The 144,179-nt window shown below is 34.1% G+C and overlaps 6 protein-coding genes across 8 annotated transcripts; 4 read left to right on the top strand and 2 right to left on the bottom strand.

The window, feature by feature from the left end:
* The first annotated feature begins 36,137 nt into the window (after positions 1-36,137).
* Positions 36,138-40,935, top strand: LOC147065899 (outer dynein arm-docking complex subunit 4). Its single transcript, XM_085955681.1, has 3 exons — positions 36,138-36,671; positions 40,246-40,564; positions 40,655-40,935. The coding sequence occupies exons 1-3, from the start codon at positions 36,138-36,140 to the stop codon at positions 40,933-40,935; spliced, it is 1,134 nt and encodes a 377-aa protein (XP_085811807.1).
* Positions 40,936-47,617: 6,682 nt separating this feature from the next.
* Positions 47,618-87,069, top strand: Set2 (SET domain containing 2). 2 transcript variants are annotated; one of them, XM_085956134.1, is made up of 17 exons: positions 47,618-47,846; positions 48,267-50,335; positions 52,455-52,583; positions 52,728-53,027; positions 54,307-54,394; positions 55,249-55,467; positions 55,960-56,180; positions 63,842-64,184; positions 64,652-64,974; positions 65,580-65,811; positions 73,713-74,258; positions 77,964-78,132; positions 78,342-78,464; positions 79,685-79,797; positions 79,915-80,082; positions 80,994-81,185; positions 85,810-87,069. In XM_085956134.1, the coding sequence occupies exons 2-17, from the start codon at positions 48,300-48,302 to the stop codon at positions 85,966-85,968; spliced, it is 5,361 nt and encodes a 1,786-aa protein (XP_085812260.1). In that variant the 5' UTR covers positions 47,618-47,846; positions 48,267-48,299; the 3' UTR covers positions 85,969-87,069. The 2 variants fall into 2 exon arrangements, 1 of the variants encoding a protein (XP_085812260.1); XR_015071663.1 differs by lacking the exons at positions 79,915-80,082; positions 80,994-81,185; positions 85,810-87,069 and adding an exon at positions 72,382-72,472 and having other exon boundaries at positions 47,620-47,846; positions 79,685-79,754.
* Positions 87,070-91,744: 4,675 nt separating this feature from the next.
* Positions 91,745-93,391, top strand: LOC147065897 (proteasome subunit alpha type-7-1-like). Its single transcript, XM_085956132.1, has 3 exons — positions 91,745-91,928; positions 92,022-92,492; positions 93,116-93,391. Exons 1-3 carry the CDS (start codon positions 91,827-91,829, stop codon positions 93,290-93,292), a joined length of 750 nt encoding a protein of 249 aa, XP_085812258.1. The 5' UTR covers positions 91,745-91,826; the 3' UTR covers positions 93,293-93,391.
* A 503-nt stretch (positions 93,392-93,894) lies between these two features.
* Positions 93,895-97,175, bottom strand: LOC147065896 (uncharacterized). The gene is made up of 2 exons (XM_085956133.1): positions 96,742-97,175; positions 93,895-94,814 (listed from the first exon to the last, which is right to left on the bottom strand). The coding sequence occupies exons 1-2, from the start codon at positions 97,138-97,140 to the stop codon at positions 94,623-94,625; spliced, it is 591 nt and encodes a 196-aa protein (XP_085812259.1). The 5' UTR covers positions 97,141-97,175; the 3' UTR covers positions 93,895-94,622.
* Positions 97,176-103,691: 6,516 nt separating this feature from the next.
* Positions 103,692-124,768, top strand: LOC147065895 (protein FAN-like). The gene is made up of 13 exons (XM_085955928.1): positions 103,692-103,845; positions 103,996-104,605; positions 106,278-106,349; positions 107,388-107,590; positions 108,551-108,794; positions 109,322-109,444; positions 110,337-110,598; positions 113,797-114,262; positions 115,578-115,666; positions 116,792-116,939; positions 117,989-118,187; positions 120,880-121,024; positions 124,077-124,768. Exons 1-13 carry the CDS (start codon positions 103,832-103,834, stop codon positions 124,175-124,177), a joined length of 2,676 nt encoding a protein of 891 aa, XP_085812054.1. The 5' UTR covers positions 103,692-103,831; the 3' UTR covers positions 124,178-124,768.
* Positions 124,769-130,538: 5,770 nt separating this feature from the next.
* Axud1 (AXIN1 up-regulated 1) lies at positions 130,539-138,876 on the bottom strand. Of its 2 annotated transcripts, none has more exons than XM_085955927.1 (2): positions 137,719-138,876; positions 130,539-134,017 (listed from the first exon to the last, which is right to left on the bottom strand). In XM_085955927.1, exon 2 carries the CDS (start codon positions 133,999-134,001, stop codon positions 131,422-131,424), a length of 2,580 nt encoding a protein of 859 aa, XP_085812053.1. In that variant the 5' UTR covers positions 134,002-134,017; positions 137,719-138,876; the 3' UTR covers positions 130,539-131,421. The 2 variants fall into 2 exon arrangements, with proteins under 2 accessions (XP_085812053.1, XP_085812052.1); XM_085955926.1 differs by having other exon boundaries at positions 137,890-138,876.
* Positions 138,877-144,179: the final 5,303 nt, after the last annotated feature.

The following is a 144,179-nucleotide window of genomic DNA, read 5'->3' as shown; positions in this document are numbered from 1 at the left end:
AAATTTTAATATATTGTCAATATTTTTTAAAAAAATATATAAAAAGGTTATTCGTTATCAGAAGTACAATTAATGATATCGGGCCGCAAAACAATACCCGGCGGGTTGCAGTTCCCACCCCCCCCCCCCCCCCTGCTGTAAGATAACATCGCCTAACTATTAATTTTCGAAAATCAGTTACTCTCAATATTAAAGAAATTGTAATAATGTATTCCATAGAAATGACATTTAATCCTCGATTAAAAAATATTGATCTTTTAATTTTAGATTCATTACAGAACTTGTTTAATATGTTTCGTTCTGTCAGTGGAAATAATGCCAAGCGATGTAATATTATACCGATGAATAAAATTCTTATAAAATGTCGCGTGATCGTCTAAAATGTTGGATCATGTTTTATGCAAGCATGATTAGGAAATCTATCATTCTCAAAATTTGTGGTTTTCGTAGATAAAAATTAATTATTTTATATAATATTTTTAACAGTAGCTAGGTACAAGGTTTGGTAAAATCATGTTTCAGTGACAAGCAAAACAGATATCTGGCAAAACATACCTTAAAAGAAATTGAAGAAGTGACCATTTGTATAGTAATGGATTTGAGACATAAAATACAGTGACGTCCCATGGGGGTAGGCAGATTGAGCATCTCTTAGGGGCGGCAGTCACTCGAAGGGCGGAGAGTCGTGGAGAATCATTTTGTATAATATATAGAAATAGGCACCTAAATTTAACAATAACGAAAATATCTTTCCACTAAAAAAATCAGCTCAGTGGTTGGCAACAAAATGTATTACATAAGAGGTTTAACAGTTGTCAGGTATACCTTTTAAGGACCTCAGACTCTGTTGATTTGTGTAAGTGTCTAACTTAGTTATATTATATTTATGCGCTTTTTATATCTAAATTTAATTTTGTATGTTTTAGTGGTATTATCTCGTTAGTAATGTATATGTTACGCCGAATGTGCGAAATTGACTATTACATGAAATGGGCAAAATTTTGCCTAAATCATGAAAAATGCAAGCCCGTTGCCTTATTCATGAATTAGACAAAATATCTGGCGAGTGCGTGAATTCCGCAGTAATTTTTCTGCCTAGTTCATGAATTGGACAAATTAGATAGTAGCGATACGGTGGTATTTTTTGCAACTAAACTAAATGTGTCAAATGCTCATGCATTGGTCAAAATGTACGTGTATTATCTATGGTCAAAATAGATGGTCGCGCTCCGGTGGTGTCTTTTGCAACTCATCAAACTAACCAAATGTGTCAAATGTCATTGATTATAATATAAAAATATACCAATCAATAACTACAATGACGTTCATATCCATTTACTATGCGCAAAAAAAATCTAGAACTATAATATGATAACGGAAGAGTAATTTAGGAGAGAATTAAAAGGTATTTTCACGATTTGATTCGTGCTTGGGTATCAATCGTGCAATGGTCGATTGTATGTTTGTTGACATTTGTTAGCTAACCTCAAAATGGACATTCAGTTGAATAATTCAGAATTACAAAACCTAACCCAACCTAACCTAACCTAACCTCATAATAATAATATTATATTATTTCCAATTATAACTAATAAAACCATCCGTATTAAATTTACTTTTTCTACTGTCATGTTGACAGTTAAATAATTCCATACCATGGCGAATTCAAGTACTCGGCAGAAAATTTACCTAATTCATGAATAAGGCAACAGGCTTGACTATTACATGAATTAGCCAAAATTTAGCCCATTTCATGTAATAGTCAATTTCGCACATTCGGCGTAACATATACATACAACACATTTTTTAGATATTGGAGTCATGAAAGTAGAGTAAAAAATACTGCATAAAAAATGGGGCGGAATTTTGGCGCTGCCTAGGGGCGGCGTTTCGTCTAAGGACGTCACTGATAAAACATAAAATTGTCGAAAAGTTTCAGTTTAATCAGAATTTAATTACTTTCCATTCACATTTGAAATCGTCAACATGTAATTGAATTCAATATAATTATAACCTAGTTTTAAATATCACCCCATATCCAGGCCGTCTAAATCAATTTTCGTAATTTCTATCACCCACGTGCATGGCCCCCACATCATAGACCGAGCCCCTTGGCCAGGTTCTTCGGCGGACCCCCCTACTTATCGCTATGTTTAATGACATGACAACAAAAGCTTTTCATAATTGTGTTAGAGGTAAAAAAAGTAAGAGCCTTCTTTTAGCGATTTTTGTAGTTCTAATACATCTACTTACTATTTGAATTATGGAGTTGTCAAGTATCAACACAAAACAATCAAAAATTGCATCTTACAACCTTATTTTTAAAATGTTAATAACCCCCCTCGTGAAAAATCTCCGCATGCGACCTTTTTTTACTACTAGAGCAAGTTTGTGATGCGCGTTTATCTCACATATCTGATCGACCCGCCACGCCAGAGAATCCCTGTCGCTCGTCAGTGTGCTTGTGCCTTACAGACATGGGCCTCACATCCTGAAGCGGGCCCCCAGACTAGGATGTTTGGCGGACTTCCATATCTATCGATAAGGTTAAGGGCGGTGTGAGGTTCCTAGTTACCTATGGTTCCGCCAGTTAAAATTTAGGGTATTCTGTCTAATTTTAGCATATTTTGTAATTTTAAATAAATCCGCTTGAATTGTTGAGATGCCGACAATCGACGTCATATTATAAAGCACTAATCGCGACCCCAAATTGTGGCAACCAAGTAACACACGAACCTTTGTCATATTGGATAAATTAATATCCATTTTTATTAGTCAGGAAATACACCAAAAATAATTATAAAACAAAATTCTGCACAGATAATTGTATCAATCATCATATTATTATATCGAATTGCATCCCACAACCACACTTTTTTACCATTAGAACAAATTTGTGGTGTGTGTTTATCTCACTTAACTGCCCGACCTGCCACGCCGGGTTCCCAGACTAGAGCCTTATCAGCCCCTTTGTAGGGGCCATACTTCAAGGGGACATGTAGGGCAAGCTCTCTGTAGATGGCATTTAGCATCCTTCCAGGATGCCAGAATCCATTTGTCTCTAAGAACAGGCAGGTCAGGTAAATATGATGAGAGGCTGAAAGGTCCAAGATCAGAATTCTATCATTGCTATACGTAAATTCATACCACCTCACACACAGTATCCGCCCCAATCAGAAACCCTCAAACATCAGTAATTTCCTTTAAGCCTTCGTAAGTTATCATGGCTCACTACCGTAAGTCAGCACCGTTAGAATGCTAGGCATCATCTGCTCATTCCAGATCGCACGTTTGGGTGTCAGCTACGCATCTAGTAGACTTTTTAAGATTGCAAATTTTTCAAACTGTTCTCGTAGTTTAATTTTTGTATAATTAAAAAAAAATGTTGTATTTTATAAAATATAAATAAATGTTTCCGCGCAAATGAAAATTGACCCAAACTACAAATTGTGCATGTAAACATTTCTGTTAGTATTAATGATATCTCGGTGTACGAGTATCTATCCTCACGTCAATGATAATAATATTACTTTCGTCAAACAATCTATTTTTCAAGGTGAGCCCGAGAGGGGAGTGACAGTAGGTACCTAGTTTTAGAACATCAGGTAAGGTTACGAACATTCAACGCAAAGACAGGTACATCAATTAGGGCGGCAGTATTTCAAATTCATATCAATTTATACGACAAAAAGTAGTCCCGCCTACCAAAACTCATAGGTATAAGCTGCTTAGAAACATACGCAAACAAAGCTATGACCAGTTATTAGCATAATAATATTTTCAATCGATTTAGATAGGTACCTACTTACTGATTTGCTTAGTTGTTTACAATCTTACATTACGGTTTTTCCCTTAAGAGCGGACTTCAGTGAAACGGCAAATAATTTTCAACAGTCAGTGCGACGAAATGTGGCACTCGTTGTCAATCGGAGACCGACAGTCGAGGTGTGGGCACGTCGTCATTTTTTTTGTCATGGCGTCGGATGAATATATTCTTAAATCGTGTAAAGATGATTAAAAAACTTTACGTATGTACTTGAAAAAGAAAACATATCAATGAATATACTATTATTAATAGTAATATAACAATAAACATAACATTACATGTACGCATGTTGAATTTTTATGACAAATTATATTTCGTTCGCCACGCGTCATTTGCACAATCCGCGCATCGCCTAGCCACGATCTTTTTTTACCATGACTCAACTGAAATATTAGCCTTAATTTTGCAATTGAATAATGCTTTTTTGAATATACATAATTTGAAAACATCTCATGCATATAGACACTAGAAAAAATCATTTTGTAGAAAAAAATACAACACCTAACGGGACTTGAACCTGTATGTGCTGGAATCGCGCCAGTATGCTTTATCAATTAAGCTACGGGCATCTTATTAAATTACGACAATTTTAAGTAGTAGTTTTCATTTGAAATGTTTATCTAATTTAGAATGTTACATTCTCAAATCTTGTGTTTTATTCGTTGAATAAAAAAAGTTTATTAAATGATTAGTAAGTCTAAGTACGTTATAAAAACTAAATAATGGAGTAATCCGCGACGTTGGTTAGTAATTAAGAAATTAATTGATACCTTCCTACCTTAATTTAATATACTAAAACTGATAGGCACTATTATAACGAAAGTCGATAAACATTCCATGTAACAACTAAAATCGTCACAATTTAATAAGATGCCCGTAGCTTAATTGGAAAATCATTCTGGCGTGAATTCAGCAGATACAGGTTCAAGTCCCGTCGGGTGTTGTATTTTTTCTATAAAATGATTATTTCTAGTGTGTATATCATGAGATGTTTTAAAATCACCCAAGTCATGGTGCCACATATGTTCGAATCATTAACTAATAGGTCCTTTCACAGATCATGGAAGAGAGACGAAAAATCTTTAAATTCTGACACATTTCTAGCGGCTGCTTTATAATTTCTTTGTACCTATTATTTCTAATGAGATTAAAAAACCGAAGCAATTCGTACAGCACGATTTAGCAGTTAATGTAGGGGGAGAAAGTTTTCAAGGGGTCTCTACGTAAATAATGACTCAACGGCAACCCCCTTTTTATGCAGTTTTGTCAATAATCCTTCTCAGTACTTAGGAATAATGTATCGATTTCTAGCAGACTTGAATTCTGTGATACCTAAGGTTATGTACTGAAAATACACATTATAATTACGTATATAACAAAAAAAATAGTATTATTTATATTTGGTTAAGCGTCTGTCACTGAAGTCTGTCAACAGCTGGCAAAAATTTATTTGATCCAGTGCGAGGACTCAATGAGTCAGGCGAATGGAATAGTTCTCATAAAAAAATGTTAATACACCTAAGTTCCTCTCCGTATAAAAATATATTATTATGTTCTACTTAGGTGCGAGGTGGTATTTGTAACGCTTATACGAGTATTATGTACATATTTTAAGTTATCTATTTGCTTAAGTTATTATATGTTTGTGTTGAACTGATTTGGGCGACATTTATTTTGTAATATACGTACCGTAAATATTGTATACAATACTGATCAGGAAAATCATATTACTGTAGACGCAGTGGCTCACCAAATAATGCGCTTAAAAAAACTCACATAAAACTTACAGGAAACTAAACACTTAAATTCATAAAAAAAATCATGTAAAATTAATTCTAGTTTACTTGGTGAAATTTTAATTTAAATTCTAATTTATTTAAGTTTTGTACTACTTCAATTGAGTCATTTTTTACGAGGCTGATTTTGCCTTTAGCCATCTTCATGCACATTCACTAATGGTAAATACACACTGACTAAGAATATATATTATTCTGTTATATATATATATATATAGCATAGTATGACACACCAAGGCCAAACGGCCTGTTTGTATACCTTATGTATACCGTATGCCGTAGCCCTTCGTCATGGGTCTGAGGTAAGGAAGGAAAAAAATAACAGGAAAAAATAGAGGTTATATAATAGTTTCTCCTTTGAATTGACGTAGTCAGCACTGGAAAGTATTATTTTTTTATATATATATTATAAAATGACAACGAATATAGTTAATTCTCGTTTATATAACAAATTAATACAATAATAATTACAAGATAAAAAGGACTTTTTATATACAACGTTTTTAAATTTTCTGTTGAATTATTATCCTCAATATCCTCAAACTTGTACTTGATATGAAGTAAATAAAAAACAAACAAACAAATATAGAATACTGAAATGTCATTTTGATTTCCATAGTAACGCACGTATGTATTAATAATTTAATTGCTAGGACCACCCCCTTAGCAACCAATAACAGTCTTTTACTTTTTACGGATTTATTCCGAAATAACTTTCCATACAAAACAGAATTAACTGTAAATTAATTCAATTCTGCTTAAAGATAGCTAAAAGTATTAAAAGAATGCATTGGCATCGTGTTCTGATATATTCTAAAAGTTTCAAATGTCTAGCTAGTCGGGAAAATAGTTAAAAATCGATTGCAAGATTTGTAATGGACAAACAACCACCGGACAAACAAGAATACGAGCTAATAAAAACGTTGTGAAAAAAATAACGTAACGGATGATTGGTGTTCCTTCCTGCTGGAGGAGCGAGATTACTTATTATTAAAAAACACATGATTTCGAAAAACCTCAAAAACATACCTACTCGATAAATAGTTTAGACCAAGTGGGATTTTTGAAAGCATTCTTCTATGAAGATGGAAAGTGAATCTTAAAATGGTTACTTTAACTAATGATTAAGTTATCTGCAACTCGTTTCGAATTCCAGGTGCATTTGTAGATACGAGGGTGGGTCAATAAGTCCTTAGAAAAGCCGACAGGTGGCGCGACTAGTACTGTAAGCGGTTTGTTTTCATGCAGCGGCACTACCGATTCAGTATGCTGCGAAGTTTCAATCAGATTGGTCGGGTTGTTGTGTGTTTCTCGTACATTTAAAAAAAAAATTGCTTGTGGAAAATGGAAAAATGGAAAATGGAGAAAATTGAGTCTAGAGCTGTTATTAAACATTTTAATATAAAAGGGTTAACAGCAAAGGAAATAAAAAATGAGTTGGATTTAGTTCACGTCATATCTGCTCCTTCACTTGCAACTATTTATAACTGGTTAAATGAATTTAAACGTGGTCGTACATCAACAAAGGATGAACCACGCTCAGGACGTCCTGTAGAGGTGACTACACCAGAAATGATCAATAAAATCCACGATATGGTGTTAAGTGACCAAAGATTAAAGTTGAGTGAGATAATTGAGGTTACAGGGATCTCAAAAGGTAGCGTCATTTCTATTTTACATGACAAATTGGGCATGAAAAATATTTCTGCAAGATGGGTGCCGCGTTTGCTCACAGTCGACAATAAACGCAATAGGATGGTGGCTTCTAAAGCCCTGTTGTCGCTCATGCAACGCAATCCGGATGAATTTTTTCGTCGCTTTGTGACTGTAGATGAAACATGGATACACCACTATACTCCCGAGACGAAAGAACAGTCAAAACAGTGGATTGCGAAGGCAAACCATGTCCAAAGAAGGCGAAAACCGTAAAATCAGCTGGTAAGGTTATGGCTACTGTATTTTGGGATGCACGTGGAATTATTTTCGTTGACTATTTGGAAAAAGGAAAAACAATAACAGGGGATTATTATGCATCTTTATTGGACCAGCTAAAAAACAAAATTGAAGAAAAACGGCCTCATTTAAACAGGAAAAAAATCCTCTTTCATCAGGACAATGCCCGTGTTCACACATGTTTACGATCAATGGCTAAAATTGAAGAATTGAAGTTCGAATTGGTCGACCACCCACCGTATTCGCCAGATTTAGCCCCCAGTGACTTTTTCCTTTTCCCAAACTTAAAAAAATGGCTAAGTGGACAACGTTTTTTTTCAAATGAAGAAGTCATCGATCGGACAAATGCTTATTTTGAGGACCTTCCGAAAACTTATTTTTCTGACGGTTTAAAAAATATTGAGAAACGTCTAACCAAGTGTATTGAGCTCCAAGGAGATTATGTTGAGAAATAAAAAAAAAATACAAAAATATAAACTGTTTTAATGCTTTTTTCTAAGGAATTATTGACCCACCCTCGTACTTCACATCTATCTATATTCAAAGCTTTGTACCGCGTTATAAGCTTAAAAGAATTATTGTATAAATTGTAGATATTATCAATAGATCAGTGATACATATATGACTTTTTATCAGTATTTTTTTTCTAATTTATTGTTCTCGGATTGTACAATATACAAATTTCGTGGATGATGCATCTCCTTTTTTTATTACGAAGTTCTCTGAGAAGACTAATTATTGACAAATTTTTGAACCATTTATAATTGTATATAAGTACATATTATGTATATACGATATAATTTTATTTCTAATTTACTTACCTACCAATTTTATTGTGCTTTCCCTTGTATTCGGGTGATTTTAATTACGTAATACGTAAAAATGTTATCCCAATGCTATACGGTCATATATTTCTTATATAACAGCTCACGGTGAGCTGTGATACCAACTGCATATAAACAAATTTCTGGAAGCGGGACAGATGTGGTTTGCTCACTAATGATTTCGATAATATTATAGGTGATATCTCAAATAACTAAAGCTATAGTATGGAAAAAAACCATACGATTGAAGCAATTCGTCAAAACTTGTATGGCTACTATTTCAAGTATTCTAAGAAAATCTGGAATCGCTAAAGAATTCGTTCGGTAACAAAAAAGTATTATGATTTTCTCTGGGTATAGTCAAAACTTTTCTTTATTAAATTATCTATCCCATTTTCGTATTATGTTTAGCACGCAACTGGCTGCATTTTCCGTTACTACATTAACAAAATGATCAGTTATCTTCGCGACGAAAACCGAAACGACCATGTTGTTTTGTAAAAATATTCCCCTCTCTTTTTAGTTTCCCTCGAGTTTCCATGCAAACAGGAAGTCCCCGCCAAAACGCTTCATTGAAATATTAGTTTCGTGTTTTCTCGCTCCAAGCGCTGAAAGTTTTAATAGGCTTCTGGCAAAACTGTCAATACGAGTGTAAAGTTTTTACGAAATTTGGGATATTCCAGCCATACCTACGTGTTTAAAATATTATGTTGTGATTTCGACTAATAGGTAAGATCTAATACTACTTATGAAAAATAAATTCATTTTAACACTGTTTACTGTTTGTAATAAAAAATAATAAATTCAAGACACTTTGAACGGAAACAATCTGCTTCGTTGTTAAATGTGTTTGAAAAAAGATTAAGCTTTATTATGTTGACCCTTCGTAAATACGTCATCGTCATATGTGAAGGTTTTTTGGACTTGGCGCAATACTAAATAATTTAAAGTTTTAAAACATTGTTTATGTGCTTACTTGGCAATGTTCAATTCAATTCAATCCAATTCAATTAATTTTTTAACATAAGTATTGTGGACATTACAAATTATAAGTTTAAGACGTTCACAACATGGCATGAAACATTATTATAAAAAGAAGAAGAAAATATTAAAAGCGATAAAAATGAAAATACAAAAAGAGAACATAATATAAACGTACAAAAGCAGTGAAAATACAATTTTACATCTATAGAAGTTCAAAGAAGTATAGCGAGTTTGCTAAGGAGACACTATTTTAAGAATTTATAAAATAGCGTCCGTCTAAACTAACCCTCACGCAAATGGAATATATCACCAACCAAAGCGATTTGGTAATCAAATTTCAATCAAATCAATCAATCGAATTTATTTATTTTACATATAATGAACATAACAAATTATAAATTCAAAGCGTTCACGACATGACATAAAATAAGTGTTAATAATTTTTAAAAATAAAAATACAGAGAAGTGTGAGTTGTGGTTGAACATAGTTATCGCCCTCCCAATTGGCATTACCAGTGGCAAGTTGGTTCTGCACCTTGAGAGAATAAACAACTGACGCTCTCTATTTCTAAGATAGTTATCAGGGACACACAGGTCAACACTGCCCAGAATGGCAGAGTTCTCATTTATACCTCGTATAAGTCTAAAAAACAAGTAGCTAAATAAATATCTCTTCTAAATTGCAGACTGCACTATGTAAGCATACCTAAGAGAAAGTCAGTTGATAAAGCCACGGATAGTATCCAAATATTGTATGATGATAATATAAAATGCTAACTCAATTTTTCATTATGTATCACTTGTACTCGTTTGATCGTCAGCACCTCAATTATTGTTTATTTATTTGTTTTCATATATGCCTTTTTATCTAGATCTTTTTACATTGTCTCTATAATCTTATGTGGATCTTAGACGCCTCACGGGGAGGTTTGTTGACAGATTTATTTTCTTTTTTTTTTTTTTTTTTTTGACCATGTCCGATCCTGATAGGATCATATGGGCCTCCACAGAGTGGAGGTTTGTATTGACAGATTTTGTTTTTTACGAGAAATGGATGTCAGCCACTTGCTCAACCTATTAGGTCCATACCCTGACACACACAAATTGAAAAACAATATGTGTACTTGCCAGACCCAGGATTCGAACCTGGGACCTACGGCTTTATAGTCCAACGCTTATGCCGCGCGGCCACATTTATTCAACGAATAATTTACAAGATTATAAGAATGTACCATACTAATTATTGAACATGCATAATTCTGAAAACACTCATTAGAAAATATAGCCAACAGAAAAAATCTTTTATGAAAAAAGTAAGACACCCGGCAGGGTCGAACCTGCGTGATCCATGACGTCAGTTAGTAATTAAAGTAATAAATACTTTAATTTAGAATACAAAAACCGATCGCCCACCGTAGAATTTGAAGAGCGTTTATGAACAGGTATATGTCGCAATTAAGCATGGCAGTCGTAGCATAGTGGTAATGTACAGGGTGCGATACCCAAGAGACAATGGTTCGATTCCTGCCTGGTGTCTTACTTTTTTCAAAAAAGATTTTCCATTGGCCATCGACGGCGCATTTGCATTATTATTATTATTAAAAATACTTTTGTTATATTGTAGTTTTTTGAAACATTTTAACACTCTTTTCTGGTTGATTATCATTTTCAATCTTCCAACATTTATTAATTAATCAAACTGCTGTGCAGCGACTACGCACATATTGTAAAGCTCACTCAGCATTATGTTTTCCCCGCCAATTTGTGTAGATTTTTTTCATTAAAAACTATTTAGGACTTATTCATTTCGTAAATGTTTCCTAGCCGTAAGCCCGTCAAACTTGAGTGTTTTGTAAAGCATACTTTTAGTTCGACTAGATCAGGCATATTCAACTTCGATCGCAGGATGGATTTTGGTCGATCGCACTGGATATATGGTTTGTTTTTAAAATAACCATGAGTAAGTCCGCGTGACCTCGTCGCGTTACTTGATTCGTATTGAATGACACATGGCCTGCGCCGCATGAGTGAGAGAAAGAGATGATGAGGCGTAGTTTCCCTTACCGTCACGCAAAGGGCTCTTTACCAAATAGGAGAATAGTTTCACGACGAGTGCAATGAGTGATTAAAAGAAGACCAAAACCTATCATCAAAGATAAGTGTTTTGTCAGTCAAATATAATATGTTTGTTCAACGTGAAGAATAGCGATGGCTGAGTTTGATAGATTACTGCCAGTTTTTGATACTGGATGCTAGATCACAGCCTACTTGAAGTTGTACATATTATATACGGGGAAGTAACGCTAGCAATATTATTTTTCACTGATACAATAATCTTTTTAGATTCGTCTGTGATTTCATTATATTGGTTCACGAGATAATATGAACAACCAAATAAGTCTTAAATGACGACTATATCAAACCTTAATCTATACCAGTAGCGAAGGGTGGAGGTAGGCTGTTAAGATCCGCCATAAATAGTGCACATTAAACTTTGTTGGTTATACGTATTTGTTTTTATTGAACTAAGACTACAATTATTTACAGATGGTGTTGGATAGTTTTTAAAAATCAATTAAGCCCTGGCAAAACCAAACCTGAATAGTTGTGCTATATTTTGGGCGATACTACAAAATTGTGCACACTTTTTCATTCATAGATATTTATTTGGTTTTCGCTGGATTAATCGTTGCAAAAATCTGTTAATACAAACCTCCATTCTGTAGAGGCCCATAATGATCCTATTAAGATCGGACATGTTCAAATGAAGGAAAAGAAAATTTACATTCAAATTCTATTTCATAGAACAAACATAATTTGAAAACATTGCAAGCATATGAGGTGTCTGGAAACAAAAACGGCAGTTTTTAATAATTGATAAAAACAAAAATGAAATTGTTCACCAGCTGCCGCCAGAATATTGCCGTATTGTTTCTATCGATTTTTAAAAACTTCAGTTTTTGTTTCCAGACACCTCATATATATACTAGAAAAAGTCGGGGGGACATGCTCAGCGTAGGTCAAAATGGAGCTTTTGTTCTATTTTCAAAGCATGATCCTGGACATACCTTAAACGTTGTAGATAATCTATTTATATAATTTTGAAGCCTCATTATCTTTTATATTTATTTTAAACATTTTATGACTGCATAAAGTATTTTTATTACATTAAATAGTATTCTTTTAAACCTTTTGCTCTAATGTTTTAGAATATAGTCATATTTCAGTACATAAATGTGCAGTGACGTTAAGATTTTTTAGGTTTAATAATTTTTAAACGCATTTATAAAACCATCAGTATAATTCATATCGACATTATTATAGTGAAATATTTACGATAAAAATTATATTGATAATCTCTGTGATCCCAAATTTTACAAGAATTAGGCCTTTTATTATTCAAAAAATGGGCAAGATTAACACATTTGAAGATAATTCTAAAGATACTAATTATAAGTTATGTATTTGACCATTCAAGTGTGATAAACATCTTACGAATAATGATTGCTATATAATAATTATTGATCTAAGAATAAGGTAGTGTTTTTTTGAAATACGCCATTTCTTTTGGCATTCCCCAGTGGTTAAGCTACAACATACGGCCGTAGTCATAAATTGACAAACTATAATTGAAATAGGGAGTAAAATGATGTTAACGCGCGTGTTTGAACATGTACCATTTAAAAAAAATCGGTTAGGTACATGTTCAAACACGCGCATATAGCGGATAATAAGGCTTCAAAATTATATAAATAGATTATCTACAACGTTTAAGGTATATCCAGGATCATGCTTTGAAAATAGAAAAAAGCTCCATTTTGACCCACGCTGAGCACGTCCGCCCTTAAGTAAGATGTTTTCTAGTGTGTAGGTACATGCGTGAGATGTTTTCAAATTATGTATGTTCAATATATATAATGTTACATTCTCAAATTTTGTGTCTTATGCGTTGAATAAAAGTAATTAATAGTTTATTCATTGCATAGATTGACAAGCACTTAGTAAAGAGAAAATATACTTAGTGGAAAACGAAGCAAAACTTTTACCCCCGCGCGTGCTTTAGGTTTCTGATTTCGTTTCTAATAAAATAACAAAGCCAATCAGTTTATTGTAACTCATGCTAATAAGGCGTCGTAAAATTCGAAAAATATTTCTGTCTATTTGGAAATATAATTCTTAAATACACGAAAGCTAATAAGACGGCATATTGTTACAGACGGCATATTATGTTATTTATATGTCATTTATACACGCACATTTTCATTATTAATAAGAACTTCGATCAAGAAAAAAAAATAACACAAAACAACAATAATTTATTGTATGCGACTAATAATAAAATTAGTTTTGTATTTTGCTATTATGAATTTTGACCTTCTGTATTTAGCTTCTCAGGTGATTCGTTCTAAATTTTATTGTAAAACTTTATTTAGCAAAACAGTAAAACTTAAAATGATAATCACATCATTAAATTTACTAATAAACTATTTTTTCTATTCAACGAATAAGACATATAAGGGACAAATCCCACCGAACGTGGCGGATCGGGGCGCTCACTAGGTAGTAGGCCCGTGAAGCGTGAATACAACCGAAATGACACTCCTTCCACCCGCGCATTACCCTTCACCAATGTAATAAGGAGCGCGAGAAGCACAAAATAATTATTATTATCAGCGCCTCTCATAACAAAGCAATAAAAATATTATTTTATTTCTCGGCGGCTTGTAATTCATATGAATGATGACATAATTCTACTAGCAATATATCGCACACCGAGCAACTAAACAATGACTATTTATTGTAATTAAAAGAATGCCAAGGCGCCCGTCTATCAACAACGCGTCCAGAAGCGGATAAATAAAAAAGCGCGCGCCCCTTGTCGCCGCTTTGACATATTTGGATAATATGTAGTATTTTCGTTAATTCGTCCCGCTGAGAAGCCAAACAACGCGTGCGCCTCACCTATGTGCTTTGAATTATGGGGCAGGCGGACACAGCGCTTCGTCAAAACCAATGTACTCTGGCGTATTTGATTACGTTATATTTTCCATGATTCACGCGCCACACACCGAAATTTTGCGCGAGCGCCCCACTCGCTGCGTTAAGTGGGTTACGCCTAAGACATAATAAGATATATATTGAACATACATAATTTTAAATGTGTGTTCAATAATATAGAATGTTACATTCTCACATTTTATGTCTTATTATTTGTTGAATAAAAAAATGGTTAATTAAAATTATTATAAAGTCTAAGTACGTTATGAAAACTAAATAATGGAGTAATCGTTTAGTAATTAAGGAATTAATTGATACCAACCTTAATTTAATATACTAAAACCGATAGCCAACATTATAACGCAATTCAATAAACATTTCATGTAACAACTACTAGTTAAAATCGTCGAAATTTAGTAAGATGCCCGTAGCTTAATTGTAAAAGGATACTGGCGCGAATCCAGCAGATACAGGTCGGGTGTCGTATTTTTTCTAGTGTGTATAATATGCGTGAGATGTTTTCAAATTATGTATATTAAATTTAGTACTAAACACACATTTTCATGATATAAAACTATTGTTATATTTTTAACCATGGGCTAATTACACCTTATAGAGTAAAAATGATGCAAGTATTTAAGATTCAAAAAAAAATATCGGTGTTTGTACTTATGTTCGCGCGTTAGAAGTTATACTTCCTTGGCGTAACAAAACAAAAACAAAACTTGTGATAACCTAGACTAATTCCTAATAAGGAACGCTTATTGGAACGCCGTTGGTTTATTTCTATACACTTTAACTTATATTATTAAATTATATAATGGTTTCTCGTTGTTTTTATTTTAAAGTACCAAATGTCAATCTGGCGTTTAATCGTTTGTTTACGTAAGGAATTGCAAATGGTCGAAAATAATAAATTCGTTTCCTAGGCAACGGAACAATTCTTTGTACATATAATAATAAATTCGTTACCTAGGCAACGGAATAAACTATAATATTATACTGTATAATCGTCACGATTGCATTATCATACTGTGGCGTAAAGGCAGTGCGTCGGCTGATAACCGAACAATCGTGGTTCGAATCTAATCAAGTGTGATTTTTTCGTGTGGAAAAATAAATTATGTATTACATGTCACACGCCAAAAATACACTCTGATCTGATTTTCCAAATGCGCCTAAAGAAGTATAACTTCAAAAAATTAATACAAATCTAGATAATCAAAACGATAAAATAATCGTAACCCATTAAAAATTGTGCACGTGTTTTCGACAAACATATTGCTTGCTGCATTTTGCAATAAGTTCCATTTGTAAACAAATGATTTATATTATATATAATTACCACTTATTTTCCCTCCACCACCCGCCACGTTTCCACATCCATTATGCAGGCATATATCGTGGCGTAACGAACGTTGGGCGCTCTTCAGAGAGCACCGTTCCGGTTCAAAGATCCCCGCAATTATCGCTCTTGGAAAAATTATTTTGACCGTCTGAGCTATATAACAAATCTAACACACTTATTTTTATAAAATACATAATATACAATTAAATAACTATATTAATATTTTCGTAAAATTATCGAGTGCTCCGGGTATCTTCACTCAAAATGAATGTTGAATACAATCCATTCATCCGAAAAAGCTCCCGACCCCTATTATAAATAATATAATTTCAGAAAAGTTTGCAAGTTAACTATTATTGTTGTTGGAAAAAGAGTTCAACCGCGTATACTTTCAAATCGTTCACGTACCACTATGAAACGCGTACCACAGTTTGGGAAATACGGCACTAGTGTATTGGTAAGAATAATAATATCCATTTAAATAATCCGTGCTGCATTTATGGTAATGTTAAAAAGTGTCTTAAACTTGGTAGTCTCTTGTTTTGGTAACGTTATTACTGATAGCGAACATAGATAAGGCTTTTGAGGATAATTTTGAGCGGTGAAAGTTTCAACGTCCGCGTGTCATGAAAAGTTTTCCAGCTTGTCGAATTATGAGGTGGAAAATCATAAATAGCCTGAAATTCGTTTTTCCATGTTAGTCTAGCAGTAATTTATGTTATTAATACTTTGTATGTAGCAGTGGCGAAGGGTAAAGGTAGGCTGTTTAGATCCGCCATAAATAGTGCACATTAAACTTTGTCAGTCATACATATTTGTTTTCATTGAAATAAGACTACAATTTACAGATGGTGTTGGTTAGTTTTTAAAATTAAATTAAACTAAAAACACGCCCTCTTACGCCCACTGTGTTCTTTCTTGAGAAGTTGATGGCTACATAGGGCTATATCCCGACTCTCGAGTAGGGATTCCAATCCCGGGATCCCGAACTATTTTCGATACCTATGCATCCCGGGATTGGTAAACATAATCCCGAAACTTTCGGGATTGATTTTATCTATTTTATGGAAAATAAAATAAAAACGAAAATATACCAGAAAAAATACTTTTAATAACAAATAACTACATTAGAAATAAACTGAGTTTGAATGAAGTTTGATTTATTACCCATGTGTAAGTTTCCGATTCATTTTATTTTTTCACATAAATTAATAAAAATGAGTTGAAAAAACAATGCTTCGTACTTTTAACAAAGTAATTCCACCATGCTCTCATACGTTTACGGCAGTTTTGTACTTGGCTGACTAATTAGATTTATGAAGCGGAAAGGCCATACACCATGATTTGCTTACTATTTTAAATCTCGCTAAACCATTCATTAAGTCTTTACTATCAGAAACAGCATTCTCATATAATATAAATGTAAACACTATACAAAATATTGATTTTACAATTTCATAAATGAAAACCCTTTAGATTTGTAAATTGTTTAACATAAATTAAAAATTCTACATAATATGTACGATGAAGGTAACATCCGTAAACTGAATTTGAGAAATAGAATAAATAAATCAAGAAACATTTAGTTAGACGTTTCAGCCATTTATACCTGAGCTATCTTATTTTTATAGAAAGTAAACCATTGCGCACTACCAGAAGATGCTATTCTGGAGATTACTTCGGGCATTATTGCCGCTCCTTGAGCTCCTCGCTTGACGGAAATCATTCAGAAAAATGTTATAATTACTTAAATCTTTAATTTTTTTCAACACAATATGTTATTTTTTATTTTAATTGAAATTGTATTTTATTTGTTATCTTTTCATAAATAAATAAAACTGTTTTACTTTCACATTATTATTTACTCCATTAAACTTATGTATTTCCAAGATTGAACGTACAAAATATTAACAATAAATGGCTTAAAAAGTATAAATTATACTAGATTTATTGTTGACCGATTTTATTAATGTTATTTGTATATATAATTGTTTTATATTAACTATCGAAAAAAATGCGAATCCCGAGATTGTCAAATTGTAATCCCGAAATCCCGGGATCAAAATTTTGGATCGGGATTGGATTCCCTACTCCCGAGTGTATCCGGTAAAAGCGTACTGAACCAAAAAAAAAATACGTAATATATTATAATACAATCTTTTTTATAAAATAAGAAAAATATCTATATTTCAGTTCTGTGGATAAAATTTTAACTTGCCAGGAAAGTGGCACTGTCAGTACGGTACCGCAATTGCGGAAAAATAGCATGATGGCTGTGATAAATCACACGAAATCAATAAAAGACATTACGTCGGAGAAAATGGCATGCACGAAAATGATACATCATGATGTCTTCTATTGCTCACCGAAAAATGACAAACTTCCATTAACATCAAGCTAGTAAATTAATCACAGCAAGAAGTAAAACGGTCGGGGTAAAGACCCACAATATTCTAGACATCTAGACATTATTTGCGAGGCAGTATTTCACCCCAATTTATTGTCAGGCTAGATATAGCAATAATAAAAACGTCTTCGACACAGCGTGTCTGCTCTCATAATTTAGCAGTTAGAATATTGTGATAATTCAGTTTCATTATTCATATTTATTGTATTACATACATAATAATATGTAATTTGATTTGTCTATTGCAGGGGTTCACAAAGTGTGTCCCGCGAGACTTATTTTAAATCTGTATTATTTTTTATTCCGCATAGCGAATATTAAAAATTACATTTAAAATAAAAATATCCTCTGGCAAGAATGAAGACTTTCACTTGGGGTATATCCGAATATAGTTAAACATGCTCATCAAATGGCTTCTTTATTTGGATATTTGTGAAAATACATTTTCAACAATGAGCATAAATCAAACTTAAATATAAAAATAAAAATTAAGAGACAACCATATCCGTATCATATACGTATTCACACCACAAAATTTGAGCCTAGATTGCAGGATTTAGTTTGTTTCAAACAAACTATTGCAAAAATTTAAATATAATTTTAAGTATATTAATAAGAGTAATAATAATGTATATTTAGTTAAAAATAGAATTTTACACGTCGAAATATTTTTTTGCCTTAAGTTTTTTAAAAACAAAAAATGGGCGACCCGCCAAATATTTCTGATTTCAAAATTGTCCCTTTGACGAAAAAGTTTGTGAACCCCTGGTCTATCGTAAGTTACATTGTTTTAAAGATAACGATCGTGTTTAAGAAAAAGGGCGTAACCCTTACAGAACAAATTTTACATGAGGGGCAAAAAACGTGTTTTGAGAGATTTTGGTTTAATATTTTTAATAAAATAGGTACAGACATTACACGGTGCATGATGATTGACGATTTGGTGTAATATATTTTCGATCTAATAATAATTAAAGAAGTTATTACAGAAAAATCATTAAAATTGAGGGTTGTTTAGAGGGATTAAATGCTTTTTTCCTTAAATTAAAATTTAATTAATCTCAATTAAAACCTGAATTTAGATAATAATTCGGCATTTGTGGCTTACTTCCTTTTTATAGAATGTGTATTTAGTTGTATACATTGTTAATATCTAATAAAAGCACTTTTCGAAAAATCGAGAGTTACGCCCTTTTTCCTAAACATTGTCGATAATGAATTGGCCTGTATTTTTATTGTGCATTGTGGAAATAAAAAAACGGTTGCTTTATTTTTCATTCCGCTGTGGTTGTTTTAAATCTATTTTAGTGTTTTGGATCTGTGATTACCAACCTTTTATGTTTGGCAGAACCCTTGGGACATTTTCTATAATCTCAAGGAACCCCTATGTGGCCCACGCATATATTATTATGTATTACAAAATAGTCGAGTAAAACAGTAGGCAGTGATATACAGAGGCAAAGTGCCGGTCATCAGCTCTTTAAGTAGACTACGGGATTAGTACTAATCATTAGTAGTGTCGCCAACTGCCGTTGAGAAAAACATGCCATGAGACAGGGTACGAAAACAAGCTATTTGGAAGGAGAAAACGCTAGATTTTATGAAAATAAAATTTCAATACCTTTTTTTACCTAGGTACGTACCAATCGAAAAAAAGTGCAAAAAAATCACACCACATTTTCCCAGAAACCCATTTCAAAATTGACAGAAATAATTTAACAACCTATGATACGTAATAATTAGGTAATACCAGCGGGTCTATTCTATACAAAAGGTGACTGTCGACCGCTAACGTGCTAATGTGATAATGTGTTAGTATTTACATTTTATATTGAAATATTATAATTGTAATTGTATTGTAATCAGTTAATCAGTCGAAACTGTCTCTCTCTCGCCCTCTCTCTATCGCTCATGCTCTAAATTTTAGCACAGGCAAAGGGCATGCCGTTAAAATATATCATTTATTGCAACAATTAATACCGGCTAATTATAATTGTTACAATACGTGTTAATAATTTGATACAAACATACCCTAGTTAGCGGTTTTAGCGGAAGAAAGCAGCCTTTTGTATAGAATGGACCCGCAGAGAGTGGAATCCCCGATAATCATCAATGCGATGCCACTCATGCCTAAGCACACATTAAAATACAATATCTAATACCATTATAATATTACTATAACGCCAAGAATGCTCATATCGTTTTGTTTTATTTCTCAATTACCGGACCTATCTTCATTGAATATCTGAATAAATAAACTAAATATCTAGTTTATTTTCAGCACATTTAAAGCTGTTGAAGGCATCAAAAAACGCTAATAAAAATGCCATAAGCTAGATGCCTACCGAAAAATGCTAGATCTGGCAAGAATTAGTACTCGTTACTCGCACTAATATCGACACGTCGTTATAACAAGAAGAGTACTAATTCGATGTGATAGATAATCTGCGAATAGTGATTACTAATGCTTAGCACTTAAGCCCGTGTAAATAAGCCCTAAAAATCTGATAGGCTAGTTGTCGTTACCTACCCATACCATTTATCCGAAAATATTGTGCAGGCCAATTAATACACATTAAACATTAACAGTATAGCAATAAATCACGACTGTGCTATAACTATTAATAACGTTATCATGAAAATTTTAAATGTTTTGATTGAAACAAAACGAACATCGCGTAGTAGGCCATAATATTCATTACCTACTGACAACTGGATTCCTCGATATATATAAGATAGAAATGTGAAAGCCAGTTACCATAGACCGAAGTTTTGAACCTGGGTTTGGTGATGACTTTATCAGGTCATAAAACGCAAAAAACACAAAGCACACCGGGTGTCCTTAAATATTGAATGCGCGATTCATTTACGTGACATATTTTAATGCGTATTATGACACAGACGTAACTATTAAAAATATTATATTCTTTGACACGTGTTTAAGTTTATCCTATACTTGTTGTTACAACCAGGCAATTCACTTCCCAGGGTATAAGTTGAAATTGTGTGACATTACTTATATTAAAAGTCCCTATTTCGATTTGTAGGTATTTGATTTTGTAGAGTAACTAAATACTTACCTAAAATCGTATAAAAATGGTTTGAAATTTCAAATCAATTAATAATGTCGTAATTCAACAAAATTCTGTTGCTAATGCATTTAACTGTCGTTAATCTTGTTTAATTTTGAAAGAGTTTAAATTTCAATGTTAATGCATTATCAAAACCAGTTTCGTTTCCAATAAATATTATGAAGCAATCAAAATTGACAGGTTTGTAAAACTTGAGAAATCGTCACATCATTGTATTCGAAGGTCTATCTATATTGTATCACTATGCACTCTTTTTACTTATATGAATGTAGGAAAATAAAATAATATAGGTGCTTATTGGCTAATTAACACAGTTAATGCATACATTATAAAATTTATCGTTATTTTAATAAAAAATAAAATAATTACAAGATAAAAAGAACTTTTTATATACAACGTTTTTAAATTTTCTGTTAAATTATTATGCTCAAACTTGTACTTGATAATATGAAGTAAATAAAAAACAAACAAACAAATATAGAATACTGAAATGTCATTTTGATTTCCATACTAACGCACGTATATATTAATAATTTAGTTGCTAAGACCATTCCCTTAGCATCAACCAATAGTCTTTTACTTTTTACGGATTTTTCTGAAATAACTTTCCTTACAAAACAGAATTAACTGAAAATGAATTCAATTCTGCTTAAAGATGGTTAAAAGTATTAAAATAATGCATTGGCATCGTGTTCTGATATATTCTAAAAGTTTCAAATGTCTTGCTAGTCTGGAAGTTAGTTAAAAATCGATTGCAAGATTTGTACTGGACAAACAACCACCGGACAAACAAGAATACGAGTTAATAAAAACGTTGTAAAATTAATACCTATCTTTATCGTAATAAATAATTTAAATTATTGTTTTAAGTAATATTCTCACAATGGAATATTGTATTATTTCTTTTGTTTAATCCATTGATTTTAGGGCGTTTAAATATGTAAGTATATGTGTTATTATTTCAGGTAAACCAACACATAAACATTTTGCATACACTGTCATTTTGTCAGTCATCAGTTTACTGAATTGTAAAATAAATTAAGCTAATCCGCGTGGTTACCTAAAAACATAAGAAACTAATCACAATATAATTTATTTTCATATTAACATACAACGACATCTTTTGAATGATGCATTTTCATATATTAGCAAAGACTCGCACCAACGGTAGTTTCTAGAATGGAAAACTTTTGGTAAAGAAATTTTCTGTTTTCCTTTGAATCATGTTTAATATTTACATTCACAGATGGCGTCGCGGAAAAATGCAAAAGAAGAGAAAAACACTGACTTGGCGGATGCGAAAATTCACTGTGATGAAGCGGCGGGATATTTGAAAAATGGAAATTACCCACAAGCTCTTGCATCCTATAATCTGGTAAGGGATTCTTTTTTATACATTGACGATTTTATTTAAATTATTAATGACATAGTGATAGTACAATAATATCATTGAAGAGTTAATAATTGAACGTTATCAATTTTAAAATCTCCATCGGTTTTTTTGAAGAAATGATATATACTTACTCTAAAATAACTCTTATTTTCATCGCATTCCTTCGGAATAGAACAGAAATTGGCAATATGACGTTTACTTACAGATAATCTTAATTGAAAATCTGTGGAAATTTGGTTTGAAAACGTAATTCATATAAAAAATACACGATTTTTAATTATTTATTTAAGAATACAAAACATTATGGACATAACAAATCGAAATTCAAGACGTACACAACTTGAGATTTACATTATAACAAATATTACCCTCACAAGAGAGACGAAGAGAATATAGAAAATAATAATAATAACAGGGAAAAAACTCAAAACATACTTAAGTAAAATTTTAAAAACAAAAAACATACAATTTTATACAAAAAAATTAAGTTTCAAAAATAAAATCCAAAGTACATAATTGAAAATGTCTATGTCTTTAGGGAGCGCATTTACTAATCTTGCACCCCTCGCTAATGGTGCCTGATAGGCTTGATACGAGGAAACCGTTCCGATCCAGAATAAATCATGGCTGCGACCACGTAGGTAATAATTGACGCATGTAAATTTAAATTCATTGAGACACCAGGATTGGAAACTATCCGTCGCGATAACAGGCGTGTTTCAAGAGCAGAAGAGACCGACGAGATTCAAGAGAGTTAAAAGTAAGCATGCCTTATAGAAAGGCAGTCGGAAAATAATCATTTGACGAATTATCGAAAGGAAAATAGTTAAATGTCTTAAAATAAAGACATTAAAGAAATTTCTTCTGGACGCACTCTAAAGTAAGTTTATAGGAAACCCCATAAAGACACCAGATAATCGACCCATATTCAAGAATGCTACGCACTAATGAGACGTAGAGTGTACGTAATACATTTGTTGGTACAGTTCGGTTATGAGGAATACAGCGGAAAACACATTTTGAAAATACCCGATATACTGGATTATTTGTTAGTTTGGGTTAGTTTAGGTTAGGTTAGGTTGGGTTAGCTTAGGTTAGGTTAGGTTAGGTTAAACTAACACACTTGACACCCACGATGGCCTCGCGGCTTAAGCGTTGGACTATCACGCCGTGGGTCCCAGGTTCGAATCCTGGGTCTGGCAAGTACACATATTGTTTTTCAATTTGTGTGTGTCAGGGTATGGACCTAATAGGTTGAGCAAGTGGCTGACATCCATTTCTCGTAAAAAACAAAATCTGTCAATACAACCCTCCATTCTGTGGAGGCCCATATGATCCTATCAGGATCGGACATGGTCGAAAGAAAACTAACAAATAATCCAGTATCGACTGTTTTCAAAATGTGTTTGCCGCTGTATTCCTCATAACCGAACTGTACCCATTTGTTTCTTGAATGGTTTGGTGGATTGTTGCATGATGAATCCTAGAAACTTACATGCACGTAGAGCCGTAGATATATGCGAGTGAAAAGATAATGAAGAATCAAAAATTATCCCAAGATCTTTCGCCTCAGCTTGACGCTTTTATTATCTACCATATAAAAAACACCATTGATACCCAAACATTTTGATAACAAGAGGTATAAAAGAAATAATGAGAAAAATTCATTCTATTTTCTAGAATGTTTTCTTCAGAAAGTTGAACGTTCTCATTTCGCAGCGCAACAAATAAAACTAATAAACGCATTGGAAGAACAGAAAAAAAAATGGTGAAAATACAGTGGAAACTTTTGACCGGATGAGCTAAAAAATGACAGAATCTCGAATTCTCGAGAATCGAAAATGTTCAAAAAATCACAAGCACTAATTGTATGATATGTTAATCAAAATTGAGTAACATGCGATTTTTTACGTATACCAGTGATGGGCGACTCTTCTTTTCACGGCAGCTAAATTAAAATACAACAATTACAAGATAAAAAGAACTTTTTTTTATACCACGTTTTTAAATTTTCTGTTAAATCATATAAACTTGACCACTATATGTATTAATAAAAACTTTTTATTTTACTTGATAGAAATACTGAATAAATATTATAGAATACAGAAATGTCATTTTGACATTTCATATTGATTTCCATAGTAACGCACGTATATATTAATAATTTAGTTGCCAGGACCACCCACTTAGCAACCAATAATAGTGAGTAGTAAATATTACTTTTAACGAATTTTAACGAAACATACAAAACAGAATTAACTGAAAATGAATTCAACTCTGCTTAAAGATCGCCAAAAGTAAAAGAATGCATTGTCGTCGTGTTCTGATATATTCTAAAAGTTTCAAATGTCTAGCTAGTCGGGAAATTAGTTAAAAATCTTGGCCAAACAAAAAAAATCTGTACGGGACAAACAAGAATACGAGCTAATAAAAACGTGGTAAAAAAATAGGAGCCGCACTTATGTGTACCTACCTATTTTTCGCATAATTATTATATTGTACAAAAAAAAAATTGTATTCATTTTTCTGTTTGTATAAAAAAAAATTATGACAATAATATGTCGTTCATACAATATATTATAACAATATGTGACTTGAATTGGTCATAAACAACTAATCAATTACCTAAGTGTGTATTATTTTTTGACTTAATAATGGTTGTGCAGCTTAAAAATATTTCAACGATTGAAATAAAATTTATTGAAAAAACACCGCGCATATTATTTAAACTCCACTTAGTTTCATTATATTGTAAAGTCGCCGAAATTCTTCTCCATTATCTTATATTTGCATGTGCTGTTATTCACAATAATTTTACTAATGATTTTATAAATGCGTTTAAAAATTAATAAATCTAAAAATCTTAACACCACTGTATATGGATGTACTGAAATATGACTATATTCTATAACATTAGATCGAGCGGTTTAAAAGAATACTATTTTATGTAATAAAAATACCTTATGCAGTCATCAAATGTTTATAATAAATATAAAGGGTATTAAGGCTTCAAAATTATATAAATAGATTATCTACAACGTTTAAGGAATGTCCAGGATTATGCTTTGAAAATACCATAAAAGCTCCATTTTGACGTACGTGGGGCATGTGAGCCCTTAATCAGTCGAAACTTTTTGGGGCATAACTATTATCTACCCCTATCGCAAAGAAGTGACAAATGAACTATTACGTTAGCCTAATTGTATGTTGTTCAAAAAAAATCATTTAGCATAATATTTGCGATAGTTACCAGACTGTGTGTGTGTAAACATAACTGTTTTGCTCTACGCCGCGTAGCGGGTCTACGATATTCTTCGATTATGTGAATTAATCATAATAATACAACACTACATAAATAACTCGTAGCTACAATATGACAAATGTCTTATTTTCTTGTTTTATATAAAACTTTTTAGTCATTTTTTTATTTTGGAAAACATCACAATCACCATCATAATTCGTAGCATGAGGTCAACAGTCCGAGGTCGAACGTGGCTTTCTTTTAGTACTCTCAAGCATCGAGCGTAAATGACAAAATTATGTTTTGGATTAATGTTGGTATACATAATCCATTATCATGTTTAGCTATAAATATCTATCTCAGAATCTTGGGATATAAATAGATCGTTTTCCTGTGTGCTACATTATATTACTATTTTAACATGGAACATGTTTTACTCATGATCTCCAACGCAAAATCGTTATGAAAAATAGACGTATAATAACTATAGACGCGCAGCCCGCCTGCGGTCCGCGCCTCGCCCAATTACTTACGCGCACTGATTATTTTCATTTTACGTTCAGCATTAGCCTACATTCTGTGTGACGTATTGCTCGTCTGTTATTATTACTTCCTTAGTTGTAATTATATAATTTTCAGAAAAGTAAAATTGTTTGAATCCTTTGGATTCGGTTACTTTGACAAATAAATTTTCTTTCGAATTCGGACAACCAGCATCAGAGCAGAAGAGTAGACAAAGCATGTTCCATGTTTAATAATTTAACCACCAGGGTTTAAGTAACCATCATCTGAGGGACCCAGGGGGGCAAAACCCCCCCGCGAGGCGCAAAGCGCCGAGTTCTTCTCTAAAACTTGCCATATACCTATATTGATGCTAAAATGAACATCGACACATTACCTATAGAAATATATGAAACAAATTAATTAAGTAAGTTAAAATCATTGGCTGCGGACCTTTAAATTAATATTTAATTACCACATTTAAATAACATGCTAATTATATCGAATGACCACCTTATGGACAACGCACCAGTTGCGTCGGATGCAGTAACAATGTTATCAATTGTCATCCACGAAAATATGCTAGTTGGCACAGAAAATGCTAGTTTTTCTCAACATTGCAATCAAAATCAAAAAGATGAGAAATCAAAAATATTAGTCATAATTACGAGTGGGTATAAACAAAATTTTCAGAACGACAAAAATATTGAATAATAATTTATTGTTTCGCAGTTAATACATAAGTCAAACAACTAAAAATGAATGCAGGTACGAAATTTGATTATCGCTTAAAGATTGTAATATGAGTCGTATAGTATCAAAAGTAGATCTGTGCGCTATTCATCATTTCGAGAAAATGACGAAAAACGTTTTGTTGGGTTTTTTAGTGTTATAATAGCATGAAATATGTTTCTACATTTAGAAATTAGAAATTCAATTCAAATTCAACAGTTCTACTTTTGTTTCCAAAGTATTGAACAGTTCTAATTCTGATACCAAGCCCTACTTTCCATCACAATTTTATACCACACAGACAGTGGCGCACCCAGGATATAATATTGGGGGGGGCCAAGGAGGAGAATGTAAATTAGTCCCATAGGCTCTTTTCTTCTTCACAGCCTAATTTCTCGTTTATCGGTCTTTTGTCTATTGCACTCGGTGTACCTACACCATGGTCCTAACATCCTGAAACGGGCCCTCAGGCTAGGATATTTGGCGGCCCCCCTACCTACCGCTAAGATTAAAGGCAGTGTGAAACAGTAAATTAACGTTTTCCAAATTGTGTTTTAGTTCAAATTAAGGGTACTTATACGGTGAATTATTGGCGATTTTTAATACATCTACTTTAATAATGGAGCTGTCGAGTATCGACACATAACAATCAAAAAAAATATTGCACAATTATATAAGTAATTGAAAATGGTCATGGCCATGAAGAATAATAGCAGGTGACTTTTTTTACTATTAAAGTTAATTTATGATGTGTGTTTATCTCACTTATCTGGTCAACCCGATACGCCGGGCCCCCCATAACCCGGGCCCCCAGGCTAGAGCCCTGTCAGCCCTCCCAAGCTATGACCTACACCACTCCGGAATTCGGGTGGACACGGAGAATTTTTTGACAGTTCCATTAGGGATTGGGTTTCTAAAAAAACCCCGACATTTTCGAAATTTTTGTGTTAGAAATTAAATCTAAGAAATTTTTCTATAAATGTGCTGGTGAATTACATTCTGATAATTTTTATTTTGGGGGGTGCCAGGGCCCCCTGGCCCACCCCCTGGGTGCGCCACTGCACACAGATATGATTTTGATTCGAATATTATATTGCTAGTCGTACACTATGGTCAGAAGAATAATTTGGCATTCTTAGTTAAGTTTCGATATATTTGCGACAGTTCTAATTTTGATACTATACGACTCATATATTACATTTACGTAGATTATTATTAAGATAAACGGTTAAAAATTCCAGAATGTTAATTACATACAAGCAAATCTGTTTAAGTTTATATAAGCTTTTTATGAGAAATTTAAGGCCTTTTGCTGTATCGAAAATGAAATGTATAAGGTATACGCCAGATGCAAATTTTATAAGCGAAATAGTTATTAAAAATAATACTAGATTTGACAATAAAAACGTTAAGTTGGCAACGCTGATCACTACCAACATGGTGGCGCTTTTCGCAGTGGACTGTATAATTTGAAGGATGGTGAGGAGTCCGGATCTAGGGGTGGGGGCGATATAACTGAATGCCAGACAATGACCTTTTTGATGATTTTGATGATGGATCCGTGGTCTGGTTTCACTGTTACTCGCGCGGTATTGTTTGATTTGGGTCACCCTGTTCGCGGCACTTGATACACAGTTTTATGGATGATATGTGAGGGTAAATGAGTGATGATAATCTGTGTGATTTAATAGGACGAGAGGTTCACTAAAGCCGTAACCGAAAGACTTACGGAATGTTTTGAATCACTCGATAGTTAACGTAGCGCGGCAACATGCGCTCGATCGAATCTTTGGGTGACTGAATGTCCATTGCAGTTACGATCGATTAATGACCCGTAACTGCCGGTCACTTTGTCTTGTAGCAATAATACTGAATTCGGAGTATGTGGTAAATAAGGATGGAATGCGAATATAAATGGCCCAACCCATTTCCGACTCAAGTAGAAAGCCGATACATTCACAACGACTGGTCCTACTTTTTCCGCCCCTCCCGTTGTTATATATGTATGAACTATCATTGCCTGTCATTGTTCTATAGAATGCTCCTACTAACGCGTCTGTCGTGTTCACACAGGGAATAGATTGATTTGAATAGATAAGTTACATGATAAATAATACACTAGCATTAACACACCTTCTACAAATGTAATGCATAGATAGATCAATGCTACATATTTTTTTTGGAAATTGATATTACCACCGGTTTTTGTGTGAAGGACTAGTCTGACTTTGACAGCTGATGAATAACAGGAATGTATAATATTTATTAATAACACTGATTGTTAATATATTCGATTTGAGAATTTTTCATAATTCAATTTGAAACGAGAAAGGGCGAATCAATATGTCAAGCAATCAGGGATCTGATTTTGACAGCTGAAAAGTGGACCACTCGTTGCTTGTGCAAAAAGTTATGTTCGGGCTTTATTAATCTAAAGATGGCGGTGCCCAACCACAACATTCAAATACTCCACTAATTAAGTCATAAATAATTTCGCAGCATAGACAATCGAATAAAATAATCAAATGACATTATAAAATATAATAAAAACTTTTAAATAGTTTCGAACGTGGCATTTTCAGCGCTTCTTAATGAAATGGCAGATATAACGTGGCTTCGTGTCTGCTGGTCGTTAGAGCCTTCGGAATAAATACGCTACGATGGAATGAAATGGTGAAATACCTGGCGCCGGCAAACACTCGAGGCATTCGTGGAATGGGAACAGTTTACCGTTTATCTGCTCGGATTGTTTTGTATGATTGTCTGCATTAATTTATTATTGTAAGATATCTCCACGTGTGCTTGTGTAGTCATCACTATCGTAGCCCGGAAGGCTATAACCCAGGGAACTCAGAAATAATGGGAACTGACATACCTAACGGGTAAGGAGTAGCAGGTAACCGAGTAAGGAATTACCCGGGATAAACATAAACACGTGTCAAGAATATGTCATACGTCGAATACTGAGAACTGCTCAATTTATTTCCATTTATTATTTTTTTTAACATATTGTGGACATTACAAATTATAAGTTTAAGACGTTCACAACATGACATTTAGAAACAAAGATATATAAATATAACAGTATTACATAAAAAAGAGATAGATCAGTAGATAAATTAGATAGGTACAAGGAAGTACACCGGATGAGTTAAGCAGACCCTATTTTAAGAATTTATAAAACAACTCCACCTAAACTCATTCTCACGTAAGTGGAATATATCAACACCCGAAGCAATTTCGTTGAACATAGTTATCGCCCTCCCAATTGGCATGCATCTGCTCTCGGGTTATGCATTGAGCTCATTTAATATTGGTGTATTACAAATTACACACTATTGCACGTGCATAATGCGTGTTTCATTTTCGTAGGACACTCACATTAAATACCCTGCTTCAAACTGTAGTATATTGGTGTACCTACCTCAAATATATACATCAAAATATAGCGTATTGAATATAGCCTATCGGAATTATATTTATTATCTCTTCTGTGCTATAACCCGTGGTGGATCAGGGATCTTGACTTCCTTCAATAATAAAATTACTCTATTCACCTTTCACTCTCTATCATGTGGACCTATATCTATAGTCTATGATGTGGACGTTGTCCAATTTTGTGTCCCGAGCATATCGTAATCATCGACAGTGTAGTGGACGTCCCTAGACGGACGGTCCCTAGGTAGGAGTCACTGACTAATTTTGAGCACCACCCCTTTACGAAAACCATAAATTCCAAATTATCATCCTGCCCAATAAAATATCAGTGTAACTCTTTTCTAGAATCACATGCCGTGTTAGATTGGGATCGTCTTTGGTGTTCTATTGTAGTTATTATATTATGCTTTGGCTAATATTGTACACTTAACTGTTTCGACACCCCTTTGAAATCTTTTGATGAATCAATTTGGTACTTACGTCATATTCGTCATAGAAACTCGCCACTGCTCTATCAATCTTGATTGATGATGAGCATCATCGTGCTTTTCTTAGATCTCAGCATTGTACCTTAACGTCTCGAGAATTAGTATGAATAATTATTCAGATTCTCGTCTCGAGAAATCAATCTCAAATTTTTCGATTTAAAAAAAATCGCAGCTGCCATGGAATAATTTCCAAAAATTACCCACTACTACTAGTTACATCAATACATCAATTTTAAATGTAAAACGTGATCACAAATTAAAAAAACTGATCTCAATGCAGTCTTACAAAAGCAATAAAATATTCTTTCAGAATAAAAGGTTTAGATTTGTACTGAAGGATTGTAAGAAAGCTCTCCCAAAAAAATGAGAGGAAAATTAAATAAAATTCACAGAATTGTACTGGAAGTAAACTCACCAAATTTTATTATCAGGGTCACTTAGATCCCGGGTTCGATTATGTGATTGTACGATACAATTTTTAATTGTGTATCGATACTCGACAACTCCGTGATTCAAATGGATGTATTAAAATATACAAAAAAAACAATAAATATACACATTGATTTTATCGCGTACACCATTTGGAAAACGCTACTGCAGAGCATCACACTGCCTTTATCTTTAGCAATAGGTAGGGGGGGCACCAAAAATCCTAGCATGGGGGCCCGCTCCAGGATATGGGGGCCATGCCATCAGCGTATATCAATATGGATACAGGCCTCTCTAAGCCGAGTCATTACTTTCAGCCACGTAGTTTGCATTGTAACCTATTTCCGCCGGATATTAAAGACGGGTCATGTAGCGCGACTACATAATGAGAGATGGACAAAAATAATTACTTCATGGAACGGCCCAAAAGGGAAACGCTATAGAAGAAGACTCCATGCGAGATGGCAAGACGACATCATAAAAACAGCGGGCCCAAATTGGCTACAAATAACCAAAAACAGAGTCCAGTGGGACTCTTTGGAGGAGGTCTTCACCCGAAGAGGGGTTCTTACAAACCAAACAAACTAATTACATATCACTGTCTAATTTATAAACATTATCTAATAGTATTATATACAAAATAAAAAATCTTAATATAGGTATATGTGTATTATACAAAAATAATAATAATTAATTTTATATAAACTAGAATATAAGTAGATAATACAATCATAGATAGATATATATACATAATATATCTATTCATAGGTTATATATTATATATTCATTAGATATAGTCAATTAACTGTCATTTACTTTTGTTTGTAAGAAATAAAAAGGCTTTTTATATTATATTATATATTATTAAAAAAAATGTTCGAAAATTTAATAAAAAAATTGGGCAACAATTATCTTTGTGGACAATTTTTAGTTTTTACATTTTTTTGAAACATGAGTCTAACTATCGCCAGAAAGTATTCAAACGCGAACAAAGTTTATAAGACAGTAAGGTAAGGACTAACTGATGTAAGAAACACGCAATGCCCCAAAAAGAAACGGAAAGACTTCTTCGTGAGACCATCAATCAAATTGTTGAATCAATGTCGCGATTCTTGACTCGCGAGTGTCGGAAACGACACAACGAAACGTTAGCTGTGCCACCATTGTCCCACGAATAATCGGAACGCCTAAATTACTAAAAGGTAAATTACCATATCAGCTCATCAGCGGAATATCCGCTGGTGTTATGTTAAAATAATACCTTTTTTAAAAGCATACTTCAGTGAAACGGCAAATAATTTTCAACTATATGTGTTTCGGACTCGCTGCCAATCGGAGAGCGATAGTCGAGCTGTGAACACGTCAATTTATTTTGTGATGGCGTCGGAGGAATTAATTCTTAAATCGTGTAAAGATGACTAAAAAACGTTACCCATTTACTTGAAAAAGAAAACTTGTCAATGAATATATTATTATTATTAGTCGCGTAGTCACGATCGTTTTAGACCGTGCCACAGATAAACTCTAGCCTTAATGAGATTGGTGTTAGCGTTTTGCGTTTAGCAAAACATGTCGGATCGTGGCGTAGTACCTGAAACTAATGCCTGTTTTATGGAATCGCGTCTTCTTTTATATGTCTCACAATAAACTGCAACCCGTAGTGAGAAGATTGACTAAAACAGGGATTCGCGACATATCAAACAAGGCTTAAATCCAGGGAAAACTTCATGGCAAGAACCGTGCCTGAAGAGAACAGACTATTCACATGTAAGCGAGTGTAACCTCTGAAGGCCTCTAAAATGGCTTACGCCGGGAAAGCCAGTCTTGGGTAGGTACTGTAAACATAAACCTCTCAATAGCATGAGAACCATGGCAGGACGCTCTCGAGACCTTTTCAAGGCTTTTTAGAGGAATGTGTCATTCCTTAAAACTGCAGTGACGTCCCGTGGGGATAGGCAGATTGAGTGTCGCTTGGGGGCGGCAGTTACTCGAAGGGCGGCAAATCGAGGAGAATCATTATTTTTATATATAGAAATAGCTACCTTAATTTAGTAATAACGGAAATATCTTTCCATTAAAAAGTTCTTGGTGGACAGGAATAACACGTGCAGATTTACAAATAATATTTGAATTATGTATAGGTAGGTACATACATAATTTAAAATTTAACCAAATATGTTTGCTAGTTATTCGCGAGTTTTGGAAGTTGTCAGGCCTATTTTTAAATGTAGGTACCTATCTGAAATCATTGTCTATTGAAGCAGATATGGAATTTAAATTAGATTTAGTGGTATATACTCATCATGTTAGTAATGTATCCATAAACACATTTCTTAGGTATTGGAGTCATGAAAGGATGATAAAAGGACTGTAAATATAAAAAAATGTGGCGGCATTTTGGTACTGCCTAGGGGCGGCATTTTGTATAAGGACGTCACTGCTTAAAAGCGCACCACGGGTCTATAATATTTCCTCAGTATTCCTCTTCACTCTTTTACGGTGATACGTTTGATGAACTGTTCATTCACATTTCACACCGATTATTAGGCATATAAATATGCATATTATATGTCAGACACGTATCTAGTCTCGATATATAGTCTAAGTATCTAATTGTCGCAGAACAAGAACGACACCAAACTGCTTGGCCACGTGTATCCCGAGATAGTGGTCCCAAGTACCTGGTGACAATGCTTTTGAATAATGAGGTCTAATTTTATGCCTAGAATTCCATGAAACTTTTATAGGTAGGTACAAGGGGGCACTTTTAAAACATAGACCCCTCCAAACCAACCCGCCCTGCACCACACTCAGTCTCAATCGAGCATATCACGAGGCCCTACGTTTGTGTGAGGCATCAGCAGTTTTTTTACGCCTGGGAATATCGCAGGAGGAGAAGCCCAACTGAGATCACCACGCTCTCAAGTGAACTTTGACTGAGTTTATTGAAAGACGTAATTTAATAAAAACTGCATGGGAGAGAAACGCACGGAGACTTGACAGAAATAAATGAATTTAATGATATATTAGATACAAAAAACAAAACTTAAACAATACGGACAAACAAAATTATGTGAAGAGAACTTCACGTCCGCAATAACACGCCGCAATTTTTTTAATGCAATATAATGGCCTTTGTGGCGACCAGGTTGGACGGCCCGATGGGCCCAACAGCTGGTTGGACCGACTTACGCATCTCGTCTCTCTCCGAGCACATTCTCGGACATTCTCAGAGGATGTGGTTTGCGTCATGTGGTTCGTCGCCACATGGACATGTTGGCCGGGTAACAAGTCCAAGCTCGTAGAGCTTCGCAGCGAATCCACCACGGCCTGTCAAAAACTGACTAGTGTAGTGGTCAAAATCTTTACAATCAAATATTTGAATCAAATCAAAAACCAAGATTTCTCTTGCAGTTTCATATTGTTTTGTCGTTTACGCCCGAATCCACCCATTGCGCGAGACCCGATTACGTCCAACCAGTGAAATCGTCCCAAGTTTCTATCTACAAACTGTGTGGGGAAAAAATACTTAAAAATTACAAAATACAAATTGAAATGCGAATCGTACAGATTGCAATGGATGTGGGCTTAAGTACGATTCTCAGTTTATTCATCTGTGAATTTTCTAATGTGTATTTTTTCAAAACTGGAGACTCAGAATCGCTTTACCACCTATAATAAGGTTGATGATTATTATTAAGTACCCGTTAAAAATAATAATTTGAATCTGACTGAAATATTTATTTCAGTCTTGGGTAATGGTCACTCCATCGGAGGCCAATGTTAGGTGTCCATGGAAACATAGGCGCGGTATTCGCGTGGCACGAGGAGGCGTCGGAGCCGACATGTTCCCACACACTTAACGATCCGCCCCTGCGCCGAAGAGCCTCCACCGCCTCATCCGGTTCTGCTCTCTCACTTGCTACGCCAAAGTCAACGCGGCGGTCGTGAAAGTAATTCACTCCTCGTGGATTTTAAAAATAATCATAAAGTGGGCCTAGAAAAAGCCTTGTTATCAATTAATTAATCGAAGCAAATAATCATACATGTGAAAACATTTTACATAATACATCATCTTCTTGTATTTTTTTTATAATTTAACACGTCTTAACTGATATAAAAATCATTGAAATTATTGTGTTTGGACAAATATATATTTAAGTATTACTGATGATAAATTCTGTTAATTGGTTAATATAATAGTGTTAACACCTTTGAAACACAGTTGAAAACATTTTTAAATATAAATAAATACTACTTACATTAAAATTATGTATATCATAACCCAAAGATTAATTATTGCAGTTATTTTTGTCTTTGGTAAAAGTTAATTCTTTTAAAAATACTGACAAATCATTTCTAATGACGTGGTTAATTGTTGTCATATATCGTTAATATCTAACTATGTTATCAACAATAATAATCGATAAATTATAACATAATATTTTAAGTATAACAAGATCTGTTAATGCTTATTAATTAATAAATATATAAAATTAATGACAAGATATTTAATATAATTAAATACTTTTTTGCGCAAGGGTAAATAAAGTAAAAATAATATGATTTAAGCAAGTGTAAGAATATAACAAACATAATATTTAAAGACAGAGATAATAATAATATTATTATGATAATCTAATTTTTAATATTATTATTTGGTATTTAATATATTTCAACAATCAAAATGTCGGCAGACGAAAACGCAAAAGCTCAGGCGAGCAAAATCTTGGGCTCAAGCAAAGAAACGGAATTCCTGCAAAGCTTTGTTAGAGTTGATTTAGGGACAGACGATGACAAAGAAACCAATGCCAGATCCAGCCATAAACGGATGGGAGACAGTCTTCACATTCCAAAACAAATATCTTTTGACTTGGATGGAGATTCAAAAGACAAGAACTCGTCTCCAAGACAAGGGTCGTTCACGAAGCCGATCTCAGGCAAAGCAATATTCAAACAGATAAAAAAAGAAATGAAAACAAAGGGTACGAGACGGCGAAGAGTTAGGAGAGAAGAAGAGGTATATACTGATAAAGATCGAGCTGCTGCTGTCAATATGGGATCCAAGGACATTAAACACTCTTTGAATGCAAAAATGAAGCTGGACAGGACGAAAGCCTTGCGGCTGCCTGACGAGGCGGATTCAGGGACGCTTTTGGCGCTAGGAAGAAACGAAATGAGAGCAGGGAATTTTGAGACTGCGCTAAATTTTGTTAACAAGGTTTTGTATAATTGACAATCTATGCTAAATTGTTTATCATGTATTCATGTAGCGACCTGAATAATATCATGTCAACATAAAATATAAAGGCATTTACTCTCCTTCTCAGTGACGTCCCGTGGGGGTGGGCAGATTGAGCATCGCTTGGGGGCGGCAGTTACTCGAAGGGCGGAAAATCGAGGAGAATCATTAAATATATATAAGAATTGGTACCTAAACTTAGTAATAACGGAAATATCTTTCCATTAAAAAAATCAGCTCACTGGTTGGAAACAAAATGTATTAATAAGCATAAAAGATTTAACAAGACTGTATTTTTTTCGTCGGGTTCGCGATGTCTTGTTTACTTCCGTTGTCTTTGGACATCACTCCTTGATGACCAGCAATGACACGTGCAGATTTGCGAACTATATTTGAATTATAGGTAGGTACATATTTAGGTACCTAATTAATTTATCCAAATATTTTTGACAGTCAATCGCAAGTTTTAAAAGTTGTCAGGTGTATTTTTAAATGTATCTGAAACCGCGGACTCGCAATATTATCTATTGAAGTAGAGATGGCATTTAAATAAAATTTTGTGATATATATTTTGTTAATAATGTGTTTCTTAGATATTGAAGTCATAAAAGGATAATAAAAAATACTGTATAATGGGGTGGCATTTTGACGCTTACTAGGGGCGGCATTTTGTCTAGGGACGTCACTGCTCCTTCTCCATAACCATTGTATGTGAATAAAGGAAGTAAATACGTATATATAATAAATTTGTAGTAAGATATTGAGGCCTTGCGATGTTTTCCATTTTCATCAATCGTAAAAATATATGAGTATAAAGGAAACGTACCTATAATATGTATTGAATATTATTTAGGGTCATAAATACTCAACATTATGTTTACCATACACGCTACATTGTGATTTATATATGCAATATAATAGTACTAGCGATTGCAATACCGGTATCTCAGTATTCTTCGATACCGAAATACCTGTTTTGAAAATCACACAATACTCGGTATTGAAAATGGAAACAAAATGTATTAATTAACATAAAAGGTTTAACAGGACTGTAATTTTTTATCGGGTTACGCAATGTCTGGTTTACTTCCGTTTCCATTCGACGTATAACCTAATAAAACATTAGGTTAATCGGTATTGAAAATGGAAACAAAATGTATTAATTAACATAAAAGGTTTAACAGGACTGTAACTTTTTATCGGGTTACGCAATGTCTGGCTTACTTCCGTTTCCATTCGACGTATAACCTAATAAAACATTAGGTGGAATTATCAGTGGGGCACATACACATCTAAGATCACTTTATAAGATAAATTAATTGAAAGATCATTCGAAGAAGAAAGTGCCAATCATTCAACTACTAAGTATTATTTCGTAAACATCAACATATCTACCATATCTTACCTTTATCTGTTTTTATAGGTTTACTTATTATAATAATATGTACGCACTTAGATATTTTTTCTATGAAATATTAATATTTTAAAGAGATTTTGATATCTATATTTATTGGAAGATACTTCTATTATTTTCATATATTTCACGAATACCGGTGTTCATAGGAAATACTGAAATACCGGTTTTATTCAGTAATGCAACCCCTATCTCGAGATAAGGTAATGCAGGTATCTACGTATTTTGTGCTTACGTTTATTTTGTGCCCACTGTGGCATAAAAAAGCTGGAATCAAATACAAAGATTATTTAACATCAATAAAAACGCACGATTAAAATACAGAACCAATGTTAACACATACTAGGATTTGCAATCCCGGGATTTCGATTGATTTTTTGATAATATTAGGATACCGGAATTACTTATATTGGAATTTTTGAAAAATGTAATTCAAGTAAGTAAATGTGCTGGTTTATAAATAACATTTTTTTTAAACATATATAATTTTAGAAAAACTTTTTCTGAGAGTATATTTATTATAACCAATAGAAAAAATCTTTTTTGAAAAAAAGTAAGCCAACCCTACGAGGAATCGAACTCCGTATCTCCCATGTTTACGCCCTGATCCGTTGCATTACCAATATGCTACGAGGTGACATACTAATTGCGACAAATTTTAACTATTGGTCAATTTTAATACCTACTCATCAGTGCTCTTCCAATAAAGCTACTTTGGCAATCGATTTATGTTTCTTATATTTTTTTAAACATCAGAAAACTACCATCCATCTTCGCAGAATAACAGGATCGAAAAATATATAATTATTATAAAGCTTCATATAAGCTATAAACAAAAATACCAATCAAGCGCCTCTTCTTGTATGATTTTTTTGCGATGACAAGACATTCAAATTTAAAGAAATTTAGATAAAATTTCACTGTTTTGATTAATATCGGGATTGAAAAAATACAAATACATATAATATTTTCTATCCAATATATCGCAATTTCTAGTACTGACATACCTAGTACCTACCTATATACCTACTTCCTGCCTCCCCAAATATATTTTTGGGGGTACATACTTACATATTTTATTTCGCTTTGAAACCAAGTCTTTATCTTGAATTCTACGATATAATATGAGTTCTTTACAAGCGTTCATATCTCATCATGATATAACGAGAGAGTGCATTTTGTTAATATCTGATTTCATCCTCGTTGACAACAGTGGCGTAGCCTTAATCTACGTAGGTATTTATTTTATTTTTTATTTTAACCCAAAACAGCTGTCAACATTTTTTATAACTCAAATATCACACAATAAAATTAGCCAAATAAAACTTAAAATCAACCTGGAAGGAAACCATTGGTATTTTGGTATCTAGTGTTGATATATTGTAGTATAATATATCCGTAGACTCATAACTAGAGAAGGCAATTATTTGTAAGAATTAATACGTCATATAAAGGGTTATCAAAAATAATAGATATATATTTTTAATTTAATTCTCAATACTGTATAGTTACACCATCTTGTTGGAACCACATATCGTCCAGATCAAAATCATCTAATTCATGCCAAAAAAATAAGTAGGTAGTCATGTTTCTGTAGCGTTTTCCATTGACAATAACTGCATTGTCATTTTCGTTTTCCAAAAAATACTTTCCAATCACACCTCCAGACCATAAAACACACCAAACTGCTATTTTTTGTGGATGTAAAGGTGTTTCAAGAATGTGGGTTTTCATTTCTCCACATGCGACTATTGTGCTTCTTTACGAAACCATTTAACCAAAAATGAGTTTTTAAAGATGATTTTTTTCATTAAATAATGGGTCTGTTTCAAGTTGATTTAAAGCCCAATCAGAAAAATTTGGACGCACCAAATGATCATTCGGCTTAAGGGGGGACATGCTCAGCGTAGGTCAAAATGGAGCTTTTGTTCTTTTTTCAAAGCATGATCCTGGACATACCTTAAACGTTGTAGATAATCTATTAATATAATTTTGAAGCCTTATTATCCTTTATATTTATTTTAAACATTTGATGACTGCATAAAGTATTTTTATTACATAAAATAGTATTCTTTTAAACCTCTCGCTCTAATGTTTTAGAATATATTATTAATGTTATTTTTATTTCCATTGTTTCAGGCACTTGACCTCAACCCGCAGGAAAAGATTGCTCTGGTTGCTCGTAGCAAATGCTACCTTCTTCTTGGAGAACCCAAAATGGCACTGGAAGACGCAGAAACAGCTCTAAAAATCGACAAAGCATACATCAAAGCAATTTACCAGAAAGCAGAGGCCCTATATTACTTAGGAGATTTTGAGCTAAGTCTGATGTTCTACCACAGAGGACTACGCATTCGTCCCGAACTGGAAGGATTTAGACTCGGCATTCAGAAAGCTCAGGAAGCCATCGAAAACACTATCGGATCATCAAAACCTCTCATGGATATTAAATCAATTAGTGAAATTTCGATATCGAGCACCCCGGTTGAGGCAGAAAGGGAGCCGCCAAAACCAACGCCGCCAAAAAGTACAACAAACGGTAAAAAAGGGAAAGAACCAGAAAAGAAACTGGCCAGGCAACTACTGGGACAATTGTGCGTGGATAAAGAATACTTGGAAAATCTTTTAAAGCATCCAGATCTTAATGTAGCTGATAAGAAGACGAATAATATTGTGGTTTACGCTGAGGAAGCCGTCCAGTTCCTGAATAAGAGGCAGGAGTTCTGGAGACAACAGAGACCGACGACTGCAGCGGCTGGTAAAAGAAAGACTGCAAAATATAACAATGCTGGACCACTTCCGAAGTGGTATGCGGAAAAGCAACATTAATAATGAATGTGCTATTTATATCATTGGCATGCAGTGACTTTTATTAATGGGCATGCTGTTGAAAAAATACATGTACATTACTTACTATATTATTGTCTACTTGAGCCACTAAGGGTTTTGTAACTAATTTAACCTTGAAACAAGATGAAAGTGTAACATTTTAGATGTGCTTTTTTTCTTTCTTAGGTAGCCTACCACTTAATTGTACAATAAATATATTCTTAATATTATCTATAATCAATGTAATATGATAATATCATAAAATTTTTCGATACAATATAATTATATTGTATCGAAAAATTTTGGGCATGCTTCGCATCCACTGCATCTGTGGACCGCACGTCACTGATTTGTATCCCAAATAATATAATGTAGTTAAATGGTAATGTGTCGGTTTGTAAAGTCGCAGGTATTGGGTTCGAGTAGTACAATAATTTGAGAACAAAAAAAAACCCTAGTAAAAAACCTCTTCGTGAAGCTGCCGTGATCAATAGGGATACACAAAAGAAAATAATAATTCTACAATTCAACACATTTGGTATTGATAAGTCTACTCTGTATCTGTGGCATGTTCTTTTGTACTTGTTTTTTTTCACTGACTACACAATTAGGGATTGCAATACCGGTATTTCAAAACCGGTATTCCAGTATTTATCAATACCGAAATACCGGTTTTAAAGATCTAAAATACCGGAATTTTCGGTATTAAGAAAGCACACTCGTTTACGTTTTTAAAAATGAATCATAAGTTATGTGCTGCTAAAATTCATATATATATATATGCAAGTAATTGTCACGATGAATTATCATAATATTATTTCGAAATAGAAAACACCTCCGTGACAAAAATGTTAAATTATTCTACAATTATTGATGACTGTACAAGCGTTGAATTTAAGAAGCTTTCCCAGCAGCCGGGACTTATTTGCACTTGATAAACTTTTGAGGGCTTTAGTTAAAATTTTCTATATATTTAAATTATTGGTAAAAAATCACTAGTTCTACAATTATGATCAATATATATTTTTAAATGTCAACATAATACATGTAGGTATATATGTTTTTGCTATAAAATAATAATTTAAAAAGATTTTAATAGCTATAGCTGATAAGCACCTACTTTTAATGTTTAAGAAATACCGGTAATCAATAAGAAAATATACCGAAAAACCGGTATTGACATTTTCATTCGGTATTGAAATCCCTATATACAATCCGATGTGGATCTTGGCCGCCTTAAGCGTCAATTACATTGAGCTTCTTTACGAACTGTTGGCGAATTTATAATCTGCCTGTAAAGTCGCCCAGTGTAATCATCGAAAAGCTAACATGTTCGATGATTACACTGGGCGACTTTACAGGCAGATTATAAATTCGCCAACAAACAGCTCGTAAAGAAGCTCAATGTAATTGAAGCTTTACGAATAAAGCGTTTCTTTGAAAATACAAGTACATACTGATACATAATTAGTACTCATACATTATAAGTATTACTTATAAGTAAAAGTAGTACTTATACATTATAGTACATTTGAAAAAAAAATTGGAAGACTTTTTACGAGAAAAGAATCTTAGCCACTTGCTCAACGTATATGCTCCTAATACACATTGAAAACCAACATTTAAATTTGCTATACCCGGGATTCGAACCAGAGGTTCACAAATTCACAAGCGGACACGATGGTACTCGGTCATCGGACGCCCTTACATAACAATTGTATTATTTTTAATTCAAATATATTTATTCAATGAATGCTACATGAATGTAGCATTCTTTCTACATAATTATTTGGAATAACAATAAGAGTTTCTTCAGCAGTCCAGTGCTCGAAATGGAATTTTTTTACGAGCCGGAGCGCTCGATAAGTTTCCGAAAATATCAACATATTTATCTAATTTTAGATATATTTTAGTATATTTTAATTTTAAGTATATTTTATAAAAAAATATGTGTTTGATTTTGTGTTATAATATGTTAAGGCTAGTTCGGACGATCAAATTATGTTGTCCACGAGACGGAGCGAAAATCTCGTAGATTTAACGAACCGGAACAACCCTCCGGTGCTCTCCGGTTCATTTTGAGCCCTGTTCCAACACCTTTGGGATTTCTTTTATTTTGTTAACTGTCAATTCATGGTGGAACTGCATTGTATTGTTGTTTAATTTAATAAAGTAATAAAGTAAATAATTCAGTTGAAAATGTCCCTCTGAGGCGGACGAAACCGGTCCTAATGTATTGATTAAAAGTGGAATAAGTACTACAAAAAAAGTGCGTTTATTAAATTAAACAACAATACCTTTGGGATTACTTCGTAAATATAATAATATTGCATAAATATTTGTATCGAGTGGCACTTGGACATGCATTCATTGCATTCCGAGTAATCTACTTTAGCTGCACTATGTACGTCTTATTTTTAATTAATACTAATTAATTACTATAATAATTGGTGTTTTTTTTATTATTTCCCAATTTTAATCAGAGCTATTAAAACCCATCATTTAAATAGGGTTTGTTTCTTACTTCAGTTCCAGTGAATCGAATGGGGGTTAAAATGAATGTGACAGTGGCACCATAGACGATTCGCGGGTGTATTGAATTGTTTGCGACAATGCCTGTTTCAATGCTAGCAAACAATACCACTACAACAGCAAGCCGTATTTGCCGTACCCATGGTGCCACTGTAAAACGATTTACCATACTTACCTACGTAGCTACCTACTTATAGGTAAGCTTACCATAATTATGAAGTCGAAGAAACAAATTTCATCACAGAAAATGGTTTTATTACTAAAAATAGGTACGAGTATGTACAAAAGAAAAATTCTACTGCAGTAGAAATATAAATTTATTTATTTATTGTACCAGCCATACTTCTCGCTGGAATGAACTTTTTTTAATTTCCTTATAAAAAAAGTTGCATGTAATGTTGAAGTGGCCAATTGAGTTACTCTAACTTTGTATTTATATATTTGTATTATATGAACATATTTATACATTTTCACAACAAGAGCTTCAATTCCGATTGGCAGACCATCCACCAGCAGATTGAAGTAGAGTGCGAAAATTATAAGTTGAAGTGTCATGGCCGCCGTCGTAGCGCTGCGATATATTACGAAAGGATTGTCAGTATTGTAGTTCTCGAAACGGCCACGCTTCACGTTAAACTGCCGCAGCTAGGTATAATGTGCACAATAATATGTTCTCCACATCTAATGCCGACGATATTAACACCAAGTTGTTATTTGAGTCGGCAGTAAACGTTATTTTGCCTTCTAAGTACGCCTCCAAAATTCATGTTACAATATTATTGTCACCAAAAAATGCAGCTATCTTTTTATCAATCTCATGACGACAAATGTTCAAATTATGTTTTCAGTCAATATTTCCGATGTCTTGCCGTGAACAGACTCCAAATCCAGCAGTTTTACGTAGGTACACATCTTCCAATGGTAAAAAGTATCTAACAAAAACAGGCGGTAGTTTTACTTCTTTCCTATTTGAAGTGTTGAAGTGTCGTTAGTAACACTTACAAAATGCGTATTCTGTCTACGGCCAATCACGACAATTTATTATTGCCAATCATTCATAAGCGGAATAACAGCCGGGACAAAATGCCAAGCCGGCCGGGACGCCGGAAACAATGTGTGAAACCGGGACAACCCCTGTCAAGCCGGGACGTATGGTAATCCTACTTATAGGTAGATCCCGCACAAATTAGCCGTGACATGCAGGTGATTTCAGAAGCAAAGATCTCGGCCACAAACCTTACCGCCAAAAAACCGCTCAAAAACTATTCAAGCTCACATTTGAAATACCTACTTTCCTTTACATAAGTGTTCTTTGAAACATCCTAATTTATTTATTTATTATTTTATATACCTAAACACAATTATGCATATTTTTTTTCATCAATAGCCTACTGGAATAATATGATGTAGGTAGGTATACATTTAACTATACAAATAATAAATAATTTAAGTACCTAGGTTGTTTCAAAGAACTACCTTCTAAAATATTTCAAATGTGAGTTAGAATAGTTCTGCATTCAGCTGACGCATTGTTGTGTTAATTTACACTTATAACACTTACGGTAGGTACCTACCTATATAGTGCGCGTAGATGAGAAAAAATTGTTTTTTTAGTATTATTCCACGGCCTACTCTCCCCGCACAAGCGTGTCCGGAAAATTGTACGCATGCAGTTCGCCGTATCACACTTCAATGTGAAATGCTGTATCGGAAATATATGGCCGTATATTAAAGACCGTCCAACCTCTTTGGCTAGTATAGTATTGACATAAAATTCATGTCTAAATAAAACATGGTTATTGTCGGTTTACACTTCACAGGAAGCCAGCACCAAACAAATTTTGAAAATAGCCGATATACTGGATTATTTGTTAGGTTAGATTAGGTTTTTCATTCACGAATTCATGAATTTTGCCAAAATGAGCTATGAAAATTGAATTAATGTTCACATTGAATCTAATATAATTTGAGAGCGTATAGTATACGGTCATCTTTTTCCTATAAGAGAGCTTACGGTGAACTATGCCACGGTGAAATGTTTTACGTACAATTTACATGTAACCAAGCCAGCATATCTAACTTCAAGTAAGCTTTTGTCTATTACTCAGTATCAAAACTGACAGTTAATGTAACCCGCACAAGCCGAAGATTGCCAAACATTCACTAATTTTCGCGAAAAAAAATTGACACCAGTGGGTCTATTCTATACTTATCGACCGCTAAAGTGATAAAGTGATAAATATTATCAAACTTAGGGTAAGTTTGTATCAAAATATTAGCACTTATTGTAACAATTACACGAAGTTGGTTTTTATTGTTGCAATAAGTGCTATATTTTAACAGCACCTATCTTGCTGCTGTTAAAATATCGCACTTATTGGAACAATAAAAACCAACTTCGTGTAATTGTTACAATAAATGCTAATATTTTGATATGATACTATTTATCACTTTAGTGTTCGATAAGTATAGAATAGACCCACAGGACTAAATTAGTTACTCTGCCCAGAGTATGGATATTTTATTTATTATTTAAAAATTCAAAAACTAAGTTTCTATACCAATTTCTTTTTCTATAATATACCATTACCAGGTGGATGACGTGCACACCAATTCGTATACATTCAACCACATCAATATAAAACTTCTGTAAAACATTACTTACCTACCTACGTCTAAATGTATTTAATTTTATACTAGTTAAAATTAGAATTAAAAAGCTGAAGTGAAGTGGAAGGTAAAGTAAAAGTATAAGTTATAGATAGACGATAACCAGGGAACGGGGAACCAGAGACCAGGCGACCCTCGTAGTCCAGTGCGTAAGGCGCTGTCATCCGGGGGCTCCGGGTTCGACCAGGCTGTTTGTGATTGTTTCACTTCTATTACTTATTACACTACGGTTTCGCTACACTACTGTCATTGTGCCTCGCGGTCTGTTGTAGTGTAAAAAAAAACACAATTAACTGTGACGATACTCATGAAAGTTTTTTTTATTACCTATTCAGACACGCCGATAAATTCTGTTGTCTTCACTATCTACTTTGAGTTCATAATGCAGCTATTATAAGAAATAATGTAAGTATCTACCTACCAATACTTTACCCGAATTAAAAATATTCAATTGAAACTATCGTTTTATTTGATTTATAACAGAGGGGGGCAAACTTTTTGGATGGAGGGCCAAATTCAAGAATTCAAAATGAGCGGCGGGCCGCAAGTAAAATACCATTTTTAGATATACACTATTTATTATCACGAAAAATAAACATTACAAAAAAATTAATGATAAGAATGAAACTGTTGTACATTTTTTTAAATTCAGGTGTTAATTTTGTAGTTGATATTCTCAAAACTGCTTGTAAACGGGCATCAGAGATATTTGATCGTAAAGAATTTTTATTGAAGTTCATGATCGAAAATGTTTGTTCACATATTATAAAGGTAGGTTGATCCAAAAATAACGAACATTTTTCTTGCATAATCTTTAAGTTGGTCGAATTTGTCTGAATTAAGTGCATTGTAAAATTTGGATATTTCTTCACGACGATGCAATTATCTTAAATCAGTGTCACACTGCAGATTAATAATCTCAAGTTGTAGCTCTGTCGGTACACTATCAATATCTATTGAAAATGGATCGCGTACTATTGCTAAACAAATTTTAATCTATTGTCAATATTTTCTAAAAATTTATAAAACAGTTGTTCGTAATCAGAAGTACAATAATTAATAATGGCGGGCCGCGAAAAAATACCCGGCGGGCCGCAGTTTGCCCCCCCCTGATTTATAACCTTTCTTCTTATAAAATGGTGTTTTTTCGAAGGATACAATATAATATCATTATTGTGGTGCCTTTTGGAAATTTAATAATGTAAGTATTTTCTAATAATCTTGAGAATTAATTGTAATGAAAAATAATAATCAAAACTCAGTCACTGAATGTAATAAACTTAATTATTATTATTTTCTTTTAAAAGGCTTTTAAAACTCCCGCACAATAATTACCTGACAACATTTTGAGTATAGAGTCAAAATAGCAACTAACCCAGTGGTGAGTGGAGAAAATCGGTACTAAAACTCTTCCATCTGTTGTCGTAAAACTAAAACAAAATGATCAGTCTAGAGAACCGTCGGTAAAGAAGACAACTTTCCAAACAAAATGGCCATGCTAATGTGTTGTAGTGGTTTGCCTTGTAAATTGGTGGAATTATTTTATTTTATCAATAAACTCTAAATTGTACATATTTTTAAACATACGTTTTTTTCCATATAATGACTGAATTGAAGTATTCTGTGCATCTGTGCGGAATATTTGCAGATAGCCTAATATTACATACGCGGTATTATCGCGGTTCTACACCTTTTGAATGAACTGTGAGGTAATTATTTTTTTGTCTTTATGTAGTGCCCGATAGAATATAGAATTTTATCAATCATTTCTGAAATAATGTAATCTACATCTAACATAATTTACCCGCATTATTTTTAATGACGCTTCCGGTCAACCGACGCAAAATGTCAAGCAAATATCGAATCAGTTTATTATTGGCATGTTTCAATGCAGGACCGCTATGATTGTATTGCTCTTGAAATAATGATTTTATGACTCGAAACATCCCTCTGCGATATTTGCTACATTGAGAATTGTGTATTTTAAATGTTGAATTCACCAATTTGGTTTACATTAAAATGTCGTGCTGATTTACAATGATATTAGAATCTGTGTTAGTCATGTGTCCCCACTTAAACATTATCCAATATATTATTAGAATGAATTGCCAAACAAATCTTTATTACAGCCAGGCTGATATTTCGTCAAACGCGCCGCAGGCATGGGGCGTAAAAAGAAAACTGTCACCGCTGAGGCGGTGACCACCCGAAAGACACGACAATCGGCTAAAGAAGCTGGAAATCCGGCAGAGATATCGTCGACGGCTGACAATTCGCTTGATAGCGAAGCCGGTTCGACCGGTCGAGACGCATCCGGAGAGAACGATTCGCAGGATTCCAACAACCCGAACGGCAATCCTTCGGCGCCCAAACATTTTGGCAAATTCCGATGTCTCGTTTCCAAATGTCCGAATCAGACAAACACCGAGGTCAGCGGAACGGACAGCGAGACCGGGAGCAACGTCGAGGTGAGGATCGTCGATCCCTGCGTTAGTTCAGAATCAGACGGCAGCAATCACCCTGAATCTTTCGCTAACCCGTCCACGTCGACGGCTTCGCCCTTCAAATCATTTGGCAGAATCAGACGTGGAAATTCCAAATCAGTCAATCTCCGAAAGACGATGCAACTGAAACACCTGGAAAACGTGAACTCCTCCGACTCCAACACCTTTGATTCTGATAATTTGATTAATCTGGATGCGACCGCTTATGATACACAGATTCCCGATCCCACCCTGAATCTTATGATCGACGGCGACCCTAGATACGGTTTCAAAATGATAAGTGACGATTCTAACAGTATTCCCGATATGTTTTCGCCTATGTTGAAAGACGATTCAGCGGAAGCCGGGGAAGGCACACCGGATGAAGCGGAGATCGCCGACGCACCGATGGTTGACGACGACCAGGATATTTTTGGCGACGACAATATTGCGGAAGATGAAATCGTAACGGTGTTCGAGATAATCGACGAAAACGTGCCACTAGATAACGATGATTTAAATGAAGAAGTCGCCTCGTACTCAGAGAGTGCAGGATTTCTCTCCGAGAGAGTGTCACCTTTCGGACTGTACGGCGGCAGACGATCAACAGACAGCGAGTGCTCGGATAACATCGATGAGATCCCTCCGCTGCCGATCGACGCTCTCAGCTCCTGCACCACGTTTGATGATTTCGAAATGAGTTTGCAGAAAATGAAATTGATGTCGAACGATGAGAATCTGTGCCCCAGCTCTGGATCTGCTTCGATGGAATACATAGATAACAATTCCAACGATATTCACGTGTCTCTAAACGATAAAGAAACAGAAACATTTGATAACAATGATACTTCCGTATCGGTCCCTCTGACCCCCATATCGGCGGGGGAGAAGAAATGCGAAAGTTACGTTAGTGTTGCAGAATCGTGCTCTACGCCCACCTCTATGGTTTCGGAAGAAGACATACATCCTCCGCATGCAAAAACAGAAAACGAAACCGCCAACGGAGAAAGCAATGAAACCAATCTAGGATGCTCTACAGATTCGTCGTCGTGTTCCAGCGCTTCCGTAGTCAGGAGATCTAACCGAATTAAAACTATCAGTGTTCTCAAACAACGGAGCAAAGGTCACGGCTTGGTCAAAATGCCCCAGAAGAAATTGGAGTCGCCATTGGCCAAACGAGTCCTCAACAAGTGCAACGAAGAAGCCACATCGAGATCACATTCGGACAGCGGCCCGCTGTCTCCGTCCGTGTCGACGTCTTCAACCTTTTCAGTGCCGGTCGTCGACGCTGAAATGCGACCCGTCAAAGTGAAATCTCGCTGGAGACGGTCCAGCGAAATGGAGATGGGAGGCGGATCTCCCGTAACGCCACCCTTGAGCAGTCCCAATGCTAGTTACAGCAAACTGTCTACCATCGGCGAAAGTACAAACAGTTCCACGAATAGTTTTACGGAGAACCTCAGTTGCAGTGCGGGTGAGGTCAGTTTGAAAAGTGAACAGCCAAGCGATGGCGACCCGTCTCACCCGGATGACGATTTGCAGAAGAGACTGAAGCAGTTTGAAATAATTTTAGAAAATCAATATCACTGTGACAGAACAATCAGCAAAGAAGCGAGGCGAATGACGTGCGATTGCTTCCTCACCAAGGAAGAGATCACCCGCGGGGAGCTCGGGTGCGGAGAAGATTGCCTTAATAGATTGCTAATGATAGAGTGGTAATATATTATTTTTTATTTATTTATAATTCTCAATATGCCTCATTTAGTTTATTTTAATATTTCCTTATCAATGTTTGTATTTATTACTTATCAATTGATAGTTAAGAGTCATGCTAAATGCTCAAAAATCATCAAATTACTTGTTTTGATACTAACAAAATTTATATTACTGAGATGAACAATTTTATTATTAAATGGAAACAGACAACACATTCATTCTAAGAACACCATTATGGTACTTAAAATATTGCAATCAAGATATGATATTGAATAAAAACCAACAGTGTGAAATTTTGTCACTGGTGCATGTGGAGATTTCCATATTCACAAAAATCTTACATAACGCCGCGCTGTCAATTTTGACTACTGTGAAGTTATCTATGTTACGCCGAATGTGCGAAATTGAATATTACATGAAATGGGCAAAATTTTGGCTAAATCATGAAAAATGCAAGCCCGTTGTCTTATTCATGAATTAGACAAAATATCTGGAGAGTGCGTGAAATTGGCAGTAATTTTTCTGCCTACTTCATGTCTTGGACAAATTAGATACTAGCGCTACGGTGGTATTTTTTGCAACTAAACTAAATGTGTGAAATGCTCGTCGATTGGTCAAAATATACGTATATTGTCTATGGTCGAAATAGGTGGTCGCGCTCCGGTGGTATTTTTTGCAACTAACCAAATTTGTGTCAAATGTCATTGATTATAATATAAAAATATACCAATCAATAACTAAAATGACGTTCATGTCCATTTACTATGCGCAAAAAAACTAGAACTATAATATGATAACGGATGAATTTTATTTAAAGGTATTTTCGCGATTTGATTCGTGCTTGGGTATCGTACATGCAATGGTCGATTGTATTGTTGACACTTGTTAGCTAACCTCAAAATGGACATTCAGTTGAATAATTCAGAATTTCAAAACCTAATCTAACCTAACCTAACCTAACCTAACCTAAGCCAACCTAACCTAATAATATTATATTATGTCCAATTATAACTAATAAAATCATCCGTATTATATTTACTTTTTCTGCTGTCATGTTGACAGTTTAAGAATTCCATGCCCTGGCGACTTCATGTACTCGGCAGAAAATTTACCTTATTCATGAATAAGGCAACAGGCTTGACTATTACATGAATTAGCCAAAATTTAGCCCATTTCATGTAATAGTCAATTTCGCACATTCGGTGTAACATCTACACAATATCGATATAAAGCCTTACTGGCTGCACTACCAATGGACGGACATCAAGATCATTCTTAATTAAATGTTATAACTATGAACGCATAAAACATATTCTAAATTAACCAAAAGTGTATCCTGTGTAATATCAATAAGAAAATCCGGTTCAAGTCTGTTTACTGGAAGCCAGGCGAAAACAGTGGCAATTTTCACAGCCGATTTCGACAATATTCATGAATTCAAATTCAAAATTTCTTTGCCGCTGGCTTCCACTAGACAAGAACCAAAAATCCTTTTTCTATGTAAATAGTGCTTATAACACCTGCTATGTGATTGGAATCACTAAGTTGATAAAAAAATCATGATAAAAGTCTTTCAGTTCATTCTTTTATAAAGACATTGCATAATGTAATATGTATGTAGAATATGGAACTTAAGCCAAAGTTACACAACCCGATTGGTGGGCAATCTTTTATTTTAGCCGATAATTAGGGATGGTTATTGTTAGTCATTCTTCGTTTCGACTCAAACACGCTTATGCTCGTTCAAATAATGTCTCGGCTAAGAAAGACATTGTCAGTTCAAAGAAAAGGCGAAAGAACACATTGACATATGTACCAAATCAATTTGTACGATTTTTTTAATTAAAGATCAATTTAATATTACCCCCAATAATACATCCAATTTACATTTTCCTTCTATTTACATTTGTTTTGTCAGTCCTTTTAGAAATGTAAAATCAGAGTTTCACTGTGTGTATTTAAAAATGTTCGCCTCTTAGTAATGTGATATTGTAACTCTGCATTAAAATCATACATACATTATTCTAAATAAACTGTTTCTACAATTAGTGTTAATCCACACAATGATTCGCAGAATTGAATGTGTGACTCACTTCTATTATTGTTATTAATTTTCAGTAATTCCCGGTGCCCGATTGGAGACCGCTGTACAAATAGAAGATTCCAATCCAACCAATATTCTGATCTCAACGTTGTCCGTACTGAAAAGAAGGGGCTTGGAATACAGGCCAACACCAATATTGCTGGGTAAGATATTTTTATCGGTCACGTAGGTTAGACAGGCAGAAGCTTTATTACCAAAGACCACATACATGAATGGAAATCAGACAAGACATTCAAAATTTTCCAGGCATTTCATTATGTTTATTTGTTTATGCTGTCCATCTGCAGGGGTGAGTTTCTGATGGAGTACGTCGGTGAAGTGCTCAACTCGAAGCAGTTCAATCAGCGCGCTGAAGAATATTCGTCTGATAAGAATATGCACCACTACTTCATGGCGTTGAAGGGGGACGCCGTAATTGACGCTACCCTTAAGGGAAACATATCTCGCTTCATAAACCATTCCTGCGATCCGAACGCGGAGACGCAGAAGTGGACGGTGAACGGGGATCTCAGGATCGGCTTCTTCAGCAAGAGGGAGATCATCGCCGGGGAAGAAGTCACCTTTGATTATCAATTCCAGCGATATGGGTATGAAAAATTTATTCATTGTTATCATTGTTCACTATTAAATTATTTATTAATTTTCGTTACAAGTTGAATATTACTTCCACTAATTGAATGCTATTCTCCTATCATGTTGATTATGTATATGATTTAAGTCAATGATGTGTAAACTTTCGTCATTGGTACTACTCCCGATGTGGCTATTTGACCGCATCCAGAAAACATCCTTTATGTATGCCTCAAGCTACCTCACTACCTTAGCCTCTGGGATGCTGGGTTTGTTTCTACACTGTCCAACCACTGCAGTCTTAAGTTTCTCAACCCCTCCTTTTCCATTCTGGTCTATTGATGGGAACCTCTTGAGCATGACCTGCGTAATGGACTCTTCTAAATTTCACCTATGAAACGACAGGGGATCATTGTGCAGTGTGTATCTTCTTCACGTGCCATCTTCTACGGCTCTGAAGATCCATCTCGATACCTTTCGAAGCTTCCTTTCATATTTTTTTATTCCGACCCATAAGTTAATACTTTGGACGCGGAAGACGCACACGGTGCGTAATGACCAGGCGGCCGATCGATGTAATTAACGTGCATTTTAAAGGGGGCAATTAAAATCTCATTATCTATTCAGCAGCGAAAGCGTTAATATAGGCCTGACGACGGTTTCAACCTTTTTATTTGTCGAGCCAATTTGTCCTTTTTCTAATTGTTCACGGGACCCGCGTAGAGTACAGATGCAGCTGATAATAATGGCGTTATATTCCCCTTAGTTTAGACATATTCATCAGCTGCACAATAACCGTGCGTAGGTCTTGGCCTCCTCTGACAACTTTCTCCTCCTGACTTTATCCAAAGTAACCGCTTTTCAATTCGCTTCCCAAGCATATATCTTGACCAGTGCTTCCGAAACTGGTACGCACACTCAACTCAACACTTCAACTTTTTTTCACAAAAATATTTTCCTATCTGTTATGCAATACAAATAGGGCTTAGAAAATTGCTCTTCAAGAAGACACCCCATCACCTTTCTGATATTTCAATCTCAATTCGTCATTCTATTAGTCAAATAATTCCCGATTGCAAAAATGGATGGGCCTAGTCTAGTAATTATGATATTCTTGGAAATTTTTTACATATTCCATGGTGTATTTAGTCAGCGGGCTGCAATAAATGACCCATCCATTGTACACCGCTGATTTAAATATTCCAATTTATAATTTATTTTATATACCTAAGCATTTTGAATTAATTTATCATTAATAAAAGGGATATCTGGACTATAGATTATTTTAATTTCTAGGAAAGAAGCACAGAGGTGCTATTGTGAAGCAAAAAATTGTCGCCGATGGATCGGTGAAGAACCTAATGATTCTGAGCTGGAAGAAGAGGTATTTAAAATGTTGCATAATATATTGTAAAACAGGTTTTCCACGACCCCTCTATTTATGACATTTTACACTTGCAACTGAACAAGAATTTTTTTTTTTGATAACTCAACACCTAAACTGTTACGTATTGAGTTTTGCATGACGGTGACTGCCACTCTGTCAATAATTACAATTAAACATTTAGTATAATATATGAAACGCTTAGTCGCTAAACCCGCCCTGGAGGTTTTTTTGAGTTTCGAGTAAATCATGAAAAACTGTTTTGTGCATTTACGATGATGTTGACGCCAGTAGTGATGATGTTTGTATAGCGATTTTAACGTATGCTAAAAATCAGGGTTGAATCGCAACGTCTGGTTGGTCGTATATGTAGAGCGGATTAGTAAACCGTTATTTATTCAAGCCGGAGTTGGCGACTAGTCAATATTCATTTTGATTTTTGACGAACCAGCGCGGAATTTAAAACTCACACCTCAATATGCTGGTAGACCTGTCGATATAGCACATGTATACATTCAAAACTAATTATATTGAAAAATCGCCCAGAGCGGGTTTGGCGATTAAGTGGCTACATGACCAATGACCAAAGTGCGGAGTGTAACCCAGGAATACGTACTATTACAATAAAATTCTGGCTAAAGGGAGCTCTCAATGAAATTTCTGTTTCTCTGTAATATTATGTATGGATTTGTTTTTATTCAATCATAGAAAACTCTAATATTATAATCTTTGAAATACAATAAATAAGTATTCGTATCAGTTGTAATATGACTATTTCTGTTGTAATTTTTACTTTAACAAACTTAACTTCTGATCTAAATCCTTCTTCTATCCTATCTTTCAATGTTGCTTAGGATGAAGAGTTTGAAGAGGAAAAAGATGAGGCTTTTGCTGTTGCTCCGCCTGTTGATGAAAGCGAGAAGAAGCCAGACGTGAAGGAAGAAGATAAGAAAATTGACGAGGGCAACAAAATCAGTCAACCGAATAAAAATGAACCTAGTCAGCCGCGAGGGAGAGGTCGTCCCAAGAAATCTGTCGCCCAGGCCGCTAAAGAACTACTTCAAGATATTGATGTAACTATTCTATCACACTATTCAATGTTGCACATATACTTGTTACAAACATTAATTGGCGAATGGAGATAACCGGTCTGAATCCGGACCATTCTTTGACTGGTCATGGTGGCTTAACTTGATAGCTCTTTCAGCTTGGTCTTGTAAATCAGTCTATACATGTCTCAGTGGCTGTGATTCACAGGATGCTAACCACGTTATGAAAGAAATGTACCGAGCGGTGAGATCTACTCAATTTGATCAAACCTGGTTGCGACGAGGGCTAAAATTAAAAACTAAATAATAATCCAGCGTCATACTGTAAGCATAAAGATCTCTCCATTTGGTCAGCTGGGCTATTTTTGTTTTTTTTTGTTGACGTCGAATCAGAACTATTTCTCTTTTGCATAGTCCGGCACTTTAGTCGTAGTGATACAATCAAATGGATTTCATAGGGTACTCCGATATGACTGATTGACATGATAACGTCATTGGTATTTGATAAAATTGCAGTTGGAAGAGGAGATGGAAATGCTGTGCCGAAGTGGAGTAAAGAACCAATCGCAGACTTTGGCTCTGTGCCGGGCAATGGTGCGCGCAAAGCTGTTTGATGCGCGAGCCGCCCTTCTCCGTCTGCTGGCCACCGCCGACCTGCCATGCCGAAGACTCTTCCTCGATTACCGAGGTCTGAGACTGCTTTCGCCCTGGTGTGACAACACCGACTTTGATTTCCGGTATTTATGATGTCTTGTCAATTTATGTCCTGTAATTATTTTTTGCTGTCGTTCAGCAGTTATTTTAACTATCCTACATAATATTTGTGATACACTAATAATAATATGTCGCTCTACGGCAAACATACATTCCTGGAATGTTGGCCGTAATGGGAAACGAAGTATCGACACTTCCTACGTAAAAGCCCGTTACTGTGTTTTTGGCCATTTTGACTTGATTGCCTTTTATTAAATAATTTTAAAAATAATACAATGATAATCTAAAAAAACAAAAATTTAATCAATATATTATATGTACAATCAACTAAAAAATTACGATTTCAGCATTAAAAATTATCGTTGTGGTGTCATTAAAATTTATTAAAATCGTACTACTGAAAACTACCATTTTGCACTTACGGCTTTATATGTAGGAAGTATCGGTATGTATTACGAATCATTTATTTCCATCGGTTCTAATTTTTCAAAAGAAAAAAAAAATAGAAAATCCTTTTACTTTTTAGTTGAAATTGCATTTTATTTATTTCAAAATCACACATCCATTACAAAAACAAATGTGTTCTTCATCGGGATCAATAATTTGAAGTGGGTGTTCATGCCCTTTTCAAAATCAAAAAGCGTTTCTGATACATCCGTCAAGTTTAAATTTCGACCGAATATCTTGTCACATGTTGTTTATCAATTTTAATGATGCTGTTGGGTGTGCATGACTTGTTATCTGGTCCAAATATTTCCATATCCAATTGTTTGCCCTTTTTTATGCATATACATTAAAACCTCGATGTAACATACTTCGGATACAACGGACAAAACGTCTGGTCAATTCTAAAAATAGTTGAAAACATCCTGTAAATATTTTACACATGTTTTAAATCCAAGTGTCACCGCTTGTAACCAATGTTCTGCGCATGATAATCACGTCATACCTCTCGCACTCAAATTCGAGTCATAATGCCGTCCTGCTGTAGAATGAACTTAGCACTGACATTTGCAACGCTGATTATTAATTCACACAGCTACATAGCAGTTTAATTTGTTTACTCAAAGTGAATGGATGCATTTATTACTCCGTTCAATAAGTTTTCAATTGTTAGAAACAGATTAAGGTGACCCTGGGTATCGCATCGAGACTGAAAGTGAAATGGCAGATGAAGTTATGATCTTGGAAAATGAGGATGGAAGTGAAGTTACTGAGGAAGAAGAAACAACATGCCCAATAACAAAGATATCAGACGATATCATAACATTTTCTTAATTTGAGAGTTGATTTAAAAAAAAACAGCCAACAAAACTTCATTATTTTTTCAAATTACCGAAAGTAAGAGTGTCAACATCGAACATTAACGTAACTCCACAACGGGTGTGTCCGGATATAATATCATCCAAAGACGAATAAGAAGATAAAAACATAACCAAACAACCTAGAAGCAATTTCGCATGAAAAAAAAAATCAGCATTTCCCACTCTTCATCCTCATCCACTCTGTGGCACCCGCATTAGTCTGTTATATCGAGTTTCATTATTACCATTTCCATCACAGTGTCTTTCAAAATAAAATACAAGGCATAATGTAGTTGCCTAGGTAATCAACATTTATGTTACCATGTTAAAATGGTCTAATCTATCCATTCTATTTCTGATTAAATCTCACAAAATTGTCAATTTCATATAAAAATAAGTTTTGTTCTTTCTCTACAAGCATGATCTTTTTTATTTCTAACAAATAAATCACTCCACAGAATAAAAAAATATGAGGTCATACGAGTCATTAGTGAGTCATCACCTGTCAGGCTGCGGTGGCACCTCAAATGAGTTCACACTGCCCATAAATTGTTTATTTTTATCACCTACCTACATACTTAACTTGACCATTAATGTCAAGTCATCTGTTAATGGGTATATATAGTCAGACAGCTTAGCATCGAAAGCACCAAATTTTTACCACATCTTCCTTAGGGTCATAGCTTTCAATTTTTGATAGAAACCACCTACTCAGGCGGCCATCTTGAAATGTACCTATATTACCAATATCCCGGCTTCTAAAACACTTGGGATCACAATCTTTTTATGTAAATATACATTTTTGGGGTCAGGAAATACAAATAAACAACTTTGAAATGCGTCGCATGATTTATTTATTCACAATGCAATGGATTTTGGCAGTGCTCGAAATGGAAAATTTCACGAACCGGAGCGTTAAATAATATTTCGAAAATATTAACACATTTATCTAATTAATACGTATATACATATATCTTATAAAATAAGTGTGTTAGATTTTTTTGTTATATGGCCTATCTAGCACAAATAAATAATGATAATTAATTTTTCGTTTTTATTTTTTAATTTTTATTTTGGAGTTTTCATATACCGGAACAGCGCTCCGGTCCATTTCGAGCCCTGGATTTTGGTTGATTGTATGAATATGTAAAAAGGGTGTACCTATTTTCGGTTGTAATATATGATTTCATTAAGATTTTGAAGAGGAAGCATGAACTCTTCTCATATTTACTTTCCTAACCAACTTATGTGAAAGCTATTTTCAAACTAACGCTGAAGAAACCTTCTTTACCTCGTCGCATCACTTAATTTGTATTGCATCACCCGTGTACTGCCGCAGTGAGAGAAAGTGTTGATGTGAATCACCACACTTTAAACTAAGTCGCAATTTCCCCTTTACGTAGTGTAGTTGGACTCTTTGCATAGTAGTTGAGGATGAGTGCCCAAAAAAAGTTCAAAACTCATAATTTTCACAACAAATAGGAAAGTGTGCATTTTGTTGTCATAGTGAAAGACACGTGTGTTTTTAATTTATGAAGTTCAGTGTCCTCACCCAAGTATAATACGCAGTGGCGCATTTAGTAACGTAGAGGCCCGACGTGCGACTGATTTTAAGGATACAATAAAAAATGAACAATCTAATTTTAATTTTGCAAATAAATTCATGCATTCAAACAATTTTTTTTTTGTATAAATTATACAAACATGGTTTAATTGAAACAGTCTCCTTTCTGACAAATCATAATACATAAGTACATACTTACAGCAGAATACCAACCAATTTAGTATTTGGAAAATAGTTTTCATGAATTTATATTTACAATCGAACAGAACAGAGGTATGTACTTATGTGAATTACAATAATGAAGATATATTTAAACAAAACTTTCTATATGTGTCGCTGAGTTTCAAAACCCGCTATAACACTTTTTCATTATGTTGAGAAAATCAATATAAACTTTTTGAATTAAAAAGGTTTTTGAATGTTTCAGTAGTGTTATAGCGGGTATTGATAGACGCATTGATTTTGTTTCATAAATGACAGTTAATCGTAGCGGATTTTGAAATAGGCAATAAAATTTTCATGTAGAGATTTTAATAACGAATCCATCGATATATATATCTTAATTATTTCAAAAAAATGTTATAGTGGGTTTTGAAACTCAGCGACACATATATCAATTCATTTAATAGGAGTGGCAGGTTTTAACTCAGAGGAGGCCCGCTTTTAAATTTTCTCACAAATCGGTTGCGTCATGTTGCATTAGGGAAACGCCCCTCTAACTGTCAGTTTTGGTACTGAGTAATAGATCAAAGCTTACTTGAAGTTTGACTGCCTGGCTTGGTTACATCTAAATTGTACGTAAAACATTTCACCGTGGCATAGTTCGCCGTGAGCTTTCTTATCGGAAAAAGATGACCGTGTACTATACGGTTTCCAATTTTATTAGATTTAATAAGAATATTAATTCAATTTTCTTAGCTGGTTTGGCAAAATCCATGAATTCAAGAATGAAAACTTAACCTAACCTAATCTAACTTAACAAATAATCCAGTATATTGGCTATTTTAAAAATTTGTTTGCTGCTGGCTTCCTGTAAAGTGTAAACCGACGAGAACCGTGTTTTATTTACACATGAATTTTATGTCGTACTATACGACCTGAAGAGGTTGGACGGTCTTTAATATAAGGCCATATATTTCCGATACAACATTTCACGGTGAAGTGTGATACGGCGAACTGCATATGTACAAGTTCCCGGACACGGCCTGGCTTAGGATATTGACGCTTTGATAATGTAAGAATGCGATAACACCTGATAAAGATTTCTTCCTGATTAATGACGGGCAAAACATTGAGTGTTAACAGCGTTAAATACCTGGGGGTGCACAGAGAGAGTTCGCTAATCAAATAGGAACGGCCGAATGTTTGGGACTCATGACTACTCGATTAAAACCAGATGTCACTTGTTAAATGCTTGTGAACCAGACTCAGTCATGTGCTACGGGTACCAAAATAGGGTCAACGTTGCGAAAGGTTGCTAAATACCATCCACAGAGTGTATACGGTTATGGAATGCTAGTATGAACTACGAAGATACAAGAAGACACGGCAGGGATACCAACTAGGCTGATATGGCTGTGTATTGGATATCGTCACTGTACAGGCCAAGTAGCGTAACCCTCAAATATCAAATTATTCAGAAAGTGAAAAAAACTGTGGGCATTGGATTTACTTATTATTTTATATAATATTTATTTATTATTTTATTACAAATTGAGTGGCTTATTCTGTACGTACTCTGTGGCTTACGTTCAGAGGGGGTTCAGCATTTGGCTGGAATATTTTTTGTCAAGTTGCAAATGGCTAAAAAAATAGTTTTGAATTATTTTGATATGAAATATTTTGTTGGGATTTATGATACTTGGCCAGTTCGTGTACTGTACGACAAGATTATTTAGGCGACAACAGGAAGTCGCTCTTGTCGCGCATAGAATATTTCTCAGTGTTGTCATTTTTTGAGAAAACAAATCCCGCGAAATTAGGTTTTTAATTTATATCAATCAGTAAGTTCTCAGTAAGTACTTAATTTAGGAGTCCAATTATTGTTCGGTAAGTATCAATAGAAAAATTATTTTAAATAATTTCACCTCTTAATTATTACTATTATATTAGGATAATTAATACAGCGTAATTATTGAATTTGGAAGGAAATATATCATTGAACCCACATTAACTGATAATATTGCTGCAGGTATTTATTAATTAAATAATTAGGAGAACACAAATTATGACTAAATAAGTAGAAGTGAAAGATATAACATATTCAATATTATTTTGATGACCCAATCACATTTTTTTATAATTTACAAATGATGTCTTTTATATCGTATTTTTAGTAAAATTGTTGTCGAAACACATACCTACTGTGAAAATAATTTTCTATAAACTAAATTATATCCACCTAACATTATAAATTTTAAAACAATATGTACCTACTTATCGGTTTAAAAATACAAGGACAATTAATTAACTAACCGTAAATACAAATAAGATTAAAATAATTGATAACGTCATAAGGTCATCAACACAACTTTTAAAAGTACCCAATCATCAAGTAAACCAATCATCATGTGTGGTATTCTACACCAGACATATTGGTTTCATCATCACTCGATACTAATTCACTTTCACTACTGCTGTCAAAATCGACACTAAAAACTAAACTTTGGTCACTCATAGTCTCACAACATCTATCTTTTACCATATAATCCTCTTCCAAATGTATTGTGTGTTCACATTGTTTTTTTCCAATCGTCCGGTGTTATCGTTCCAAAAGCATCTTCTGTTAGCCTCTGCGTGTCAGCTGTTCGGCAATCAACATTATTACTTGCAATTCTTCTTTTCACAAGTGACCAGATAAATTCTATTGGGTTAAGATCACAGGGGTATGGTGGTAGACGAACTACTGTTGAGCCTATTTCTTTAATCAGCTCGTCGAATAAATACTTTGGTGGTGGTTTATTTCTATCAATTATTTCTTTTAATTTAGTTTTAACCATATTTTCTTCGAATATAATATTATTGTCTTTCAGCCATTCTTGCATAACGCTTTTTTTATTGGCCATAGTTGGCGGTTTATTTATTTTAATGCTATGGTAAGGGGCAATATCCATAACTATTATAGAATTTGTGCGAATGTTCTCCACGCAACTATGCCGTGTCTCTCCTCTCTATGATAACATTTCTTTTAGAAAGGCTTTTTTTTTTTTAAATTTAAACTATAGCTTATGTAACCGTCGCCGTTAAAATTCTTTGCTTCCTTGAAAATCCATGCACTCTCCTAAGGAAACCAGTAAGTTTTGCAGCGTCGGAACTTGTTTGTGGACAGTATAAAACTCCTACACTTTTTGACGTATAGTACATAAGTCCATACTGTCCAATGCAATCTTATTTTTTCCAGGCGTTACGATTTTTGAAGAGGAGGCACTCGCTGCAGTCATTTCTTTCATGATTCTAGAAACTGTCCTTGGGATATTCTTGTAAATTAATGATACACTACGTATAAGTATCTTGATAATTTTAAGCATTTTTGTAAATTTTACATCTCCGTAATAATTGATTTAATAAACAATAATGTTTATTCTTGAAAATATTCTTCTTGCCAATTTACTATTACACTGCCAGTGTACTTAAATGATCATTTATACTGAATTATTATAAGTCAAAAATATTAATAAAATAGATTACAATACACACAACTATATAATATACAAACATAATTCCCAGTTTTTGGGGAAATATTTCTAGTATTACAACACTGAATTTTGACATATCTGACAATGACAGCAACCCGTGATATGGTATTGTATAGGCTGGCCTTTTAAATGCGACTCTTTTTCTTCTTCACAATAAATCAAAAGTTTACTAATAATAATTCGAACATGACTTCGTATTGTTTTAGACATCTTTTGAATATAAAAAGCTTCAAATTACGTAAATTGATAGATGCGTCCAATACGACTGTCAAAAATGTAATGAATAATTTGAGGGCGTTCCTTTTTTGAAACCGGAAGTTCGATTAGCTGATTGTAGTTCACAGTTTTGCCACGTAGCCAAGATGAAGTTGCCGGACAATAAGAGTATGCAATAAGTACATTACCATCAAAATGTCACTGGTGAAAAGTGAGAGTTATGGCAATTGGCCTGTACAGTGAGGATATGTTAAAATTATTATTAATATGTGTATAATATGTTACTATACTCACTTATAAATGAAGATAATAATATGTAAAGTTTGGTATGAATAATCATTAATGTACGGTAAAACCTCGTTAGTAAGAACACTGATAATTTAAAATTTGCCGTAATTCGATATTTTCACAAAAAAAAGTCCCTTGAACATTATTTTCATATAAAACCATACCTTTAATTCAAATTTCATAATTCAAAATGATTTCAGAGTCCTGACATAAAAATATTCAATAAATCGTAATAAAGTACACTATTTCATGAATGAGCCAGTCATTGAAAAAAAATTTAAAACACCAAAAATGACTTATTTTATGAAGGTAATAAAAATAATCCTGACATTTTATCACTCATTGACACACACAGTGGTATGTCATCAGAGGCGCAACTGCACTCGACTCGAAAAATTAATGAAAATCAAAAAAAAAAAAAAATTTTCCCCCATACATTTCGTAATTCGAATTTTTTTTTCGATTTTCGGTCCCATGGAATTCGTATTAACGAGGTTTTACTGTAACCCACAAAACCCATCTTACTAATTTTTACCAAAAATGTTACACCTGTATAGTCTTAATTTGAATACACTTGTACGTATGTGTGAATATTTAGTTTTTTTTTCTCATTCTAGATTGGGAATGTTAACAGCTTTGGAAAAATTACCTATACCCAATAAGACAATGCTGCACGAGTGTAAGCTCATTACATACATTGAAAAATGGCTCTCCCAATCAAAAGATATTCTCCCGAAAGAGGAATCGAGTGACAACAGTCGGTGCGTCACGCCTTTGATTGATGAGACGTCCGGCGACGTCGGCAGAACAGACGACAACACTAATGATCTGTTGTCGCTGCACGAATTAGGTAAACGTCATGACAGCAAGAAGAACCATGTTAATGCCCGGAACGATGCTAAGAGAGACAAAATAAAAAAATTGTCGAAGCAACTTCTTGATAGATGGACAAAACTGAAGGTAAGTACTGCTGATAAACTATAAAATTGCTCTGTAAAATAAAATTATTGTTTATCTGAATTGCCGAAAATTTTATTTCATTTTACAAAAAAATTTTATGCATTGAACCTCTTGACAAAGAAATTTACTTGTAAATTCACGCTATCTTCATTTTATTTTATACGGAGATATGTAATTTGGAAAAGTCTTATATACTTATTAGGGCCAAAGCCCACTTTAAATGTACCATCCATGTTACGCGCTGTTTCTAGCTTTTGACCCTTTGTCCGAGGGGGATTCGAGTACATGTCTTTTGCTTACAGGGCGAGAACTCTACATTATTGAGGTAGCTACCCAAGCATCTACCAACCTTGCAGATATTTACAATAATTTACCATTTTTGTAATTTTTATGTGTACATGAATAATCAATGAATTAATTTTTTTAAAGTTTGACAAGTCAAAAACACATGAAATTTTGTCTTACAGGAAGTCTTCAAAATCCCCAAAAAGGAACGAATACAGTTGATGAAAGAACACGAGAGGCAGGCCAATGAACCGCACTTTAGGAAAGACAGGGACAGGGATAGGGACAGAGATAGAGACAGGGATAGAGACAGGGACAGGGACAGGGATAGGGATCGAGAACGAGATCGAGATAGAGACCGCGACAGAGGTGATAGGGACAGAGATAGAGACAGGGATAGAGACAGAGATAGGGACAGGTGGGAAGAGCGCTACAGCCGGAACGACAGAGACAAAAAGAGACACCGACCACCTAGTCCAGAAACACCCAGAAGAGGCCAAGTTAGGTATGTTACTTTTTTTATTTCATTGCAACTGTTTACTATTGTCTCTTCATATTTCGGAACTGGTATGTTATTCACAGATGCGTATCTGCTCCACACTTGAACACATCGTTAAAGTGATTATTTATGAGATAATGAGGTTCCTATTTTATTTTGTGAGATGTGATATGACAGGATGTCCATTGACGTCCTGTACTGTGGAACGGAATACGACGCATCATTTTTGGATTAAAACAATATGCTCCCTGCTATTTGTATCACGGTGCGAACATATTTCCATTAGATAGTGTCGTATGTTAAGACTTAGCTCATTTCCATATATCTAAATCGACAATTTAAAAAAAATTTATATCAATACCTGTCATATCTTATCTAATTTTTTTGGTAATTTTAATGGTTGTACCTAACTTGCACCCCTTCAAAAATAGTGAATAATATTTTTCTTGGTATTTAAAAATGATTCATTTGAGAAATAGACCTCATTTACAAAATATTAAAAGCAGTACTTGGTTACATATGCACCTCTTAATCCTCGGCTACTCGGTTGTTTGTTTTGGAATATTATGATCAAACGTTACATCAAATATAATGCCACTACCTGTGTTCAGATTGGACGATCGCGTGCTATCGGCGATTCCTCCCATATCAAAGGAGGAACGGCGGAGAGAGTTTGCGGCACGGGTGGAGTTGGAAGAGAAGCTGCGAAGGGCGCCTCCCTTGCCCAGTACCCCCACCCCCTTGCCGCCTTCAACCCCCGTGGCCCGCCCTTCTACACCTGTCACCTTACCGGTCACCATGCCGGCTGCCGCGCCCCACTGGATGCCGCCTGACTACATGCAGGTTTGGACTCATTTTTATTCCTATTTTCTTCTTTTATGCTATTACAATGTTAACATTTTATTGTTTTGGCAAAAATTGACAGTGTGAGTGGTAAATTAATCTATTCCACATTTGTAAAATTCATGGATACATGCTTTTATATATTATACACAGTGGCGAGGGGTGGACTGGCGGAGTTAGGCTGTTAAGATTCAACATAAATAATGCACACTAAACTTTGTCAGTCATACTTATTTGTTTTTGTTGAATTAAGAGCATACATAAGTGAAACGGCAAATAATTTTCAACAATAGGTGGGACGAAATTTCGCACTCGTCGCCAATTGGAGAGCAGCAGTCGAGATGTGAGCACGTCAATTTGTTTTGTGATGGCGTCGGAGGAATATATTCTTATATCGTGTAAAGATGACTAAAAAACGTTACGCATATACTCGAAAAAGAAAACATGTCAATGAATATATTATTATTACTAATATAACATTAAATGGACGCATGTTGAATTTTTATGACAAATTATATTTCGTTCAGCACACGTCATTTGCACAATCCGCGTGTCGCATAGTCACAATCTTTTTAGACCATGCCTCAGCTGAAGTATAGCCTTAAGAATACTCATTACAGATGGTGTTATTATTTTTTTTTAATTCATTAAGGTCTGCCTAAACCAAACCATAATCGATGAAAAATATTCCTCTATCTGTGAAATCGTCGCCGTAGATGTCAAGGGAGCCAAGCCAAAAATTTGTCAAAAATGAGTAAAGTTAACAAAAGCATTTTAAAATCATCAAAGATGCAGTGGTCAATGGATTTAAGCCACAAAACTCTTTTGACTACATTTTTGTACATTTCAATATTCAGTGGTCAAGAGATATAACACATAACTTCTAAGATACTATTTTTTTTAGTTATTTTTACAAAATAATAAAAAGATGACACCACAAAGTATATTCTATGTACATTCACCGTTATATCTTTAAAAACAAAAAAGTTCAATAAAAAAATGTCTCTTAGCATTATGATTTTGTGGACTGGCTCCTTTGACATCTACGGCGACGAAATATCTACTATGATTTGGATTAAGCAGGGTTTAATTGAATTTAAAAAATGAACCAATATTAAGTACACATTCTAGTCTTAGTTAAATGAAAACAAATACGTTTGACTGACAAAGTTTAATTTGCACTATTTATGTCAGATCTTAACAGCCCCTACCTCCATGCATTGCCGCTGATTATACATGAGTAGTACCTCTGTTAAATAGTCGCACAATTGAACTCAAGTGGAAGATGTTGAAATAATCTTGATTAAAATTGAAACAAAATATCCTGCTTATAAATGTATATAATTCTGTATTATACTTGTACTTGATATTAAAAATTAAATTTATTTAAACAAAAAAAAAACCGAAGTCTGCGAGCGAGCAAATCCAAAATAACACATACAGTAGAACCTCGTTAATAAGAACACGGATAAAAAAAGTCCCTTGAACATTATTTTCATATAAAGTCCTGGCATATAAAAATATTCAATAAATCGTAATAAAGTACACTATTTCATGAGCCAGTCATTGAAAATTGTGACAGACTTTTCGTAAAACATCATAAATTACTTATTTTAAAAAGGTAATAAAAATAATCCTGACATTTTATGAACCATTGCACACACAGAACCAGAAATTTGGTAGGCACATCTATGATCGTAAACGATATTGATGAAAATAAAAAAAAATTTTAAATTTTAATATTTTCCCCCCATACATTTCATAATTTGTAATTCGAATTTTTTTTTGATTTTCGGTTCCGTGGAATTTGTATTAACGAGGTTTTACTGTACTAACTATATTTACTTGAATTCTTTTTGTGTATGATTATATACTTTTGATATCTATTTATTTTTTACCTGCAACTGGCGCTTAAGGGGGGACATGCTCGTCGAAGGTCAAAATTGAGTTTTTATTGTATTTTCAAACCGTGATCCTGGACACTCCTTAAACGTTGTAGATAATCTATTTATATATTTTTGAAGCCTTATTATCCTTTATAGTTATATTAAACATTTGATGACTGCATAAAGTATTTTTGTTACATAAAATAGTATTCTTTTAAACCTCTCGCTCTAATGTTTTAGAATATAGTCATATTTCGGTACATAACTGTGCAGTGGTGTTAAGGTTTTTTACATTTATTAATTTTTAAACGCATTTATAAAACCATTAGTATAATTTATTACGAGATAATTTTTGTAAAATATTCACAATAAAAAATTATATTGATAATCTCTGTGATCCCAAATTTTACAAGAATTAGGTATTTTATTATTCAAAAAATCGGCAAGATTAACACATTTGAAGATGATTCTTAAGATACTTATTATAAGCTATGTCTTTGACCATTCAAGTGTGATAAACATCTTATGAATAATTGAACGGTCAAAGACATAGCTTATAATAAGTATCTTTAGAATCATCTTCAAATGTGTTAATCTTGCCGATTTTTTGAATAATAAAATGCCTAATTCTTGTCAAATTTGGGATCACAGAGATTATCAATATAATTTTTTATCGTGAATATTTTACAAAAATTATCTCGTAATAAATTATACTAATGATTTTATAAATGCGTTTAAAAATTAATAAATGTAAAAAATCTTAACACCACTGCAGTTATGTACCGAAATATGACTATATTCTAAAACATTAGAGCGAGAGGTTTAAAAGAATACTATTTTATGTAACAAAAATACTTTATGCAGTCATCAAATGTTTAAAATAACTATAAAGGATAATAAGGCTTCAAAATTAAATAAATAGATTATCTACAACGTTTAAGAAGTGTCCAGGATCATGGTTTGAAAATACAATAAAAACTCAATTTTGACCTACGACGAGCACGTGGGCCGTTAATTCTGCCACTATTTAGTGGTGTTACTCTCACTAAATGGCTGATTTTGGTTGTCTAAGGTTAAACAGCAGTTAAGGCTACTTATATATAACGAGGCTTCATGCCCAAGATCAGTTTACCACCAAGACAATGAAATTTATTTTGTTTGATACATTATGGAATTGTCTATTACACATTTTCCTATCTGTATTTTTCAATATACAGTCGAACTTGGTTATTACAATCACGGAAATAGCGAGATCTCGGATGTAATGAGGAAATATTCGTTGACATTTTAGTTTAAGATTTTCTCCGTACATTTATTCACTTTTACGAGCAACTTCTCGGGTATACCGAGCAAAACTGTTAATGTGTCGATCGTTTAAAAACAACATTTTCGACCCTAAGCAATAAAATCTGACCGGACAGTTAACTAGACCGATGCCGCCGGGATCAGATTACGTTTATGACACTAGTTAAGTGTCTAAGTACCTAATTGGTGTTTTCACAGACAACATTGAAAAAGTATCCACGCATACGGTTGAAATTGCATGTAAAAAATCCAAGCTTTGTGAAGTCAGTAGGTATCTACCAGTGCCGGCGGTTCAGCACTTCATTTCAATAAACAATTTCTTTTGTAGTTTATGAATGCCATGCTTGTTTTGGGGATTTTTTTGATGGTTTTCAGATTTTTTATGTTCTATGGTTTAATAGAACATGGTGCGAAAAATGTTATATAAAGATATAACGAGTAATGCTTATAAAGAGCAAATTCAGTTGGTCCCATCTTCCTCGTGATAACCAAGTTCAACTGTAGTCTAGTAAATATTTTTATTTTTGAGAAAAAAACCTTTACTCACAGTCTATATAAGTCCGTAACTGCAAAATGGTACTTTTCACTAGTACAATTTTAATAAATTTTAATGACCCCACAATGTTCATTTTTAATGCTGAAATTGTAATTTTTTTAGTTGATTGATATACATACCTATTATATTGATTGAATTTTTGTTTTTTTTTCGATTATCATTCTTGTATTATCTTTAAAAATATTTAATAAAAGGCAATCGAGACAAACTACCTAAAAATGCAGTTACAGCCTTTTACATAGGAGGACATAAGTCGAGGATCTCGGGTTCGAATCCCAGTTCTGGCGATGTTGCCAAACTTTTTCGTGAGGCGGGCAAGATCTGCACCGGATTGTAGAGCCAATTGAAAAAAAAATATTTTTCTTTATGAAATGTATGACATATTTGTTATACGAAGTTATAAAGTCATATGTGTTAATGAAATGCAGCCTTATTCAATATTTAAATGATAACTACTTAAATTAGATAAATTTATATGGAATGTGGACATCTATCCATATTTGAATTGAAAGTTGAACTCATGTTGACTATATAAACCCAGTATAGTGGCGAAATACTGTGACGTATAGATGACATAGATGGGTGTATATGGTTTTTGCATTTCCTGAACATTGTATTAGTCGGCACGTGCAGTGTTTTTGTTGTCGTCCTCTAATTACCATCTTTTTTCGTAAGCGCAAAAATATTTACCACACCTAACTCTCTCTTAATGGATGCTTGTTGTATGGAATTTAGCTATAGCAAAATTGAAAAATTTCATTATATTAAATAAAAATAATTTATGATTTTTTTTTATATGAAAGTTAGACAGTTATATTAAATAATGGCAAATGAAACATTCATTTCAATTAAAACATCCCTAAAATGAGAGTTGATGTTGGCTCACCTAAATAAGTTTCATTTCTTAACTAGGCAACTAATGATCATTCAAAATGGCAAAAAACTCAGTTATGTAACTAGTTTTTGCCGTGAGGTCTTCATTTAATATGACTTCAACATTTTTTTTATTGATTTTGAAAGTACTTCTTGAGTTATACTTGGTTTTCTATTTTTCCTCTCATCTAATTATCCAAAATGCTTTATTTGCTAAAAAAAAATATTGAATTCTGATAACTCAAAAGGTTTTCTTTAGTTAAATTTAATATATAAAAGACATTCCAATTCATCTATCTACATGTTACGCAATTACAATAATCAACCTGATTTACATGCAATGCCAATGTTTAAAAGTGCCATCCTGAGTATTGATGTCTTTTGACTTATCAATAAATTAACACCATGTGTGGATGTATACATAATTGTCATTTGTATCCGTAATGCATTCCAATATTATTCAGGTTGCGCAATATAATGAAACATTTTGTAGAAATTGAGTCACCTATGGGGTTAAATTATTTAGAATTTAATTTTTAAGTTACAACTCTTATTGGAAGATGTCTATGAAAAGTTTGTTGATGAAATCAATGAAATTATTATTTTCCTGACCAGTAAAGCTGCAAATTGTCACAACATTTTGGCTCAATAACCCTGATATGGTAAAATTTCTGATGTATGTTTTAAAATTGCAGTTTATCTAATGTATCATGAATTATTTGTGTGTGCGAAAGGAAAGGGGAGATCAATCTAAAATCACTACTTTACAGGGGAGCCAAAAAAAGGATCAGTTTTTGCCAACTTTGAATGGAACTGTTTCTGTGTGAAATTTACTAATCTAGTGGTCTCAATTCGACTCACTCCTTTTCTCCTTTATGCATATATGTAACTTTACAAAACAAATTACATAACTTTTGAAACAAGTTAGAATGAGGACACAATTCTAACTTGTTTCAAAAGTTTATTTGTTTTGTAAAGTTACATATTTTTTTGCTTACATTGAAGTGTCATCGATTTTTTTCTGATGAAATGTTGGCACAATAAAAGTTCCTTCGCCCTTCGCCTATGTGGTGGTTGATCAATAGTGTGTCAGTGATATGATGCCTCGTCAGAAAAATTAGATGACTAACTTCAACACTGTTTTGATGAAGGGACTGTGACCCTATTCTATCAGTCATGTTAACAGTGGGGGGCCATTGGGAAGTAGCCAGCCAGAGCCATTTTTTTCCAATTGTTATGATGCTATTGGTGTCTACAATATCTAAAATAATGTGATGCAATGCATTCTGTTTTTAAGCTTTTATGAAGGCCTGCTTTTATGTCTTAAATTTAAGTTACGTGTGTACAGTAAGTCGTTCACATATCAACGTATTTTAGATTTTATTGAAATATCTACAAACTATGTAGATTTTCTTTCAAAAATATTTACTAAATGAAATTATTGTTGTAGTAAGTTAATTGAGAAAGCTTCCATTTTATAATAGGATGTATGATGTTACATCATTTTCCCATAATTAATTTTTTTGGTCGATTAGAATAAACAGTTTGTGCAACTAAAATAGTGGAATTTAACATTTTTACCAATATTATACTATTGTTGAAGTCAAGATGTCAAAATCAGATTATTATATTTAGATGGAATAAGCAGTTTCACGGGAAATAATAATCTGTTTGACATGTTAGTTTTAGTTTAGTTATATGCTTGTAAAAGGCATAATAAATAATACAAACAGTAGCAAAGAAAATCGATGCAAGGGATTTTATATGCTGTGACGATATCTGTAAAAGAATTTAGCAATTGCTTTTTTGCATAATGTTGGGTTGTATTCATGTCTAAATGCTCTCAAAAGATTGATTGTTAATCCAACTGTTAAGTGAAGTAGATAAATACGTTTCCGGTCACCAGGTTTGCAAGTGAAATAAAATCCGATTTTCCCATAATGTTCACAGATAACAACGCGGAACGAATACTTTTTAATGGCAACACGCAACAAAACCGTGCAATACAGGGGTGTCCTCGTTGCAAAATCATTCACAACAGGTAATCCATTTCAAACAAGCGAGCTTTGAACCTTTATTTGTCCCCCGCCGTGGAGCTTCCTAACTTGCCTGATGTGTTTGTCTCAAAATAAACCTAAGTCCGTCTTGGAACACAACCATATCACATGCAGTCCGCAAAAGCATAGGCGTGTTGTTGGTCCTGATTCGATTGCAGATTTTAAAAATTGCCTTCTTTGAATTGGGCGTATGATTCTATCTCACACGACAAATTAAAATTTACAATAGACAAATAAAATATCTGTTTTGTGAGATACCCAATTACACAAGCAATCTTTAAAATTAATTTTAATGAATAAAACCAACCGCATTTCTAAGTTCTTTGAAAAATAATGCAATGAGACTTAAGTTTTATAAGTTAAATTTATAGATTGGACGTTTTTGTTCAATAAAGTAAACCCAAACGACAATTAATGAACAATGCACAATTTTAGTCACGGAATATATTAATAAAATATTCTTTATTGTGGATGGAAACTTCGTAACATTGCTTGCAACCCTGTTTATTGGAAATATTTTTTTATAAATATCCCTTCAAACGGCATGATATGAATATAACCCAATGGTGTAGTTTCTGATTTAGATCAATAGTTGGTAGATTATAGTCGTGATTAATACAAAATGTATGTTAGTTAAACATTTTTCTACGACGAATAATTATTACATATCGTCATTGCTCCGCGCCCACTGTGTTTTTTTTGCATGCAAGATAGGCTGAAAATATCGTGAAATTTGATGACTGCTTCCTGGAACATATATTTGTTTTAAAAATTCTTGAATATATTCTGATATTTAATTCCATGCAGTCATTAAATTTTTTTGTGCAAACTTAAACTTTGTTCGCTATTAATCTAAACTCAAAATCCTATTAATCATATAATTAATATACAGTGTCATAGGAATCCTCTGCTTTTTCTATTTATGGAAATTTGTGTGCAAAACTGTGTGCATTGATTTACTTCAAAATACTTAAAAATAAATATTTTTGGATAAAAAGATGCCATAATCCGAAAACTGTCCTATTGACCGGATTTTATATCATTTTTTTTACAAATCGCCTTTTGAGGCATATTGGGAAACGGATCTTAAACTCAATTTCAGCCAAAATTATGATTTATTTATATTATTCTATCCTGGGCCGATCAGTTATAGCATTTGAAAATAAGAAAAATATGATGATCAATCGATGGTGGTCTTCAATCTTCTGTAAACGTCTTTTACAGAACATGCCGCAGCACCCTTACGTCCCGCTGATAATGAACGGTATGCCCCCCGCGGAGTACTACGGCATGGGGGGCATGCCACCCGAGTTCATGCAGATGGAGTACATGCAGCACCAGCAGAGCTCTTTCATGATGCCTTACCCTCAGCATATGTACCCCATGCCTGGCATGGAGCAGATCCCACCCCCCGCCTCCAATTACAACTATATGCCCCTCCCAAACACAATTTACAACGCCACTCCGCCTTTGCCCGCTGCTTCTCCTTTTACAACGATACCGTTGCCTCCCGGGACGCCGATCGGGCCTCAACCTATTCCCTCTCTGGCGAATCCTTCTGTGGTGAACAATCAACCGGTTCCTGTTGCAATGTTTCCGCAACCTATCCCTTCATTGGTGCCATCTTCGGCGGCTCCATATCAGTATCCGCCGGATGACGGTCCTCCGGGAGTGTATTACCAACCTGAAGTTGCTGATGATAGTTATCTTAGAATGGATGTGGATAAGGAGCGGGTGAATGCGCCTACCACACCTGTGGACGAGAGTCAGGTGAGGATTTTATTGGCAGATTTTGATATAATGTGTATGAGGTGTTTATTTCCAAAAAATGACTAGTCAAATTTTGATAATTTTATACAGAATGACAAAGGTAAAAAGTCTATGATAGAAGTAAATGATAAAATAAAAATATACTAAAACTGGAGCAAAATATAAGACTTTTCAAGATATTTAGAAGATGGAGGGTCATTATATGTTTTTTACTCATTCAAACACCTCAAGCTGGTCATTATTTTGGCAACTTTAAATAAAAATAGATTTTATAAATCAAATAATTCTTAACCCTTTCTAAGCGTTACGAATCCCGACTTAGTACAACAGTGCGCGTTGTGATTTCAAGCATCAATAAATCGTAATAAATGTCAGTCAAACATACACAAATAGAGTAGTAAAAAATCGGAGTCAAGTTCAAAAATGATTATGACAGAACCTAATATTTTATGTGACTCTAAAAATAAACATTCGTCGCCTAAATCTGATAAGAAATCACGAACAAGACTTCTTCATTGAAAAAATGCCAGCTTACTCGAGCGGCGCCATGACACTTACGAAATGGTGCTGGACTAATGCGTCGATGACAGATTAACAAGTGTAAGAACAGTTCAGTATTCTTATAGTCTACCGGCTACCATTTCGACAAATATGTCATACACATAATGAATAATAATATGGTTTATGACTTTTATGAGCATTTTTGTTGAGTGTGTTGAAAAAATATCAGTCATAAATAACTCATTTTTATAGCATCCAGGACATCTCAAACTGTGTAACTTTTGTTTGAACTCGCATACACATTGCAGCACTGCAGGCCGAGTATAAATAAATCATCCTTGAGAACTACTGGCTATTTGAGAGTGATGTACTTACCACCAGTGCCTGGTTTGTACCTACCATTGACCCCGAACTGAATGGAATCGAATGACACATAGTTTATATAACAAAATGGTTTATTTTTCGAATACCTATTACAATTCGTAAAATATTAAATTTCAAACACTTTTTGCACTTCTAAATGCTTTATAGTCACCACAATTTTATTTTCAAGTTCATTTGTTTTTTTTTATTATATTACTTCAATAACCTGGTACTAGAATAGGTAATCTAACCAGAAAATAGTATTTAAAAATGTTAATCAATGATAAACAAAGAGACATATTAAATCGCGGACTTCTAGGTATATTTAAATGACACCTGGTTCAAATTATTTTCCGAAACTATAAACTCGCGGATAATATACTGGCAGATAGGCGAATGAATGCAATCTCCAAAAGCATTCCTTTTGTAAAAATATTTTGTAAATTCACTTTGATCAATGTAACTTTCGAATATTCTATTTAACAGTTTACGCACCAAATAGTTTTTCAATCACTAAAAAACAATATAACTTATTATATCGCAAACTCGTATCGTTACAAACACGTCAGTCAAATGTCTTCGGCGCACATGCACTAAGAAGCGATAAGACACTATATACGCGGCAAATTTGAATTGGCCCGATGACTGATATATTTTTATTCAAGACACGCTCCCGAAAAATATTTATTTAAATTAGATAGAACAAAAGTTTAGGCTATCCATTGACAGATGTCAAGAGAAGGATGATTTTTGAATAAATTAAATCAATATTCGAATTATTCGCGCCTGGCGGAAAGCAGTACTAGGCAAACGAAAATCGAAATGACTTTAGTCAGCTGACGCGCGGATGACTCGCGCGTATAGGCTGACTAAAGTCAGTTGCCGCGTTAGAAAGGTTAAGAAATATTTCGGACTATATAACTAGCACCATAAAATGATAGCTATATATATTATTAAGTAATTTCCATTTTTTAAAAATTCAAAATATGGTTAAAATTGTTTGATTTTGACCATGTCCTGCACCCTGTAACAGCGACACCAAATTGGTGCGGATTGTCTCCAATGGGTTTAATTAATAATTTTTTGAATTGTCATGAATGGTAAAAATATGCAAACGCACAATATGAAAAAATTGTTATGTACATAATTTAGTGGTTATTTTGTCAGTGAATTAATTAACGCATTGCGAATCCAGTATACCTAGTAAGAGAGAATTAAATCTCTATTTTTTTAGTAATACAGTAATATAATAAACCTCGTTAATACGAATTCCATGGGACCGAAAATCGAAAAAAAATTCGAATTACGAAATATGAAATGTATGGGGGAAAAATATTAAAATTTTGAAAAAAAAAAATTTGATTTTCATTAATTTCATTTACGATCATAGATGTACCTATAAAATTTTCGATTCCGTGTGTGTCAATGGGTCATAAAATGTCAGGATTATTTATATATCCTTCTTAAAATAAGTAATTTATGATGTTCTAAGAAAAATTTGTCACAATTTTTAATGACATGGCATTTCAATGAAATAGTGTACTTTATTACGATTTATTGAATATTTTTGTATGCCAGGACTCTGAAATCATTTCGAATTCCGAAATTTGAATTAAAGGTATGGTTTTATATGAAAATAATGTTCAAGGGACTTTTTTTTTGCAAAAATTTCGAATTATCCGTGTTCTTATTAACGAGGTTTTACTGTATGGCAATAAAATTTTCAATATACATTTTCAAAATAGGTTCTTTGTTTATGTTTTAGATGTAAATATAATATTTAATAGATAATGCTAGTGTTATGTATTTGTATGTTGAATCAATACTCAATATAAGTTTCATTTGCCGGAAACAAGTAAACGACTTTCAAGACTATTTATTTAATTTCCGGTTTTAAAAAATGACAGATTGTTCAGCTCGCCAGGTGGTTGCAAACATCGCTAGTCTAATGCACAAATATTCTGTTGATTTTTTTTCACTATTCGTTAAACAGCCGATACACAACTCTTAACATATCTGCAAAATATTAACAGGTCTACTGTCACTCTGATAAGGATGGATGAAGAGTAATGGCGATTTTTTTTCATGCAAAATCGTTTCTAGGTTGTTTGGGGTTGTTTGGTTATGCTTTTAGTCAAATTTTATGATTTATAATACTAAATGTGTTAATGGAAAACGGGAAAATGAAAATAACACGTTTATAACTTTACTGATAAACATAAAATATGTACAACAAAAAATCCACGAGTTCGTATGACATTTTGTTGTCATCAATGTTCAAGCGCAGTGCCAACGAACAAACAAGTCACTGCGACCGTTGCCGACGGAATACTAACGTATAAAAGTTTTATACTAATATCACGCGTAAGTGCGAGATCGGCTCCCCGCGCAAGCCCCCCCCACTCCGCACAAACGTGTGATTGGCAGTGAATCTGTTGTACAATTGTAGGATCAATGAAACAATCACACGTTAGACATTTTGTATTACTTAAATATGTAATACATGAAATACTACCAAAAATGTACCTTATCTGCAACATATCACTTAACTCTAAAATCAATAAAAATAATGATAAATACGATACATTGAGTAACACAGTTAACACGTGTTACTTGATTTTAATCGGATGCATTTGGATTCAAATAAGACGCAATGCCGTGCGTTAACAATTATTGTAGATAACCGCCTTATTTATGGAATTGCGCTGAGTGATATCTGTGTTATTTTGAAGCAATAAAAGTAACAGAAACGTGTTACCGTGTTAACTATTTAGAATAGATTGATACCAATGATTGACACACATTTGAGTGTAACAATGCATAATATGTCTTCTGTCTCAGGATTCCACGAAAGAAGTGCCAGAGGCGGACGCCTGCATTCGGGCCCGATTGCCTTCCAAGTGGAGATCCATGAAAGACAAACAGGGCAGGATCTATTACTATCATTTCAAGTTACGAGTACCACAGTGGGAGCCACCACCCAACTTGTCAAATTCGCATGACAAAGAAGGTCAGTTTGTCCGATTTTTATTATTTTATAAAATGTGTCCGTGAATCAAATTTGTGACAAATTATTTTCAATAGTGGATTTAAAGCTCGGATAATTTATGCAAATCGGACTGTGCCAATTGATTTGAGTAAATAAACTATATCTGGCTTTTTCAATGCCACTTTTGTAGGCGAATCCGTGTAATGTAATAAAATATTTTATTTTAATAGGTGATAGTTCTGATGAAGCGGAAAGTAGTGAGGGAGAATCGCCAAATGGTGAACAGGTGCATGTTGAAGACTTCCAAAGCGTTCGCGGTAAAGTCGTTGAAGGTGTCGATGGCATTTATCAAGGTAAATTATTCATTTACACTCTAATCTTTTATGTACTTAGATATTTTATATTGTATTGAAATAGGTATCTTAGTTTAATTGGGTGAAAATGTTATATATGTTTGCCTCAATATTTCATGGAATAGTTAGTAGTTATGTCATATGTGTTCTTTTGTTCTCTTTCTCTTCTTTTCTTCAAATATATTTGTTTTCAATCTGTATTCAATTCAAAGAAACGACCCAATGGGTTGTAAAATGGTTAGCATTCATTGTTTGTAAAAAAAGATGATAATGGAATCTCGCGGAAACCTATATGCTTCTCTTTGGAGCGAAAGTTTTAATTTACCATATTATTACTCGTATAAATCAAAGGGTCTAGAATTAAATTGTCCTATCTGCCCTGTTGAAATTACTTGTATAAGTAGATTGAAATAATTTTGGTACATAATATAATTAATTATAATAAATTCCGCAAATTGGTTTTTTAGCTGTTATCACTATTTCTGTTTGTAAAATGGGATGCTACATGGCTACACAATTTGTAACATAGATATTGTGACTGAATATGGTGGAGAGGAAAGCATGTCATCGCAATAAGTACTCAGGCCATCTGCTCATGCAAAAACTAAAATCTCACGAACTGGTTGGTGATGGAACTCATAAACTGGCCAGTGACTGATGCTGCACACACGGCGCTACTGAAACCTAATCTCATAACATCAAACTGTCAAACCCATTGTCTTTCCTACTTCATTCTAAGCTTTTTCCGTAATATCTTCACGGGAATATTCTGGCAGCCTGTAATTATACATTCAGGAGTATTTATCAACATCTGCCACATATTTTAATTTTAAAATCGGTTCGTCCATCTTTAACTTTTGACGTCTTGGCTTGTTATTTCTTGTTCAGATCAGTTCAGTGATACCAATTTTGGTAAGAAAATATGATTTTTCATTGAATCTACTGTTATTGGTACCACTGTCTTATGGGTGACTGGAAACTGAGAGACTGGGAGACTAGTATGTTGTGTCTTCGGTTTCTGTCTCGAACGTTTTGAAACTGAGAGTATCCAATCTTGCCGTCAGCGAGCCGCCATTGAAATATATTAGCTAGGATACTGCAGTTTCAGTCTCGTCTTTTTTGAGTATTCACGTGAGCGGATGGCCTTATTATACTAAATGCTTGTATCATCAGTATCTACCTACATATTGTTAAAATTCTGACATTTTTTTTATTTTTAGTTATAAAAGAAGACTTGACATGCGTGAACGGTGTTCTTAAAGGAGGGCTCCCGGCCTCACCATACAAAGCAAAGAAGAAACGACCTGGTCTTGTCACCGAATGGGTCATCAGTGTAAGGACATACATTTTAATCTTTAGAAAAGCTTTATGAGAAAACATCATTTTTTATCTTTTTTGTTGTATCGCTGTGGTATATAAATTAATTTGATTTATTTTGATTTATCGACAGCCCCGGACAGAGGAAGACAGGATGGCTAATCAGGTGGAAGTGAGGCGGTACAAAGAGAACAAAGAAAAGTTGCGCAGGCGCAAAGAACACGCGTACCTCGCTGCCAACCCTGAAGCAGTTATTAGTAAATATAAGAAAAGAGCCAAGGATAAACACAAAAAAGCTAAGGTGAGTTTCTTTTTGACATTTTATTTTATCTAGCGGTATAAAGTAGAAGCAGCGACTGATCTGAAAAAACAATTGTCAGTCGATAATCGATCGCCAATCAGTCCACCGGTTGGTTGCTCGAAGCATACCATTCGGCCGTGATGACGTAAAGCTACATATTACACTTAATTAATATTGTCTTATTATCTTGAGACCCTAAAAGGCCGCAGGTTCATCACCCCTGCCCTAGTACGTCATGTCTGTATGCAAAATGAAAAGGGCGATAAGTCTGAATATGGGGAGCAAAAATAAGCCTCGGTTCAGACACGGCGGATTTCGCGCGGATTGAAGTCAATTTGTACTAGCTCCGCCGCAGACAAGTATGAATGAATATATAGAAGCTAGTACAAATTGACTCCGCGGGGAAGCTGCTGTATCTGAACCAAGGCATATGTATGGTGTCTGTATGGCAACTTGTATGTTTTTATCTGAAATATATGTATTAACAGTCTCAATTCCACCTGTCCCTTTTCTCATTTATGCATATTCATATGAATTATGAATAATTTGGCATATTTCAATAATTTTTCACCTTTTCCTTTCTCACACATATATATAATAGTTTGTCTCATAGTACTGAATATCTTTAAAAAACATGAGCCAATAATATCAGTTTCTTGGCCTTCCACCCGAGAGTTTTGGGTTTGATACCCGGTGAGGACACATGTGATTTTCTCAAAGTCTGGGTGTTTGTAATTGTTCAGAATTAGAACAACCACCTTGTACGAAAAAGCAAGGACATGGTTATTAATAATTCTAAAAAAATCAGTTTCTTTAAAACCCCACTTCCTCATAATTCATACTGCTATCCAGTTAAACTTATCATTGTTTTGTAGGTAATTTTTTCAATTCATTGCGATGCTTTATTCCAGACCTCCTCTTCTCACCGTGAAGCGAAGGCCGTGGATACTGCTAAAGCTGAAGAGGTGGCTCGGAGAATCAAGGAGCACTTCCGTGTCTGCACCGCCAAGGTTATGGTTCATCATCTCAATCCCTTCAGGAAGGATGACTGCCCTCTCGGCAGGATCACCAACACTTCGGACTTCAAGCATCTCGCCAGAAAGGTAATTTTGGCTTTTTGATAATTTATAATTTCTACATACGAGGGTGGGTCAATAATTCCTTAGAAAAAAGCATTAAAACAGTTTTTATTTTTGTATTTTTTTTTATTTCTCAACATAATCTCCTTGGAGCTCAATACACTTGGTTAGACGTTTCTCAATTTTTTTTAAACCGTCAGAAAAATAAGTTTTCGGAAGGTCCTCAAAATAAGCATTTGTCCGATCGATGACTTCTTCATTTGAAAAAAAACGTTGTCCACTTAGCCATTTTTTTAAGTTTGGGAAAAGGAAAAAGTCACTGGGGGCTAAATCTGGCGAATACGGTGGGTGGTCGACCAATTCGAACTTCAATTCTTCAATTTTAGCCATTGATCGTAAACATGTGTGAACACGGGCATTGTCCTGATGAAAGAGGATTTTTTTCCTGTTTAAATGAGGCCGTTTTTCTTCAATTTTGTTTTTTAGCCGGTCCAATAAAGATGCATAATAATCCCCTGTTATTGTTTTTCCTTTTTCCAAATAGTCAACGAAAATAATTCCACGTGCATCCCAAAATACAGTAGCCATAACCTTACCAGCTGATTTTACGGTTTTCGCCTTCTTTGGACATGGTTCGCCTTTCGCAATCCACTGCTTTGACTGTTCTTTCGTCTCGGGAGTATAGTGGTGTATCCATGTTTCATCTACAGTCACAAAGCGATGAAAAAATTCATCCGGATTGCGTTGCATGAGCGACAACAGGGCTTTAGAGGCCACCACCCTATTGCGTTTATTGTCGACTGTGAGCAAACGCGGCACCCATCTTGCAGAAATTTTTTTCATGCCCAATTTGTCATGTAAAATAGAAATGACGCTACCTTTTGAGATTCCTGTAACCTCAATTATCTCACTCAACTTTAATCTTCGGTCACTTAACACCATATCGTGGATTTTATTGATCATTTCTGGTGTAGTCACCTCTACAGGACGTCCTGAGCGTGGTTCATCCTTTGTTGATGTACGACCACGTTTAAATTCATTTAACCAGTTATAAATAGTTGCAAGTGAAGGAGCAGATATGCCGTGAACTAAATCCAACTCATTTTTTATTTCCTTTGCTGTTAACCCTTTTATATTAAAATGTTTAATAACAGCTCTAAACTCAATTTTCTCCATTTTTGTAAACAAGCAAATTTTTTTTTTAAATGTACGAGAAACACACAACAACCCGACCAATCTGATTGAAACTTCGCAGCATACTGAATCGGTAGTGCCGCTGCATGAAAACAAACCGCTTACAGTACTAGTTGCGCCACCTGTCGGCTTTTCTAAGGACTTATTGACCCACCCTCGTATTATGAGCCTACTATTTGCGAACACAACTCGTTCCCAAAAACATATTTTGTTGCAAAATGCAATAAACTGTTTTACAGACTAATAAAAAAATTTGTATGATTTTTTAATTCATTTGTAGTGTAGTATATTTAAAACAGAAAACAAATGGGAACTTATTCATTTAAATAAGAATCTTACATTTAATATTTGTATCAGGCCGGGTTTGAAAGTGAAAGTTGGATTGAGCCGTTTGCCAAGTATGCATCCAGTCACATATAACTAAAGTGTTAAGGGGGGACATGCTCGTCGAAGGTCAAAATTGAGTTTTTATTGTATTTTCAAACCATGATACTGGACACTCCTTAAACGTTGTAGATAATCTATTTATATAATTTTGAAGCCTTATTATCCTTTATAGTTATTTTAAACATTTGATGACTGCATAAAGTATTTTTGTTACATAAAATAGTATTCTTTTAAACCTCTCGCTCTAATGTTTTAGAATATAGTCATATTTCGGTACATAACTGTGCAGTGGTGTTAAGATTTTTTACATTGATTAATTTTTAAACGCATTTATAAAACCATTAGCATAATTTATTACGAGATAATTTTTGTAAAATATTCACGATAAAAAATTATATTGATAATCTCTGTGATCCCAAATTTGACAAGAATTAGGCATTTTATTATTCAAAAAATCGGCAAGATTAACACATTTGAAGATGATTCTAAAGATACTCATTATAAGCTATGTTTTTGACCATTCAAGTGTGATAAACATCTTATGAATAATGATTGCTTTATAATAATTATTGACCTAAGAATAAGGTAGTGTTTTTTTGAAATACGCCATTTCTTTTGTCATTCCCTAGTGGTTAAGCTATAACATACGGCCGTAGTCATAAATTGACAAACTATAATTAAAATAGGGAAGTTTCCTTCTTATTTCCCGTTTAATTGTAGGTACCTAAGTAGGACGGAATGCTCACAAAGTTAATTCACGTCATCTCATAACAGAAATGAAGTTAGATGCGAGACAAAACTGTAGCCACTCGATTCCTAAATAAATATTTATATTGTTAGAAGTATAAAATAAATATGATATAACTAATAAATTATTTAAAGTTCATGATAATTATTCATTTATAATTATTAAATTTATTAATGTAACGTTTGCAGATTTTTACACCTATTCACAATTTTAAATTAATTACCTGGGAATCAAAATTTTAAAGTTGGTAACATTAGACATGATGTCACTATTCAATGGACTCTATTTAGGTTTATGCATGCAAATTTGCATTAAATAGCTTGAATGTAGTTAGCTGTTCTATGCATACGCCTCTAAGACTACTTAACTGTAAAAATTCCTATAAGTGTATTGTTCCTTACAAAATGTCATTCAAGGTTAATTTTACAACAATTTTGGAACGAGCCGTATTTGCAAATAATAGCATCATATCTGGTAAGGTAGGCGGAATGTAAAAACGTAATTTTACATGTCAAAAATGTCATTCAAGGTTAATTTTACAACAATTTTGGAACGAGCCATGTTTGCAAATAGTAGCCTCATATCTGGTAAGGTAGGCGGAATGTAAAAATGTTATTTTACATGTCAAATTGCTGCGCCTTAACCTTTCTAACGCGGCAACTGACTTTAGTCAGCCTATACGCGCGAGTCATCCGCGCGTCAGCTGACTAAAGTCATTTCGATTTTCGTTTGCCTAGTACTGCTTTCCGCCAGGCGCGAATAATTCGAATATTGATTTAATTTATTCAAAAATCATCCTTCTCTTGACATCTGTCAATGGATAGCCTAAACTTTTGTTCTATCTAATTTAAATAAATATTTTTCGGGAGCGTGTCTTGAATAAAAATATATCAGTCATCGGGCCAATTCAAATTTGCCGCGTATATAGTGTCTTATCGCTTCTTAGTGCATGTGCGCCGAAGACATTTGACTGACGTGTTTGTAACGATACGAGTTTGCGATATAATAAGTTATATTGTTTTTTAGTGATTGAAAAACTATTTGGTGCGTAAACTGTTAAATAGAATATTCGAAAGTTACATTGATCAAAGTGAATTTACAAAATATTTTTACAAAAGGAATGCTTTTGGAGATTGCATTCATTCGCCTATCTGCCAGTATATTATCCGCGAGTTTATAGTTTCGGAAAATAATTTGAACCAGGTGTCATTTAAATATACCTAGAAGTCCGCGATTTAATATGTCTCTTTGTTTATCATTGATTAACATTTTTAAATACTATTTTCTGGTTAGATTACCTATTCTAGTACCAGGTTATTGAAGTAATATAATAAAAAAAAACAAATGAACTTGAAAATAAAATTGTGGTGACTATAAAGCATTTAGAAGTGCAAAAAGTGTTTGAAATTTAATATTTTACGAATTGTAATAGGTATTCGAAAAATAAACCATTTTGTTATATAAACTATGTGTCATTCGATTCCATTCAGTTCGGGGTCAATGGTAGGTACAAACCAGGCACTGGTGGTAAGTACATCACTCTCAAATAGCCAGTAGTTCTCAAGGATGATTTATTTATACTCGGCCTGCAGTGCTGCAATGTGTATGCGAGTTCAAACAAAAGTTACACAGTTTGAGATGTCCTGGATGCTATAAAAATGAGTTATTTATGACTGATATTTTTTCAACACACTCAACAAAAATGCTCATAAAAGTCATAAACCATATTATTATTCATTATGTGTATGACATATTTGTCGAAATGGTAGCCGGTAGACTATAAGAATACTGAACTGTTCTTACACTTGTTAATCTGTCATCGACGCATTAGTCCAGCACCATTTCGTAAGTGTCATGGCGCCGCTCGAGTAAGCTGGCATTTTTTCAATGAAGAAGTCTTGTTCGTGATTTCTTATCAGATTTAGGCGACGAATGTTTATTTTTAGAGTCACATAAAATATTAGGTTCTGTCATAATCATTTTTGAACTTGACTCCGATTTTTTACTACTCTATTTGTGTATGTTTGACTGACATTTATTACGATTTATTGATGCTTGAAATCACAACGCGCACTGTTGTACTAAGTCGGGATTCGTAACGCTTAGAAAGGGTTAAATCAAAATTACCCCATAATTCAAAAAGGCCAATTTGGATTAATCATACATTCACAATAGAATTAGAACCAAAAAAAGGTGTTGAAACACTTCCTTGTCACTGTCACTGTTTTTCCCAATACATAAATAATGAAATTCAAATTACTCATCTCCAGTATTATATGTAGCTGTTCCTTAAATCTGGTTACATATTTTATTTTACAGTTGACACACTTTGTCATGTTGAAAGAACTGAAGCACTGTCGCACAGTCGAAGAACTGGAATGCAACGACTCCGTAAAGCAGAAGGCGAAGGAATTCGTCAGGAAGTACATGTCAAAATTTGGACCAGTCTACCAGAGGCCAGCGGATGAAATGGATTAGTCGATCGGTACAGATTCAGTTTGGACCGTCTGTATATTGGAAATGATATAAATAAATCTGTTGTCTATGACTGATTATAGGGTATTGTTTTCGTTTCAACAGAAATGTACATAAAACTTATTTTTACGAAGTCTCAAGTCGTAATTAATTCATTAGTCCTATTTTAATACCCGCTATTTTTTTTATTCATCAAATGCCGTACTATGTATTGATAGATGATATAAGTGTTAAATATGCATCTTCCTTGAATAGTTTTGTATATATTATGTTGAATTCATAAGTACACAATATAACGCGAATTAAGTAGGTAATATTAATTAATCAATTTCTATTTTTATGACTGATAATAGTGTGTTTTTTTTCATTAATACTTAAATAGTGAATTCTTGCATAGTGTTTTAAGGATTTGCGTATTGCATTATTCTTGTTATAAAATATTGTAAGACTTCATGTTTTATTTCGTTAAATATTTTATACAATAGAGGGAAATTCCTAAGTCAATTAGAAATGCATGGGTCGAATAAAGTAGTGTACAATTTTGTTGAATTATTTTTCTATTATGTAAATTTATTAATATGTACAAATTTGAATTTAAGATAAAACATTATCATACAGATGGTAGTCAACTTATACATAATAGGGGTTTATTTCAACAAATAAAAAAAACTCTAAATGCATAATGTGGGGATTTGATGAAATTTAATAAAATCTTTCAAATCCTTAATTTCTATACCGTACTGTTTTGGTCACCATTTTGAATGGACTATATTATGATTTTAATATAACTGTCATTTATATTATATTAATAAATTGTAGCATGCTCTTGAAACTATCTTCGATATTATCTAACAGATTTAACAATCTAATATTTTAGTTAGCGGTCGCAAAGACCCCACAGGAGACAGCTTGGCGAAGAATAGAATTTTGCGAGGGGTTTATGAGGTATTTATCAGCAAGACATTCACCACACTGCCCATGTCAGTAGCGTAGCAGTGAAATGTTTTCTTTTTTTTATCTATCATAAAGTACATTAAATTTAGCATATTTTGGCGTACTGGAAACAACCACGACGAATTAGTAAACAAAAATTTCAATAGGTCCAATAACAAAAAAGATAAATTAGTTACATTAGGGAGCTTCGCCGTCTATCAACGCCGCCACACTGTGCTGTTTCCCTCCAGTCAAACTGTCAAAGTAGCCCGCCTGCTTCTTGTGGACTTTACGCTTTAGGGTCTGTTTGGTTACACTAAGAGGTTTTACAGTTGGATTTTTCGCAGTATATGTATTGATATGTATTAACAACGACCACACCATCTCTTTATGTTTAAAACATTTGGTTTGGCAACATTGCGGCATTATTGTGTTGTGGTAAACAGTGGAAATGCAATATTTCTTCATTTTCCGCAACCTTATTGTTGAGTTTCATATTCTTCATATAATTTCCACTTTTATTTTGCTTATATTATTTGTCAAACGTCAAACAAAAATGTGTCATTTACAACACCGAAACGAAACAAATGGCATTTATTACAGCACGATATGTACACCTCCAATTTCTAATATTGAAATTTAAACCATGCATGTGATCAGAAGTTATTAATTTGTTTTGCCTTGTAAACGAGTCGATCAAGCATTAAATCAAAGTGAAATTGTTAATTTACTGCTATTTTTAAGTTTGTTTTAAATCTTCATACTATAGTTATTAGATACAACAGATGAATTAACTATTATTATAATTAATATAATAAATTTTCTTAAACATAAATAAACACCATACTTTATTACATAGTATTTTTTAATTCAATAAAAATAATAAAACTGCTTAATTGAATGAAATATTTCAATTACAATATTATTATTTCTTTTACAGTTTCATAATGAATAGCTCAATAAATTACGTTGGAATATCACACTTTCAATCGATACAATAATTCATTGTGAACAACAATAAAATCCCACATTAATAATAAGTTTCCATAGTTCGTACTGGTAACAGGAAACGGCGGTAGGTGGCGGAGCGATACAATTTGAAAGGTGTAATCACTTCCAACAATATCGATCATTGATAATAATTTAGCCGCACCTACTTCTTGTACACAGAAAGCAAAAGCACCTTACCGCACCTTATTTACATTTATTATTGAAAAGATTTTGTATTGTCTTGCTTGCTCTTGTTAGTTCTGTAAGTTATCTTAACTCCTATAAAAATGGGAGTTCAAGAATCTTCTTCTCAATAGCAAGGGCTGATTACAATGGAAAGCAATATGATTATTATCATTAATCCAGTGTTTTATGCAATTTCTCATTCATCATAAAAATGTCAAACACACACTTGCATATTATTTTCATATTGACACGTGTATGTCATATTTTGGGGTCCTGCCGCACTGAACGGAATTGCAGATCTGGACAAAACATTGCAGAATAAAATGTCTTGGACGTAAAGGTTGCAATTTGACTCACTGTGGATATACTCATATGGGCTCGATGACATTGAGCTGCTTTACAAGCTACAAGTCAGTGAATTTACAATCTGCTTGTAAACTCGCCCAGTGTCATCATCGAACTAGCTAACAAGCAGATTGTAAACAATCTACTGACAAAAGTTGAAAGCCGGGCTACTTTACACGCTACACGCTGGTGTGTGGGCCAATATGCGTCTGCGCAGTAGAGCGATAGTGACAATGGGTTGAACTGCGTCTGTGCAATAGAGCGATAGTGGCGACGTCCCGGTAAAAAAAACGAACTACTCAATACGTCCTGTCAAAATAGTACCAAAAATGACAGGTTCAAATCACTAGCTCGTTGGCTTCTGAGCGAGTGGAAAGTTTTGTGTGTCATCATCACAATCGCACTAGCTGACTCGCCCACTTTTAAACTCACCAACAAGCAGCTTGTAAAGTAGCTCAAAGCCATCGACGCATTATACTAATAAAAGCCTTGTTAATAAAAACTATATTCTCTCAACTTCAATAGGATTATGAAACTAACAAAAACATGCATGATTTCATTATTCTTTATTAGTCATTATAAAAAGTACTACTTCCTACATGTGAAATTTATTTACGGTTTTTTTTTAGTAGGATTAATCTGTTTTAAATTAATTGTATTTGTTTTTTCTGAACCAGGGGTTTGAAAAATACTGATATGTAATTCTCGGATTCAAAATTCTTTTCAGTATTGTAATCACTTTTCACTGTTGAGAAATAATTATTGTGCATGTTTAATAAATTGGTTCAACACAGAAAGACAGTGATTGTCCAACTTCAGAAAAAACTGAACATATCAAATCAAAGCATAATATGAAAATTTACTCTCAGAATATTGTACAGCGAATAAAGTTTTGAGTCTTTAAGTAATAATGTTATTTTTATAGTAGTACAATAAAAATAAACCCAGCATGCATTTTAGGTACTTTCAAAAATCTTTAAAAACTTTACGTAAAATATAATTTCAATGATTCTGCGTAAAATTTAAATGATTATTGTTTGGTTAGAGAATTGTGGGTTTATGATAACTTTTAATGCTTGTTTTATATAATGGTCCAGTCAATGAATATATTGTAGAGTGCATGGAATATGCGAGAATTTTTGACTTCAGGACTTTGTTAGGAGTAGTTAGTAGGTAAACATACTAAAAGTCCCCGCCCCTGGGAGGTGAGCTTATTAAGGTGGGAGGGGGGTCGAAAGGTCCCATTTTTTGGTTTTTCGCTTATATCTCGGAAACGGTGCATCTAAAAAAAAATGTCTCGAATAAAAATGAAAGCTCATTAAATTTCAGTTCAAAAAAAGAAACGATTTTCGAGATATACGTTATTGAAAACTCTCACTCTCCAGGCCACTGCCCATTTGCTCGTTGGCTGCCAATTATCGTTGAAAATTATCAATTTTCAATAACGTATATCTCGAAAACCGTTGGGAATTCGACAGATATGTATAGAAACAATTTTATAGGAAATTTAATTAGCTTTCATTTTTATTTGAAACATTTTTTTTCTACATGCACCGTTTCTGATATATAAGCGAAAAACCAAAAAATGGGACCTTTCGATCCCCCTCCCGCCTTCAGCTCACCTCCCAGGGGCGGGGACTTTTAGTATGTTTACTTACTAACTACTCCTAACAAAGTCCTGAAGTCAAAAATTCTCGCATATTCAATGCACTCTACACCCATCTTTTAAGCACCATTGGACTATAAACGAACCCAAATGATTGATATTTGATAATTTGTATAAAATTGAGTGACGGAATAGTTTGTATAATTCGGGTTTCAAAATAAAATTGATTTGTTATTTTATTATACTTACTGTTTATTGTATATAAAATTTTAGGAAAGATAAATTAATTATGCTAACTATTCAAAAAATATTTAGGCTGTGTATTTTTTTTTACCGTACAGTTTTTGAGCTGTCAAATTATTTTCATATTTATGAAGAAATAAAAGTTGAATACATAATATGTATAAATAGAAATACTTCTGTTTTATTTACGTCATTACCCTCACACATTATTTTCATTTGCCCACGTACTAAAGAATCACCGCCGTAAGATTGTGTCAGGGGAAACGCGACGGCGGATTCTGGGAAGGTGAGCTCTAAGTCGTGACCAATTGAAATGTGTTGCTGGACACTTCCCATAAACTGTTGCACTTCCCCCTGTAAACCATCTAACAGTGGGGCTCTCTAGTGTTATATTACTAATACTACTGATGGTGCAGATCAGGGCTTAGGGATCATCCCTATAAGATGTCACCTCTTAATGATGGGGAGGGGGTTATAGAATCAAACAATTTTTAGTCAGTTAAATATTTCATCATTAATGTGACAATGTGATGGTTCAAAAATTATTGCGTCTATTGGGAATTAGTCTTATTAGGAAATGCGTCATTCACCTAACAGTTCTGATCTGGCACCTAGTGATTATTACCTGTTTTCAAATTTGAAGAAAGACATACTTTGATGATGATGAGTTCCTACAGGTAGCCGTAAACGAGCATTTTAAAGGCAAATCGGAAAATTATTTTTATAAAGGTTTAAAAAAATTAATCGATCTAAGAAATGGATTCATGTCCGAGGAGATTATATTGAAAAATAAAACATTGTATAATATATTCTTTTTTTTCTGTCCCATTTCGTGAACTTATGGAACTCCCCTCGTAGGTACCTACCTACTCTTTCCCACATTATGAATGGGATCTGGGTGAATGTTGTATAAAAATACTGCTCAGATTGAGTTCAGAAATAAAAATTTGTATGATCGGTATATTTTAAAAACAACTAGGTATTTCAATAATAAAAATCGAAAAACAATTACATCGGTGCATAGAGTGATAAGATTTCAACGTCATTTTTTTGATAAAATGTTCGGATTCAGTTTCATTAATAATTTGACAAATTAGTTCTTTTAGTTGATAGTTATTTCGATTTAGGTACCTACTCAACTCAATTAGTAGATATGTTTTTTTCGTATACCTAAACAAAGTGCAGTAAATTAACGATCATTTTTACAGTTATAGAAATGGACAATTATTTTGATAATGCTATTCAATAAAAAATTATCATTACAATATTACCCATTTCTGTAGCAACTACAACATTTATTACCAAAGATGAAGAAAATCTATAGTAGGACAATAAAATATTAAAACTAAAGAATGTCATGAAACATCTATAATTTTATTGCAAAAAGAATGTTTCAGGTGTGATTCGGACGAATCAAATTTATAGTCGATGGTTTTCCATAAACCATAGACTATAGACCGAAAAGTTAAAAATGCTATTCTTGTCTATGTCCATTACGAAGCAGTACTCGGTTGAAATTATTAGTTTTCAATTGTCATCTCGCAAATAATTTTGTACAATGTCTGCCCGGTATGATAGAGCTATCACTGTATTTTCCCCTGATGGCCATTTATTACAAGTAGAATATGCTCAGGAAGCCGTTAGTAAAGGATCCACAGCGGTGAGTAAAATGATTGATAAATAACCTATAAACACAACCGGTAGGCATTGTCAATAAAATAGACACATCATTGTTTTCCTTAAATTTTTGTAGGTCGGCGTACGAGGGCAGGATGTAGTCGTTCTAGGCGTGGAGAAAAAGTCCGTTGCGAAATTACAAGAGGAACGAACAGTCAGAAAAATATGCCTGTTGGACGATCACGTAGTTATGGCATTCGCTGGGTTGACTGCCGATGCGAGAATCCTGATCAACAGAGCGCAAATAGAATGTCAGTCCCATAAGCTGACCGTGGAAGATCCAGTCACCCTGGAATACATCACGAGATACATTGCCGGCCTGAAACACAAGTACACCCAAAGTAATGGACGTCGGCCATTCGGAATCTCTTGTTTACTCGGCGGTTTTGACTACGATGGTAAACCACACTTATATCAAACTGAACCCTCCGGAATATACTTCGAATGGAAGGCCAATGCCACGGGCCGTTCAGCTAAAACAGTTAGAGAGTTTCTAGAGAAACATTACACAACTGAGGAAGTATCTACTGAAAACGGAGCTGTAAAGGTAAAATACTTTTGGTTTGTGCCACAGAGGTGGCCATGAGATTTTACAACTTTTTTTTAGACCAAACCTAAGCTAACCTACCCCAACCTAATATTACCTCTTATATTCTTAGTTTGTGATAATGGTGCATCAAAATGTATGAAAATTTTCAATTAACGATTATTGGATCGAAAAACGGATGCCACGACAGAAAAACGTATTTATTATAATTGTCTACATGGAATAAACTATTTTCGTAAAAAAAAAAATATAAAAGCTCATGGCCACCTCTGCGGCATACCATACTTTTTTTTTGTACATTTCTGATTAAACTGATAATGTCACTCTTGACAAGTGTTTGGCACCATTATCAATTGCTCTACAGTTCACATGAATATGTGCTCTGCTCAGCAGCGGACAGTCTAGGTCCATATGTCGAGAACCATCGTAAAAGCAGACGGGAGGCATGGACAACTACAATATGCAGTGAAAACAACATGTCATATTGTATGGAAAGAATACTACAATACTGGTCTCAAATCAATTGTTTGTTTGTTAAGTGGTGATGCACGCTGTTTGAATACACCTCAAGCGGTCGTGTATACTCACCAAATATTAATCAAGCTTGTTTTTGATATTTTCAGTTGGCAATCCGAGCTCTGTTGGAAGTGGTGCAGTCGGGTCAGAAGAACCTTGAAATTGCTGTGATGCGACGCGGCAAACCGATCCAAATGCTAGATGCAGAAACAATCGATGGATACGTCGTCATCATCGAGAAAGAGAAGGAAGAGGAAGCAGAAAAGAAGAAACAGAAAAAGTGATAGAGAAAAAACTCGTTTTATTTTTATTCTTTTTATAATGTCGAAATCTTAAACTTTGGTTAAATGCAATTTTTAAATTAATAAATGATAAGATGAAAATTGTTGATTTCTTTTTTATCGTGTTTCCAGCATGCAAGGATCCGATACAATACTAACTACATATTATAGGTATCCTCATAATGGTATATTTTTTTAAAATTAGGATATATCTGCACATGAAATCCTTCCTTCACAACACTCAAATATTGAATGCGTACATTCTCACTGATGTTACTTTTTAATTCCTCTTGGATTTATTATTTGTTATAGTACACCCCCTTGGAACCAAAAAAGCCTGTCTCAATTTTTAGTGATTTTGAGTTACGTATAATATATAATAAATATACATATACAAGTATACATAAAATAGCACATTACGTTAAGTGACAAAGAAATATCAAAAAATTCAACAGATCAAAGATGATTCGATCATCTGGAAACATGTTAATGTCAGTGGAATGTAAATATCGTCACTTAAGAAACAACACCGCGGAAGTCAATTAATTAAAATCTTCAGGGGAAAATTGAAAATTGATACCTTTTAACTTATTTTTTTTGTGTTTAGTTAAAAAAAAAAGATTTTTTCATTCAAAAAGAATTTTTCCATAGAAGGAACACGATGTAGGATTTTTTTACCTACCGAATGTTATTCAAAACTCAAAACCGCCAAATGGGGACTTACGCGGTGTTGTTTCTTAAAAGACGATATACTTGTGTTTTCGGTGTCTCCTGTAAAGTAGAGAAAAATGAGATATGTTTTTGGTCCTAAGAGGACCAAATATGAATACTATCTATATAATACAAATTCAATGCCTTAGTATTTTGCATCCATCAATTATCGAGGAGCTGAGAATTAAATGGATCCAAATGCAAGTTGAGTAAATTCACATAAAAGTTAAACATGCGATTATAAATTTTACATAATTGTTCAACATTCAGCAAATGAAGTCTGTTTCTCAAATAATAGCATTATTCATATGCCAAAAATAATATGTATTGGCATTTATGTTTACAAGTGTTTAAGGGATACAAGTAAGGCTAAAACATTCAAATTAGATAATTTGCTTCTATGAAAATAATAACGTTTTATAAGTACACTTGTAACTTTTCATATATACATAACATGCTGAAATAAGACAGTATAATAATATTATGGTGATTTGAATACTGCCCTCAAGTAATATTTTTAAAATTATATGTCATTAATCCTAGACTGGTCAATTATTATTACATTTTTATAAATCAAGTATAATTAAAACTTTTTAATAAATACTACAGATAGATAATTAAATTAAGATTGCAGTAGGTCCATGGTGTTGGAAATTTGCGAATAGAGTGCTTTCCACTCGTTTGTAGTGTCGTTCTCATTTTGGACATTTTCCTGAATCACATCTTTGTCGCTGACCATGACTGTGTCATCGTATTCCCAAGGTGCACCCACTTCCTGATAGCCATTCATTGCTGCATTTTCGATGCAAGCTTTCTGAAAGTTGAATTTTAAAACGTTCATGTCAATACTACAAGTATTCAATAATAAATTGTTTTATAAGAGACAGAGAAAATAAAATATACTAAATTCAATAGTCTTGAATGGCAGCATTTAAATCCTAAACTATTGGTAAGGTTTAGGTTTCAACCCTCCGCATCTACTGTGTGCTACTCGTGGCTTAACAATTTGGATGTGCATTGTTGGTGCATGCAGTGGGTACAGAAATTGTCAATTCACCATCTCACCAGCAGTAAGGGAAGCTGAAGGATGGTAAAATAGATCCATTTATTCACTCACCGACTCGTGAGTCACACAAATATAGCTTTTCTTTGTAAAAAAAAAAGAAAATATTTTATTATATTGACAGAGGTCTCACCTGAATTTTTCAATTTTGTGTCAAAAAGTGTCGTGACACTGTTATTTAAGCGGCCTATGAGTTTGAACATATACCGTTAAAAAAAAAAAAAAAAAATTCGGTTAGGTACATGTTCAAACACGCACTTTAACATCATTTTACTCCCTACTTCAATTATAGTTTGTCAATTTATGGCTACAGCCGTATGTTGTAGCTTAACTACTGGGGAATGCCAAAAGAAATGACGTATTTCAAAAAAACACTGCCTTATTCTTAGGTCAATAATTATTATAAAGCAATCATTATTCGTAGGATGTTTATCACACTTAAATGGTCAAAGATATAGCTTGTAATTAGTATCTTTAGAATTATCTTCAAATGTGTTAATCTTGCCTATTTTTTGAATAATAAAATGCCTAATTCTTGTCAAATTTGGGATCACAGAGATTATCAATATAATTTTGTATCGTAAATATTTCACTATAATAATGTCGACATAAATTATACTGACGGTTTTATAAATGCGTTTAAAAATTAATAAATGTAAAAAAATCTTAACACCACTGCACATTTATGTACTGAAATATGACTATATTCTAAAACATTAGAGTGAATGGTTTAAAAGAATACTATTTTATGTAATAAAAATACTTATGCAGTCATCAAATGTTTAAAATAAATATAAAGGATAATAAGGCTTCAAAATTATATAAATAGATTATCTACAACGTTTAAGGAATGTCCAGAATCGTGCTTTGAAAATAGAAAAAAAGCTCCATTTTGACCCACGCTGAGCACGTCCCTTAAGTATTGCTTTCAATTATGTCTTCATCTGACCCTTAAATAAATTATATTCTGTTCTACCATACTAGGGATTGCAATACCGAACGAAAATACCAATACCGGTATTTACAATTGAATACTGGTATTCGTTGAAAATATAAACATACATATAGATATAAAAATCTCTTTAAAATATTAATATTATATAGCAAAAATATCTAAATAAGTTCATATAAGTAACTTTTAAAATATGTAAGGCAGGGCTTTTTTTTTAAAAAAAAAGTACCGGAACTCACTTCTTGCCAAACAATGACAGGATATTTAGTGCTAAATGATGTGACAGGGTATGTTTAGTTGTAAAGTGTCTCTCCAAATCTGACTTGTTATGCGCCAAATTTTTCCGACAAATAATACAGGTCTGTAAGCCATTTAAGTTTTGAATAAACGCGAAAGTCTCGGTCCATTCCACTTTAAATTCACGCTTTTCGTCTTCCGTTTTTATTTGCTTCTTATTTGTAGCCATGTCAAATAGGGCAGAGGACATTTGTGCCAGAGCCGCATTCAAGGGGCCATAGAGCCGCATGTGGCTTGCGAGCCGCGGTTTGCCGACCACTGGCCCATACCATACACGCTGAGGAAAATATTTTTTTCTAACATGGAGTCTGAACTTTTCTAAATTCACCTAAACAACTGTTTCTCAGAATATGTTACCTACAGCAATAAATTGAGTAAACAGATTCGAAAAGTAAAAGGATATTATAATGTAAAACTTGATGTACACACCTCAAAGTCATACTTTTCATCGGTCACATCAATGTAGGACTCTTGCAATATGTACGAGTCGTAAGCAGAATCGTCTCCTTTGATGAGAAACTGGCTCCCATCATTCTCCGTATTCTCGACAAATTGATTCTCTAAGCATACTTCCTCTCCCTGCACGTAGCCTTCTTCCGTCTCATCTAAGACTTCTATGATGATGTTGCCGTCATGCACAGGACCCTCTTCCATGTTCAATGACGGCGGAGCGTACATATCACCGGTGATTGTTTCATCTTGATATACTTCGAAAGAATCTCCGTTGAATTGGTATCCGGAATCTTGCTCATCACCGTCTTTATAATACCTGTCAAGATATAATGCTGTAACCTCACAATGGTAATGGGATATTGGCAATGAAATCATTCAATTACTAATTAGACAAAATATTCAAGAGAAACTCACTTTCACCCTATGCTCCAATATGTATGTGGCTATGTTAGAGATTAAAAAGTATGCATCTTAACACCCTTAGACCTGTTTCATACGGGACACCTGTGTGGCACCACTAGCGTGGTGAGATTCCGCATTTACACATAACTGAATGGGCCCGTTCAGACAGGGAGAAACGAGTGTCGCGTTAATTTATATGTAAATACGGAATCTCGCCACACAGATGCCCCGTGTGAAACGGATCTAAGGCTCTGTAGTATTTTTGTAAATTTTCGATATCTTTCCCCATGCCAATTTGGAAAACTATGGTCATTTAAAGTGTGTCACATCGTTGCCTTGCTACAGTTGCAGCTTTTCTTTACTATTCTTTTCCAACAGCCCTGGTATAAATACAGTCAACCTTGGTTATTACGAGGAAGATGGGACCGACTGAATTTGCTCGTTATAAGCGTTACTCGTTATATCAGAGAATAGGTATTTTTAAATGAGCAGTCACATAACACAAAAAGTCGAAAAAAAAAATTTAAAAATCCCCGAAACAAGCATGGCATTCATAAACTACAAAAGAAGTTATTAATTGTACCTACTGACTTCACAAACCTTGGATTTTTTAGTTGTTTCAACAATTTTGTCGGCGAAAAGACCAATTAGGTAAATACTTAGACACTTAATTAGTGTCATAAACGTAATGTGATCCCGGCGGCATCCTGTCCCCGGATGGATTTTATTGCTTAGGGTCGAAATGTTTTTAAACGATTAACACATTTAACAGTTTTAAGAAAATTTTTGACCATATTTTAGCTCGGTATATCCGATAAGGTGCTCGTTATAACAGTGAATAAATATATGAAGAAAATCGTAAACAAAAATGTCAACGAATGAGATCTCGCTATATCCGTGATCGTAATAACCGAGCTCGACTGTATATCTATTGTCGCATTCTCACATCGTGATTTTTTTTTGTAAATGTTAACAAGAAATCAAACAGATTGTTCCCACTTATCAATTTAAGTTAAACCGATAATCGTAATCAAAACGGCATCAAGTGAAACAAATAAGTTTGACACGTCGATGCGAGTTATCACCTTGGTTACTCTAGCCAACCAGCCGACTTGAATTCAATTCAATTTACTAGTTAATCAACTTTGTTGAAATATGGTTCTCCCTTATCAATTGACTTTCAATCGTCATTCAACATACGGTTTGACAAAAATCACCAGGTGAGAATGCGGCATATGGCTTCCAAAACTGCCTAGTTCAATGAATCCCGGTCCCATTTATGTCGACCCACCTCTGTGTTGCTTTGTTTTTTTTTTTACTCTAGCATTAATGAAAACCAAATATTGCTCAAAACTAAATGAGGTGGCTACGTCTATAATTTGAGAAATTTTGTGGTGAACACAGGCGCATTAGGGTTAATTTTTTATTGGATGTCATGAAAATATATATGTATTAAGTTGCACCGTGAAACTAAACATAATATAATTGAATCCTGTGCCTGGCAAATTTCACACAATTTTTCAAAATGTGTCGGTTCAGAGCGATGAAGTATTACGTAGTGGAAAACAATTGCTTAAAAAAAGGTCTGATAAATATTAATACCACTTTGTAAATGCCCATATTATGTTAGAAAGGAAAATGGTAATTTACACCAAAGTTCAGAAACATGATAATTACCTGACGTCCTCAATGATTTCACTTTTGCACGTCTGTTCTGATGCGTCTTCTGCAAACAAGGAATCAAAAGGAATGTCCACAAGGGATTAGCGAATAAGATTCGAAAGGATCACGAGAAATTTAGGACATACAAAGAAACGGTTGGATTAAAAGGTGAAAGATAGTGTGAATCTGGAATAGTAAAAAAAAAACATAAACCAATTAGTATTAACACAATTCAATTTGAAATAATAAAAATATTACACGCATTTGTCAAAATCTTTTAATTAATTTTATAAATGGGACTTCCGGGTAGTCCACGCGCGTGATACTCAGTATTTGAGGCGTCTAATTACAAAAAGCGACAAGTCCACAATTCAACATTTTCGGGAAACAAGTTTTTATGTTTCTAGCTTCAATTATTTGTTTTAACGTGAGATTTTTTTTTCCGTTGTATTCTATGTCGAAATTAGAACCAAATGGCAATTTGTTTCAGCCGATGAACTCTTAAATGTAATAAATATAGGCAAAATAAAATTGGACTTAGCGCTACTTGTACTTCACTTTTTATTTTATCCCGCATGAGGCACACATTTCCGTGGCACTGTCATAAGTTTACCAGATGCTACAGCATGGGAGACACCCTTTTCAATATTGAACGTTCCCTTATTGGTTGACATAAACACGCGCGAAATCAACCAAGCTTTAAATAATAAGAAAAACGGACTTGGCGCTTTTTGTAATAAATCGAGACTTAAAATATTTTTTTTCATAGGGTTATGTCGCATTTTGGAATTTATAGATCAATACATATTGTGTAAAATTATACAAAGAATACGTGCGTATTTTTTTCTCGATTTTGACCAAATGTGGACTTATCGCTTTTTGGAATTAGACGCCTCATTTATTGACCCCTTACTCCATTTGTTAAAAAATAAATTCAATGAAAATTACAATTTCAGCATAATATTTGTAAGTTATTGAATATTTTATTTTCAGAATAGGTTTATATTTTGTTGATCTGTGTAATCGTTAATCAAATTATAGAAAACGCCTCCCCGGGCTTAAGGCTTGTTTACACGGGTTTAGGGCTAATCATTAATTCCACCATGTGTAAACAGGCCGTATTAGTATTTGGCCATTTTACATGTGTCGGTATTTGTCCGAGTAGGAAGTATTAATGATTAGTACTAAGTTCGTGTAAACAAGCCCTTAGGGTAGTCCTATTTTTATGTAAAGTTGTGACTGTTTTAAACTTGAATATGGCCCTTGCCTGAAATAGGAGTCTACTCTACATCAACAACTATAATATTGTCATCGAATTAACAAAAATCATTATAATGGATTTCTACCATGTAAACGTCAATTCTATCAATCATAATATAAAACTCTTCTTCCTTGATATTAAGGCTAAACTTCTTCTCTTCTGGTCAAGTAGTCATCTGTAAGTGTACGGCCTGAGTGGATGTTCGAGTTGCGCACGCCCCACCGAATGCTGTTCACTCAGACCTTCCACTAAGTCTTGTCTGATCTGGCGGCTTCCAACACCTGTCACACTCTCTTCCCAATGCAGTTGGCTTCTTCTCGTTCAGGAATGAAGCGAAGAATTCTCTGGTTTCTTATTTACGTTGGGCTGTGACCCACTCGGCAGTTATATTAATATATGTTATAGACAATTGATTATAGCACTGACGGTACAACTGTTGTGTCCTCATTAGGTGGCCATTAGATATAATTAGCATGTTATTTAAATGTGGTAATTAAATAGTAATTAAAAGCTCCGCGGTGAAGCGGTTAAATGAGCATGTCAAGTTAGTTATAATACGCTTATTACATAAAAAAAAATATATTATTAATTATTACTAACCTTGTTCTATATCTTCATCACTTGAGCTGATGTGCGAGTCAAAGTGTTCTTTCTTCCATTGTTGAGTTGCTCTCTTGAGTGCTATTTTCAAAGCCCTTCGAGCCTTAAGAACCGCTTCACTCTGAAAGCATACAGATGTCTCATGAGTAGAAGCCTAAAAACAATAAATTATCATTTGGTGGTATTAATATTGGAGTAACATTTAACTTACACCCACGGTGGCCGGTAGGTTGGACTATAACGCCGTGGGTCCCAGGTTCGAATCCTGGGTCTGGCAAGTACACATATTGTTTTTCAATTTGTGTCTGTCAGGGTATGGACCTAATAGGTTGAGCAAGTGGCTGACATCCATTTCTCGTAAAATATCTGTTAATACAAACTTCCACTCTGTGGAGGCCCATATGATCCTATTAGGATCGGACATGGTCGGAAAAAAAAAAATTAACTTAAATGTCTGCTGTGTAATCTCCATATGCTCTAACTGTGGAGTGGACATGGTTAAAGAAGAAGTAGCATTAGTCCTGGGGTATATGTTATCCTGTGGACTTTTTAAAGTAACGAATTGATCGGCTACCTGAAATACATTTTTTATGTACTCTACAATCATAGCTTACTGGATGTTTTGCTTGAAATCGTGGCAGATAGCCTGTGTGATATCTTGAATCCAAGATGGCGATATGAAAGGAGTTATGATTGATTTTTCTTATCTATATCTGCCACAATTTCAGGCAAAACACCAGGTAAGCGATGATTGTAAAGTACATAATTATGATATTTCAGGTAGCCATCCAATTTCTTCATTCGAATGCCCATGGTACCACTGTAGAATGATTTCCGTATATACAAGATGGAACATGATCAGCATTCTGCATATTATTTAATTTAGTCGACGGCTGCAAAAAATGACGTGGAGGGTGTAGCCCTGTTGTGCATTTAAAAAATGTCATGAATTCCGATATACCAACGATACTTCAACTAATGAGTGCTTCTCATGATGACATATAGATCGGAGACATATACATACCCAGACAGCCAGCATAGTAGAGAAATATTAATAGCACAGCAAGCGATGGAATGCTCAATATTATATCGCATCAGATAGCCGTCCGTGGAGTGAGTGAAAATTACACATTGACAAGACCATTATCAAAAAAGTTGGCTTTTTTAAAAACATTGTATGGAGACCCCATATTTGGAGTAGGTATCGGATCGCCCCCAAATTTTAATAAAAGAATATGTTGTAGCCGCATTAGAAGAGGTGTATAGAATTTCAAGTTTAATAGGAAGTGGGTGAAAATTGAGCGTAAAAAACAAAAAAATAAAAACTTGACAGTAAAATATTGTAGGGCAGATTTTAGCTTATCTTTTTATATTATAATGTAGAGTAGAGTGACGTCCCTAGACAAAATGTCGCCCCATTTTTTACATGGTATTTTTTATCGTCCGTGCACGTGTCGTTTCTGGTCACCATGGACGTTGAAGGGCAACGGAAGTAAACTAGACATCGCGAACCTGACAAAAAAATACAGTCATGATAAACCTTTTACGTTAGTTAATACATTTTGTTTCCAACCAGGCGGCTGAAATTTTTAATGGACAGATATTTTCGTTATTACTAATTTTAGGTAGCTATTTCTATATATACGAAATGATTATCCTCGATTTGCCACCCTTCAAGTAACTGCCGCCCCCAAGCAACGCTCAATCTGCCTACCCCCACGGGACGTCACTGAGAGAGTAAAAATAATATATCACATAACCAAAATAATATCGAATGAAACCCATTAGGTGCGTACCTGAGTGTTTTGTGATCTATTCGTAGTCCACGATTTCCTCTTGATAATTGGTAACAACTCCGCTTTTCCGAGTTGAAAACCATCGTGCATGTATTCATGTAAATATGGATTATTTGAATTGCACAGTGGATCTTGCGAATGCGACGTGACTTTGCGAAAGCCGTACAGATTCAACTGGCGAATAAAGCTGGATATGTGAGTCGTCTTAAAAATGGACTGATTGCATCTCAAATAACTATCCAAGACGTTGTAATTTAATAATATGGTGCGTCCATTATTTCCCCAAAGTATAGCATCATCTCTGGTGTTCATTAAATGCCATAGCTTATGAGGAAAACGCAATCGAGAAACGGCTGTCTCTTCGTTCGACATCTTTGTAAAAAAATATGTCGCAGTATTCCACTGACAGCCCGATTTGTCGAACGATGCAAATGGAGACAAATGAAAATCTATCACAATTTACATTCGCGCCATTATCAAAGGAAATGCACAAAACAGTGGCTACTAAATAACATAATTTTATTGACAGCTAAAGTGAAGGAAGTAAAGTTATAATATTTTTTACAGTTTATTATTTTAAAGTATTAAAACAAAAATTTGAAAGAATATCCTATTACTTCAAAAATATTTCTGTAAAGTTAAAAATATTCCGTTGTAAGCATAAACAATATTTTTGGATCAAGTATCACAAAATATCCCAGCTGAGGATACCATAGACAATATTCTAAAGCTTGACTGCTGCCAACAGTACTATAATTATAGTATTTGTACTATAATTTTGGTCCGCGTACTATGTACGATATAAAACAGGTACAGTACGCCCAAAATAGTACCTATAATTTTGTATGTATGTATGTAAATATGTAAAAAGTAGTAAAATTTCAATATTTTCTTTCGATAAATGGTACCTACTATAATAATTTCGCCATATAAGAAGATTTGGAAAACTTGGAAAAAAATTGCTCGAAAAACGTAAAAAAATTCCTTGACTGGTTTAAAATGAAATTTCTTGAATTCTTCGGTAAGCATTTTTGGTCGGAAAGGTACCCAAATAAAAAGGGTTCTCGGAGTATCTCAAATTCTCCGTTATTTTTTTTCTGAGAAACAAAAAACCTATACATTTTCAACAGATAACAACGCGTACTATATTTTCTCCCTAAATACTATAATTTTGGAGGCTCTGTACTATAATTCCACTTTAAAAAGATGGCAGCACTGGTATATCAGCTCCAGCTGTCAAACTGAAGGTGTCAAAACAATATTCAGATGATTCAGATTAATTTTGATTGTTGACAGTTTTATATTTTTAATGAAAATTTTATAAGTGGCTTACCGATTATATAGTATGGACAAAGAAAGGTAAATAAATCTGTATAGATTACCTATATTCCACTGATTAAACGGTGCATTGCTGTCTCGATGAATCATTCGTTTTTTTTCCCCTTTCTATTATTTGCTTTATATTGCACAATATTTTTCCGTCAGTAATTTAAAATATTATTTTGATAGATTTTCGATGCTGCTTCTTGAGCCTGGCGAAATATATTTTGAGGACTATTCAGCTGTTTGGTTATTGTATGAATCCCAGAAACTGAAAGAGAGCCTGAGCGGCCGACTGAAGCTGTGCTCAAAATCGCTCGTCTTCGAGCCCAAAGACAGAGTTAAACCTCTGATAAAAATACAATTCAAGGAATGCATGATGGTCAGTCAATGGGAAGAAAGAATAAGCACGTCTTCTCACAATGTAATATCAGTAAAGTGCAAGCAGTACGCGGAGATGTTAGAAGGAAATATTATAGCACCTTATAAGTTCAAATCTGAATCGACGGAGTTTTTGTTTCTGTTAAATTACGCATCCATAGCCGATTGCATACAGCAAATGAACCAATTGCAAAGGGCATCGACACTGCACGCTTGCGAACAGAACAGTATGGTGGCAACCATTTGCCACTCACGATATTGTCGCATGCGATTTGATCCACTGTGGCTAGATGACCTATATGACAAAATTCTCCTCGAAATTAATGCCGATCGAGTATCACCGCTGGTGCAAAATCCTGGCAAAATTGTTTTAACGGCAAACACATTGTTTTTTCAACCTTGCAATAATATTGAACCAGTAAGTATTCCATGCATTTCTTAGTTAAACTATTATTCGCATGGTAGAAAAAAATTATATTAGTTGTAAAGATTAATATCCCGTTCACACGTGGATGGATTTACTGCTGGCAGTACGTATTATCGCAACCGTAACTATAAACTTGCAAGTGTAAACACGTATTATCGTGCCAGTTGCAAGACTGCATGCATAGCTCAAAAAAGTTCAACGGCTTCTTAATTTTCACGTGATAGTTGCAACTTGCGCTGTGCTTGTGGAATGATAGTGGCGAGCCTGTCAGAAAAAATACGAATCACACCGCGCAGCACAGAAAACCTTCACACAACAACAAACATTAGTCTCGCTGAAACTTGAAAAATGAGATTTTTGTGTGTAAATCGTTGATTTTTGCGATCGTTTAATTTACGCGCTATTGCTGGTAGTAAATTCATGCACCTGTACAGGCGTTATAGGTAACTAAACAAACATATAACATTTACTTATCCCATTTAGTAAAAAAATAATGGTATTAATACAGTACTCCATGTCATCAAAAGGAGCTATATATACCACACAAACTCATGAATATGGTAAAATTAAGCATGCCAGAGATTGAAAATGATATCATTTAAAAACAGCCGAAAATTTACATTTTTAAAATAAATGTAGAAATCAAAAACCCGTAGTGGATAATATTTTTGATACCACCTACTCACTATTAATACAATCAGTAACCGGATTAAATTGTCATTTCCTCTAAACAATGGGACTAGATAACGTGTTGAGATTTTACTAAAATTAGATAATGAAAAATGTCACTTAAGGCGATGTCTTTACCTACCAGAGGCACCTAGCAGAAAAATACAAAGCTTGCAATTTGAGACATTTTTTTGATAATTTACAATTTCAACAATATTAATTAATATATATGTATCTGAAAACATTAAAAAAATATATTTTTTATTTTAAGTCAAAGATAAACTTTCGTAAACAATCGTAAAAAATGTAATAACATGTGAATTTGTTGAATCGGTCCTCATCTTATTATTAGATATATTTTATGGTCATATTTATTATTAAAATTTAGTTTTCTAAGCATCACCTAAGAGATTTTTAACTAGGTAATTCATAGTTTTAATATTTTTAATATTCATTTTAAGTATTACTTTATTTATTATTATTTATATTTCAAGTTATACACATTTATATTTTTAGAAAAATCGATGTTTTTTAAAATTAATATAAAAAAATATTAAAACTATGAATTACCTAGTTAAAAATCTCTTAGGCGGTGCTTAGAAAACTTAATAAACTAAATTTTAATAATAAATATGACCATAAAATATATCTAATAATAATATGGGGACCGATTCAACAAATTCACATTTTATTATATTTTTTACAATAATTGTAAGTTTATCTTTGACTTAAAATAAAAAATATTTTTCTTTTTAATGTTTTCAGATACATATTTATTAATTAACACAGTTGAAATTGTAAATTATCAAAAAAAAATCTCAAATTGCGAGCTTCATATTTTTCCGCTACGTGCCTCTGGTAGGTAAAGACACCGCCTTAATATACATACCTACTTAAGAATTAAAATTCATGTACCCTCCCCTCCATCCATAGCATTAATTTTCTTTAAATAATTTTGTTCATCATTCACACTTATTGTTTTGTTTTTTAATAGCATCCTGTATTGACAATACAAATACCCCACATTAAAAGGATATTCAAGAGAAGATTTCTACTCCGACAAGTTGTAAGTTTACTACGCTTAAAATAGTAATTAAAATGAAGCATTATTAAAGAAAAGGTGAATCAACACTCCTTCTCCAAGGCAAAGCCATCGGTAGCGAAGGGTGGAGGTAGGCTGTTAAAATCCGCCATAGTGCACATTAAACTTTGTTAGTCATACGTATTTGTTTTTATTGAACTAAGACTACAAATTTACAGGCAGTGTTGATTAGTTTTTAAAAATCAATTAAACCCTGCGCCTAAGCAAACCATAATAGTTTCGGTATATTTTGGGCAACACGACAAAACTGTGCACACTTTTTTATTAATACTTATATGTTTTCGTTGGATTAAGAATACATAATATGTTATTGGTTCATTTTTTTTTTCTTCATTAAGCCCTGCCGAAACCAAACTATAATAGATAAAAAATATTATTCTATCTATAAAATATTCAAAGTTATGTATGGTTTAATTGCATAATTTTAGATATTTTATAGATAGACAAGTATTTTTTGACTATTATCTATTATGGGTTGGTTTTTGCAGGGTTTAATTGAATTTAAAAAAAACTAACCAACACCATCTGTACATTGTAATCTTTTTTCAATGAAAACAAATACGTATGATGGACAGAGTTTTTTTTCCAGTGTCAAATCCTGGGTCTGGCAAGTACACATATTGTTTTTCAATTTGTGTATGAGTCAGTGTATGGACATAATAGGTTGAGCAAGTGGCTGACATCCATTTCTCGTAAAAACAAAATCTGTTAATACAAACCTACAGCCCATAATAGAGGTCCATAATATGATCTTATTAGGATCGAACATGGTCGGAAAAATTATGGACAAAGTTTAATTTGCACTATTTATGGCAGATCTTAACAGCCTAACTCCACCCTTCGCAACTGATGAACATACAGTAAGAAGTGTTGGTCCTGACATCAGGAGATATCCTGGTAGATTGATAAGTCCCAAATGCATTCCAAATATTATATCACAGAATTTATAAACGTTTGAATGAGTTATACATTAATAAATTACTTAGGGTATCAATATTGCAGGGCCTAGAAATCTATAATGACTCCAGCTGTGAAATACCGCATATCTATTTGGCCATGCGCAATCAAGATCAGAGAGATGAACTGTTTTCAAAACTGATGGAGCTTCCCAAATTGAATCTCGATGATATGGAGCAGAATGAAATGACCATGCAATGGCAGAATGGTGTTCTTTCTAACTACGATTATCTATTATATCTCAATTGGTAAGTTGTATTTTGACCCGTTAGGGTCAAAGAAATATGTCTTATCTTTCTCTACTTTACAGACAGTGACGTTCATAGGCAAAGTGCTGCCCTTAAGCAGACTTATTTATAATTTTTAGTTTCAATTTGTCTGCAAATTCTTAGATATTTTACTATTTATTTTGGGCTATTTTAAACAGACAAATACACAAAAAATCTCTAAATCAACATACACATCATATATTGAGAATAAATTAAAGCATGCACGAAACCCACTTTCCAATAGTGTTGGTTTTAGGTAGGTACGCAAAGACTGTGGCGCTGACACGTTTTGAGGCACCCTCGTAAAAATTTTACCTGTGTGATAAACCGACATTAGACTATGTATTTTAATGGGTACATTTTTGTTACAATACAACAATAGTTATGATTTTTTATGTTGATTATTTTTTAAACTCAGATGTCAATACATTCTAATGACGCGACCGCATTGGCTACTTTGTAGAAAACCGCCGTCGCTCTCAAAAGTTGTAATATTTGTATTCCTTCTTTCATTCGCATCCCTTCATAATACGCCGCTCCTATGCAACGCATAGCCTGCTCACCCACACAAGACATCACTGTTTGCAGGAGATCCCAAACACAAGTAAATTTACATTCCACTGACGTCACCAAGAAAATATTTTTAGCAGATGTGTATTGAACTATCTTTTATCCGTTGAATTTTTTTTCTTTGTCACTTAACGTAATTTGTTATTTTATGTCCAGTACTATACGTAATTCGAAATCACTAAAACTTAAGATACGTTTTTTTGAATCTAACAGGCTGATTTATGAATCTAAGTATAGTGCATTCTGGTTTATCCGGGTGCAGAGTATCGATGTGTGAGATTAACAAGGTTTCCGATAATCTGTCGACTTTGTAGGAAAGATGTATCTGAAAAAGTTTAAAAATATATTATATCTTAATTTTTTTTGCAGCTTAGCAGATAGAACCAAGAATGATCTGACTCAATATCCCGTCTTCCCTTGGGTGATAAACGACTACTCGGCACCCAAAATTGATTTAGATGACTTCAATACTTACCGAGATCTTAGAAAACCAATCGGTGCACTCAATATAGACAGGTTAGGAAGGCTCAAGGACAGATACGAAGAAATGGCGCCTCCCAAATTTTTGTACGGCTCTCATTATTCTGCCCCTGGTCTTGTATTGTTTTATTTAGTAAGTATATAATATTATCCTTATAACCTAAATTACACATATTTCAAAGATTCTATGTTTATTTGCTATAGTGTGAAATTTGTTTAGAAGTTTATTTAGGTCAGACAGGCAGAAGCTTACATACATAAAACTAATTTATAATTCGCCAGATACCTCACGGAAAATAGCCATATTATAGATCCGATTCTTATACCAGTGATGTGATGTGAACAAGCGTCCGTGACCTTGCAAAAAATGTAGATGTTGAGTCTTAAATCTGTTTTAATATTTGCATTACATTTTAAATTCATACAAATATTTCTTAATATCACAAATTTATCCCCCACCCTCACTTCAGCACCCTCTTTGTCTTTCAAATAATAATAATTAACTAAAATAAACCCCATTATGCCTACTGTCGTGTACAAGAGACGAAACATGTTTTAGAGAGTCGGTTCATTACACAGTACTCATTGTTGTTATTATCTGTTCTAACATTTTGAATTAATGTTTAATGCAATCAATAATTTTCCTGACTTATTTTTTAGGTTCGGAAATGTCCACACTATATGCTTTGTCTACAAAATGGAAGATTTGATCACCCAGACAGAATGTTCAATGCATTGTCAGATGTCTATCGTAACTGCCTTAGTAATATGTCTGATTTTAAGGTAAACTACAATAATTATTACTAATTGTATTTGGTTTTTGGGCTGTCACTGTATATTCTTACTTCTCATTTTTTCCTTGACGTTTTGGAATCGTTGCTGAGGCCGTGATTCATCCCTCTTAAGCTCAAATTACATTGGCAGATTGCGTCTGGCCCGATTGTCTGCCACGACTGTCAAAATCTATTCTCTATGGTTTTCAAGGATCGGGAGCGATCGCGAATAAAGTGGGATAAACTCTATTTTCCATCCTGATCCAAGCGAAGATTGGCGAGAACGTACGAAGATATCCAAACACCGCCCATTAGGTTTGACAGCTCAGTTTTGATGTAAATTTGCACGGGAATACTGTTCAGTGATGTCACCAATCTAACGAAGCAGTAGTTTTCGGTCAACCTACAATTTTAATAATAGCAACACTATGTTTATTTTAAACCAATCAAAAACAAGAACCAACGCGATTGAATCGTTGCGTGTAATTGCAAATAGTGTAAAAACGTTGGCCACGATGGTCGGCGTGTATCTTTGGATCGTGTTGGGTCTGCGCATCTGCCAATGTAATTATGCCTTTACTAAAACACTAAAGACATTAATAAATATACAGAAATATCAATTTTTTTGTGGAATAGTAATACTGAATCATTTGAGAAAATGTCCTCATTTACAGAATGTTGAAACCAGCTATGTGAAATTTATAATTGCATATTTATGTTTGAAGTTGATTTACTCAACTTGGTCACAGTACACTTGTATTACCCATTTACTTCAATCATCAGGGCGTCAATTTTATTATTGTCATGTTGTAGATATCTCATAAATCCACTATCAAGAATTGACATCCAGCAATATTTATATTAATTTTCAAAGTGAGTCAGCTGCGTTGAATTATTTTTAGGAACTCATCCCAGAATTCTATGATATCGAAAACAACGGTGACTTTATGATCAATAAGTTCGGAATACAATTCGGATACAGACATAACGGTACTAAAGTTGAAGACGTGAATTTACCACCGTGGGCGCAGTCGCCGAAACATTTTGTCGAAACGATGCGCCAGGCCTTGGAGTCTGATTATGTATCGAGGAATTTGCATGGCTGGATCGATCTCATATTCGGGTATAAGCAAAACGGGGAAGAAGCAAAGAAAGCTGACAATGGTATGTTATTGGTCATTATATAATAAATAATATTTATGGTGTGTGTAAAAGAAAAAGGGAGATAATATACGAGGGTGGGTCAATAATTCCTTAGAAAAAAGCATTAAAACAGTTTTTATTTTTGTATTTTTTTTTTATTTCTCAACATAATCTCCTTGGAGCTCAATACACTTGATTAGACGTTTCTCAATTTTTTTTAAACCGTCAGAAAAATAAGTTTTCGGAAGGTCCTCAAAATAAGCATTTGTCCGATCGATGACTTCTTCATTTGCAAAAAAACCTTGTCCACTTAGCCATTTTTTTAAGTTTGGGAAAAGGAAAAAGTCACTGGGGGCTAAATCTGGCGAATACGGTGGGTGGTCGACCAATTCGAACTTCAATTCTTCAATTTTAGCCATTGATCGTAAACATGTGTGAACACGGGCATTGTCCTGATGAAAGAGGATTTTTTTCCTGTTTAAATGAGGCCATTTTTCTTCAATTTCGTTTTTTAGCTGGTCCAATAAAGATGCATAATAATCCCCTGTTATTGTTTTTCCTTTTTCCAAATAGTCAACGAAAATAATTTCACGTGCATCCCAAAATACAGTAGCCATAACCTTACCAGCTGATTTTACGGTTTTCGCCTTCTTTGGACATGGTTTGTCTTCGCAATCCACTGCTTTGACTGTTCTTTCGTCTCGGGAGTATAGTGGTGTATCCATGTTTCATCTACAGTCACAAAGCGACGAAAAAATTCATCCGGATTGCGTTGCATGAGCGACAACAGGGCTTTAGAGGCCACCACCCTATTGCGTTTATTGTCGACTGTGAGCAAACGCGGCACCCATCTTGCAGAAATATTTTTCATGCCCAATTTGTCATGTAAAATAGAAATGACGCTACCTTTTGAGATCCCTGTAACCTCAATTATCTCACTCAACTTTAATCTTCGCTTAACACCATATCGTGGATTTTATTGATCATTTCTGGTGTAGTCACCTCTACAGGACGTCCTGAGCGTGGTTCATCCTTTGTTGATGTACGACCACGTTTAAATTCATTTAACCAGTTATAAATAGTTGCGAGTGAAGGAGCAGATATGCCGTGAACTAAATCCAACTCATTTTTTATTTCCTTTGCTGTTAACCCTTTTATATTAAAATATTTAATAACAGCTCTAAACTCAATTTTCTCCATTTTCCATTTTTCCATTTTCCACAAGCAAATTTTTTTTTTAAATGTACGAAAAACACACAACAACCCGACCAATCTGATTGAAACTTCGCAGCATACTGAATCGGTAGTGCCGCTGCATGAAAACAAACCGCTTACAGTACTAGTCGCGCCACTTGTCGGCTTTTCTAAGGACTTATTGACCCACCCTCGTATCTAAAAAATTGAAAAATGATGAATTAACCATAATTAATATTACCATTGTGGAACCAGACTGTAGTATCTCGAAAAAATACAGTTTTAAGATAACTGTGCAATTTTTATCACTGCGTAGTTGAAACTGTCACAAAAATAGTTTTCCTTTTAATGAAATTATACATATGCACTAGAGTAGACCGTAATAAAATACTTACAACAGTTTAGCTGTAGCTCGAAACTTATTACTTATTACGTACTTATGTAGTTTTAAATTGCTACATCTACACAACACTGTCAGAAATCCATTCTATCAATGCGGTTTCTTTTTCACTCTTTTGTTTTTATTTTACCAAATATTCTATTCATTGTTTTATGGTTTGGTTTAGTATGGTTACAATCTTTGAATTCAATTATCTCAAAACTATGATTTTTACTACATACTACAGTAAATCACTTATCACAACCAGTTATTCAGTGTTGTTTGTTTTTTCCTGAATATTGTTGGGAGATTATGTCATCTCGTAATTTATGCAACATGATGAGTGTGTTGACGGTTGCATTATTTTCCTCTAGCCATTTAATGGTAACATCAATCCCAGCTAGTGCATCTTCTGATTTGACTGTATGAGCTGCAGTTGGTTGACAATTATTGTCTTCATCTTCAGAATCCAAGCCTCTTGATATATATATGAGGTTGTCTTCAGTTAGAAGTGGCGCATAGTCCTCAGAACTTTCTGCTATTTATTCTTCTAAAAGATTTCGCGTTAGCTCTGAGTTTTTAGTCATCCTCTGAATCAATTTTTCTAATGGAACTAAGTCTTCCGGATCCCAGTTTCCATCATCTTGATTCATGGAGGGCCACAGCTTTTTCCACGATTAAATTATTGTTCGTCCCGGTAGGTTGTTCCATGCCTCAGCTACGTAAAATATACGACGGCGGACAGCTGACATAGGCACGCAGCAGACTACTGAATATGACATACGAATACCGGCGAATTATAGAGCTTCGTTTTGTGCTTTTAACTAGTAAAAATAATGGTGGAATATAGTAGTTATCAGATAATTGAGCGTAGGGGATTACTGAGAGAGTACTGTACCAAAATTATTTACAATTTCCTTTCACACACAGAATGTAATGTGAACCTAGCGACATGTAATTTAAATAAATTTAATTTTTTGTTTTCATTAAAGCTATACCTCAGCTGAGGCATGGTCTAAAAAGATCATGATTAGGCGATGCGCGGAATGCAGGTTGCGGGTGCAAATGACGGAAGCCGAATGAAATATAATTTGTCATAAAAGTTCAACATGCATCCTTTTTATGTTATGTTTATTATTATATTCGTAATAATAATAGTATATTCATTGGCATGTTTTCTTTTTTAAGTACATACGTAAAGTTTTTTAGTCATCTTTACACGATTTAAGAATATTTTCATCCGACGCCATGACAAAACAAATCAACGTGCAGACGCCTTGACTATCGCTCTCCGAATGACAACCTATATGACTCCGAATGAAAGCCGTAATTTCGTTCTACATACAGTTGAAACTTATTTGCCGTTTCACTTACGTACGCTCTTAATATACAAGGATTTCTAATATTTATCACAGGGGCCAACCATATGTGGTATTTTTGTAATGCCTATTTTGGCTATTATGGGGTGCCATGGACAAAACCCCACTTACAGAAGGTTGAAAATAGTTATGTGCAAATTATTAACAATCGCATATTTAACTTTGAAGTTTATTATTTTTTTTTTGATTTACTTAACTTGATCACCAGTGCATTTGTATTCGTACAATCAGAACTTGAATTCACCGTTTTTTCTGTTTTGGTTGCAGTATTTTTTCATCTATGCTACGAGGGATCAATAAACTTAGACGACATAGCAGACATGAACGAAAGGCATGCCCTCGAAGTACAAATCATGGAATTTGGTCAGATACCGAAGCAAATATTCAAAACCCCCCACGTCAAAAGAATACCGAACTCAATACATAGACCGCTATGTAAAAATACTCACCTGGTCGTAGAGAAATTGCCGGAGCATCTGAAAAAGCCGTGTTACGATATTAAAAACCTTCGCGAAAGTTTGTCGTTTCATTCTCATAAGGAAGGTGTCAGCTGCGTGCTGATATCTAAAGACATTCAGCGAATTATTTCCGTCGGCAAAGATGGCCTCTTGAAAGCGTACAGCTTGGAAAGTAAAAAGCAAACTCGGAGCATCAGCATCGGAACTATGCCGTTGAGTTCTTGCGTTCAGATGGATGATAACACGATTATAGTTGGGTCGTGGGATAACAGTATGTGAGTACAATGAATGAACAATTTTGTGCAGAGAGATGTGAACTAATTGCATACAAAACACGCGAACATGTTGTAAAAAAAAAATTTTTTTACCATGTCCGATTCTAATAAGATCATATGGGCCTCTATTTGTATTAACAAATTTTTGTTTTTACGAGAAATGAATGTTACCTACTCACTTGATCAACCTATTGGGTACATACTCTGACTCAAACACAAATAATTGAAAAACCATATGTGTATTTGCCAGACCCAGGATTCGAACTTGGGACCTACGAGGTTATAGGCCGATGCTTAAGCCGCTCGGCCATTATGTAAAAATAGATGTATGTAATAATACAATAGACAATATTTAAATTGAGGGGCCGCATATTAAAGAGGTACAAGTGACAAAAAAATAGTTTGGAGCAGTTTTCACAATACCACATACCAGTTTATTTCAGTTTATTTGTGAAAGGGGATTCAAGCATTCATTGTGAAATGTTATAAGCATTTTATTTCTAGCATTAGATTACATTCTATGAACTTGTCTGTATAAAATGTTCATCTGGTGAATATTGAAAACAGTAAAGTTATGTGGAATAAATTGACAATGACTTTGAATTATTGATTTACTCCACTTGGTCACTGGTGCACTTGTATTTCTTAAATGCTCGGCTCCTCAATTCTATTGAATAAGTTGTACTTGTCGACCGTTCTAAACTGAAAAAATTCGAGGAATTCAAATTATAAGTTATTTTTCGTGTGCGCCCAATTGTATTATGTATATACAGTCGAACTCGGTTATTACGATCTCGGATGTAATGAGCAAACATTCATTGACATTTTGGTTTATGATTTTCTCCATACATTTATTCACTGTTATAACGAGCAATTTATCGTTTAAAATTATTTCGACCCTAAGCAATAAAATCCGATCGGACAAGATGCCGCCAGGGTCGGATTACATTTATGACACTAGTTAAGTGTTTAAGTACCTACCTAATTGGTGTTTCGCTGACAATAATAAAAAAGTATCCATGCATATGGTTGAAAAATCCAAGGTTTGTCTTTAGGTACCTACCAGCGTTCATTACAATAAACAACTTCTTTTGTAGTTTATGAATGCCATGCTCGTTTCGGGGATTTTTACGATGGTTTTCAGATTTTTTATTTTCGACTTTTTGTGTAATGTGACCACTCATTTAAAAATACCTATTCTCTGATATAACGAGTAACGCTTATAACGAGCAAATTCAGTCGGTTCCAGCTTCCTCGTAATAACCAAGTTCGACTGTAGTTGGATTTATAATAACATTTATAACACCCTTTTTAGTTTGATGTACGATCTGGAATATGGCCGTATTGTGGATAGTTTTAGAGCGCACGATGATTCAGTTACCTGTCTGCTGTGGTCGCCCAAAGGTAATTCAAACAGGTTTGATTCTATTGTATATGTGAGTGTTGTAAACATTTTTTGCTTTTTTGAATATACAATTAATATGTAATACCTACACCAAACATGCTGGATCGACGAACTCTCCAAGTTTGGCGAATGTACATGGCAGCAAAGAACTGAAGACTGAGAAGAGTGCAAGGAGCAAAGGGAAGCCTTCATCCAGTAGTGAGTCGACCCTGGCTGATGTTGATGATGACCTATATCATCTATATAGATGGTCCCTAAATATATGAGACTAAGTGCTCGTCTGTAGTCATCTGGCGGGCGCGGCGCGGCGGCGTCTTGCGAAACTCAAACGTAAAACCGTATGTATTATGCTCCAAAAAAGACACTGTCTACAAACATTTTAAACACGGTTATACGTTTGAGTTTTGCAAGACGCCGCCCCCGCGCGATCACTACGTTCTTGCACTAAAACTGCAGAAAAGGGTTACTAACATGATTAGATTAGTCATTTCGCATTGCATATTCATTTGTAGCAATCTTCATTTGCAAGCATTTCAACAAAATTTAAGATTCACATTTTGGGCTGAGTGAAATTTGAACACACACCTTTCACTTGATGAGTGAATGCTCTAGCCATTTAACTATCGACTCGAGCACCTTCGTTATAGTACATACGATTTGAGGATGGTTAAATGTGCACTTGCCCGGAAAGTGGACGATATGTGTTCAAATCACAGTAGATTTTTTTAGGTAGTATTTCCTGAGGCTTCTTCAAAAGTATTCAGTATAGAATGCTACATTCTTAAATTTTATGTTTATCGAGTCTTCAATAAAAAAATAATCAAAATTAAAAACAGTGTTTCTCAAACTTTTCATATTTATTTTCAATTGAAAAAATTACCTGATGTGATTCTTTATAATAAAGGATTTTGTGACTACATAATATCTTATGGCATCCTTTTCAATTGCTCCCGGCACAGTTGGGAAGCTCTGCCTTAATATAATATACTGAAAAGGGCAGTAAAAATAAAATCCATTATGTAAACGTAATTTTATTTGTTTCGGCATTTTCTTAAAATATTATTTAAGATTAATCCAGCATTAGGCTTCATTTGTCGTTGTTATATTCTATTCTGTTACCATAGATGGCATACTAGTTTCCGGAGGAGTGGACTGTGCTGTAAGAGTTTGGAGTTCTCTCAGCGGCTTCGGCAAAGGAACATTCCGACCGCTTCAAGGATTAAAAACGGAGCTCGATCACGACGCCAAGATTACGTGCATAGCTCTTAACAGGTGAGATATATCAGTTGAAATTATGGTATCGAACTACTTAGATAGTTTAAATAAACATTAATTATATATCCAACCACTGGATGAGAAACATTTATTTTTATAATTTAAGCAAATGAGGGTTTGCACATAGCACAACTGGTTTCTAAACCCAGGCCATGAGGCCCAATAGTGTACCCAGTAGTGATAGTAGTGTAGTGAAACAGTAGTGTATTTAGCAGTAGCGAAGGGTGGAGGTAGGCTGTTAAGATCCGCCATAAATAGTGCACAATTTTGTTAGGTAGTCATACGTATTTGTTTTTATTCAACTAAGACTACAATTATTTACAGATGGTGTTCGTTAGTTTATAAAATCAATTGGACCGTGCCTAACCAAACGATAATAGTTTTGGTATACTTTGGGCAATATGACAAAATTGTGCACACTTTTTCATTCATACTTATTTGTTTTCGTTGGATTAAGAATACATATTACACATTTTGTTGGTTGGTTTTTTTAAATTCATTAAGCCCTGCCTAAACCAAACTATATAATAGATAAAAAAATATTATTCTATCTATGATTTAATTGCATAATTTTAGATATAATATAGACAGACGGATTATAGAGGATAGAGTACTTTTTGACTATTATTTATTATGGCTTAGTTTTTTCAGGGTTTAATTGAATTTTAAAAACTAACCAACGTCATCTGTAAATTGTGGTCTTATTTCAATGAAAACAAATACGTATTACTCACAAAGTTTAGTGCGCACTATTTATGGCGGATCTTAACAGCCTACCTCCACCCTTCGCCACTGGTAATTAGTAATACAAGAGTAACAATCGCACACACCCAGGCTGTGAGAACGTCACATAAATATATTGTGGCCACACCGAAAATCGAACTCGGAGCCCCCGAATGAAAGGCCAGCGCCTTACGCACTTGATTATGACGGCCTGTATAGAATATTTACACAGCATATTACAGTTTAACAGTCTCGTGACTTCTTGCAATTTCTAGTGACGGATATTATTCTGATTGTAAAGCATTGTTTAAACCAATTTTCAGAGATTGCAGTGTACTTATCACGGGAACTGGCGATGGTGACATCTTTTTGTGGAACACATCGACGAAGGTGATGCACAGTCGATTACCGCAACACGCCGATTCGGTGTCGGCTGCTTGTTTCATTTCCGAGGATAAAAGATTTGTCACTTGCAGCATCGACGGAGAGTTCAGAGTCACCGACATGACCGTCAACTCACAGGTTTCACTTGTTTTTTACTCTCTTACAGCTAAGTGAAGTAGAATATCCTCCAGATAACCTTCCCATTGTACACAATGACAACGATTTGTGTGTATACGCAACCGTGTAATTGTATTAGTAAAAGCCAGGCACTTGATTGGTTTATTCACGTACGCCGTATAATTGTATTAGCAAATTCCAAGCATTCGATTGGTTTACTGACCTTTTAATTTAAAAAAATCTATTCCAAATGGCAAGGTAACGGGATTACGAAACATTCAAATTACAGTAAAACCTCGTTAATACGAATTCCATGGGACCGAAAATTGAAAATAAATTCCAATTACAAAATATGACAAAAATATTAAAATTTTGAAAATTTTTATTTTTTTTTATTTTCATTAATTTCATTTACGATCATAGATGTGCCTACGAAATTTCCGATTCCGTGTGTGCTAATTGGTCATAAAATGTCAGGATTATTTATATTACCTTCTGACAATAAGTAATTTATGATGTTTTAAGCAAAATCTGTCACAATTTTCAATGACTGGCTCATGAAATAGTGTACTTTATTATGATTTATTGAATATTTTTATTTGCCAGAACTCTGAAATAATTTCGAATTACGAAATTCGAATTAAAGGTATGGTTTTATATGAATATAATGTTCAAGGGATATTTTTTTGCGAAAATTTCGAATTACGGCAAATTTCGAATTATCCGTGTTCTTATTAATTAACGAGGTTTTACTGTAATACCATTTATTAAAAATTTACATTTGAAAGTGTTTGAAATTCGATTCAATATGAACTTTGTCACCAACTTTTGTATAGAATTCATAAGTAAACGTCATACTATTTGCATTTTTTTTTTACAGTATCACATCTATTATGAGATAATATTTGATTAAACCGTTTTATTAGATAATTATTAATACTGTTCTGTGAAAAACTAATTTTCTACGTACATTGTCTGCGCTGGAAGCCTTTTTCTTATTCAACCTATTCTCCACAAGTTCTACAAGTTTGATTAATATGCTAAAAATTATATTTACCTAAAAAATAATGATGTCAATCTATGTACTGTAATACCTACTGTGGTCTTTGAAGTTTGTTTTTTATAATATCCTTATACTCAAAAATCTTGTCTAAAAAGGTGGTTGGAATCGATCCATCTCATTTACTTATCGCTACGACAAAAAAACATACATTGTATCTATCAAGCATAGTTTATTAGAATGGACTGATACTTTTTGAAACCTTATCCACATTTTTACTATTTCAAATTTATAACTTCTTTATACAATATTGAATATACTGGAATATTCCACACTTGGCCAAAATCTTATACAACTTCCTTTCTCTGTATGTCAAATACCTTTCATTACGCCAATTCTTCTTAATTACCTAACAGCGGTTTTTTAAAATTCTCCACCGTTTAACATGAGTCATGTTGCCTTGCTGTGTCTACCTTGATTCCAAGATCTATGGTAAACAACAGGCTTATACACAGTGGCGGCTCGTCCTTATGCACTGCGGTACTGCAGCACCCCCAAGCAAATTGAGACAAATTTAATATTATAATATACATAAATTTATGTATATTATATGAAAATATCAATATGATTAAGCGTGTAATCAGCTCGCCCGCGCATCGATACATCCAATGTCCAATAATATTATCATACAGCGCGGTAGGTACTTGATTTTGCACAGTACAGATTTCAATAGAATATTCCCGAGTGGGCGACGGAGGGGCGCAGGCAGCGGTGCGCTCACAGCTTCGTACTGTCGGTGAGTTTTCAGTATTTCTCCGTTTATGCGTCGCGCGTGAGCACGCGCGCCAGAGCGAGGAAAGAAATATAGCTAAAATGATTTATTAACATTGTTAAAATTCATTTCTGCAAGCAATTTATGCAAAGTTCTTTATTTTAATTATTAGTATAATTAATTATTTATATTTAATTTTGATGTTAATAGTAAAACATAATCCAAATAAACATTTATTTTTATTTTTAATCAACCGCAGCACCCCCAAATATCTTATCCACGAGCCGCCACTGCTTATACATAATGGTGATTTTACTTATGTGTTCATCGGTACCGAATTGAATGTATACATTCAAATGAGACCATTTTTACTTATCCAGTGATGTATGAATACTTACCCACTATGCCAGTGGTTTCCAAACTTTATGTTACTACGCCTCCCTTTAAAAAAAATCTAATCTTGGCGCCTCCCCCCCTGTATTTCATTAAATAATACAGACACCTTTTTAAATAGTCAACAATGTACTAATACAATAATGAAAAAAATATATAAAAAATAAACAATGTTTTACTATTTATATTATATTCATTTTTAAATTAATTTGTTTTTCATGCGACGAGTGTGCTTGTTTATTAGCACAATCAATTTCAATAGTAGTCAATCGAAATTCATCACCATTCATTGACAATTGGATTCTATCATGGTCCCACATGCTGAAGCGGGTCCCCAGGCCAGGATCTTTCAACCACATATTTAAAATATGTAATAGTTCTGAAACAAAGCTGCGCATTTAAATGGTAAATAGACATATTTAAAAAATACAGTGATTCATAAGTACCTGTTCGTTTCGATCATGGTTGAAAGATACATGTTTTCGTTTTAAGACACCAAACAGACGTGAACGATCTTAATTAATTATAATATTTATTTTTTCTGTCAGGTTTTTAGTAAACAACTCTCTGAGGGCTTATCTTGCATGGCGTGGGACGGAAAAGATCTACTCTGCCTTGGTGGTGTCAGAGGAGGCTTATTCATCTGGAACCTGCAGACCGTTGTACAATTAATTGACATCAAAATTCATGACGGTAATATGGTATTAATATTTTTGCATTAACCTTTCTAACGCGGCAACTGACTTTAGTCAGCCTATACGCGCGAGTCATCCGCGCGTCAGCTGACTAAAGTCATTTCGATTTTCGTTTGCCTAGTACTCCTTTCGGCCAGGCGCGAATAATTCGAACATTGATTTAATTTATTCAGAAATCATCCTTCTCTTGACATCTGTCAATGGATAGCCTAAACTTTTGTTCTATCTAATTTAAATAAATATTTTTCGGGAGCGTGTCTTGAATAAAAAAATATCAGTCATCAGGCCAATTCAAATTTGCCGCGTATATAGTGTCTTATCGCTTCTTAGTGCATGTGCGTCGAAGACATTTGACTGACGTGTTTGTAACGATACGAGTTTGCGATATAATAAGTTATATTGTTTTTTAATGATTGAAAAACTATTTGGTGCGTAAACTGTTAAATAGAATATTCGAAATTTACATTGATCAAAGTGAATTTACAAAATATTTTTACAAAAGGAATGCTTTTGGAGATTGCATTCATTCGCCTATCTGCTATTATATTATCCGCGAGTAAATAGTTTCGGAAAATAATTTGAACAAGGTGTCATTTAAATATACCTAGGAGTCCGCGATTCAATATGTCTCTTTGTTTATCATTGATTAACATTTTTAAATACTATTTTCTGGTTATAGAATTAGGTGAAACAGACAAAAATTATTTATTTACCCTAGTTATCAGCCATTTATAAAGAAAAGACACGAACAATCAGATGCCCGTTCCCGCATAAATGCAGAAATTGTCGTATTACGCTACACCAGGTCCCGCGCTACTGAATTTTTATACACTGCGCGGCAAATCATCGTCTGCTGGTGTGAGACAGACACTTGAGAATTATTTTTTTCGTAACACTATTCAAAAGGGTTTGATTCATGACTACTATTTTTTTTTATGGAGAATTCTTCTTATATTTATAGTCGAAAATAACTCGAGTTACTTACTATCATGTCATTATAATAAAATAAGAGATTACCTATTCTAGTACCAGTGGGTCTATTCTATACTTATCGACCGCTAAAGTGATAAAGTAATAAATATTATCATACTTAGGGTAGGTTTGTATCAAAATGTTAGCACTTATTGTAACAATTACACGAAGTTGGTTTTTATTGTTGCAATAAGTGCTATATTTTAACAGCACCTATCTTGCTGCTGTTGAAATATCGCACTTATTGCAACAATAAAAACCAACTTCGTGTAATTGTTACAATAAGTGCTAATATTTTGATACAAACCTACCCTAAGTTTGATACTATTTATCACTTTAGTGTTCGATAAGTATAGAATAGACCCACAGGTTATTGAAGTAATATAATAAAAAAAAAACAAATGAACTTGAAAATAAAATTGTGGTGACTATAAAGCATTTAGAAGTGCAAAAAGTGTTTGAAATTTAATATTTTACGAATTGTAATAGCCTAATAGGTATTCGAAAAATAAACCGTTTTGTTATAAACTATGTGTCATTCGATTCCATTCAGTTCGGGGTCAATGGTAGGTACAAACCAGGCACTGGTGGTAAGTACATTACTCTCAAATAGCCAGTAGTTCTCAAGGATGATTTATTTATACTCGACCTGCAGTGCTGCAATGTGTATGAGAGTTCAAATAAAAGTTACACAGTTTGAGATGTCCTGGATGCTATAAAAATGAGCTATTTATGACTGATATTTTTTTAACACACTCAACAAAAATGCTCATAAAAGTCATAAACCATATTATTATTCATTATGTGTATGACATATTTGTCGAAATCGTAGCCGTAGACTATAATACTGAACTGTTCTTACACTTGTTAATCTGTCATCGACGCATTAGTCCAGCACCATTTCGTAAGTGTCATGGCGCCGCTCGAGTAAGCCGGCATTTTTTCAATGAAGAAATCTTGTTCGTGATTTCTTATCAGTTTTAGGCGACGAATGTTTATTTTTAGAGTCACATAAAATATTAGGTTCTGTCATAATCATTTTTGAACTTGACTCCGATTTTTTACTACTCTATTTGTGTATGTTTGACTGACATTTATTACGATTTATTGATGCTTGAAATAACAACGCGCACTGTTGTACTAAGTCGGGATTCGTAACGCTTAGAAAGGGTTAAGAGCATACATAAATCGTGGGAATTAATTCTTAAATCGTATAAAGATGACTAAAAAATGTTACCCACTTACTTGAAAAAGAAAACATGTCAATGAATATACTATTATTATTACGAATATAATAATAAACATATCATTAAAAGGACGCATGTTGAAATTTTATGACAAATTATATTTCGTTCGGGTCGCGTCATTTGCACAATCCGCGCATCGTCTAGTCACGATCTTTTTAGACCGTGCCTCAGCTGAAGTATAGCCTTAATAAATATCTATCTCAGTGGAAGTGAAGAATTATTCAAAGAATAATAACTACCCTACTATCAAATACTTCTCGAAGATTCTTCCGTATCTCGAATGCTAATTTTCCTTCTTACTGTCCAACAAGAAGATTTAGGCACAAGCCGGAAGGCGCTGTTGCCGACTAAATGGGAGGAGCTTGTTAGTTTATAATGGAAGTGCGGTTAAAAATGGGAGGAGCATGTTAGTTCACAGTTTTAACACGTAGCCAAGAAGATGTTGTTCCTATACTATACGCATTCCTTTTTGAAACAAATTGTATGGAATCATAATTAATTTTTAAACCCATTCACAATGTAATTAATTAATGTGATTTCCATACATTATTTTGACAGTAAGATGAATATGAATTTAGTGGTACATGTCGTGGCCTACAGAGGTCGCAGAAAAAACTCTATTCCACGAAATCATTCATGAGAAACTTTTGCAATTCGAAGATGGGTATATAGAAATAAAGATATCCTTTGTCGCGGATACAATTATTTTTAAGAACAATTGCGTGGAGTTTGGAATAAAGGCGCCGGTCTACATAGGGCATGCATACAGAACCAGACCAGAATTGAACCCTGAAAAGAATGTATGTTTTCAATTTGATTTATATTTTCTAGGAGCCGTTAACAGTATCGCGATCGCTCCAGAATGTACATTTATTGTGACGGGAGGTGAAGATCATCATGTCAAGGTATGGAGTACTGCAGATGATTCATAGTAGACCATTTGTGTTGATATACCATAATCAATCTACAATAATTAGTGGTAAATTCTTCGGTAAAGTGATACTAATCCTTTTATACCCTGTCCACATATTCAAAATAATTTATGTTGTAAATTTGTTGGTAGTCTACCCACTGCAAAACATTACAGATTATTAAAATAGACTGTTTTTAATCTAGATAAATCATAAATCTTACATAATTCGTCTCTGTTCTGGCAGAACACACTAACTGGAGAATACTAGTTTTGAGTAATTTGACTTTGAAGTTGTTAAAATGTTTGAAATAATGGTCTATCATGTGAGTTTATTAAGTAATCGTAAAAAGGATGACTTTAAAATAAAGACTTTATTTATTAAGACAGTTTCCAGACGGTAAAGTTTGAAATAAGGAACATTTTGGTAGTAACTCAATGTAATTTTTTCAAATTAGTGTCTTCTGCCAGAACAGTGACGAATTATTATCTTTTTATGCTCACCATATATAATATCATGGTTGCTGCCAAAATCGGTAAGTCGATAATTTAGGTATTTAGAGTTAACAACGGATTGTGTGTCTATAATTATATAAATATGTATGTATGCTAGAAAAAAATTCAAGGTCATCCGATAAATAGAACATGCATATAAAGCACAAAGAAATAAGCATTATGCCTGATTTCAGAGGGCAAGTCAAACCTCAAATTGCAATTACTCCATAACATGATTTCGAGACTTACCAACTTTTGGCAGTAACTCCGCAATATGAAAGACAGGCTTTCATTAATACTTCCTAATCGAAAGATCTAAGGTTCAAATCCTGCGACTGGGTTAAATCTACGTGCTGTTCTTGGACTCAAGGCATGAGTGAATGGCTGATAACCAATCCTCGAAAAACGTCTGTTAAGATACTACCCTCATTGGCTTAGAGCCGAAATGGCATTTTACCTTTTATTTTCTATCAGTAATAAGTATTACTATTATATTTTTAAAATAAGTTCATTTATGTGTAATATTTAGGTGAGGTCTGCAATTAAAAATTCATACGCAAGGAATAGGTAAATACTAGTATGTATATCTTATTTTATCCTATTCTACATGTCAATTGTTAATCATGCCTCAAAACACATGATAGAATGTTACAATACCTTGTATTTTATTGTATTTTAATTGCGGTTCGCTTACTAAACTTTGACTGGCAATAATATAGCTCAGTGGCGAAAGGTAGAGGTAGATTGTTAAGATCTAACATACATAGTGCACGCTAAACTTTGTCAGTCATACAACAATTATTTCCTCTCCATGGTTCGACCTCTTTGTGTGCATAGGTACAATATACATGCAACTATAACTAACTCAAACAGTTAGATAGTGTTTTCGTTAATGCGATGATCGCATAGCAAGTATGTACATGTATTTCTTTAAGGTGTTCGTCCAATGTAATGTTGCGTGTAATGTGTAAAACACATTCAATTCGGTTGCGATCATTGCCTAAGTAAAATCAAACCATTAGACTGGTATATTATTCAATGCACCAGTTGACAATGTCCCTTTTGAAGCGGAATAAACCTATCCTGATTATTATTTAACTCAGTGGAATTAGTACCTACTACATATTGTGTTTTATTTTTATTAAATAGTCTTTGAATTAGACTACCTTACTATCAATATTTTAAGTCTTCTTCAAGTAACATAGCTATTATAAGTGTCAGCTATAAATATCGCAAATCATTACGTACAATAGTCGATCATACAAGTGTCGTGTATATACATTGACCAGTGTACATTCGGGGTCCTGATCCCAATCCTCCTTTTATCTCTCTCCCTCCCTCCTGTAGTTGCAGTTACCCCCCGTCCGATTACAGGTTACTACTTAGTTCAACATAATTGCAACCTAATGCAAAAAAAATTGTCATGTATTATTTTTATTTTAATTTTTTTCGTGAATGGATAATAAGAAATGAAAGAGCCGCAGAAAAATAGGATAAAAAAACTATAACAATCATTTATATTGTTATAATAAAATCCTATCCGGCCACTTTTTCTTATGGACTGGTCTTTGTAGTATTGAGTGTATTTATGGAGAAAGCTGCCAGTCCACAATTTAGGCAAAAATTAGTTATCTTGTATAATATATTATAACAAGGTTGTGATTGCGAAATCTCATCTGTAGAATAAATCAGACAAGGTGAATCCCAAATCTCGAGAAATAAATTTTCCGAAATTTCGAGAATTCTCATTTCTCAAGAAATCAATGAGAATCTCAAGAATTCGAGGAATCGTTATAGAAAAAAATGACAGTAGCAGTTGAAGGGGGAAAAATACCTGCCAACCTGGAATTTAAAAAAGTTCCGCCGATTACAAAATTTTTGGCATACGATAAGCTTGAAAAAAGCCCTTGACTTTGAACTGGAACGGAATTTCTTAAATTCGCTGGTGAATTTTTTTTGAAATGAAAAACAAAAAATGAACCTTTGACTATGAATCGGAATGAAATTTTTTTTAATTCGCCTGTGAAAAAGGTTTGGTAAGAAAAGCGTAAAAAAATAAATGTCTTGAATTTGATCTCAAACGGATTTGGCCAGTGGAAAATTTGAACAGATGAGTTAAAAAAATAAAGATTTATATTGAAAATCCCAATCTCATTTTCTCAAGAATAAAAATATTCTTGAATTGAATGAAAAGTCAAGAAACCACAAGCTTTATAATAATATATATTATATATTTTTTTTTATATACTACAGGCCCTATAGGCCAACGCTTAATCCGCGCGGCCATCGGTGGGGTATGTATCATTAAAAAAGTAAATCATTAGGTATTTTTAAATAATCACAATTAACACAAAATTGTCTTACATGAACCACCGAACGGTGCGTTCGACCTCACACTCGCGGGTCGTCCCTTCCATGGTAAAAAATGTAGAAGCAAGTCGGCGTGGTATTCATGCGCGAGGTATAAAGGTCCATATATAAAAACGCAACCCCAGATGGTGATAATAGACGCGCAGGCTATAAATCTTGTGTTCTGTGGAGACTGACTGCTTCCTGCATAAATACGCTCAGTGAATGTTCCATTTTGATTATATCAGAAGTTTTGTGAAATATTTTAAATAATATTATTTGTGATGTCTCTGTGATTGCCTATTGGTTATGTCCCTGTGATGAAACGTTAAATATATTATATTGAAAAATGGAATTGATCAATCCTTTTCTTCATAAATAATGATTTTAATGTAATGATAATAATCTCATAATATGAAACTTTGTGTTGTAAGGTAAAAATGTTCATTGTATATTAATTAAATATATGGGTATGGACCTACTTTCAGTTTGTATTGAGCTTTTCAAAATAAAAGAAATGTTTTATAGAATACAATTTGCATATGGTGCTGGTTAGTTTTTAAAATTCATTTAAACCTTGCTTAAACCAAACGATAACAGTTTTGCAATGTTATGCGCGATCCAACAAAAATAGTGCACACTTTTTCAGTCATACTTACATATTTGTTTTCGTTGAATTAACAATACATATTATTACAGATGGTGTTGGAGAGTTATTTTAAAATTCATTAAGCCCTGCCTAGACCTTACCATATTCAATAAAAATATATTTTCCAATCAATAAAATTATATACGGTTTTAAATGGCATAATTTTAAATATTTTTTTTATAATATTTAAATATATTTACTATGGCTTGGACTATATTTTTTTTTGACCATATCCGATATATCCGATCCTATTATTAGCTTATCTCACGGAGTGGAGGTTCGTATTAACCGGTTTTTTTTTTACAAGAAATGAATGTTTGTCACTTGCTCAACCTATTAGGTCCATTAGACTCAAACACAAATTGAAAAACAATACAGTACTCTCTCAGTAATCCGCCACCCCAAAAACCAGACAAGTGTCCAATTAGTGATTATAGTGCATTCATAAAAAATATGGTAAAAATTAAAACAGGTATTTCGTAAAAATAGTGTTTTTGAGAAATTTTTGCTAGCAAATTACGGTTTTATTTAATCAAGTATTTACTAAATTATACATATTTGTAAACTAAGTTTAATAACTAAATATTAAACAGTAAATCACTTGACACAACCAGTTGTTCAGTGAGGCATAATATATACTCTTGATTGGCTATGACCAAACGTTTCATTTTGTGTCCCGGATGCATTGGAGCACGGCGTAATTGTGATGCAGTCCTTGGGCACTTTCCTCCCTGGTACAATACTTTCTTCGCGATGAATGTACGTTTTCGTAGAAGTTTCCAAAATAAACCTGTCTCATCTGCGTTGTATACTTGTACGCGGCGGACTACTTAATTTGACAATCGAATTATAGAGCTTGATTTTGTGCTTTTAACTAGTAAAAATAACGGCGGATTATTGTGTTGTCGGATAATCGAGCGGCGGATTACTTAGTGTGTACTGTATGTGTATTTGCCAGACCCAGGATTCGAACCTGGGACTCGTTGACGTTATAGGCTTGGAATAGGCAGAGTTTGAATTTAAAAAAATAACAAACACTATGTACACATTGTGGTCTTAGTTCAATGAAAATTTTTGACTGTTTAGTGTGCACTTTGCACTTCTTAACAGCCTACCTCCACCCTTTGTATAGAATGACCGTGGCTGAGTGTTTGAAGTCACTGCTACAATGTGGTATTAGTAAATCTTTACGGATTGTAACATGCAGAGATCTATGAGCATAATGTATTTATAATACAGCTGTAAATAAATATATTATATTGTAGTATGTTTCGTTGTTCATTGTTTTGTGTGTTGTATCATTATATTGACGTAGTTGATAGGAGTGCTTGTCACTGAAGCCGCGGGTGTGTGTTCGATCCCGCATTTAGCAACAATGATATATTTGTTGTTTTTACAATGTGTTACCCAATGCTGGGAAAATGACCAACAACCCTTTCTACTAAAAAAACTCTGTTAATATAAAATCCACCCCGCCTCATATACCATGGAGATATACTTTTTTAAGACAACACCTCTCTGCATTTAAAATTTTATCTTGCAAAGAAAACATCGCCTCTGTTCTGACAGAACACACTAACTGGAGAATACTAGTTTTGAGTAATTTGACTTTGAAGCTGTTAAAATGTTTGAAATAATGGTCTATCATGTGAGTTTATTAAGTAATCGTAAAAAGGGTGACTTTAAAATAAAGACTGTTTATTTACTAAGAAGGTTTCCAGATGGTAAAGTTTAAAATAAGGAACATTTTGGTATAATTAACTCAATATGTCATTTTTTCGAATTAGTGTCTTCTGCCAGAACAGTGACGATATATACTCATATAGGTAGTCATTCTACATTTTTCCTGTTCTATGGGTACCGCATTTTAATTAGGTAGGCCATACTAATATTAGTGCCGTGTTAACACATTTAAGTGATCATAATTATTATTGGGCCCAGTCCAGACCAAATCCACTTACAAATTATATGATGGTTTAATTTGTAATAATATGTAAACTTTTGCCGTTGACATGAGCATTTGTGCATAGTCATTTGTTTGAATGTTTATAAACTCAACATACGTCTGCACATATGAAGGGTACATGGCAAAAACAGGCTCATCGTTAAAATGATAATTTATTGTGCAGGAGCAAAAGAAGAATGAAATCGTTATTGGTTAGAAAATGGGTTTAATATTAAGTAAACAAATTAATATATTGATTGTTTTGAAATATAACAAAGTAAAAAAAGCAATAAAAACAAATCCTACGTTTTTGTGCAGTTTTCTATACAATGACTTTTACACAATGCACAATGAAATTTTGCCTTGACTACACTTTCTTCTCTCTTCATTTATGAAGCAATGGAATCTATTTTGGTTGTTTTAATGATACCATTCTTGCGTACTTCCTCTGTTGAACAAAATATTTGCATTTAAATCTCAAAAATGAAAAAAAGTGATGAGTCTGTTTTTGCCGTGTACCCTTCATACGAGACCATTTTTCTACCAAATTAAATATTTGGACCGTCGACATAATACTAATTTGCCACAAACCAACATTCGTCACTACTGCCAATGAAACCATAAAAAATTTCCCTCAAATATGGGCACACTTTTTTATTTGTCATATTTTCCATGTGCGGCGGCGGAATACAAAAATATATTATGGTAACGTGTAAAAACTTTTCAAATGTATTTATACAAATGTTTGTCAACAGTTTTCATTTGTTTACGGATAAAATGTATCTCGATCTGGACTAAACATTGATAAATAATTAAAGTGATCTGTATTCTTATGGTACCTATACCAACCAACTGCCAATGTTTCAATTCTGAAAAAAAACTACTTCGTAAGTTAATTACATGTATTTACTACTATAGAAAGAAAATATAAACTATTTTATTATTAAAAACGATATCTTTTATTGAGAAGTATTTTTTGATGCTACCCTGTTATTGATTGACAATGTTCATTTTACCAATAACAATTGGATGACATTTTTCATAAAGGTAACTTACCAAACAAAATTATAATATAATGGTAAATTGAGTTGTAAGTATCCAATGAGGTACTTATTTAAAAAGGTAATAAAGAAAATACATACATATTTTCATTATAGATAATAATATACAGTAATAATTTGAAGTTACATAATATAATATGGAGATAGAAAAAAATCATACAATTTTAATGACATAATAATGTAAGTACTTACTTAATTGGTTCTTGTCAATTTTAATCAATAATTATTATTGCAAAACAAAATGGCAGTTTTCAGAAGATATGTTATAAAGCCCAGTAATACTGCTTTCTTTATATCGGACTGCACCGTTAATTATTTTTTTTGACAATCATTTAAAATAATATATAAATTGCTGACTGTATAATTTTTGATGTTACTGTATATTAATTCCACAGAAGAAAAAAACATGAAAATACAAAACAGGATTTTAGGACGTTATTAGAATGTAAATCATTTAAGTCTGATTTATATAATTCAAAATTGAGTACCTACATTCGGTACTTTTTGGAAAACTTCACCCAATCATGATTTTTTTAAAAAAACCAATAACAAAAATCAGATGATGAACTTGCATCAATGTAAATAAGAAAACATGTGTTACTTTCCATGATAAGGCGGGTTTTTTTTTATAACGCATTTCCATAAAACTCGTTCAGCATTTAAAAAATCAATTCGAAAATGTTAACATAGTTTATTATAAATCCAATTAGTAATAATAACATTTATTACACATTACTGTAAACTTAAAAGAAAAAGAATTGGGGTATCTATGCGGACACTGTCTCCACCATTGTTTTTTTGATTATTTCTCCAAAGTTATCATCGACTTCACTGACAGCTGATACGGGCTGCGAACACTCTACGATGGCATCTTCGAGCAGCGGAACCGTCTCAGCGAGAGGAGTGGCTACCACGGGAGCCGCTGCCTTCGCTTCTTCACTATTTAAAACTGTCGGTTGCGCGAGTGCGGGCGTTTCGCCACCTTCAAAAGTTGCATAATTGTAGCGGCTTTGAATTAACTCTGAAAACGATTCTAATTTATTAGTCAGCGGGTAAGAGGCGGAATGCAAGTTAGTGTACTGACCGCTTTCTTTATTTTCACTTCCATAGCAAGGTATATCGGTCGGTCTATACGTGTCATAATTGTTTGCTACTACACCTGCGTAATCAGTATTGTTTACTGTGTTATCACCTTGCCCTTGCGGTGTTGATTTAGCAGCGTATTCGGGAGACATATACATTGGGTTATAATGATTAAAGGCATTGCTGTGATTCGGTTGTGAGAAATCTTCAAAAGTGGGAGCGCCAAATTGCTGATTGGGGTAATGTGCAGGCTCCGGATGAGCGGGATAGGCGAAATTCAAGTCGCAAGGAAACCTATTTATAGATGACGAAGCGCCTGAATAGGAAGCTTGATCGGGGTCAACGTAACTTGTTTCCTTGGCTTTGATGATGTTCGATTGAGTATTGCTGCTCGCGGCTAATCTGCTCTGATCTAAAGTATTTCGATTTTCATCATTGTAGCAGTCTTCTCGGAAGGCGTACAGGTCTAAGGAATCTTCTCTGCAGAGCAGGTTTGGTGTTGATTTATTTCCAGTAGCGGGATCGTAGTGAACGTTACCAAAGGTCCCCGTGTTGACGCAAGACTCCACTTCGAGTCGAGCAGATAAACCGACATCATGGAGTAAATTTCCACCATATTTATTTACTCCGGAAGAGCTTCCGCAGGTGATATCTTCATTTTGACTATAACTTCCCCCGGCTATTGCCAGTCGGCCAGTAGGATCGGCCCAGTGAATCTGTTCAGATGCGGCTTGAGATTTAGAGATGTTTTCTTCAGATTTTTTCTCCAACCCCAGCCTCATGAGCGTGTGAATGAAATGAGTCCGCACTCTGAGTGGATTGAATTCTATCCGTCCCGTGGTGTTTCCGCAGCCGTCTCTCGTGCAGCCGCAGGGAAAATTCAACCTGTCCACCTGGCATTTGATCGACGCTTGGCTACATGAGCAGGTTTCCGGATCGCAGTACCCCTTGCAGCCGCACCCGCAAAACTCTCGTGAAGACCGAATATCCCGGCAGTCGTCCTTCTCGAAGGCTTCGATTTTTCTGACTCCCGAGGCTCTCAGAAGCGACCTCCTCTGTCTGGTGGGCACAGGTTGCAGGAAGTAATAACTGTCCAAGTCCAGCTCGGATTCGGATACTTCGCTGGGTTCATCCTCTGAGTCAGTATAATCACTAGATGATATGGAGGAGCCCTGTAAGGAGAGACGCTCACAGCGCAATTGCTGCAGTATTTGCCGGTGAAGTCTTCTCTGTTCTGTGTTGTGTTCGGCGAGAGAAAATTTCTGACTGTGCGTGTGCTGATTTCCCATTCCCAGAGTGGACCCTCCCTGCGACGGGATACAGGTGAATCCTTGAGCTCTCGGAAAATAATACACAGTCACGGCATCGAAGCTGATGCATTTCTTCTTTTTTACTTTCGGTTCGTCGCATAATATGTCTGACTCTCTTTTTCTCTTGAGATTACTTTTTATCGGTACAATTGATGCTTCCTGACTAGTGTTGGGCACATGGAGGACATCGACGCAAGAATATCTATCGTCGTTTCCGAATTGAATTCTAGTTAGACTCTCATCACTGTTGTCTGCGACCAACGTGCAATCGGATGTATTTAAAATTTCAAAATTATCAAAATTACTACCGTCCACTATAAGGGTCGTATCGTGGTCCTTAAGATCGTCAGACGTAAAAGGCTGTGTGGTAATTTGTTCTTCGGCTATTTCGGATCCCAATCCGGAATCGCTTCCGTCAGATCTGTCCTGGGGTTCGTCTTCGCCTTCCACTGAAGTGACAGGTTCACACGGGAGACTTCCGAGAGCGGAATCTTCACTATCGGCCGATGCCACATCGGGTTTATTATCTTCAAAATCTTCAATCAGATCCGTTTCTACGAGGTGTTTCTCAATAGACACGCAGTTTAAATCGCTACTTACACCGAAATTTACTTGTACGTCTGATTTCATAGCGGTGTCTATTTTCACTTCACTGGAAATTTTTTCGGAGTTGATAAATTCTTTGCAAAACGCTAGAGCACTTAAACCGTTGGATTCTTTATGTTCGACACTGTTACCACTGTTGTCTTTTTCACTTTCTGGCACACCGACTCGTCTAACAATATCACTACACTCTGATACATCCGGAGTGTTGGTCGGCAGGCAGTCTCCTGGCGAGGAAGGCAAACTGACGCAGTTCTGAGATGCGCTCCGATCGCCGGAGTCGACTTCATGTCCAGATGAAATGTTCTGCTTGCAGTTCACCGGGTGATCTTCACTCATATTGGTCCCCATGCTTGGGAGATGTTTTCTGTGAAAGAAGTAATTAGAATAAGTGTTTAGTTTACTCGATGGAGACTTTTATACTTCAAGCAAGTTATGTCCTTATAATGTCTAGAGATTTCCACCCTGTAACTGTTCATTCATTCAAACTTTCTTCAGCCTCGACCAAGAACAAAATATAAAAACAGCCACATCCAGATATATTTTTTAATTATGAATAGAGTTGCCACTTCATAACTTTGCGCTCCGGCTCTAGGATGAAAATGATGTAATAGGTATTCTAAAAATATATTTTTTTACATATAATATCCATTTATTTTCTTATTACTACATATATTAATACAAGTGAATATCATTTGATCCAATTTTATGCAAGGTAATCAGGCAAAGAGGCGTATCAGTGTAGCAGGGGTAGTCAACCTGGTCGCTACTGCCCACTAGCGGGCGTTGCAGCTTCCATGGTGGGCGGTAGGGGTTTTAAAAATTACTTTAAACGTTACTTCCCTACTTTATAAATCACCATTACTGTGGAACCGGTGGGCGGTTGGAAAATTTTACTACTAACAGAGATACAAAAGTGGGCGGTAGGTATAAAAAGGTTGACTACCCCTGCTATAAAGCGTATATTGTTCTACATCCAAATACACAGTTTTAAACCAATATGCGTCTTGCAGTTGTTCCTAAATAGTTTACGTCTTGTAAACTACAAAAAAGACATGTTTAAATAATCAAGGTTTGTCAGTGAATTTAGCTAAAGTCGTCTCCTATATACCTATCTCAAAGAAAAAAAAACAAAAAAGGATTGTAACAATATGCAAAGTTCCAATCTAAGCTCAGCATACCTACATTACACCAATATGCCATGATATTTTATAATCTGTTTGTGTTTGAATTGGGGTGGGCTGGTAAAAAAAGAATGTGTTGAAAGAAGGGGGCGCACTCAAGTTTAAAGTTTAGGAAACACTACAATAAACAAATTAAATTGACACTTTTTTCGAGCATGCACACAAAATTCAAATACTTACTCTACCACAGATAAAAAAATTAAATGCCTAGGTACCGGAAATATTTAAAATTTATAAGTAATTATTTATTTATTACTAACAGTCTATGTAGCTTATCTAGATGTTAATCGATAGAAAAACTTATTTACTAGAGTGTAGGCATTTGTGGTTACGATATCATGAGAAATACGTCCCACTAAAAAATATGTTCATTTTTCTGTTTGCTTATTGATTCATTTATTTTCAATCGCAATATTTTTTAGCACGCCCCTGATTTGCAAGGAGTCTTAGCATCATTGGCGCACTGTGAAGTAAATAGGTAGATATATTTAAATAAATTTATATATCAATTAATGAGTAGGTACATTATTCATCTATTATGGTTAGTAATTAAATTCGTTTCAAATGTGACAGTAAAGTCAGGCAGTTGCATTTTTTTTTTAAATTAGAATAAAAACGTATATCGTTAAAAAAGGATTAAGTAATTGTGTGAATTATGTGGTAATTTTGTTTTAATTTAATCAATAATATAATGTCTTTTCAACAAGAATGAATTGACAATTAAAATGTAAAAATAATAACATTCAAATTTGACACAGTAGTGTGCGTCAGGCATGGGCTGACAGGGCTCTAGCCTGGGGGCCCGGGCTCAGGAGGGGCCCGGCGAGGCCAGTCGACCAGATAAGTGAGATAAACACACAGCACAAATTTGCTTTAATAGTAAAAAAGTCACTATTTTACTTCGATAATGTTATTACTTAAAATTATATGGTTGTACGATAAAAATTTTAATTGTGTATCGACAGTCGACAACTCCTTAAGGATATACTTCAGTTGAGGCATGGTCTAAAGGGGAGGGCAAACTTTTTGGATGGAGGGCCAAATTCAAGAATTCAAAATGAGCGGCGGGCCGCAAGTAAAACACCATTTTTAGATATACACTATTTATTATCACGAAAAATAAACATTACAAAAAAATGAATGAGAAGAATGAAACTGTTGTACATTTTTTAAATTCAGGTGTTAATGTTGACATTACAAAAAAATGAATGAGAAGAATGAAACTGTTGTACATTTTTTAAATTCAGGTGTTAATGTTGTAGTTGATATTCTCAAAACTGCTTGTAAATGGGGATCGGAGATATTTGACCGTAAAGAATTTTTATTGAGGTTCATGATCGAAAATGTTTGTTCACATATATAGGTTGATCCAAAAATAATGAACATTTTTCGTACATAATCTTTAAGTCGGTCGAATTTGTCTGAATTAAGGGCATTGTAAAATTTGGAGATTTCTTCACGACGTGCAATTCTCTTAAATCAGTGTCACACTGCAGATCAATAATCTCAAGTTGTAGCTCTGTCGGTACACTATCAATATCTATTGAAAATGGATCGTGTACTATTGCTAAACTAGTCTCAATTTTTCACCAAATTTTTGTGAAAAGTCGTCATTCAGAGCTTTAATAATTTTACCATATTCTTCAAATTTATATTCTGATATATTCAGCAACTTCAAAGTTGCAAAGTGGTCCACGTTGTTATTCGATATTTGTTGAAGGAATAACTTGAGTTTTAATTGAAATCCATTCAAACTTTTTACCATATCATGGGCATATATTTTTTTGCCTTGCAACGCGGAGTTAAAAGTATTTAAATGTGTCACGATGTTCAACGTAGAAAATAGTGGTTACATAGTGTGAGACGAGACACAAGGAAGACGTACTGAGATAATACATTTACGAAACAACAAATTCTTCAATATTTAATATATTATATTATAGAAGTACAATTAATAATGATGGCGGGCCGCAAAAAAATACCCGGCGGGCCACATGCGGCCCGCGGGCCGCAGTTTGCCCCCCCTGGTCTAAACTAAAAAGATCGTGGCTAGGCGATGCGCGGATTGTGCAAATGACGCGTGCTGAACGAAATATAATTTGTCATAAAAATCCAACATGCGTCCATTTACTGTTATGTTTATTGTTATATTACTAATAAGTAATAATAATAGTATATTCATTGACATGTTTTCTTTTTTCAGTACATACGTAAAATTTTTTAGACATCTTTACACGATTTAAGAATATTTTCATCCGACGCCATGACAAAACAAATCGACGTGCGCACACCTCTCTATCGGTCTCCGATTGACGAGTGAGAAATTTCGTCGCACCTACTGTTGAAAATTATTTGCCGTTTCACTGAAGTACGCTCCTAATTCAAATGGATGTAGGTATTAAAATATACAACAAAAAACACTAAATATACACATTAATTTTACCGCGTACACCATTTGGAAAACGCTACTGTAGAGCACTGCCTTTATCCTTAGAGATAGGTAGGGGGCCCCGCCAAACGTCCTAGCATGGGTGCCCGGTTCAGGATGTGGGGCCATGGCATCATGAAATATGTATTTATTTTAAATATAATTATTATTGGCCGTATCGCTGACTTACCAATAATATCCAACATGTGCAAGTATAACGAGTATGCACGTCATATATTTTTATACGATACCTACGAAGATTTAGTTTTGAATTTATGGGGGGAAATATACCTATGTGTTTTCCAAGAGCCTATTTCAAAACTGAAAACACCTCAGTTGAACACACGAAAGTTGTGTTCGAGAGAAGCACAATTAATTTACATTTATGTATTAAAACGTTCCAATCAATGACAATATGTGAAATATTATAAAATGAATAGTAAAATTTATGCTTACAATATTATTACAAAAGTGATGAAAACGAAGAGCTGGAAGTTGAATTTTGCTGGATATCAATTCTGTCGACAGCATACCGGTTTATTTTCCCTATGGTCGCAAAACCATTCTCTGAGGAACGTTCCTACACTCCTCTAGCGAATGAAATAAACCTCTATACATCTCGCTCACCCTCGTGCGTATTGCATTCATCCGGTCGCAGGGCATCTCTTTCTGCGTACAAACTATGTGGGCTGGGCATATATTCATTTTTATCCTCTGTGTTGCGTTTCGTTTCGCGAATCGCCACAGTTCACATTCACAATAGGAAGTGCAAATCGTAATATGCGTAATGCCGTCCGTACGTTCGCCGATATTAATATTATCATTTCAAAGAGATAATGGACCAGTCTTTTTTTAAATACTGCCATGCCTTACCACACAACGTAATATTATTTGTAAGTAGTGCGGGGATTTGAACTACGAACCTCTCGATTAAATTAAAATTGACAAGAGTGACAGACCGGCGCAATCTGATTCTTCTGCGCAAAGGCGCAAGTTTAAAAACAGATTGTTTGAAAGTTTATTTGATTTATATTATTTTAGTACACACACGTAAAACGTTAATCACTGTTTTTAGTAATCGGATCTGGAATAATACGTGTCTTTGAGAAAGAACACGATTGTTTTATTAGCGCACAATGTCCATATTTATTGCCAGATAGGATGTTTTAAACATAGATAATACTTTTTAAAATCGAACACAATGTTGTACTGTCACTTTTAAATTAGTAAACACTGTTTATTTAGTTCACTTCCATTGAATAAATAATAAATCGTATCCCCACGGGCGCGACACCATTTAGGTTATGTCCCCGTGACGACACACTCAAATATAATGTTTACTTTATAAAAAAATATTTCGAATGTTTTTTTGAAAAATAATACTGCAGAGATCCTCAACTGTTTCGAACACAACAAGCACATATACAACCAATTATTGTTTTGGCAGTAATTCGGCGTCCAGAATTATTTATGAAATCCGTATTTTTTTGTTTATTCTGAATGAATAGTTAAAATTACTAAAATACACGGAACAAAATATTAAATGTTTTATTACACTGACAGCGTTCGGTACAAAAGCAACGTCGGCAACGAACGAGGATGCCGAGAACGACTGAGAGAGCGAGGGAACAAAAGTGTTCGCGTCGCCCGTTTGAGTTTGTATCGCCCGCTGCGATAGTCGGCAGCCATCGTCGTGTGGTTGTGTGCGAGCTATATTGTGTACTTGGTACATGTGCAATCGCTCTGTGTGTGAATACTACATCCATGATTGTGTGTTTTAGGCAGTTGTTGTCAAGCAATAAACTTCGGGAAAGGCAAAAAAAATATTTAAATTTTTATTGTCAAGTTCAAAAAGTGTAGTCATTATAATAATATTATGGGTGACACAATTTGACGCAAATGACGCGATCGATTCGGCAGAAAATTTCAAAGTGGGCCTCTAAACAGTTTTAACCAGTAATTTTTATATTATCTTACTAACACCTTAAACAGATGCATATTTATCACAAATTGAGTATAAAATATTAAATAGCATAACAAAACCCCAGCAAATAACATCAAAAGGACACATAATATAACCACTCAAACATACACATACGCAAACAAATAAATTTAAAAAAATAATAATATATTATAGATAAAATAATATGATGCCTTTCCTTGACAAATATTATTATCTATCAGGGCTGTCATTTTCAATAACGATTATTTTTGGTTACACGATCTGATTTTAAGAAAAAGATTCATTGATATTGTTACAGATATTATGTGCATCGGTAGTAGGAATTTATGGTTTTTGTTTAATTTTTATCATGAAGGGCCTCAAAATCAGCCAGTGTCTCGGGCCTCCAAGTCCTTAAACCTGCCACTGGGGTACCAAATCCGAATAAAATAGTAATTTCTATCCTTGCTATCATAGTCATACAATGTTAACGATTTCCAAATTATATTGTATTATCACTGTATAATATTGTTCCTTCTATAAGTGTATACGCTAATTAATATTTGGTACATAAATAATATAATGTATTATGATGGTGTGTGCCCGTTTCAGAGTAATTTACAGAACCCGTTAGAAATTACTCAAATTTATCTAGTGAAAATTCCAACCAATATATTGTACGGTTGCTATTATCCACTGACCATTGATTAGTGCTCGGGTTTGGTGGGGGGTGAGGTATTTAAAATAAAATTACCTGCGTAAAATCAAGGTAGATTATCAGAGTACCGGTATATAAAACATGCATTGTGGGAGTCGAGTGGACCTTACCATTTACTTACAAGTTATTATAAATGAATACCTACCGGAAACTTAAAAGGCTGTAAGTGCCAGAAATTATGAAAACGGTTTTATTTAGGAAATGGATAGCATGTGCCAAGGCCAATGTCCTACATAAGGATACATGTGCCACTGATGCCCGGAAATAGTTCTTAAAAAATCCAAAAGATGGCGTTGGTTATGGGTTGGTTGTATGAATTGAATGTTTGAGTGTATTTTTAAATTCCCAACTACCTTCTTTTTTGAAAATGGCACTTACGCCCTTTTAAGTTTCCGGTATTCAAATTTGTTTATTCTACATACAGTTAAAATTTGCTGTAGAAAAAAGATATTGGTATGCATTAGGTAATTTTATTGTGATACAAAATGTATAAGTATACAAAAAAAAAAACGTTTGCCTTGCAAACGTAATGTACATATTGGTACTATCGTTATAAATTATAATGCATTGTACACTTTTGCATAATTATTATTATGAGTTGCATAATAATTATAAAATGACGGTCCACGGCTCGATTTGGTTTCAAACCCATTATTCATCATTTTGGTCGGTTTGGCTTGAGAGCCACTGGTTGAGCGCATGCGCCTTGGTGTCGCGCATAATGACGTAAGTCGAATGCTGGCTGGTAGGGCCTTGAACGTGCGTCGGTGAAACGGTCTGGGGAATAAAATAAACGCTCAACGGAACTCAGTTTCACGTTGTTTCCAATTCTACATTCTGTGTACATGTTCAATAACAAAAATACACCGGCCCCGCAATGTGTCACACAGCCAAGATTGTAAACAGTGCATAATAATACAAAATGTAGGCGCCAAACGAGATATATTTTTTAAATGTTCACGGACTGACTACAGAGCTTGCGTTTTATCTTCTTAGCAGTTTTTAGAAAATTTTAGGTAAATATTCTGTAGATAACATGTCATTTTCGGCATAACAAAGTGGCTAATAATAAGATTCATATTTTTACCTCAGAATACCGGCAGCAAAACATATTAATCTAAATCCCAATTAATTTATTAGCATTTATAATATGTGTACAAACCTACAAACTTATCTAAAGAATGGATGGGGGAGCCACTGTCGAAAACTACCCAATCAAGCTCGCAACTGAATAGAATCTGACATTCGAATGACGTTTTCAAAATGGCGTCCATATGGTAGTTCGTAGTTCAATTTTTGACCATCTTCAGATAAGTTTGTAGGACTGTACCCACTACTCGCGTAAAGACACTATCTGTAGGTACCACAAGCGCATGCGCGAATCCAAAACAATATACCTACCTACCTACATAGTAAATATTATTATAATATGCTGACCGTTTGAAAACTACATATATTATTATTAGCTGGAACATGACATGTACCTATTGTATGTGCTAAAAATGTAATTTATAGGCGACTAGTGAAACCAAAAATATAATAGGTATACTTAAGTAATGAAATTATTTGATATTTTAGTCAAATCTAGAGCAATAATAAATTGATTGAATAATATGCGGCAGCCGTTACCATGCCATCGGTGCAGCCGTAGGATACTGTTTTAAAACAAAAATAACGTTATATTATTATTGTATCATCATGTAGGTATTCACCATTGTCAATTATTGGCTTCAATTATCTGACAAACGATTTACCTAGTAATATTTCTAAAAAAATCATTCCATGTTTTTACTGTCAACAGTGCTTATTTTAAACTATCGTGACAATAACTGTTTACACGTAAAATTGCTGTCTCTCCAATTCATTCTTTAGGAGTGAGCGATACGCGATGTTGTCATTTTATGGTACTATTTGACGACAGTGAAAATCGGCCAACCTGAAAGTTCGTTTTGTTGCTGGCATGTTCGTCACTATCGTCCTACTGCGCAGGCGTAGATCGAAAAAAAAATACTGTCACATGAAAATTCAGAAGCTTTCAAGCTTGTTTGATTCGTTCTTGCAATCTTGCCAACTGCAGTATAATACATACTTACCCATAAATTTTCTTACTGTCAACAGTAAATCCATGCACGTGTAAACGGGGTATTACTTTACGGCTTACATAAAATGTATTGTTTTTGATTATGTCACTTGTCTCATTGACGGCTGATTCGTAATATTCTGAGGCATCTGAAATCAGGCAGGCCTCCAAAAATGAACTAATCTTTTCTAACCGTTTGGTGAGCTTGAAGTACCTAGCGGGAACAGAATTCGATACGAATCTCGTCGAAACATTAGAATACGCCATACGGCATCAGCGCGTCTATTCTATACACAGACTGCTCTACGGCAGCTATCTAGGGCAGGTTTGTATCGAAATATCAGCACTTATTGTAACAATTACTTACAATAAATTAGGTAGTTGTAATTGTTACAATAAGTGCTATGTTTTAACAGCACCTCTCTTGGCTGTGTTAACTTTAGAGCGAGATAACACAGTTTTGTCTGTTTAGACGGCTAACTTATTGTAAATATAAATAGGTTACCCAATACATAAATATGATAAAGTGATAATATTTGTCATTTTAGCGGTCGATAAGTATAGAATAGACCCACCGGTGTCTATAGTCTATCTTCAAAAACATATTTATTTTATAGCGTTAACCGTCAAATTCATGGTGGAAATGCATTGTATTAGGTCGGTATTAATTTAAATAAAACGCATCTTACAGTACCTACCTTAGACTATAGATACATACCTACTCACTAATTCCACTTTATTTAATGCATATAATATTGGCATGTCAGTCTATTAATTTTATTAGGTAGTTATAAACCCACGATCAATTTAATTTGTACAATTCCTACATTTCATGATTCAGCCCCTTTTTACGCGCGTTTGAGGTTTTGCAATAAAAAATTAACAAAACGTCAGTGGGTTGCCATGGGTAGAAAAGGTAAAGCCCTTTTAATAAATACGGTGACGACTTTTGAGGATAAAAATGGACTAGTGGGTAATATCGAGGTCCTTTTTTGAATAGGGTCCAAAAGACCACTAGAAAGTCTCTGACTATGAGTTCATAATTTTATTTGCGCTTACTTAATGCTTTTTATTGGTAGGTAGCCTAAATAGGTACTATTTATAGTAGGTAAGTACCTACCTAATCTAGATATTTATTTACCTATACACAAACATCATCGCGTATAACTTACCTATGCATCTATTGCATGCACAAGGCTGCTATCGAGGGTAGTGTATCATATTTATGTATTGAGATATTATAATTGTTACAATAAGTTAGCCGTCTAAACTGTATTTCGCTCTGAAAGTTAACACAGCCAGGAGAGGTAGGTACTGTTAAAATATAGCACTTTTTAACAGTTCTGACGGTTAACATAGGTATTGTAACAATTAACCGCCTCAATACATAAATATAATAAACTAGGTACCCTCGATAGCAGTCTTGTGTATAGAATAGCTGATGTGCTGGTTGGTATCGTAATTCGTAATGGGTTTTTTTACTATGATTATTTGTTGTTAGCATATAAGATATTAAGATGTGTTAACAAGAGTTGACGTGAAGCAATACTCACACAGACGCATTGTTTATAAAAAGGATGTTTCAAATTTTTAAATCGACATCAACGTATACGCATGTTGTCCTCTTTTCGCTACGAGCGCAATAAGTAGACGTAAGCAAGACAAACGGATGTTTCTCGTAGACGTTGTGCAATGCCCGTTGCCTCAGAAATGCACACTGTCACATTTTTTTGAATTTTGTTTTTTATAAATAATAAATAATAAAATAATATAACCTTGGCTTTCGATTTATATTGGTTCTGATATAATTTATCTCAGACGCAATTAATTACCCATAAATAAAATCATACCCTCCCCACACCTGTCACTGATAAAATCGCGGGGAAATCAATTTGGAAAAGGAAATGAGAAAAACCTTTCCATATTTTTTGCGACTGTTAGGTGTGTTCTGACTTTGGGCGCCATTGAATAATTAATTCTTATGCATCATGGGTGCTATGAAAGTATGAACTGAATATGTTTGGGAATTCCTAACCCTATGTTTTATGGGGAGGGGGTGGAGAGGTAGAACATCACAAACACACGTCCTCTTGATTCAGATGCGCATTGATTGTAAAAGCCAAAGCATTATTTTCATTATTCTTAATTTACTGTGTAGGTATACCTACCATTTTATA

The sequence above is a fragment of the Rhyacophila brunnea genome, unplaced genomic scaffold, assembly GCF_057557595.1.
Source record: "Rhyacophila brunnea isolate RB1 unplaced genomic scaffold, BYU_Rbru_1.0 scaffold_5, whole genome shotgun sequence".
Taxonomy (NCBI): domain Eukaryota; kingdom Metazoa; phylum Arthropoda; class Insecta; order Trichoptera; family Rhyacophilidae; genus Rhyacophila; species Rhyacophila brunnea.
Note: the sequence above shows the minus strand (reverse complement) of the source record. Positions and strands in the feature narration are given on the sequence as shown.

Excerpts from the sequence above, each read along its gene's own strand:
- Set2 (XM_085956134.1), top strand. The coding sequence starts at position 48,300 with ATGGGGCGTAAAAAGAAAACTGTCACCGCTGAGGCGGTGACCACCCGA. Across the intron at positions 78,133-78,341 it reads AAATTCGCATGACAAAGAAG|GTGATAGTTCTGATGAAGCG; the intron begins GTCAGTTTGTCC and ends TTATTTTAATAG. Across the intron at positions 81,186-85,809 it reads TCAAGCATCTCGCCAGAAAG|TTGACACACTTTGTCATGTT; the intron begins GTAATTTTGGCT and ends TTTATTTTACAG.
- LOC147065895 (XM_085955928.1), top strand. Across the intron at positions 104,606-106,277 it reads CTTGCAATAATATTGAACCA|CATCCTGTATTGACAATACA; the intron begins GTAAGTATTCCA and ends GTTTTTTAATAG. Across the intron at positions 114,263-115,577 it reads GGGTCGTGGGATAACAGTAT|TTTGATGTACGATCTGGAAT; the intron begins GTGAGTACAATG and ends CACCCTTTTTAG.
- LOC147065896 (XM_085956133.1), bottom strand. The coding sequence starts at position 97,140 with ATGATTTCATTGCCAATATCCCATTACCATTGTGAGGTTACAGCATTA. Across the intron at positions 94,815-96,741 it reads ATGAAAAGTATGACTTTGAG|AAAGCTTGCATCGAAAATGC; the intron begins GTGTGTACATCA and ends TTCAACTTTCAG.
- LOC147065899 (XM_085955681.1), top strand. The coding sequence starts at position 36,138 with ATGTCGGCAGACGAAAACGCAAAAGCTCAGGCGAGCAAAATCTTGGGC. Across the intron at positions 36,672-40,245 it reads CGCTAAATTTTGTTAACAAG|GCACTTGACCTCAACCCGCA; the intron begins GTTTTGTATAAT and ends CCATTGTTTCAG. Across the intron at positions 40,565-40,654 it reads CATGGATATTAAATCAATTA|GGAAAGAACCAGAAAAGAAA; the intron begins GTGAAATTTCGA and ends ACGGTAAAAAAG.
- LOC147065897 (XM_085956132.1), top strand. The coding sequence starts at position 91,827 with ATGTCTGCCCGGTATGATAGAGCTATCACTGTATTTTCCCCTGATGGC. Across the intron at positions 91,929-92,021 it reads TTAGTAAAGGATCCACAGCG|GTCGGCGTACGAGGGCAGGA; the intron begins GTGAGTAAAATG and ends AAATTTTTGTAG. Across the intron at positions 92,493-93,115 it reads CTGAAAACGGAGCTGTAAAG|TTGGCAATCCGAGCTCTGTT; the intron begins GTAAAATACTTT and ends TGATATTTTCAG.